Consider the following 142,366-nt stretch of genomic DNA (forward strand, 5'->3'; position numbering starts at 1 on the left):
TCATAACCTTTCTCTATGAGTTGTCATAGGCTCAAGATGTTGGTCTTCATGCTTGGAATGTAGTAAACATTGGAAATGAATTGATGATCTCCATTCTTCAAGCGGATTAGAATATTTCCTTTACCTTTTACCTCCATCTTCGATTCATCTCCTAAAGCCACATTGGTTTTCACCGATTCATCGAGCTCCCCGAACATGCTTTTATTCCCACATATGTGGTTGCTTGCACCACTATCAAGGTACCACTTGTGAACCTCATTTGGTTCATCCTTCTTGTAAGCCATCAACATCATAACTTCTTCCTTACGCCGTTCTTCAACATAGTTGGACTTCTCTTCAACTCTATTGTTGTTTGAAGTTTTGCATTCAGAAGCATAATGTCCAAACTTTCCGCAACTATAGCATTTGATGCTTGATTTATCGTACCTTGATTTTGGGTTTCCTCTTCCACGACCTCTTGATGAATTCTCTCCTCTTTGGTTGAAGTTGTCTTCATATGGTCTCCAACCTCGTCCATTTACACCACGACCTCGTCCTCGAAAATGACCACCACCACGTCTCGGATGATTTCGGCCACTTTCTTCCTTGTGATCAATTCTCATCTTGAGAACTTGCTCCACAATATCTTCTTTCTTCTTCTTCTTTTCTTCATAAGCTTGTAGTGATCCAAGAAGTTGCTCCATTGTCATATTCTCCAAGTCTTTTGTCTCTTCAATCACGGTGACGATATGCTCAAATTTTGAATCCAATGATCTAAGAACTTTCTCCATGATTCTCACCTCATCTAACTTCTCACCATTTATTTTTAGGTTATTAGTAACCGTCAAGACTCTTGAGAAGTAATCTGTGATGAGTTCTCCTTCCTTCATTTGTAATGCTTCAAATTCTCCTCTTAGAGTTTGAAGACGTACCTTCTTAACTTGTTCTGCTCCCTTGTAAGATGTCTGAAGCTTCTCCCATGCTTCTTTGGACGTCCTTGCACCAGCAACCTTCTCAAATGTATCTTCAACTAATCCTTGATAGATTAGACAGAGAGCCTTCTTGTCTCTCTTCCTTGAATCTCTCAAACCATCCTTTTGAGTTTGAGATAGACCACCATCATTCTCCGGTTCATTGAAGCCTTTCTCGACTATCTCCCACACATCATGTGCTCCTAGGATAGTCATCAGCTTAAGACTCCAATTGTCATAGTTGCTCTTAGTGAGCAATGGAACTTGGAAGGGAACACCATTGTTTGCCATCTTCAAAAGGAACTTGTAGCTCTGATACCACTTTGTTGGAATGAAAAACTTTATAAAGATGGAGAAAGTGTTTAAGTGTTTGAAGAGAAAGAAGCTTTGTGAAGAAGAAAGCTTTTATAACTTAGAAGATGATTCTTATTACTTAGATGATTCTTACAAACTTGGATACTTCTTGATGATTCAAAATGAAAGGGGAGTGGAGGTATTTATAGCCTCCAAAATACAAAATATCTTACATATTTTAATCCTAAATCTAGAGAATTCTACCATAATATCTAAGATTTTTTATTATAATTATCTAGATAATTCTATGAGAATATCTAGATTTTTATTCTAAGGAGGTGGAGGATAATTCTAGATATTGGACTAAGTTTGGACTAAAATGATTAGTAAATTATTAGCCCAAAATGTGATCCAAATCAAGTTTAACTTTCAACACACTGCTCCACAAAAATTCATGAAATAGAGGTATTTCCTAACAAAGAGAAAAAGCAAAAAAAACAGTTTCAGTGCTGGCAAAGTGTGAAGGATAAAGACGAGATTTCATAGTTTTCAGAGAATAAGTACCCTCAGATTCAGTGAAGGTGAGCTCTTCAACAGTTTTTTTATGGGAACATAATGTTCGTGAGAAGAATTCAATAATATAAGAGATGCCTCGGGCAAAAACAGCAGAAACAGTTGGATTCTTTGCCATGGTTCCTCAACTCCATTTTTCAGACACAGCAGCAGAAGCTTAATCCACTTTACTTGCTTATTCCTCGTACAATTCTACATCAAAAAGTTTTTAGTTAAAAAAGAAGCAATTTAACTTTGGAATAATAAATAACAAATCTGAGCAATGATCCTTTGCAAAACCAATCAATTAAAGAAAGGAGCGAAAAGGATTGTTACCAACAAAATAAAAACTTTTGCTAGCTAGCAGTTGCAATTACAAATCCTTTCTCATATTGTGTACAGTTTAAAATTACTAAAAGTACCATTTACTAAAGAAATGATAATACCTAGAGATTCTGAGGAGAACATCAGTAGACAAGTCAAAACAGGGAATGCATACAGATAAGTTAAACATAACTATTACCTCAAGAACATCCAGAAACATCTTAATAGTGTCATACGCCAATTTTCTCATCCCAAGATCTGCTGAAGACATGCTCACAAATGCAACTGCAAGCAAGCCTAAAATGGCGAATTCCAAAGGTTCAATATATCCTACGGACAATGAGTGTACTGAGAATCGCATGATGAAAGTCGGGTCATATCGTTCAATGTCCTCAACTATAGGCGAGAATTCCTACACATGGCAGAGGGACTAGTTTGAACAGTGTTTGAAAATGCAATGACAAGATTTTTTTAGCTGAATTAAAATTAAAGACAGGTAAACTTTTCATTTTTATTGAATTTTTTAGTGAAAATAATAGAAATTTAAATTTAAACTTATTAAAAACGTTTTTTCTTTTTTATTATTTTTTTAATGTTTAGGTATGAATATATGTATATATACATAACCCTAGGGTTTAATATTTAGGTATGAATATATGTATATATACATATGCATATGAGTAATAAATATGTATATGCGTAAGTATATATGTATGTATACGCGTAAGTATATATGTATGTATATGCGTAAGTATATATGTATGTATATGCGTAAGTATATAGGGTTTAGGTTTTAACCCTAGGGTTTAGGGTCTAGGTTTTACCCTAAGGTTTAGGGTTTAAGGTTTAATATATGTATACGTATATATGTATATATGTATATAAATGCGTAAGTATATAGGGTTTAGGGTATAACCCTAGGGTTAGGGTTAGGGTTTAAGGTTTAACCCTAGGGTTAGTGTTTAAGGTTTAACCCTAGGGTTAGGGTTTAAGGTTTAACCCTAGGGTTCGGGTTTAGGTTTTAACCCTAGGGTTTAGGGATTAGCTATGAATTATATAAATATATGCATATGAGTAATAAATATGTATGAATATGCATAAGTGTATTGGGTTTAGGGATTAATGTTTAGGTATGAGTATATGTATATATACATATGCATATGAGTAATAAATATGTATATGCGTAAGTATATATGTATGTATATGCGTAAGTATTATGTATGCATATGCGTAAGTATATAGGGATTAGGTTTTAACCCTAGGGTTTAGGGTCTAGGTTTTAACCCTAGGGTTTAGGGTTTAGATTTAAGGGTTTAAGGTTTAATATATGTATACATATATATGTATATATATGCGTAACTATATAGGGTTTAGGATAACCCTAGGGTTAGTGTTTAGGGTTTAACCCTAGGGTTTAGGGATTAGCTATGAATTATATAAATAAATGCATATGAGTAATAAATATGTATGAATATGCATAAGTATATTGGGTTTAGGTTTTAACCCTAGATTTAGGGTTTTTGTATGAATATGTTTATGTATATATGCATATGTATATGTATATAATATGTATATAAGTAAATATATAGGGTTTAGGGTTTAAGTTTTAATTCTAGGGTTTAGGGTATAGGTTTTAACCCTAGGGTTTAGGGTTTAGGTTTTAACCCTTGGGTTTAGAGTTTAGGTATGAATATATGTCTATATCTATGTTTATGCGTAAGTATATTGGGTTTAGGGTTTAACCGAAGGGTTTAGGGTTTAATATATGTATACGTATATATGCATATATGTTAGGGTTTAACGCTATTGTTAGGGTTTAGGTTAGGGTTTAGGGTTTAACGCTATTGTTAGGGTTTAGGATTTAGGGTTTAACGCTATTGTTAGGGTTTAGGTTAGGGTTTAGGGTTTACCCCTAGGGTTAGGGTTTAGGGTATAACCCTAGGGTTAGGGTTTAGGGTTTTACCCTAGGGTTATGGTTTAGGGTTTAACCCTACGGTTTAGGTTTGGGTTTAACCCTAGGGTTAGGGTTTAGGGTTTAATCCTAGGGTTTAGGGTTTAACCCTAGGGTTAGGGTTTAGGGTTTAACCCTAGGGTTAGGGTTTAGGGTTTAAGCCTAGGGTTAGGGTTTAGGGTTTAAGCCTAGGGTTAGGGTTTAGGTTAGGGTTTAAGCCTTAGGTTAGGGTTTAGGTTAGGGTTTAAGGTTTACCCCTAGAGTTAGGGTTTAGGGTTTAACCCAGAGTGTGGGTTTAACCCTAGGGTTTAGAGTTTTGGGTTTAGGGTTTAGGGTTTTGGGTTTACCCTATGGTTTAGGGTTTAGCTATGAATATAAGTATATAAATATATGCATATGAGTAATAAATATGTATGAATATGCATTAATATATAGGGTTTAGGGTTTGGGTTTTAACCCTAGAGTTTAGGGTTTAGGTATGAATATATGTATATATGTATGTATATGCGTAAGTATATAGGATTTAGGGTTTAGGTTTTAACCCTAGTGGTTTAGGGTTTGGGTTATGCATATGTATAGATGTATGTGTATGCGTAAATATATAGGGTTTAAGATTAATTCTAGGGTTTAGGGTTTAGGTATGAATATATGTATATGTATATTTATATATGAATATATGCATATGCGTAAGTATATATATATGTATGTATGCATAAATATATAGGGTTTAGGGTTTTTTTTGGGTTTAGGGTTTAAGTTTTAACCATAGGGGGTTTAGGGGGGATTTAGGATTTAGGTATGAATATATGTATATATATATGTATGTATATGCGTAAGTATATATGGTTTAGGCAAATAAATATGTATGTGTGTATGTAAAATATGCATGGTATATATATATGTATATGCGTCTGAATATATGCTTATATATATGAGCAAGTATATATATATATGTATATGTGTAAGTATATAGGGTTTATGGTTTAACCCATCGTTTAGGTGTTTCAACTCTAGGGCTTAATCCTAGCGTTAGGGTTTTAACCTTAGGATTTAGGGTTAGGTATGAATATATATGTATGTGTGTTGCGTGTTGCTCAAAAAATATATGTATATGGATAAGTACGTAGAGTTTAGGGTTTAGATAAATATATATATATATATGTTTTGACCAAAAAATATATATATATGTTTCTGTAAAATATATTTGTATATATATTTGCATAAGTATATAGGGTTTAGAGTTTAGGTTTTAATCCCGGAAGATTTTTTTTTAGTCAAACATTCATTCATAATTCAAAATAAACAAAGTTACTCAATTAGAGGAGGAGAGTTTACAAACAAACGTAGGGCTGATTTGGCTAAACCGTCCGCACATACGTTTGAAGCTCGAGGCGTAAAAGCAAAAGAAATAGATAAAAGGGAACTACTCAACACGCGGATGTCGTGGAGGATCCCTTGGAGCTCAGTGACAGAGGAATCTGTAGTGAGCAGAGAAATGAGACTACTAGAGTCTGAAAGACACCTCAGGTTGAGGAAGCCTAAATGGATTGCAGCCGAGATCGCAGTCTTCAGTGCTAGAGCTTCTGCCATTAGGACGGATTTGACATAGCCCCTTGCATCAGAACCTTGCGCCAGAAGCAATCCCGCCTTGTCTTTGAAAGTCCACCCCATCCCGCACTTCTTCGAGCTTGCATCCCAAGCACCATCTGTAAAACAGAGTAAGATAGAGGGATCGTTGCATATCATCGGTGGGGGGGGGGGGCTAGTTTAGTCGTAGCTTTTAACGTGCTGAGGGGTTGAGCCCAACTCCATTCTCGTGCATCTCGGATAGCTTTGTTGAGGACCTACAGCTCTGTATAGGTCTTGTCTTCGAACAGGAGCTGGTTTCTGCTAGTCTATAGATTCCATAATACCCATGGGTATAACGGCTGCGAGACACCCGAAGGAGGTAGATTGATAATACGCTTGCTGCTTTCAAGAAGTTGTGGGATTGTTGCAGTGGAACTGAGGGACTTTTGAAGAGCGGGCAAGAGATCCCACACTTTTGCAGCAAAAGGGCAATGAAAGAACACATGGATTTCACTTTCTCTTCCTCCACACCGCTTACACTCCCCATTGACATTAATGCCTCTTCGTACCAGAGCGTCACCCACCGATAAGGCTTTGTGTGATAGTTTCCACATAAAGAGCTTTAGCTTAGGAGATGTTGCTATGCTCCAGACACACGTTTTCCAGTTAAAGTGGTGTAGAGCCTCTTCTGTTTCTTGACAAGTACCATGTTGTTTTGCCAGCGCATAACCCGACTTTGTGGTATATGATCCCGACTTCTCAGGCAGCCACACCAAGGTGTCTTGCATCTCAAAGGCACTAGGCTGTAACAGTCGGATTGTATCCTCATACTGAGGTAGGTGGGCTCTTATGGCGCTAACATTCCACTCTCCCGTTGAGGGAAGAATGAGGTCTTGCACCGTCAGATCTTGATCTTGGAAATTTGGAGGTCCAATGGGACGTGATACTTCACCCGTTGAGAGCCAATTTTCATTCCACACATTGATGTCCTTTCCTGTGCCCACTGCCCAGCCTAATCCCCTCTTAATTACTTCTCGGCCAGCTAGAATTCCTCTCCAACCGTGTGACATGGCTCCCGAGGAAGAGCATGAGAGGAGATCGTTCTGTCGGCAATACTTTCCTAATAGGATCTGGCCAAGTAGCGAATCAGGATGCTTGAGTAAGCGCCAAGCGAGTTTTGCTAGGAGAGCATCATTGAAGTGTTCAATATCGCAAAAGCCTAGTCCACCAGCATTCTTCGGCATCGTGAGCTTCTCCCATGATACCCAACAAAGTCGCCTTATCTCCGGTTTTAGGTCCCACCAAAACCAAGTCAAGACTGATTGTATCTGCTTACAGAGGGACTGTGGAAGATTAAAGCAGGACATCGCATACGACGGTATCATAACTAGGACGTACTTTAGCAAGACCAATTTTCCAGCCCCCGAGAGAAGTTTGGAGCTCCAGCTATGGGCCCTTTGGCGGATCCGGTCAACTATCATTGAGAAGATATCCCGTTTCTTCCTACCAAAGTCGTCCGATAAGCCAAGGTACTTTCCAATGCCACCTTCATTCGCAATCCCAAGGGCATTCTTCACATTATCTTTGGTGGCCGGGAGCGTTTTAAAGGAGAAAGTAATTGCAGACTTGGTCCGGTTAATACATTGCCCGGAGGCAGCTTCATAACGGTTAAGGATGGACATCAGTTCAGTACAACTATCTCTGTCCGATCTACAGAAAAACATCGTATCATCTGCGAATAAGAGATGGTTTATCGCCGGATATCCGCGAGCCACCTTGATCCCCGCTAAAGTACCCCGGTCTTGAGCCTGGTTACATAGGCCCGATAAGACTTCCGTGCAAAGGATAAAGAGGTACGGGGACAACGGGTCTCCTTGCCGTAACCCACAAGATGGTAACACGCCTCCTTGAGGTGCTCCGTTGATCAGGAACGTGTAAGAAACGGAGGAGACACACTCCATAATCCAAGAGACCCACATACTGTGAAATCCAAATCTTGTCAACACCTCGCGAAGAAAATCCCATTCAATCCGGTCATAGGCCTTACTCATATCGGTCTTGACCGCCATTGAACACCGTTGTCGGGCCGCCGAAGTTCGAAGATAATAAAAGATCTCGTGAGTGATAAGGACGTTGTCGGCTATGGCCCTTCCGGGGACAAAGGCCGACTGATGTCGCGAGATAAGCTGATCCAGAAGCGGTTGAAGACGTTTGGTGAGGATCTTCGCGATGATCTTATAATGAGTGGTGCAAAGAGCGATAGGTCTATAGTCGGCCACTCGTTTCGGTCCGTCTATCTTTGGGATGAGGCGGACATGTGTCTCATTCTGCCTGCGGTTTAGCACATCAGGTCTAAGCGGATATCGTTTGATACATCAGGTCCAATGATGTCCCAGAAGGACTGATAAAAACCCGCGGAAAAACCATCCAGACCTGGAGCTTTGTCCACCTTGATCGAGAACACTGCAGTCTTAATCTCGTCGTCAGTTGGAGAAGCTATAAGGGTCCGATTCATTTTCGTGGTTACCTTTGGTGAGAGAGCTTTCTGAACTACACGCAGGTCACCGCAAGACTTGGAAGAGAAAATGTCCTGATAGAATTTAGAAATGGTCTGGACAATCTGCAGTTCATCAAACACAGCGACGCCATTCTCATTCTCAATAACAGAGAAATTATTTTGAGCTCTCCTCCCTCGGGTCACCGCATGGAAGAAACTTGAATTTATATCTCCGCTGTTTAGCCATTGAATGCGGCTGCGTTGCCGCCAGAACTGCTCTTCCTCTTCAAACGCCTTAATCAAAGTTTGTTGCAGCGAAGAGATGAGGTTTTGGTCGGGAGGGCTGGCTGAGAGAGCATCTTCAAACTCCACTTGTGTGGTTTGGATAAGCGCTTTGCTGTTAAGATTTTGAAGCTTCGTCCATTCCACAATCTTTTGCTTGACGCGCCCTATCTTAGCCAAGACAGAGTCGAAAGGTTGGTTCTGCCAAGCTTCCGCGACCAGGTTTCTGATCTCGGGCTTCTCCCGGAGTCTCCTGTCAAAACGGAAGACCCCTTTCTTCTTCAGGAGATTAGTGTCAAATAGAGTTACCACCGGCCTATGATCAGAACCCTCAAACCGGTGGTATTCACATCTGCCCATAGGGAACATTTCATTCTAGGCCAAGTTTGCCATAGCACGGTCAAGCCTGGATTGAATGAAATGACTGTAGCGCGTGCCTCGCCACGAAAGCGAGTTACCGGAGTGTTGGAGATCCCAAATACCATGCTGGGTAACGAAGCTACGAAAGGCTAGGAAGGAGCCTTCCCATCGCAAGGGCCCGCCAATCTTTTCCGAGTTATTTAATAGGTCGTTGAAGTCTCCTGTGATCAGCCAAGCCTCTTGCCGTTGACCGCCCAGTTCTGAAAGTTTGTTCCAGAAAGCCGTTCTTTGCTCTTTGCGGGGGGCTCCATAGACATACGAGACAAAGAAGGTTTTATTATGATTTGTGATACAAGTGTTGATAATGTTGGGTGAAGAGTACAACACATCGAGATGAACACTTGATTTCCAAGAGAGGGCGAGGCCTCCACTGAGCCCATCGGGAGGGACCGTAAAATGATTGGAGTACGCAGAGCTTCTATAAGTGTTGAGGACAGTTTCATCTTGGTTCTTTGTCTCCATAAGGAACATGATGTCGGCGGAGAGTTTAGATCGTATCTCCCGGAGCCGGCGAACTGTCAGTGGGTTCCTTATACCCTGACAGTTCCAGCTCACACTCGCTAAGGAAGAGAGTCTGGAGCTGTCCGAAAATCCTCCTTCTTCTTTGTTATAGCGGGGATTAAGACAGCTGCTGGTTGCGATGACGCTTTTCCCTTTCCTTCAGCTTTGGAATCAAGTATCAGTTTACGCTTTGGGGAGCTCTGTGCCTTAGTTACTCGACGTTTGTTGAGACTGATGCCTTGAACCGGGCTGCGGATCGTCCTCTTCTTAGCTGGGGTTTTTGCGATTTTCTTCTTCCCAGTTCCTCTTAGCGTCATTCGCGTAGACGGAGCTTCCGGGGTCTGGTAAGGAAACATTTCTTCCAGGTATTGGATGTCAACCTCATGTAACCTTCCAGACTCTGAATTTGCAACTCTATTATGGAGTAGAGGGACCCTAGTGGGGGGAGTGGAGATGCGAGCCAACGCTGAGCGTCTTTCTCCCATTGAGGCATTAATGTCTCTCCATCACACAATCGCTCGAGAGCTGAGCGTCTTGCAGATGGAGTTGCAGACTTTTCACCAGCGGGTCGGGGCGTGCCCTGTGGCGTGATGTTAGGTGAAGTAATCCGCTCACGTGGTGGGAGGGGAGATGGTGTGTGAGACACTTGAGATTGGACCGAGTTAGAGTGTCCTCCATTCTCCCGATCTCTTGAGACAGGGCGCCAAACATTCTTAACTGGGGGATTTGCTGAGTGCATTCCACGGGATCTGAGAGAGACATCCGAGCTCTCTCTAATGGGTGGTAGTCTATAAGTAGGCTCTCTGGATCTTGTTCTGTGTCTTTCTCTGTTTTCGTTTGCAGAGAATGATCTGTCAGGTAGGTGCTCTCTGCGACCATCGTAGTGATGATTGCGATTCTCAGGGCGCTCGTTATAATAGCCTTGGTTGCCCTGAGAGTGATCAGTTCTCCTATGATTCCTCGAATCCTCGTAGGGTGATCAGTTCTCCTATGATTCCTCGAATCCTCGTAGGGTGTGAACCTTGCTTGTTTGCGATTATCAGCTCTCCTTCTGTTTTCCTCGATACGTTCCAACGTACGTCTTTGGGAGATTCCCAAGTTCTGGTCTGAAGTATTTCGGCTGGTAGTCCTTGAGGGGGTCTTTGACTTCATGAGACATAGAGAGACATGAGAAGCAGTGCTTGTCAAGCTTCTCATATTCGAGCTCAACTTGTTTAGTTTCACCCTCTAGGCTAATATCGAGGAACTTTTCCAGGGGTTTGAGGCCATTAATATGGACCCTAACCCTTCCTTTTACCACATCAGTAGCTTCAACCAGTCCTAGACCTTCGCCAATGGCTTCTAGAGCCTCCTTAGTCCAGTAGTGGAGGGGAATGCCATGAATGGTTATCGAAAAGGGGATGAAGGCTGGGAACTGGTCAGAGACAATGGGCTCCCAACGCTGGAGGATGAACATCCATCTTTTAAAGTGGTAAGGTGCTTGGGATAGAATGGCTTGTAGGTCTTGTTCCGACTCGAAGGTGAACTGGAACAGTAGGGTTCCAAGGTCTATGCCTGTAAAGGAGCCTACAAATTGCCAATGTTGGAGAAAGAAGTCCACAAGGCCTCTGGTCTTCTGGATTGCAGGGTTAGTAACTCTCCCTATGAGGGTAAACTTGTGTTCATCAATCAGATTTGCTCGATTAATGGCTGGGATCTTAATCGGGGCTTTCTTCTCTTGTCGAGGGGAGGATGAGAGCCATTTTTCCTTTTCCATATGAGAGAAACATCGAGCCATCGTTGTATGTGAAGAGTAAACTGATAAGGATCCTTAGTGAAAAGGTATTGTGGCGAGAGGGACTGTACTTCGACAGTAGGCTTGTAGCAGCGAGGACTTGGGGATGCGTTCGAAGAAGAACCTTAGTGGAAGGTAGTTGGAAGAGAACCAGACTGTACTCCGACAGTAAACCCCAGCGGCAGGGTAGGGAATTTCATACAGATCTACCTGGGAACCATGACTGGTTCCATCAGGGGTCTGTTGTATCGGTTGAAGACTGTAGAAATCGAAAGTTTTTGAATTCCGGTTTCAGGGAGATGGAAAACAAGGCAGGTGCAGCGGAAGCCAGGTAGATAACGGTGGAAAACCACGTGGTGGAAAAGACAAACCAGGTTTCTTGGAGGAGAACAAGGTAGATATCAGTCGCTGTCACGTCTTGGAGAAAGTGCCCGAGAGAGAACACTTGATAAATTGTAGTGACTCAACCCCGGAGGATTTAATCCTACGTTTAGGGTTTAATCCTATATATATACGCCTATATACATATGTATAGGTAAATGTGTGTATATGTATATATGTGTGTAAAATATGTATATGTGTATATATATACATCTATATCTATATGATTATATGTATATGTGTAAGTATATATGTATGTATGTGTATACGAGTACATAGGGTTTAACAAATGATTCAAGAAATTATTTATTACTTGATTAATTAATAATATAAACTTATGTGTGAAAACAAATAAAACATATTATTGTATTATCGAGATTAGGGTTTTCCCGGACTATCCCTAAATCAGACAAATATATTTACATATAATATATAAAATACATAAATTATGGTTAATTTATATAAAAAAATATTTTATATTGAATTTAAAATACTCGAACCTTAAATTTAAAGCGGTTGTCTTTTGATTATAAACTATATATATAGGATGAAGAAGATGAAAATTAATAAAAAGTTAGTTAAAACTGTAACCTAAATATTTATTTATTTGACATATTTGAATTCTCATGAAAATACATTATTATAATTACTATTGATCTAAACTTATGCATTCATAGTTTCAATTAAAAAAATCAACAAATAGTCATTACTTATATATTTTTTTCTCTTTTCTAATTGGACAACTCCAAATTTATCAAAATTTCACAGTCATTATCATTTTTAGTGTTGCTTAAATAGTAAGTTTAATATGTAAATCACTTTATCAAAAATATATGGTAAATCAAATAGGAATGACAAATTGAAAGTGTTCGTTGCAATTAAAAAACACTAATAATTAATATTTTAATAAAGATTTTGAGTGATACTACAAAACATTACAAAATGTTTCACAAAAAATTAGTTGTAACAAACTGATGTCTTAGATGAAAATTGATTTAAGGAAAAAAAAATTTTCCTTTTAAAGTTTAATAACTTAGTGAAGAATCAGTCTTTCAATCTAGCATTGGTTGAAAAAAATGTTTTTTTGAAAATTGAGAAATTGTTGAAAACTCGTGAACGACAAAGTAAACGAATGATTAGTAAGAAGACATAGCCTAGATATTCTGGAGAAAAGAAATTTAATATGTAACAAGTTCTTTATCATATAATATAAGAGATTTTGTTTAATTATTTTTTAGGAGATAAATAAAAGTTTCATATTTAAATAAACACAATCTTCATATCTTATCATTTTTTCTTATTACTCATAAATTTCTTTTATTTTAAGACATTAAACTAATTATGTTTTGTGTAAATGTTGCAAATGTTATAAGTTTATATTAGGTATATAAAACAAATTTTCATCCATATAAAAGTGAATAATATATTATATTACTTTTCTATAAAATCTGTATATTTTTAAAATATGATTTTGCTTACTTGAATATCCAAAAGACATAAAAACAACCAATACTATGTACTTATTTAGAAACAATTAAAACTACAATCAATCTTAAATTTTGATTATAAAAAATGAAAACACCCGTGCGTCTCAAAGTCTAGTATATATTTTATAATCAAAAGACAACCACTTTAAATTTAAGGTTCGAGCATTTTAAATTCAATATAGAATATTTTTTTTTTATATATGTATTTTATATATTATATGTAAATATATTTGTCCGATCCGGAGGTTGCCTGGAAAAACCCCTAGTCTCGATAATACAATGATATGTTTTATTTGTTTTTACACATAAGTTTATATTATTAATTAATCAAGTAATAGATAATTTCCTTTTAAAAGTTTGAAAAGAAAAAAACGGTTCCTAAAAAAGAGAGTGGAGAATGTACCTCTCACCAAAAGGAACATTTGCCAAACAATACAGACTCGCCATTCCTCATCATCTGGTTCTCGTCTTCATCCTTGCCACTTTCCTTTGAAACAGTCTCTGCCTCTGTGAAGGAAACATTTAAATAGTCAAACAAAAGTCAACCCCTGTCCAAAACCTGATTCAGATTCTTTTGTTTATTTTCTGATGAAAATTTGATGCTTACGTAATGATTCTCGATGAACTGCTCCAATTCGAATCGGCGACTAGGGGTTGTGGCGTTTAGACCGCCGCCGATGCAAACGGTTTCTCCACCGCTCGAGAGAAAGACCTCAAAAAGAAATTTCTTCCTTGGACAGTCAAAATCGACTTGATGGACCCACAAGACGGACAGCTCTGAGAAGCAGAGAACGGAGCTCACTGCCTCCGACGGATCTAGAAGCTTGGAACGGAAAACGAGGTAGCTGAGCTGGGAAGAACCAGAGGAAGACTTGAAGCTCAACCTCACCGTTCAGCTTCATCTCCTCGCCGCAGGTCTCAGCTTCATCCGCCAGCAGATCTGGCCGGGAAAAGGCTTCGAGGCCAGAAAAGCTCCCAAGAGCAAACAATGTCGGAGATGAGAAGCTAATGATGAAGAAGAGCAAAAAAAAAAAAAGATAAGAGAAGAGACCCGCCACCGGCGGCGGAGAGCTGCTGGTGACGGTGAACGGAAGGTGCAAATCTGTTTTGGTTTTGGTTTTTTCGAGAGAGTGAGAGAGAAATTGACCAAATTAAATTAAAAAATGGACAAGTAGCCGTTACAAACGGAGTGGGTCCTTGCCTCCAAAAGGTTTACGGATTAAAGGAGAAAGTTAATGTCAAAAGTAAGATTTTCACTTTACTTCACTCCACAGTCCACACAGTTGTATTGTCGTACCTAATTAATTAGTCATCTCAGTGAGTGAATCAATCTCTCGTTACAAGTTTTGTATGTAAAGACTGCTGGATCTTTGACGACCATTTCTAGTTTCATAACCTAGTTCTTGTCATAGTTGTTGGGGTTAGTAGGCCTGGGCACGGATCGGATATCCGGGTTTTTGAAGGTATTTATGATTTGCTTCGTACGTCACGGATATCTAATTTTTCGATTTGCTTTGCTTCGGAAAAATACGGATATTCGGAAAAACGGATATCCAGAAAATAAATAAATATTTGCGAATATTTACGAATACTTACGGATATCACATATGTTTTTAATCTTAAAAATCTGATACAAATTTGTTTTGTAAGATATTTTTCGCATGATATATATGATAAAAATTAAAAAAGTAGTGAATCTACATATTTTGTAAAATTTTTGAACTTAGTTAACAATTATAATAACACAAAACTCAAGAAAAAAAATATAACTGTCATAAATGTGCTCTCTTCATTTTATGTAATACTTTATATAAATAATAATGTGAATAGAATTTATCAAATCATATGTTAGAATAATAATTATATAATTTTATACATTAAAAACTTTAAATATATGTATTTATATATTGCCGGATCGAATCGGATATCCGCTACCCAAAATTTTAATATTTGTGATTTGCTTCGATTTTAATGGATATTGATTTTTAGTATTTTCTTTGCTTCGAAAGTTTACGGATATCCGGAATTTTTGGATCGGATCGAAACGAATAACGAATTGAATCAAATTTAACGGATAAAATGCCCAGCCCTAAGGGTTAGATCCTGAATTGAATTTCTTTCTTTCTTTTTTTTTTTTCTATAATGAACAGGTGCTTCCTTCCAATCGTGTCTGAAGTAGTAATACTTTTGGCTTTCATGTTCTTTGCCTCTGACGGTTTTGTAATGGAATCTGAAAATATTCTTAATTTAAGCAGTTTTCATTTTCAGATTATCAGGGATTTTACTTTTGGAAACTCAGCGCAACACATGAATCTTCTACTGAAATCGAACAGGAAAAAGCTGATGATTAAGAGTCTTTAACATATGCATTTGGGGGAAATGATAGATCAAAATTTAATGTGACCCTTTTGTATGTTTTAAATTTCTGCTTCAATAGTTCTTATTCTGATTATATGTATGTATCTGCTAAGGATGATGGGCTTCTCTCTTGTAGGCTTGCATAAATTTCCCAATAAAAGTGGATTGAACGTTTTATACTCGTTGAAACCAAAACATCTTATCTTCTGACTGATAACCGCCACTATCCTTTCTATCTTTGGAGGAAAAACTATCATTGCTCATTGGTTGATGAAATACATGCTAGTCCCGGTTTACGTCTACTCCTGGTTCTCAATCCTAACTTTACTAGGTATGTTCAAACCATTTTTGTGTGAGACGGTTTTTTATCTTCCTTTTTTTTTGCATTGTGAATTTGACTTTGGTTCTGTCTCAATCCGACAGCAAAAACCCGAAGGAAGATCTGGGTGTTGGTCTATTTCTTAGCTACATGTGCTGTACTTGTTCCTACGCCATTGATCGAGTTCAGATATTACACCGTACCGTTTTATATCTTCATGCTTCACTCATGTGTCAGAAGCAGCGTTGCATCACTTGGCTTCTCAATGGAACGATTTTTGTCTGTATCAATGTGTTTACAATGGAAATGTTCTTGTTTAGACCATTCAAGTGGAGCCATGAGGATGGTGTCCAAAGGTTTATTTGGTAGGGACAAAGGTTTATACTCTTTTGTTGTTAATATACTGTTAGTTTCCTCAGAAACTGGCGAGTTCATAACACTTTCTGGTTCGAACTACTTGAAATGCTGATTCACCAACTACACCCATTTAGATTAACCGCTCTTGCCGCTACTGAAATGTTGTGTTTCTTTCTTATATTGAATTTAAGCTCTGCACAAAAATAAAATTTACATACGTAAAATGAGCTTGTGAATTGTGATAATAGAAGTTAGTTGTATTCTCCTACTTGTGTGTTTATTAAAAAAATGATTTAACTAATTTTAGTATAGGAAATCGTCTCAGAGCGTGGTCCTACGTATGTGAAATTGTGATTGAAAATGAAAATGTTGATGTCTTACACATTACCAACTATTTATTTCCGATAAGAGAAGACTATGTAATGGTCACCTGATAAGGAAAAGCAAAGTGGATGGTTTATGTGTGTGAGAATGTTTGGTGAGTCAATGTGGAAGAGAAATTCCAAAGTCTTGGGAGCAGAGCTTTGCACTATTTTGTCAGAAATAGATACAGTCACATTTTTAGGAGCAAACGTGTGCTTTTTTCTTTTGATACATTGATACATTCCTAATGTTTTAGCAGTTTTACCAAACTTAGAAAATGGCGAACAGTTCATCTATTTTAGCTTAAATCTCATAATATTTGTAACATTGCTCTCTTAATAAATATGATTGATCATACTAGAAAATTAAAGTTTAACTAGGTGAGAGTTGTGACTATTATCTTATTGTTAGAACAAAAAAAAAAATCTAAAACATATATGTAAAATGCAGATCATATATGATATATGTGTAACATTGCTCTCTTAATCACATGATTGGTTCCGATAAATAATTTTGAGGAGAAAAATAGAAAGAGACAACTTTTTGACTTATGATAGTCACAAATATAATTTATAAAATATATTTTTTTATCTTTATGACCGAGTATGATGAAATACATCTTCATATTGACATTCATAATATGAATCTTGAAAAAGTAACATTTTGTATATTTTCGTGAACAAGAACAGAAAGGCAAAAGTCTTTGTGAAAGTAAAAGAAGATATTTTTATTGGAAGTCTGAGAGGAAAGACGTTTGATTTCAAAACAGCGAGTATGATGGATAATTTGATAGATCATATGTCAAATGAGGTTTTTATCTAACCATTGACAAAGCGTCCCGAACGCGTCTTTCCACATTTTCAGATCAAAAGAAACTGATACAAACCTTTGGGACTTACAGGCTTTTTAGGTTTTAAATAGTTTGAATTTTAAAACAAAGTTCTTGAGGAATATAATATATCCATGAAAAATGTGGGAATTATTTTCTAAAAAGAAGTTAAACGCATGGAATTTTTTAAAATGAAGTATACACACACCGAGACACGTATGTATTATATATAGTCTTGACATTGGGATCTTCTAGATCTAACATACTGATTATTTCAACAACGTACGTATTCAATCGTCTATAGTAAAGAGTTGCAGACTCATCAGTCATTTGTTGTGTTGCTGTTGATATTAAATTGTAAGTACTGTAGTTAGAAACCTAGAATATGAGATAGAAAGAATACTTGCGGTTTTTGATAAAGTTCTATTATATCAAGCGAAGAGAAAAAGATTTGATTTACAAGGAAACCAAGAAAAGCCAAAGATATGTATATGCCCACTTTGGTTCGCTTTTTGTTCACTAAACTATTTAGGTAAAAATAAATACATCAAATGAAAAATATTGTGAGAAAAATTCAAATAGGAAAAAGAATAAAACAAACCGAGTTATTGAAATTAGTTCTTCAAAGGATTCAATTCATGAAAAAATAATAACAATATTCACATGGACGATCTCCATATTATGTCGAAAAATAAACTTGATTTGGATCAAACATTATTAGGTTAATCATGTGTTGATCCAAAACTTAGCCCAAATTCTAGAAATATCATTCACCTCCTTAAAATAAAAATCTCGATATTCTTATAGAATTATCTAGATAATTAAGATAAAATAATCTAGATTTTAAGTAGAATTCTCTAGATTTAAGATTAAAATATGTAAGATATTTTGTACTTTGGAGGCTATAAACACCTCCACTCTCTTCTCATTTTGTATCATCAAGAAATAATCAAGTTTGTAACAAACTTTCAAGTAATAATAAATCCTCTTCTAAATTATAAAAGTTTTCTTCTTCACAATTTTTTTTTCTCTTCAAACACTTAAACACTTTCTCCATCTTATAAAGTTTTTCATTCCAACAAAGTGGTATCAGAGCTATATGTTCTTTTTTGAAGATGGCAAACAATGGTGTTCCCTTCCAAGTTCCATTGCTCACTAAGAGCAACTATGACAATTGGAGTCTTAGGATAATGGCTATCTTAGGAGCACGTGATGTGTGGGAGATAGTCGAGAAAGGCTTCAATGAACCAGAGATTGATGGTGGTCTATCTCAAACACAAAAGGATGGTTTGAGAGATTCAAGGAAGAGAGACAAGAAGACTCTCTGTCTAATCTATCAAGGATTAGATGAAGATACATTTGAGAAGGTTGCTGGTGCAAGGACGTCCAAAGAAGCATGGGAGAAGCTTTGGACATCTTAGAAGGGAGCGGAACAAGTTAAGAAGGCACGTCTTCAAATTCTAAGAGGAGAATTTGAAGCGTTACAAATGAAGGAAGGAGAACTCATCTCATATTACTTCTCAAGAGTCTTGACAGTTACTAATAACCTAAAAAGAAATGGTGAGAAGTTAGATGAGGTGAGAATCATGGAGAAAGTTCTTAGATCATTGGATTCAAAATTCGAGCATATCATCACCGTGATTGAAGAGACAAAATACTTGGAGACTATAACAATGGAGCAACTTCTTGGATCACTACAAGCTTATGAAGAAAAGAAGAAGAAGAAAGAAGATATTGTGGAGCAAGTTCTCAAGATGAGAATTGATCAAAAGGAAGAAAGTGGCCGAAATCATCCGAGACGTGGTGGTGGCAATTTCCAAGGACGAGGTCGTGGTGTAAAAATTTCAACCAAAGAGGAGAGAATTCATCAAGAGGTCATAGAAGAGGAAACCCAAAATCAAGGTACGATAAATCAAGCATCAAATGCTATAGTTACGGAAAGTTTGGACATTATGCTTCTGAATGCAAAACTCCAAACAAAAATAGAGTTGAAGAGAAGTCCAACTATGTTGAAGAAAGGAGTAAAGGAGAAGATATGCTATTGATGGCTTACAAGAAGGATGAACCAAATGAGGTTCACAAGTGGTACCTTGATAGTGGTGCAAGCAACCACATGTGTGGGAATAGAAGCATGTTTGTGGAGCTCGATGAATCGGTGAAAACTGATGTGGCTTTAGGAGATGAATCAAAGATGGAAGTGAAAGGTAAAGAAAATATTCTCATGCGCTTGAAGAATGGAGATCATCAATTCATTTCCAACGTTTACTACATTCCAAACATGAAGACCAACATCTTGAGCCTATGACAACTCTTAGAGAAAGGTTATGACATTCGACTAAAAGATAATAGCCTTTCTTTAAGAGATAATGCAAATAATCTCATCACAAAGGTGCCGATGTCAAGTAATAGAATGTTTGTCCTAAACATTCAACATGACATCGCAAGGTGTCTCAAGATATGCTACAAGGAAGAGTCTTGGCTTTGGCATCTTCGATTTGGGCATCTCAACTTTGGAGGCTTAGAGCTACTTTCTAAGAAAGAAATGTTGAAATGATTACCTTGCAACAATCATCCAAATCAAGTGTGTGAAGGTTGCTTACTTGGAAAGCAATTCAAGATGAGTTTTCCAAAGGAGTCGGAGACAAGAGCAAGAAAGCCACTAGAACTCATACATACAGATGTATGTGGCCCAATCAAACCAAGTTCACTTGGTAAGAGTAACTATTTTCTTCTCTTTATTGATGACTTTTCAAGAAAAACATGGGTTTACTTTTTGAAACAAAAGTCAGAAGTGTTTGAAAATTTCAAAAAGTTCAAAGTCCATGTTGAGAAGGAAAGTGGTCTTAAGATCAAGTCCATGAGATCAGATTGAGGAGGAGAATTCATGTCCAAGGAGTTTCTGAAATATTGTGAAGATAATTGCATTCGAAGACAGTTGACGGTGCCAAGAACCTCTCAACAAAATGGAGTAGTGGAAAGAAAGAATAGGCAATACTTGAGATGGCAAGAAGCATGCTCAAGAGTAAGAAGCTACCAAAGGATTTGTGGGCAGAAGCAGTCGCTTGTGCGGTTTATATATCAAACCGTTCTCCAACAAAGAGTGTTTTAGAAAAGACACCACAAGAAGCTTGGAGCGGAAGGAAGCCTGGAGTTTCACACCTAAGAGTCTTTGGAAGCATTGCTCACGCTCATGTTCCAGACGAGAAGCGGAGCAAACTAGATGATAAAACTGAGAAGTACATCTTCATTGGGTATGACACTAACTCCAAAGGCTACAAGCTCTACAATCCTGAAACAAAGAAGACAATCATTAGTAGGAATGTCATCTTTGATGAAGAAGGAGAATGAGATTGGAGATCAAATAATGAAGACTACAACTTCTTTCCATCCTTTGAAGAAGAGAATGTGGAGCAATCGAGAGAAGAGCCATCTACACCACCAACTTCACCAACTACAAGTTCTCAAGGAGATGAAAGTTCAAGTGAAAGGACTCCACGCTTTAGAAGTTTACAAGACATCTACGAGGTAACTGAAAATCAAGACAATCTTACTCTATTTTGTCTATTTGCGGATTGCGAGCCTATGAACTTTGAAGAAGTTAAAGAAAAGAAGTCATGAAAAAGTGCAATGGATGAAGAAATCAAGTCAATTCAAAAGAATGATATATGAAAGTTAGCTTCACTTCCAAATGGACACAAGGCAATTGGTGTGAAGTGGGTGAACAAGGCAAAGAATAACTCTAAAGGAGAAGTTGAAAGGTACAAGGCAAGATTGGTGGCAAAAGGTTATAGTCAAAGAGCCGGGATCGACTATGATGAGGTATTTGCTCTAGTTGCTCGCTTAGAAATGGTTAGACTAATCATTTCATTGGCAGCTCAAAAGAGTTGGAGGATACATCAAATGGATGTAAAATCAGCCTTTTTAAATGGAGACCTTGAGGAAGAAGTCTACATTGAGCAACCACAAGGCTACATAGTCAAAGGAGAAGAAGACAAAGTCTTAAGGCTGAAGAAGGTGCTTTATGGATTAAAGCAAGCACCAAGAGCATGGAACACTCGGATTGATAAGTGCTTCAAGGAGAAAGGCTTCATCAAATGTCCATATGAGTATGCACTTTATATCAAAACTCAAAACAATGATCTATTTTGATTGCATGCTTATATATTGATGACTTGATATTCACTGGCAACAATCCGATTATGTTTGAAGATTTCAAGATGGAGATGACAAAGGAGTTCGAGATGACCGACATTGGATTGATGTCATACTACCTTGGCATTGAAGTAAAGCAAGAAGAAAATGGAATCTTCATTACTCAAGAAGGCTATGCTAAAGAGGTGCTTAAGAAGTTCAAGATGGATGACTCAAATCCAGTTTGCACGACCATGGAATGTGGAGTCAAGTTATCAAAGGAAGAAGAAGGAGAGAGCGTGGATCCAACACTCTTTAAGAGTCTAGTTGGAAGCTTATGCTATCTTACGTGCACAAGGCCCGACATTCTACACGCAGTTGGAGTTGTGAGTCGATACATGGAGCATCCAACAACTACTCATTTCAAGGTAGCCAAGAGGATCCTACGCTATATCAAAGGTACTATCAACTTTGGCTTGTACTACTCTATCTCTGAAGATTACAGGCTTGTTGGATATAGCGATAGCGATTGGGGTGGAGATGTAGATGACCGAAAAAGAACAAGTGGCTTCGTGTTTTTCATTGGAGAAACCGCTTTCACATGGATGTCAAAGAAGCAACCGATTGTCACCCTTTCTACTTGTGAAGCGAAGTATGTGGCAGCTACTTCATGTGTTTGCCATGCTATTTGGTTACGAAACTTGCTAAAGGAGTTGAACCTACCACAAGAGGAGCCAACGAAGATCTTTGTGGATAATAAGTCGGTAATAGCATTGGCAAAGAATCCAGTCTTCCACGATCGGAGTAAGCACATCAATACTCGTTATCACTACATAAGAGAATTTGTTACCAAGATGGATGTGCAATTGGAGTATGTGAAGACAAATGATCAAGTAGTTGATATCTTCACTAAACCACTCAAGCGAGAAGACTTCATCAAGATGAAAAGCTTACTCGGAGTAACCAAATCAAGTTTAAGAGGGGGTGTTGAAAAATAAACTTGATTTGGATCAAACATTATTGGGTTAATCATATGTTGATCCAAAACTTAGCCCAAATTCTAGAAATATCTTCCACCTCCTTAAAATAAAAATCTAGATATTCTTATAGAATTATCTAGATAATTAAGATAAAATAATCTAGATTTTTAAGTAGAATTCTCTAGATTTAAGATTAAAATATGTAAGATATTTTGTACTTTGAAGGCTATAAATACCTCCACTCTCTTCTCATTTTGTATCACCAAGAAATAATCAAGTTTTTTTTTTTTTTTGAAAATTGAAATAATCAAGTTTGTAACAAGCTTTCAAGTAATAATAAATTCTCTTCTAAATTATAAAAGTTTTCTTCTTCACAAAATTTCTTTCTCTTCAAACACTTAAACACTTTCTCCCTCTTGTAAAGTTTTTCATTCCAACATATTCTTCCTTCAAGTGAGATAACAATCACAGAGATATCATCATGATACCTCCGACGATCTCCTTGTGGTATTTCCAACAGTTCATGAAAATCCATATCTAAAATATAACAAACAAAAAAATCAGACTTCAAAGTTGGTTGGAGATGATCAAATTTATATGGAATTTGACTTATTTATTATATTTTATTTTTTCTTACCATATTTGTTGGCAGCACACGTAGGAGGACCTCCTGAATCAAGTGTTGAGCTGGATCACCTTCAGGAAAAGCAGAGATGAAAGATTCAACCTCGAAAATGGCTTCTTGGTTAGAGAAATATTCATACAACCCATCCGAAGAGAGGATCAAGAATTTGTCACGTGACGTTAGCTTATGATGACATAGAGATGGAGAGCATGTGATGTACGGTGATGTCCCAATGTAGTCGATCCTGAACATCTCTAAAAGTGCATCGTTCCATTTAGGCTGATGGCAAAAACAAGAGACAAAGAAAAACACATTATTACATACAATAAGATTTGTCTATAAGTGTTGGTTTATATTACGAAATTGATAATGCCTAATGTTTTGAATAAACCAATGATATGTTAGTAATATTAACCTGTTTGAGAAATCCAGCTCCAAATGCACGAGTGACCTTAAGATAACCTATTTTCTATTGCACCATCATCTTCAGGATGTTCCTTCTTGATTCTTCTCACTTCCTGTTTTCATTAAGACAAACCAAACCCATCAGTTTTTCAGTCCACAGACATAAGAACAACAAACAAAAGACTTGATTCTCTGTATTTTACCTCTTCAATACGTGTGCTATTTTCCTTGTTAAGCTGTAGAGGAACCAAACTATTACGCATTATTGATCCATTCATAAACATTTCTCTAACTTCCTTGATTCTCTCCAGCTCCTTCTGCCTCTTGCTCCCAACCACCACATTAGGCTTCCTCGCTAAAACCGCTCGACTATCTCCAACATTCATGACATAAACATCTTCTCCTTTCATCAACGTCACGAGAACGCATGATCCCATCAATGCCAATTCAGGATTCTCTTCAACCATCGTATCAGCTAGCTCTAGATACGACTCCTCTGTTTTACTCAAAGCTTGTACAAGAGCTTTGAGGACATCTCCACGGTCTGTTGTCGTTGAGTTTGATCCATATCAGAATCACGGCCGATAGCTTCGTCGTCGTCGTACATGATGTAGCTCCCGATTACAAACATGATCTTGTTTTCTATGGGTTGTGTTAGGATATGAGCGACGGAGAAGAAGGTGACGGGAAGTTGCTCTCTGGCAAGTATGTTTAGTTCGTAGAGCCATCGGCGATAATGGTGGCTGCCTGTGTTTAAAAAGGCGCTCGCCTTATGCGCCAAGGCGCAAGGCGCACTCAGGCGATAGCTCCATCGCCATGCACATCCCAGGCAAGGGTATGGTCCCTAAGGCGCTCGCCTAGTGCGCTTTGGCCATAAAGCGGTGCCTTCAAAGGCGATGCAAAGGCGCGCCTTGGAGACCCTATGTTAACCGACACTAAACCAGGTACGAAACCAAACCCTGCTTTAACTAATTCACCAATCTTATAACAAAACGTCAAAAATACTCATCAAAACCCTAGCTCCCTCTTCAAAGTTAAACCAAACGTCAAAAATTCTCACAAAACATATATCTCACAGTGTTTTGCTTAAGGTTAGTCTCATAGGTTCTTCTTCTTATTATTATGACTACTTGTGTTTCTTGGTTACAGTCTAGAATGCACTGCGATTGCTTATCTCTGTAATTTTGGTGCTTCTTTTCTTTTATACAGTAAGTGATTGATGCTTACATAATTGACGCTTACTAGTATATTGTAGCTTGAGGACTCCTGTGATCAAGTTGATGTATAATCTTTGTTTGTAACTGAAACAAATCTAATATATATTGAAATTCATTTTTAACATGTATTTTATTGCTCTTTATGGTATAGTTTGTGTTTGCATGTTCTTTACGTTATTGAATGCTTTATTTGCATGTTCATCATCATAGTAATTTAGTTTTTTTTTTTTTTAATCACAGTTTCAAGTGGTCTTCAAGGCGAGAGCCTCGATGCGCCATGGCGCAAGGCGCAAGGCACATACTTCATCGCCATGGAGCGCCATGAGCCTTTTTAAACACAGGTGTCTCCATGGTTCAGTTATTATTATTATTATTTTCTTGATGGAAAGGAGAATGGGATTATCTGATGTGAGATCGTTGGAAGTGGACTTTTTATAGATAAAAAGGAAATCTAACAACGGCTACTTCCCGAAAACCAAAACAGGAACGGCTACTTTTCAAACGGCTAAAGCGAATTTCCTTTTTCGCTTTAATTAAAAGAAACGGCTACTTTCAAAAAAAAAAAAAAAAAATATATATATATATATATAATTTTTTTTTTTTATAATTTTTGCTTTAATTAAAGAAAGAGCGGTTATTTTCCGAAAACCAAAAAGAAATTAGCAAAGGAAATATTAACATTTTTAAATTTGAATGTTAATTTTTGATATATTTTAAAAAAAATAGTTTGCATAAGAGATATTAAATTGCATTTGGGATTTGAAATATATACCTTCTCATGTAGTAGTTCCACAATTCGTGTGTTGGTAAGGTTAGGCAAATGTTGGCAATTACAAAAAAGCCGTTATGGTTGTAGCAATAATGAAGTAGGTCTAGGACGGATCGAGTATCCGGGAAATTTTAAGATATCCGGATCTAGATTCATATCCGGCGGATCCATAATTTTGTTATCTTTATCCGGATCCGGGGTTCTCGGATATCTGGGTGTCGGATATCCTTCTAAAAATTATAATATTTAGAAAATATACGGATCCGGATTTGAATCCTTAAAATAAATAAAATAATAATATTAATATATATAAAATATTAACAATAATTTAAAAATAAAAATATATATAGGGTTTTTAATTATTTCTATTTATATTATTACAAAATTTACATAAAATTTATATATACTATTACAAAAATGAAAATATATTAAATAAAATTTGTTTTTATATATAGATATTACTATTTTTGAAATTGTTATTAATAAAACTTTCGGATATCCGGACTAAAAAATCAAGATATCCGGATCCGGATTCAGCTTTGACGGATCCAACATTTTACTATCCGGATCCGGATTCGGCCTCTCCGGATATTCGAATTTTCGGATCGGATCCGGATCAGATCTCGGATAAAAGTCTCAGGCCTAGTTTGTAATGTATTTCTTTTTCATTTTCATTAATATTAGTGTACACATAGGTAAACACAGTTCTGTGCCCTCATTCTTTTTTCTAATATCTAGTTATATAAACGATTTGAATAGTGAGAAAAAAGAATATAATTTTTGTTTTCTTTATCTATCTTCAATACACTTATATAAAACAGTGCAGTTAAAACAAAATTTACTTGATCTTAAATTAAGTCTGTTGTGAGTTTGAAGTTGTATCATTAGAAGAAGTCCCACTCATGACACTCAACACCGAATGTTTCCTCTGAAGCTTCACTCGTAGCTGTCTGATCTTAGCATCAACTCTAGCCGTGAAACCAATCTTTGTCTTCTCTCTAGCCTTGGACTTCTCTCGTTTCCACATTCTCTCATCCTCTAAATCAATCCTGAAATGCTTGATCTCTTGTATAATGTGATGGTCGAGAGGGTTCACCGATCTTTGGTACGAGATGTGAAACAAGTAAGGGAGTGTTGTAGCGGCTATCACCAGGAGTGCGGTAAGCCAGAAGATCGGTGCAGGCGCTAGAACTTCGATGAGCATGTGAAAGATGTTACCAGAGAGTTTTGGTGGTAGCATACCGTAAAGGGCGAGGAAGATGTACCAAGCTCCTATGCTTCCCCAAATCATTACGTGTTGGATCCAAGTGAAATGGCTCATGGTGAGAGCGATTTGAACGTTTACCGCCCATATGATGCAAGTGAACATGGCGGTTCCCATGGCGTTCATGTCTGCGGTTTGGCCATCAGAGCGGAATGATTGGACATGGAAGATTCCGAGGTTGAGTGTGAAGATGACTATGGATGCGTAAACTCCATTCCCCATCCATCCGAGGATCCTGTACCAGTCGAAGAATAGGTTCTTGGGGCCTTGTTGATATAATGCAGGGAACTATAAAAACAGAGGCAAAGATATGAAGTTTAGAAAGTGTTTTTTTTTTTTTTTGTATATGAAGATGATAGAGAGAGACTAAAACCTCTAAGCAGACATCAGAAGGAACATCTTGTTCGAAAACTCCAAGAGAAATGACGGGGAGAGAAGTGAGAACAACGTTGAAGAGTAATAAGTAGGAGTCGTTGAATATTGATTGACCAGAAAACCCAGTGAAGGCTTCGAAGTAGAAGAGAGTTAAGCCAAACGCTATGTTCTTGTAGAAGAAGTAACAGATCTGTGAAAGCAACATTTACCAATGAAGATCATGTGCGTATATGTTGTCTGGTGATATATCAAATTATCTGAAACGCATATGCTAACCATTTGGGCTATTCTTTTGTAGCACCAATGTCCGTGGACAACAAGTAGTCTCTCCAGAAAGCGAAACTGGGCTATGGAGAAGTCACTTGCCATTACAGCCTTCAAAAGAAACAACAGAAACGAGCTTTGTTAGAAAAATAGGGGAAACTTGATTGTGTTGAAGAGAAGCTGTAAGCACCTGCATGCCTTCAACGCCGCTGATGCCAACACCAATATCAGCTTCTTGAATCATTCCAACATCATTTGCACCATCGCCGATTGCTAAAGTTGTCTTCCCTGTACCTTCTTTAGCTAGCCTTGTTATCTGAAAAAATAATCAATTTGAATGCATTGGTTCAAGGGATACTAATCAGTGGAAAATAAAATTGTTTTAAAGGAGTATGCTCCATACAAGTGCTTTCTGTTTAGGAGAGACACGACAGCAGATTACTGATGCACAGACAACTGCAAGTGCGAGAAACTGGTACTTGACATCATCCTTCAAAGCATATGTAAGTGTCTTCCCATCAATGATCAAAGCAAACGCTGCATGTGGATCTTTTTCTATTTTGATCATCTGTGACGCATTTGTTATCTGCATCAAAATGCTCTCCTTTGCAGCCTGAACATTAACGACATTTTTTTACATCACACAAAATATTCAAATGAAACATTAGTGTAAAATAGTATCGACATAAAATACGTACAGCTTCGGAGTTTTGAGCTGATTCCTCTACATTAGCAAATGAAATGGATATCTGCTTCATACCCTGTCTAAGTAAACTGCAGGCGTATCTGCATTGTGGCCAACCAAATCATTTAGTCCATTTAGTCTTAGTAGAGAAACTATTCTGGAGAAATAATCAGCTTTATGATCTGTAGTATCCAAAATAAAGAAGAACAAACCCTATGTTTATAGCTGTCTCCATCTTATCTCCTGTCAAAACCCATATCTTGAGACCAGCTTGAGCAAGGTTATCTATGCATTGAGGAACCTGATCAAGTGAACTACAAACGGTAAGCTGAAAACGGTAAACTACAATCATAATGAAGGATGCTTCATACCCCTTTTTGCAGTTTGTCCTCTACAGCAGTAGCTCCAACAAGGATCAATTCCTTCTCCATCATATCGGATACCTTCTCAAGCAATTCATCTCTATCAGCTCCAACAGATGTTTTGGCTTTGTGAAATTCACTGTTCCATTCCGAATACTCTGCTTCATCCAGCTTTCTATAACCGAGTGCCAATGTACGTAAACCAGCTTCACCGTATTCATTCAAGTGCTTGGTAGTAGCTCCCAAATAATCTTTTCCTTTCTTTGATAACCGTTCAAATATGATGCTACAAAAATTAAAAGGAAAAAGCATTAAAGTTTGCTTAGAAGGAGTGATAATCAAACTAGCTTGAAGTTATGTATCCAAACCTGTCAGCGCCTTTACAGAGTAGAAGAATCTGCCCTTCCTCATCCCGGATAATGGCAGACATTCTTTTTCTTTTGCTAGTGAAGTCAAGAAGATTTAACACTTTGTATTCTCTGTATAAAAATAGACACCACATGATTAGACATCTACATGAAACACATCAATTGATTTACAGTCTCACCTATCAACTGGTTGGCCTGAAGGTGAAAACCGTTCAGCAATAAAAACACTTGTTTGAGTTCTCTTAGTAAACTCAAAACCAAACTCCCTAGAAGCAACAAGGAAAGCAACTTCATCAGGAGACTCGGCTTCATAAGTACACTTCCCAGTATCTTCATCCACCTCAGGAATAGCAGTATGACAAACCGCTAGTATACGGAAAAACATCAAAATGTCATCAGGATTCGGCTCATTTACCCAGTTGTCATCCATTAGACGGCTATCCTCAAAACTAAACCCCTTAATGCCAGTGGTCTGCTTCCGATCCTTTTCATCACTAGCTGTGATCACAGTCTCCAACTCAAAATCTGATGACGTCCTGCTGGCAAGTTTGGTGTAGCGTTGTGTCCTGACTTTACTCATTGGAACGTTTGTAATCTCATCGCCTTGCTCCTCGAGATCCATGGCCATCTGCTTTGCAGCAGCTAGTTCCACTTCACTGGCACGGACACCATAAGAAGTACCCGCGATTGAGCATTTCAGGAAGTCCATCTGGTTACACGTCAAAGTTCCCGTTTTATCAGAAAGAATCGTATCAACTTGTCCCAGCTCTTCGTTCAAATTCGATGTGCGTGCCTGAGCTGGAGTCCCGCTCTCGCTATCATACAACTGCAAGTCTTGATTAATGAAAGATGCTTGCAAGACTTTCACTAACTCTATGGAAACATACAAGGAGATGGGAATCAAGTAGCCGTAAAGCAAGAGAGCAGTGATCAAATGGACTACCCAAGCGTACAGAGGATTCGTTGGATTCGTCAAGCTCTCAGGCCTGTCTGGTCGCAAGTACCACCAGTTTCCCATTTGAACTTTTGTCATCACAGCAAACCCCAGAGAGCTGATGAAGGAGACAAACAAAAGAAGCGCAAAGAGAGTGTATATAATATAGTCCATCCTCTTCTCAATGCTGCTTCTCTTTGAAGGAGACTTTGTCGAATTCTGCATGACTTTCGTGTCATGACCGGTGAAAACCACAACACCATAGATATAAGTGGTGTTCCTCAGCTTAGAATCTCTCAATAGAATCTGGTTAGGATCAAGTGGATAAACCTGCCCATCACACTCAAGGTTCCCAACGAACGTATACAAGTTCGGATTCGGATCTTCGCATTTGATAATCCCAGAGAAACTCTGAAAAGACTCATCCTTTTCCAACGCCAAAGTAGCATCCAAACACCTCTTAACTTTCAAGTTAGTCTCTCCATCTAAGTTCATCGTCTCCACATAACAAATCCCATCCTCGTAGCTGCTCGACAACAAGAGCAAATCAGCAGGAAAAAACTCATCTTTATCAACTCTCACCACATCCCCTACACGGATCTTCTTCCACATCCTGTCCTAGCTCAGAGTCCTGGACAACGGTGCCATTGCAGCAAAACTCTTTCTTGAGGTCTTTGAGGATCTTGGTATAGCTGTACTCTTTCTTAAGGCCCTGGACAGTGGTCAGGCTTTTTCTACCATTACGCTGCTGAACACGTATGTGCACGTATTCCTTTGTTCCAGCTCCAGCTCCAGCGTCCTCAGCATTTGCATCAGCAAACGGATCTTAATACAATCACCAAACATGATAATATAAAATTAGCTTCGAATCAATTTAATACATAATTATATTCAAACCATAAAGCTGTTTAATTAAGTTGAAAATTTTACCAAAGGCAGTGGGGACTTGAACTTCAAGATCTGACATGAACCTTTATCTGAAACAAGGGAGCAAACTCGACAAAGGACGCTGAAGCCTGTACAACGACATGAAAACTCGTATTAAGACACAAGTGATTTCATTACAGAACACGAAAGTGACAACTCGTGATCATCGTAGTTAATGATGGTGTAACCGTAACATATATATTTCTAGATCGAATACATACAATCAGATATACATCATCGGATCTCAAATCGATTTTGGAGTCAACTTCTCCTGGAAAAACGAATCATTTGCGATGAATCGAATACACAAAATATATAAGATGTTATCAAGATCAGAGAATATAAATAATCTACAAAACTCTAATCGATCAACGAGAAGAGAAAAAAAAAACTTGGTCCAAAAATCACGGAATTGAGTATACGGAAAGAAAAATGAATCAAGGAGAAAGAGATGGAGATCGAGATGAATCACCTGATGTAGATTTATTAGGGTTTCGATGATTTTGGAATGACGAGAAATGAAAACCCAGTATTCGGATAAAAGGTAGCTTATGTCTGGTCTGGGCGAGGGGAAGAGGACAACAGACACGAGAGGAAGAGCTACAAAATCGATTTCTCTTGATTGTTATTTTAAAAAATTTTAAGCTGGACTAATAAGTTCGGGCAGTCAGGCCCGAGTCTATTGGGTCTTAATAAGGCCCAACTTGTTTTGGATTAACAAAGACCAAATTATTGAGCGTGGTTGAAGCATTACCGTTGAGATCTCCTGTAATAATATTAGGGTTTAGTCCATGCTGGGAATCTCACCACCTGGTTTGATCCTATCAAACTAGGCCTCAGCATTTTATCCGGATCCAAAAGTACAAACAAAAACCAACCAGGAAGAACATGTTTGATCCGAGTCCGAGTCTACACTAAAATACTTAGTTAGTCATGGGCGTTCAGATCTTTAGGTCGGGTTCGGACCGGTTCTTTTCGGATCCGGGTGTTTCGGATCCTAAATATTGAGTCTACTTAAAAAAATTTCGGTTCGGATCGGTTCTTCTCGGGTCCGCGTCAGTTCAGGTCTATAATTAAAAGACCCACAAAATATCTGTAATTTTTCGAGTCAATATCGGGTCCGGGTCAGGTTCAGATATTTAAGATCTGAAAAAGACATGACAACTTCATCAAATTTAGTCGATAATTGTCATATATATCTAAAATTTTACAAAATAACTTAAATGTAACTATTAATAATTAAAATAAAACATTTTTAAACTCTACATTTACATTTTAAAGTTTCATATTACTTAAAAATGTTACAAAATAGTAACAAATTTTACTAACAAAAGATATTTCAACTAAATCATAAAATAATCCCCTAGACATTATTTGTGAAATGATTTCACACATGTCATCTATACAATCATTTCCACCAAAAAATATGACGTGACATATTAAAATTGATGACATGGCCTATGATTAAAAGTGACATGGACAACTACATTTAATGTCAATTTCAATTTTTCGGTAACTTTTTATAATATGGTAATAACTCATAAATCATCATTTAAATAAATCTATTCAAATATGTCATTAAATAATACAATAAGGGAAATATAAAATATTTTTTTTAATTTCGAAATATTATTTAAATATATTTTTATAATCATAATTTTTTTATTATTAAACAATATTTTCAAAATTTTATACAATCTTTTTAAAAAAAAATTAAATTTTTCATTGTACTATCATTTTGTTTATTTTTGATATCTACAAATTTTAGAAATTCTTTTTAGTTTTATATTTTGATAATTATAAAAAATCAATTTTACTTTACACAAGTCAATTTAATATATCTTAACCAAAATAAATAAATGAAAATCTATCTAAATTATAATTGTAAATATAACTTAAATATAATTTTAAATAAATCAAATTATTTATTTTATCTTAATTCTATGTTTAATTAAATTAGTATTTAGTATTTATATTAAAATACTGGTTTAAAAACAATAAAATCTAAAATATTAGCAAATTTTTATTTTTAAATATAATTTAAAATTAAAATTTTATCGCTGCACATGGTTCAGGAAAACACCTAGTATATATAAAATAGAACATAAAAAATCATAGTTTTGGATATGCATGTTTTAAGTCGGGTACAAATCGGTTCTTATCGGGTCGGGTCTATTCGGATCGATTTTTTCGGGTCCGGATCTATTCGGGTCGGTTCCTTTCGGTTCTAGTTCTTTCGGATAAAAGAAATTTAGACCCAAAAGGTATTTGTAAATTTTCGGTTCGGTTTTGGTTCGGGTTTTCGGATCTAGATTAAAATGCCAAGGCCTATACTTAGTGTATGGACTCGTGGATCATGGTTTGAAACTGAATTCTACCAGAAAGCCAATCAGATATCTGTATTACTTATAAAATTTGTATATATAATAGGTACTTTTGAGTATTTGGGGTATTTCGGATATTATCGGTATTGTGAATTTTTTTTTTATGTTCGGATTCATGATTTCGGATTTCAGATATAGCTTTGGGTTTCAGATAATATTTTAAATTTTTAGGAAAATATTTTGGTTATTCAGATAAAATTTTGAGTATTTTCAGATTTTCGGATTGAATTTTGGATTAAGAATTTGGTATTCTCGAATATTCACATATTTTCGGGTTTTGACATATTTCTTTGATATATTTTTTGGGTTTCGGGTGTTTGTTCATTAAACTTATTATTTTACATCTCTCTCGTTGCAGGAATTCTATATATATTGGTATATGTTCTTTCAAACTTCATTGTGGATTCTAACTAGAATGTTTGCATTTTCCCTGGTTGCAATTCCTTTTTTACTCTGTTCACAATGTTATTCTAAATCAATGACTATGGTTTAACAGCTACCTGGGCTGAGGTCCTTATAAACCAAGCTTTTCTTCCCACGGTCATGAATCTACTGTACTGAGAAACTCGCAGAAGAAGGACAAGCTCCATCTACGAATAGTAACACTCAACAAGCTCAATGTAAGGATACAACAAGTGGTGCAGGCAGCAGTCTTGGTTTTCATCTTCATCCAGCATTTCTTCAACAGAAACCGTTTCCAACAACACGCAAGATTAGCAGAGAAAAGGAGAGAGGTGGTGAAAATCAATCTATTGACCCCTTTTTGTGTTGATCAGAGGAATTCAAAAGTAAGTTCATACAGAGAATCACTTGTTTTTGTGGCAGGTGCCAAGAGTATAGATGTGGTCTTCTATGCATTGTACGCTTACAGACACAGGTTTTTACTCTTTGTTTTAAGTATTGATGTAGACAAAACACATGATCACTTGTGGTATATTGTAATATGTTGAAACAAACAAAAAAAAAAGAAAAACCATTTTCATTATTTTTCTAATTAAAAAATCGGTTCAGTGCTTACATTATTGGTCTTTATTGGCAGCTAAAACTGCAGAGCATGAGTAAATAAAGATACAACACACGCCTTGGGAGAAATATGGACCTAAGGCTCTATCTTGACAAGGTCTTCAATAGATTTCCTATATTCCATAATCAAGTCCCTGACCAAAGATGTATTAAGAACACAAAGTAAGAGAAAGATGTGTGTGGGGGCAAATGAGAGACAATACTATCATGTGACAAGTTTGCTATATATATTACCTTCTTTGTTGAAGCAGTTGCTCACTTTCTTCTAGATTTCTCTTTTGTCCATCTACAGTCTATTAAACACACAAAGATTATATCAGACCAAACAGAGAGAAACACACTTCTGTTTCTAATCCAAAAGAAAAGAAACTTAGGTTCATTACCATAGTAGTTTTAGATCCTAGAGATCCTGAAATCGAATTTAACAGCTGTTGACACTTGTCAAAATGACCGTTCAATTCACTCACCTACAATTCCACACCCAAGACAATTCAACAACCAAGAACCCTAGACAGAATATTACCTAAAGACAAGAGGACAAACCAGGGCATCAGAGTTCTGATCTCGTGTTCCAGTTTCAACTGCATCTGATAGTTTCTCCACCAACTGCCAATAACAGACATTAGACACACACAATGATTCCCCATAAAAACTGGATAATGTGGTTTGTTGGTTACCGGATAGAGATGGAAATGGGAAGCTAAAGACTGGTGCTGCTGCGGAGTCTGAACCGATTGCTGCGGAGTATGCACCAACTGTTGCTGCTGCTGCGGTGTGTGCATCATCGATTGCGGAGTATGAACCACCGTCTGCTGCGGCGGAGGGGATTGCAAAGACGATTGCGGCTGCTGCTGCTGAGGAGAATGTAGCAGACGGTGCTGCTGGTGATGGAACTGCTGCTGTTGAATGAACTGTTGTTGTTGGAATTGCTGGAACTGCATCTCTTGTTGTTGTTGTTGTTGTGGCTGGAATTGCTGCTGCTGGGTTTGTTGTTGTGGATGATGAAACTGTTGTGGTTGTTGTTGTTGTTGCTGTTGCTGGAGGAATAGATGGTCTTGATTGGTGGGTGTACCGAAGTTACCCTGCGACTGAACGTTGGGGATCATCGACCAATTGCCTCCTCCTGAGAACTGATCCATTCCTCCGATCTCACTACTTGCCTGGTATTAAACGACGTCGTATTGTCAAATCTTGAACAGGCTAATAAAAACAGATCTCTGTAAAGCAGAAACATATCTAATACTCTACTTAGAATCTAGAGAGATACACGATAACAAACTCTACAAGCATCCTTACGAAGAGATGAAATTAACTCGAAACAGATTGAATACGAGGATTAATCGAAGAGGATAGAAGATTTTGCTGCGTACCTGGAAAAATAGGAAACTACAGAAGGAGAGAGTGACGATGATCGCTGAACGTTTTTCCGACGAGAAATTGGGGAGGTTAAAAACTTAAAATCATCAAACAAAATGGGCCTTTTAAAGTGAGCCCATTACTGGCCCATCTAAAGTAAAGATCAACCCGCCGTGTACGAACGACTACGAGAGCCGATGTGATTCTTCTTCTTCTTCAACGCTATGAATGTAACACTTTGAGTCTTCCATACGCTGAGAAGAGGTGAGAGGCGATGTTCCTTGTTTGACACTTTCATCAATTGTTGGACTTTGAAATTTGATTATAAAATTGCTAATGGCTCACTTGATTTTCTGATTTGTGATCAGATTGGATTTGAAGTCTCAGAGATTCTATTCCAAGGTGCGTTGATCATTTTTCATCTCTGTGTTTTCTCTTTCGTTGTCTTTGAATGTTATCATGCATAGAGTCTCTAAGGTGAATGTGGGTATCCTCAATTCTCACTAGGAAACCATAAAGGGGCAGACTTTGAAATTGATATAATCATGTACATGTTATTAGTTTCGATCGTCTCTAGAACTGTTACTACTAATACACTATAGACTGTATGCAGATTGTAGAGTACATTATTTGAGCCACGAAAATGAGGCTTTTGAAAGTAGCGACGTGTAACTTGAACCAATGGGCTATGGACTTCGAATGCAACATGAGTAACATCAAGGCTTCCATTGTCCAGGCTAAGGCTGCCGGTGCCGCCATCAGGCTTGGTCCTGAGCTTGAGGTCACTGGTTATGGCTGTGAGGATCACTTCTTGGAGCTAGACACCGTCACTCACGCGTAAATTCTTCTCTTTTTGTTTTGTTTCCACTACTCACTTGAATGGTTTGATATAGGCATGCGGGTTCGGTTAGTTCGGGTTCAATTCGAGTTTGGGTTATTCAATTCGAGTAGTTGGGTTCGAATACTTCGGTTTTCAGTTAGTTCGGTTCAACATAAATCTTACCAAAGTCACCCGAAATAAAGTTTGGTTCCGTATTCGGTTAGTTTCGGTTTTTGAAAATCTTACTGAAGTTTTTGATTTCGGTAAGATTTTTGTTTACTTTTGCTAAAATTTTGGATAAATTCGGTTAGTTTGATTTGAAATTTGGTTAGTTTGGTTTGGGTTTCTGGTATGGTTCGGGTATAATTTCTTTAAACTGAAGTAACCAATTGCTGCCAAACCAAACCAAACCGAAAGCCGAACTTTTTTAGAAAACCTACCGAATCGAACCGAACTAACCGAAATTACGGTTCGGTTGGGTTCAAAATCCCAGCGCTACTTTGATACTATTTCTGGAAACACATTTTCTTAATGTTCCTGTGAATATGTTCTTTCAGGTGGGATTGTTTAAAGGAATTGCTGCTTGGTGATTGGACTAATGATATATTATGTAGCATAGGAATGCCTGTGATTAAAGGAGCAGAGCGGTATAACTGTCAGGTTCTCTGTATGAACAAAAGAATCATCATGATTCGACCAAAGATGTGCCTCGCCAACGATGGAAACTACAGGGAGCTGAGGTGGTTCACGGCTTGGAAGCAGAGAGGAGAGCTCGAAGAGTTTCACCTCCCCATTGAAATCTCAGAGGCCTTGTCACAGGAATCCGTTCCTTTTGGATATGGTTACATCCAGTTTATCGACACGTAAGTCTGAGTATAATGCTTCCTTTCAATAACTGTGTCAATGATTCTAACTCTTATCAGCTATTATGTTTCTTTATCAGAGCTGTTGCAGCTGAAGTCTGTGAGGAACTGTTTAGTCCAGTTCCTCCTCATGCTGAGCTTGCGTTGAACGGTGTGGAGGTGTTTATGAATGCGAGTGGGAGTCATCACCAGCTAAGAAAGCTTGATATTCGTTTGAATGCTTTCATGGGGGCTACTCACGCTCGCGGTGGGGTTTATATGTACAGTAATCAACAGGGATGCGATGGTGGCCGCTTATACTACGGTTTGTTCATTTCTGAGTAATCCTATCTTCTCTTTTAGTGACCATCTTGATTTGTTTCGTTTTAACTCAATTGCAGATGGATGTGCATGCATTGTTGTAAATGGGGATGTTGTAGCTCAAGGGTCACAGTTCTCGTTGAAGGACGTTGAGGTCATCACTTCCCAAGTGGACCTAGATGCGGTACCCTACAGTTAACCTCTGGTTTTACTTTCTTTTGATGATATATATATATATATAATCATCTTGCTTTCTTTGCTTTGGGAAAGGTTGCTAGTCTTCGCGGATCGATAAGTAGTTTTCAGGAACAAGCAAGTTGTAAGGTGAAAGTATCTTCAGTATACGTGCCCTGTAGGCTGACTCAGTCCTTCAACCTAAAAATGACACTAAGCAGTCCAAAGAAGGTTCTCTATCCCTCTGCTTCCTATATGTTTAAAAGTGAATGTTTTAAAAGTTTCCAAATCTAATACTTGTTAGTATGTAGATTATGTACCACTCTCCACAAGAAGAAATAGCCTTTGGTCCTGCTTGCTGGTTATGGGACTATTTGAGAAGAAGCGGCGCTTCAGGGTTTTTACTTCCCCTTTCTGGTGGAGCAGACAGCTCGTCTGTGGCAGCTATTGTTGGATGCATGTGCCAACTTGTTGTTAAAGGTATGTTGGACTGTGATTCTCTTATTGGACAACCATGTGAATAACTTGAAGCAATGTTCAAGAATTCGCTAGGTGGTAACTAGATGTTTCGTATAAAACTAGCGACCAGACAAATTATTCGGGGCCTAAGACCCCGTCTAGGGGTTAACAAACTATCAATTTATTTTTTATATATTTTACATTTACATTCGATTTTTTAGCTTTTGGGTTTAATTATAAATTTATTTTGATGAACTATAAAAAAATTACATATACAAAAAGAAAATAAAGTAGACAAATTTGTGGATTTGCACTAACATTATTGTTTAATTTTAGCAGATTCAAATTAATTTAGATTGATTTAGACCAGTTTAAACCCATTTTAACCAATTTAAAATGGTTTAAACCGATCAAATGGAGAAGATTGTTACCAATTTATTGTCTAGACCAATATTTAGAATATCGACTTTGACTGGAAGAGACTTCCATGATGTTGTTGATATTTTTCTCGTGTAGAGATTGCAAATGGAGATGAGCAAGTGAAAACTGATGCGAAACGGATTGGGAACTATACTAATGGAGAGTTTCCATCTGATAGCAAAGAGTTTGCTAAGCGAATATTTTACACTGTGTTTATGGGGTCTGAAAACAGGTAATTTAGTTAACAGTAACAAAGAAGATATCGCTGCAGCAAACATGAAACGTTTTGCTTATTGAGATCTTGATTTTGCAGTTCTGAGGCGACAAAAATGCGTGCAAAGCAGCTGGCAGACGAGATCGGTGCATGGCATCTTGATGTTTGCATAGATGGCGTTGTCTCTGCGGTTCTAACTTTATTTCAAACGGTTACTGGCATGCGTCCTCGGTATAAGGTATCTAGCACTGGATCAACAATCCAAACTTGATGATAATAAAATGAAATGAAATGAAGAGGAAATGGTTATGGGTTTTGTTGTGTACAGGTTGATGGAGGATCAAACGTTGAGAATCTTGGGTTGCAGAACATTCAAGCACGGATGAGAATGGTGTTAGCGTTTATGTTAGCGTCTCTCTTGCCTTGGGTTCATAGCAAACCAGGCTTTTACCTTGTTCTAGGCAGCTCCAATGTTGATGAAGGACTTCGTGGTTACCTGACAAAGGTGATGGGGACTTATCTCTTTTTACTGCTACATCTCAAATTCCAATAGATTGTTAATGTAATACACTCTTTTGGTTGAAACAGTATGATTGTAGCTCAGCAGACATAAACCCCATAGGAAGTATTAGTAAACAGGATCTGAGGTTGTTCCTAAGATGGGCTGCAACGAATCTTGGTTATCAGTCCTTGGCAGAGATAGAAGCTGCTCCACCAACAGCTGAGCTTGAGCCCATTCGTTCTGACTATTCTCAGGTAATAACAAAACTGTTTGGGAGTCTCTATTAGGCCTGGAGTCGGGTAGTTTGGTTCAACATAAACTTACTGAACTAATCCAAAATAAAGTTTGGTATTTGGTTAGTTCGGTTTTTGAAAATCCTATCAAAGTTTTTTAGTTGGTTATATTTTTGTTTAATTTTATTAAAATTTCGGATAAGTTTGGTTAAATTCGGTTAGTTTGGTTATTTCGGTTTGAAATTTGGTATGTTTGATTATATTTTTATTTTTTTTAAGAAAACCGAAGTAATCTAATGCTGAACCGAACCAAAAACCAAACTTTTTATAAATCCTACTGAATCAAACCGAACTAACTGAAAATTTCAGTTTGGCGGGTTCGGTTCAAAATCCCATCCCTGGTTTCTATAGCTGAAGTGTTTATTCAAACATCTTGTGTTGTGAAAACAGCTTGATGAAGTCGACATGGGAATGACATATGAAGAGCTCTCAGTCTATGGAAGGATGAGGAAGATATTCCGGTGTGGCCCAGTTTCCATGTTCAAGGTTTGAGTTCTGATCTTTAGACAAATGTACTAAACCATGATGCACTGAGATAATTGTTTTGTAATGATTTTGCAGAATCTATGTTACAAGTGGGGAACAAAGCTAAGCCCAGCAGAAGTAGCTGAGAAAGTGAAGTACTTCTTCAAGTATTATTCGATCAATCGACACAAGATGACTGTCCTCACACCGTCCTACCACGCTGAGGTACTGCTACGGAACAAAAATTTGTCTGATACTTGTTTTGAAACTGTGACGAGTGAGAGAAAACTCATAGGGGTTCTCTTGTTGCAGAGTTACTCTCCAGAGGACAACAGGTTCGATCTGAGGCAGTTTCTGTATAATAGCAAGTGGCCATACCAGTTCAAGAAGATTGACGAGATTGTTGACGGCCTAAATGGTGACTCAGTTGCTTTTCCAGGAGAAGAAGCAAGCTACGGCAAAGAAGTTGGAGTCGTGGCTGCAAATTCCGGTGATCCAAGCGCGGGTCTCTGACGAAACCTCTTTACCTCTCTGTTTCAACTTAAAAGTGGAAGTTTGGAACAGTGTGGAAACAAATAACATGTTTGTATTGAAGAGAACAACAAAACAACAGTAACCACTTCCAATAAGTTTTCTTTTTGAGTAAGTCGATGATCATATGATCTTGTTAAAAGTTCATTATTATGCAACAAACTTATGTTTATACATGTTTAAAGTTTAGTTTGAGAGCATGTTTTCTCAGTTGTAATATTTAGTAAAATAGATTCAAGTGCTCTACACATTGTTAATGCATTTGGTTAATTATAAATTATTAAGTGCATAATTTTTTTTGAACTGAAATGTTCTTGCAATTTGGACCTTATAACATTTTCAGTGATTCGAGAACAATACTTGTTTGATACCAGATCTTATTTTTATTAAGTTTCTTTTTTAAGAAAAAGTTAAATACCGTACCAAACACAATTAGTAAATTATCCTTTAGAGATTTGACCATTATATAATTAAAAAAAATCTTTCTGAGCACAAATTGTAAAAAGTGTCCTATAATCTTTACTTGTTGATAGTTGTCTTTCTTAAGATAATATATTATTTGCAAACATTTTTATATAAAATTGAAAGAATTTGTTCTAAAGCCGAGTTAAATACACAAACCATAATTTGGATGAAACTCAAATTAATATAGTAAAATATAATCCATATCCAAAATATGTAACTTCATATTTAATATTTTCAAAATACTTATACTACATATAATAAAAGTTTAATAAATTTTAGTAAAACTTCTTCTGAATATAAAATCTAAAGTATGATTATTTAATTAAATTTTTACATATTTTATTATATTAATTTGAAATCCATGCAATGTATGTACAGTATATAATATATAATGTTTTGAAGATTTTTTTTTTAACGCTGATTTATTATGGCATTACAATTATGAGAAAGATTACATAGACGATTTGACAACCTTTCTTCCGTAGTCTGCAGTAATAAATCGCTCTCTCCGGAACTTGAAACCTGGATTTCATGTATTCTGCAATAAATTGCATAGTCTGGGATTCGAACCCCAGACCTGGGTGTAGAAACCTTTAAACCTTAACCATTAGGCTACGGTGCTTCCACTGTTTTGAAGATTTATATCACCTTTTCAAAGATTTGACCCATTAATTTAGAAAGAAATCTCAAGACAATAAAGAAATTAGATACTAAACATGTCTTACCCGCTCCATCGCTTGTACTTATAAACATGCTCTTGCTCCCTTACTTTGTTCACACCAAGCACCAAACGAAAGAAAAGTGAAGTAAAGCTTACATCATACCAACAAAATGGCATTATCAAAACTTCAATCTGTAGTCATACTCGTTATATGTTCTCTCCTAGTGACTTCTCAGTCAAGAGGTAATAAGGTATATATGTTCTATTCACATCTACAATTAAAAATTATATTTTAATATTTGTCTAGTTTCTAAACAATTATTGTTTTTACACCAAAAATAAATAAATTATTGTTTAACAATGGTAATTAACAGGTTTAAGTGAGAATGATGAGCATCGTTCAGATTGTGTTTACAAAGGTCCGTGTATCATGAATGCAGGAGTCGGTGTGGACCGCCTAACTTCCGACCAACGACCATTGGCTCATGCCAAGTCAGAGCTCACGGCAACATTTGTTGTTGTGAAAAGATTAATTTTCTCCCATCAAATATTAACAATATATAATTTTCTGGATTAAAAATTCCATCTACATAGCCTTAGAAGACGACATCTCCATAGCCTTAGAAGAAGGATGACTAAGACGACGATGCCAGACATCAGCAGTAGTGTTCGCCAATCCCCGAATCGCAGTCGCAGCTTCCACTCCTCTGGAAAAATATAATCCTTGCTGCTGTTCACCCACTCCAATCAGCATCAGCGTGATGCGATCCTGAATAATACAAACCTTATCAGTGAGTTGAAATAAATAACATGTGCCCCTCGTAAGATGAGAAGCTGATATGAGATGGCAATGAAGTCCATCAACGTAATAGACACATCACAGTTTCAGAGAAGAACCCAGTCGTACACTGCCCATTTTAGTAGATACTGTAAAACGACCGTCAGGCAGTTTAATAGTCACTGGTGCCATGTCAGAAATATCAAGCAAAAGATCAAGTGAACCAGTCATATGATTTGTAGTACCAGAGTCAATGATCCAGGATTCAATAAATTTCTTACCAGAGAACCGGTTTACAGGAGCGTAATTTCTCTCATCGAGCAGATGCACGAGAGTACGCCATTGTGTGTCACTTAAACCAATAAGGCCGAAGTGATCCTCAGCAGTGAGGGAGTTTGCTTGAGTCGGAGAGAAAAAAACGTTGTTTGCGCGAGCTGTATCTGATGACTTGCCTCTCTGAGACGAGTTGCCTGAAACCAGCTGTCATCCCGAGAGCAGTGTTTGTGTTTCCCATACTGCGACTTGCAGGAGCAGAGTTGCCACGTGAGCTAGCTGGTCCTGATCTTTGCTTCTGATTATCTTCCCACCAATCCGGATAACCAATCAATCAAAAACAATTGTCAGCAACATGTCCAGGGTGACCGCAGTTTGTGCAAGTTACAGATCTACCTTTGCGATCTTGACTGGATTTTAATCTGGTTGCTTGAACAGCGAAACTGACTCCATCAACCCTCTCAGTATTCATCCGTCCAAGCTGTTTTGATTCTTCATCCTGAACAAGAGCGTTGTAAGCTTCATCCAGGGTAGGAAGTGGGACAAGAGAAAGTAAAGATGATTTGATAGCGCCATATTCAGTTTCATCTAGCCTCATCAGAAACTGATGAAGTTTATCTTCCTCGCATTCTTTACGAACTTCTTCCATAGTTTTGGCTTGTTGGTAGTCAGCCATACTCCTCCAAAAGTGAGTCAATTTTCCATAGTAAGCTTCGATAGGAAGCCCTCGTTGTCGGCATGTGGCGAGTTCAGTTTTAAGTCTCTGCACTCGCTGCCCATTCTTCACTCCAAAACAATGCTGAATATGAGTCCACAGCTCATGAGCATCGTCAACATGTGACATCGATGTAGATATTCTTTCATCAATCGTCAATTTCATCCAGAGACTATGAGAGCATTATTTTCTATTCAGTCTTCATAATCCACACAGGTCTCCACTAGTTGAGGTATGGAACCATCAGCAATTTTAAACTTCTTTTTTGCCTTCAATGCCATCTTGAGTCGTAGCCCATTCATCGTAGTCAGGGCCATGCAGCAAAGGTTTTGAGATCAAGGTTCCGGGATTGTCACTAGAGCTTAGATCATATAGGGAGATTGTGCGACGAGTCTAGGTACGAGCTTGTGTAAGATCACCCATATCGAGAAAACAGAAATTTAGAGTTTTGAAGCGGAAAGTTTAGAGATCACAAGATCGAAAGCTATAACCTTGGTGTAGTTAGGTTATGGCTTTGATACCATTTCAAGAAACTAGAGTGGTTATGAAAGTGTTTCTTATTATTCACAATAGGAGGCATAACCTACATACACAATAACCTTAAACTGTAAACCTAGTTACAGTCTAAATAGGCCCAATAGTTTCAACTTAAAGTGGAAGTTTGGAACAATACGGAAATTAATATGTTTGTGTTGAAGAGAACAACAAAACAACAGTAACCACTTCCGATAAGTTAAAAGCAGTAGCACATTACTGATACATTGCACACTGAATCAAGTCTTTGAATTATATCATTTGCCTAGTCGAAATATAAGAACACTGACACATTAAAAAAAAAAATTTGAACTGATATAAGCAGCACATACCATATCGCACCTTAGTTAAAGACTAGTGTTCTGTCTTTAGCTTTGATTATTTACCTTCAGTAACAATATGCATTACGTATATGAGTTTACACTTTTTTGTAATTTTTACAGTTAAGCTAGCTCAAACATTGTATTCCATTCATAACTTTGAGTTAGTATACTGGTAAGACTTCATATTATATGGTATTTTCTACTATATATGTATTGTTAAACCGATTCTTCATTGTTTTATGTAAGTCACGTTTTAGTTTCTTATACCAATCAACTAATTATACTAATGGGTTTTATATTGATAACAAGATACATTTTTAGCGTGGTATGTACAATCTCGAAATTAACATATAAACTAGCTACCCCACCCATGAGATGCCCCGATCTTTACCATAATATCACGGAGATAATTGTACACACCTTCTTTTTCAAACAAATTAAGCAACTTATATCGGCGACATTGGCATTGGCAATGACTAGTGTTCCAAGGCGATTATAAAGGTATCACTCGAATAGCTACTAATTTTCCTAATGAGTGTGGTTAAAATTTGATTATTTCGTGGTAATCAATCCAACCCAAAACTCATTAAGCCATTAAATAATACTATACATCTATCTATTCAAGGATTTGGCTAAAATTTCAAATTGATTTCATTTTTAAAGAGAAACTTTACATTTATTCCGGAAATAAATTGCTTCATAACTCTAATCATAATGAGTAAAGGAATATCTTCAAAACTGATTCCAATATTCCATATATTCACTACAATTTATTAAGTAACAAATTATATTTCAAGAAATATTATATAACATTCATAATGTAATAACAGCCTCATCCTGCTTAAGACGCGTTAGTAAAATAGATTCAATAACAACTTATTTTTAATGCATTTGGTTAATTTTAAATTATTAATTTCATAATTTTATCTCTGATCTCAAATGTTCATGCAATTTGGATCTTATTACTTTTTAATTGATTCGACAATAATACTTGCTTGATGTCAGATCTTCTTATAAAAATATTAAGTTTCTTTTTAAGAAAAAGTTAATACCATACCAAATCAATTAGTAGTAGATTATCCTTTTGAGATTTCTGAGCACACACTCTAAAAAGATCATATAATCTTACTTATTCATATTAATTTTTCTCAAAATAATATATTTATTTTCAAAAATTTTAATATAAAATTGAAAGAATTGGTTCTAAAGTTGAGTGAAATACACTAACCATAATTAGGAGGAAATTCAAATTAATATAGTAAGACCTAATACATATCTAAAATACGTAATTTCATCTTGTAGTTTTTTTCATAATACTTATACTATATAATTAAAAATCTAATGAAATAAAACTTCTAAATATAAACTGTAAAATAATTTAAGATTATTTATTTAAATATCACATATATTATTATATTAATTTGAAATCCTTACAATGAATGTACAGTATGTTACAATCTTTTGAAGATTTTTATATAACCTCTACAAAGATTTGACCCATTAATTTAGAAAGATATCTCAAGACAATAAATAAATTAGATACTAAACATGTCTTACCGGCCGCTCCATCGCTTGTACTTATAAGCATGCTCTTGCTCCCAATTACTTTGTTCACACCAAGCACCAAAAGAAAAAAAAAGTAAAGTAAAGCTTACATCATACCAACAAAATGGCATTATCAAAGCTTCAATCTGTAGTCTTACTCGTTATATGTTCTCTCCTAGTGACTTCTCAGTCAAGAGGTAATACGGTTTATATTTTCTATTCATATCTACAATTAAAAATCATATTTTAATATTTGTCTAGTTTTTTAAAAAATATTGTTTTTACACCAAAAATAAATAAATTATTGTTTAACAATGGTAATTAACAGGTTTAAGTGAGAATGCTGAGCATCGTTCGGATTGTGTTTACAAAGGTCCGTGTAAGAGCTATCATCAATGCAAGAGTCGGTGTGGACCGCCTAATTTCCCACCAACGACCATTGGCTCATGTTAAGTCACAGCTCACGGCAACATTTGTTGTTGTGAAAAGATTAATTTTCTCCCATCAACTATTAACAATATATAATTTTCTGGATTAAAATTTTTATCTACAGGATATATATAAACTTAATGTTATGTAAAATGGATCTTTGTTATTCACTGTGTTCTAAAATAATTGAGTTCTTATTGTTAGGAATTTAATAATGAAGTTAATCTAACTTATAAAAATATGCAATAAGAAATACGGATTGAAATGGATCAATCCACGAACTGCTAAACGAAATTTTGAGTTAAACATTTACGACTTTTCTAAGTGTATTTAGTATTTTTTTTTTGTATATTAGTATGTTAAATTTAGAGTTATTTTAAAATTTGATAGTTCTCTGTACGAGAACTGAAAATATAAAATCTAATGAAATATTTTATATACATAAATTTTTGTAACGAACTTATATTTGCTTATGTACGTGAATACAAAAAAAAATTTCAACTCAATAATATTACGAGGAAGTTTTCCTATACGTGGCCTCCTTTGGTGCGGACTGCGGAGGATCGAGAAATAATATGTTGACTTCCCTTTGACCATTTCATTCACCATATAATACGCAAAGAGTTATCTTATGTTTCTTTTGACCACACACATGAATTAACAGTCAGACGATCATGAAATAAAATTATAAGAATCTTATATAAAAATTATCTTTCGATCGAGAACACTAATTTTTAAACTCTACATGCATATGCTAGCGACCTAGTACCTAATCTTGATGGCTGTATCGTTCTTGTTGCTCTGAAGCAGAAGTGTTGATACAGTTACCAAGATTATTAGCGAAACCTAGCATCTCATTATGAGACATTAACGATCTTAACCCCAAGAAATCTCTAGTCTCTCCACCACCGTCGTCTCCCACATCGTTCTTCTTGTCTACGGCGATAAAACCACCGTCGAAAGCTTCTCCAACGCCGTGATGATGATGAGGAAGCTGATTCATCATATAGTAGTCTTGAAACCCGAATCCATGTTCTGATGTGACGTCATCATCGATGCAGCCATTGTAGTAGTTATCAACGACGATGCCCTCACTTCTTCTTCCTCTGGAGTAGCTGTTGACTTTGTTGGACCCATTTGAGCTACTTTCTGGAGCAAAGCTGTGGCTGACATTGCTGGAGATGAGTGGAGGAAGCTTGCAGAAGAAGAAGCAAGAGGGAAGTAATTAGCATTGTTGCCATTAGGGTTAGGGTTTGATGAGATGAGCCAAGGAGGGATGTTGTGGAAGTGATGATGTGGCTCTTCTTGCTTCATAGGAAGTTCATCATGACCATGGGGATTGTTATTGTGGCCGGTGATGGTTTGTGAGGAGAAGAGAAGTTTATGTTGTGTTGAGTTTGATGAAGAGAAGAAGATTGGATGAGAATAGGGTATGGTATGGCTCTTGCACCCTCTTCTGCTAATGCATCACAAAATGCTTTATGAGTTATGAAGCTATCCCTCCTGCATATATTCCACAAAACATCACAATTAATTAAAATAAAAACTACTTTCAAATAAATCAAATAAACAATACGACTTTGAGAGGTTTTGTAGGTCCATGAAGCATCCCTTACTTATTACATGAACATTTTAAAAAAATAATCTTAGTTTTTTATTTTAATTACATCCATGTCATTTATCTGATGTGTCGCTCCCGCATGCTTTCTCAGCCTACAGTTATAACTATCTTTTCTACACTAGACTAATTACTAATAATGCCATTGGTACCATATATGTATTGTATTATATCTAATACATTATATTTCTATTTTTTTTTAAATAATAAGGAATCGAACACAAACTTACACGATGACGTTTTCAACGCTTCTTACACAACGACGTTTGCGACACTAAGAATGTAACTTTTTACACTAACGATTAGTAAATTGTATCATGGGGCTTATAGCATGCACAAAAAAAATAATGAAATTACTGAATAATATAGCACAGTCATTTTTATACTGTATATTATTAAAGAGAATAAGGATCTGTGCTTCGTACATATATGTTAATTATGAAGCGTTTAGGGTAGTTCCGAACAGGAGCGTATAGTATATCCCCCATATTAGCTCTGAAATATGGTTAACTAAATAAAGAATAATTGGTAAGACCTTTTTCTAAATAAAAAAAAAACTGTAAAGAATCATTGTGGTTTAGGAATAGAAATTAGTAATTATATATTCCATTTTGGGAAACATGTAATAAGTAAATAATATTTTCTTCCATGGAAAAATAGTATATCACAAATATTATTGTGTATTTGATTATTAGGTTTGTATACATATGCTTTTTAGAATATAAATCATTTAAAATAATAAATGCGCTATTAATCTGTCAAAGTATAATATTTGTATCTCGAAATAATATCTGAAAGTTACCATATGTGGCATTCTAATTGATTTGCCGCATAAACCATATAATTATACATTGATTATAGATTCAGTTTATTCGTCTTATTTTGTGGATAATTTAAAGCAAAATCGCAAAAAAATATTATACGGCGATAGATTCAAAACCACAAACTATATTTCCTATTTGGTTATTTAATGCACGTCTTTGGAAATGTTTTGAAAATTGGATTGGATACCGATTCGGTATAGTTACTGGATGACTGACTGGATCGATTCAACCTGTCGAACCAAATTTTATAATTAAAAATTATATATATATATATATATATATATATTTATATTTATATTTATGGATCTAAAAAATTGTTTTAAATATAATATGTTTTTATTATATATTTTATTAACTAAAAATAAACAATAAACATAAATCTAGCTGTATATATAATAAACAAGCGAATATTTTGTGAATTGAAATTGATAAAAAAAAATTAATTAATCTTTCAAATTACCGTATTTATTTATTTTTACAACTAAAATCTTAATTTTTATGAATATTAAAAAAATGAGAATAGTGTATGAGAGCAACACAAAAAAATTACTTATATTTAATAAGAAAATAGAATTAAATAAAAAACAAATTAAATAGTAATAGTCACACATTTATTATGAAATATAAAATTTTAATAAAAATTAATAACACATTAATTATATGTTAATTTTTAGAACTCGGTTTTAAAGTTGACTCAAGTCACGGTTTTACCGATTTTGACTGGTTTTATCAGTTTTTCTTAAATTTCAAACAGAAATTCGGCTTTTTAATGAATCACGATCAAATTGGAAAAATCGGTTTGACCAGCCGGTCCAATTCGGTTTTCAAAACATTGTTTCTGAATGTACTTTAGTAACAACAAAGTCTCCTCTTGGTTTAACATTTTATATAACATAATATTTTATGTAATATCTAATTCTGTGCATGGCGCGGGTCTCCATCTAGTGGTGTATTATTTGTGGGGGTGTGTCACGTGTGAATAATAAGGTGTGAATAATAAGAGGATAGAACAATATAAAATAAATGTAAACCGTACAAAAATTCATATTAGGATAGAAGAAAAAATATATATAACAAGTTAAATTAAACTGAAGTACCATCGGGCTTTCTCTCTCATCATTGTTCCCTCTCTAGTATCTTTCACAGAGAAGAGATAAAATGATTTCGTTTTCGCCAGCCGGTTTCCTTCGGCCTTGACTCCCGTGGATCGGGCTTTTGACTCTGGGAAGCGGTGGCTTCCATGGAACCTGCTTCGCCGGCTTCTCTCTGGGAAACGATGGCTCCTTAAGCACTGTTTTCGCCGGCATAAATCCGATCGTTGCTTCTTGCCCTCCCCTGCCTCACTGACTTCTCGATCTGATCCTCTGTCTTCTTCCTTCCCTTTGGTCAGGGACGATTCATCTTCAAGCTAAAATTTATTTTCAAAGATGGTCGATTGTTCTCGCAGGAAGAACAGAGTTCTTTGGTTTGATTGAAAACAGTGTTATCTTCTAGAAGCGTTGATTCGTCAGACTAAGATCTTCGGGTTGATCTTATGTGAGGGCTTCTCTGTTGGTCTCTTCACTGGTTCGTTTCCGCTGATGGCGGAGTCCGTCGTGCATCTTTGATGTTAGGAGTTTTCAAGGCTCCTAAGACAAATGTTGTAGTATAGTGATTGTCGAACCAGTTCTGAGGGATATCAAAGCACTGAGAATGCAAGTACTCACTTAATCTAAGTGCAACCAATGATTTAGATGGGTTTTAAACTACTACTAATACTAGAAAGCAATAACAAAATGATACTTTCTTGACTAAGGGAAAAGAGAACTCATGGGCATAGGGATTAGACCTTGGGTGATCAAGTATCGAACTAAGGATGACAAATGATCAATCAAACTATCAACCTTAAGCCTAGACACAATTCTAAGCAAGCTCTATGTCTAGATAAATGCTCATTTGCTAACATATCTCAAACATCAAATGTCTTTGGTTGAATAATATGAAAGAAATCATTACTAACAAGTCTATTAGCTATCTTAGCACCTTTAACAACAAATGTCTTTGGCAAAGTATACTAAAAGCCTAGGAGAGTTGTCTCAGGCATTTCATCAAACACCTTTCGGGTGGGAAATGCCTATTGATCAACTTTTGAGTGGCCAACTCAGAAGATGCATTAGGAATACTCTACTAGCAAGGAACAAGAATGATCTACACTAAAACATCCTAGAACTAACCTAATCACCCTTAATCTCCCTAACCCATGAATTCAAAAGGTGATTACTCACTAATCTCCATGATTCCTCTTAAACCCATATTGGATTTCAGATTAATCATGTAGAGAAATAGATAAGAAATCAACAAGAACACAAGAACATAACAATCAAAATCCAAGAGATGAACTTCTCAAGAGAGTTTTTGTGTATTTCTCAATAGATCAAAAGATAATCTGCCTTCTGGTGGCTTCCAGAGTATTAAAACATAGGTTTAGAAAATAAAAACGTGCATAATGAAATGACCAAAAGGCCCTTGAGAAAACATGAATTCGGCCAAACAAATAGACGTGGAGCGACCTCGGCACGTCGCTGCGACAAGTCGCTCCGGCCTTCGGGAGCGACCTCAGTGGGTCACTCTGAGAGGTCGCTCCAGGCTTCGCTTCGTGTCGTCTCGCCATAGAGATGCGAGCGACCTCGGGGTGTCGCTTTGGGAGGTCGCTCCGAGAGGGGTGTGAGATGCGAGCGACCTTGGCGCGTCGCTCTGGGCAAGTCGCTCTGGGCTTCCAACGGGATGAATATGGCGAGTGACTTCACGGGGTCGCTCCAGCTAGGTCGCTCTGAGATCGGGAGCGACCTTGGTAGGTCGCTCTGAGAGGTCGCTCCAGGGTCATCTAAGACGGTTCGGAGTAACGAGAACGCGAGCGACTTCATGGCGTCGCTTTAGGAAGGTCGCTCTGAGAGGTGGGACACAGCGACTTCGTGATGTCGCTCCGGGAGGTCGCTCCCATGCTCTGCTCGTTTAATGATCACCTATTTCACCTCCTTCGAACTCCAAATGCATCCAAATGTCCCCAAGAACTCCATGTGGCACTCCAGTACCTAATAGAGACTCATGTATGCAAAATGCAACCTAAACATGTCTAAATCTTAATCTCTATGATGAAAATATTTATGAATGAATGGATAAAACAATGCAAATATGCAAGATATCAATTCCCCCAAACTTGTTCTTTTACTTGTCCACAAGTGAACTTTCTAGAACTCATAGGGAGAGAGGTTTGAAGATGGGAGCTCTTAGCCAAAAGAAACACAACTAGCACTCAATTCAACATCTAATCCAACATGAGCACACTCTCTTATTACACTCTAGCTTCTCTAGGCCTATCTCAACTCTTTTTTGCCCTTACATTCATCATCAAGCATCCACACATTCAAATCAACCAACTCTCACATTCATTAAGCACAAAACATCAGGTGGATTCTTGCAAATGGTCAGTCGGTCCAAGTCATTTGGGTAAGGGAAGACTTTTATTCAAGTGATTCAAAAGGTTCGAAACATAAAATCTTTACGGTGGTTTACTCTCGAAACAAGTAGCCTTGACATTGCACATAATATATCTAAGAAAAGGACCAACTCATGCATACAATGCTCAATCTCCATTGTTCTACCCTTTTCCCAAACATACAATTACACAATCATTCTCAAATGTCAAACCCAACTCACATCTCTCACCAAAAGATCCTAAGAACATTAACTTCTTTTCTTTGAAATCTACAAGGGATTTTTCACAACCTCAAAACATTACTTAGCTCCTAACAACTTTGCTAGCCCCATTTTTCTTTCTTTTTCTTTTCTTTTCATATTTTATTTTTTTTTTTTTTTTTTTTTTAAATGGGGGCCAACACTTTTCATAACTTGAGCTAGAGGTTTTTCTACTTATCCCAGTAAGACAATTCACTTAAACACAAAGAGTCATTTCTTTTCCTTTTTCATTGCTCCCAAATCATAATCACAACTCTCACCCCCCCCCCCACCTATGGCTAGACAATAGAGTGCCCAATCTAGCAAGAATGAAGATCAAGCATTGTCGTTCTCGATACTCTCAACATTATGCACATGTAAGACTTTCCGAAGAATGCCTCACTCATAAAACAATTAAAGCTTAAAAGGAGGGAAAGGTTTTGGGAGTGGTCTACCACTAGAGTTTGTCAGAATAAGATTGGCATAAAGGATGTGACAACTCAGGTGTGTATAGCCATGACTCAGTACACAAGGGACCATGAGCAAGAAGCATTAAGTTCGTTTAGTTCAAATAAGGTTGTAGTTGGCTTCAAAGACTGAGTTTCAGCAATCAACAAGTTTCAGGAAGAGTCTTCAAGGCTCGAAGCATACAAGTGTTTTTGAGAGGTGCATATTCAGGTGCAAAGTAATGTTCTTTACAAGGCATTTCAAATCATTGCTCCCAATGCAAGTAAATGCAACCTATATGCTCTAGACTCTCCTAGAAATGCCAATGATGCAAACTAAATGAATTTTTTTTTTTAATGCAAATATATATGTATAATGCAATGCATGAGACTCAAAATCATCAAAGCAAACGTGATCAAATACTTGGTACCTCCCCCAAACTTAAATGACACAGTCTCTGTGTTGTCAAGGAGAGAGAGATACCCAAAAAGAGAAAACTAATATGCAAAAACGAAATGGTATATACAAAGGAAAGCAGTGGGTTACCTTCTATGGGGAATGAGTAGAGGGAGATGCTCCCTCCTCGTCGTCCTCAGGTGGTAACTCTTCAAGGTGCTCATCAGCAAGAGTGCCCATCTCTTCAATGTAGAAGGCTTGCCCGAACACAGTTGGTTTCTTCATTTTCTCCTTGATGTCAAAGTGGAGAACATGCCCTTTACCCAAATGGAGATCAATCGTGCCCTCTTTCACCTTAACAATTGCTCCTGCTGTAGCTAAGAATGGCCTTCCAAGAATCAATGGGTCGTGAGCCTCCTCACCCATCTCAAGCACCACAAAATCTGTAGGTATCTCATACCTTCCAATCTTCACAGGTAGGTCCTCTAAGATGCCCACAGGGTACTTCACTGAACGATCAGCTAACACCAGAGAGAGTCTACACTTCTTGTACTGAGTGAATCCAAGCTTCTTTGCAACAGACAAAGGCATCACGCTGACACTAGCTCCCAAATCGCAGAGACATTTCTCAAATACCATAGGTCCAAGAGCACAAGGTAGTGTGAAGCATCCTGGATCCTCTAACTTCTCTGGAACATCAAGCCTTTGGATGATGGCACTGCACTCATGGGTAAGAATCATCATGCTTTCCATTTCCTTCTTCTTTGCAGCTACAACATCTTTCAGGAACTTGTTGTATTGAGGAATCAACATGAAAGCATCGATGATGGGCATTGCAACCTGAGCTTCACTCATTTGCTTGTCAAACAAAGCCTTGTACTTCTCTAGCAGCTGCCTCTTGAATCTACCAGGGAATGGTAGTTTGGGTTCATAGGGAGGAGGAACAAAAGAATTCTCACTTGCTGGAGCAAGAACTTCACCATCCTTCACTGTTTTCTTCTCTTCCCCAACCTTTCCTTTACCCTTGGCTTCCACAATCTTCTCCAAGATTTCATCATTGATTTTCTCATCAACAATCACCACTTCATCATCTAAGTTGATGGCCACCTCCTCACCTAGTTTCTCAGCATCCCTGGTGAGGGTTGTAGGAGGTAACTGCTTACCACTCCTAAGGGTGATAGCTTTGGCCTCCTTGGGGTTTTGGTCAGATTTTCCAGGTAGAGATCCTTGCTGGCGAGTCTGGTGAGTGTTCATGGAAGCAAACTGATTCTCTAAATTCTTGACTGTAGAAGCAAGATGTGAGAACTTGTTGTTGAGCTCATTGTAGCTCCCATCAATCTTGGAATGAAGGTTTTTCAACTCATATCCAACATGCTTCTCACTTCTAGTCTGAGACTCCAAGATTTGTTTCAGCAGGGTGTCAGTGCTGCTCTCTTGAGGAGCAGAGGAACCAGATGAGGGGTTTTGCTGAGGTTGATAGCTGCCTTGCTGGTTGTTTCGAGGCGGATAACCACTCTGTTGGTTGTTGGGATAGGATTTCTGTTGGTAGTTGTTGTACTGAAAGTTGGGCTCTTTTTTGTACCAGCTACCATTGTTGTTGATGAAACACAGCTCTTCCTGACCTTCCAAACCCTCAACCTCATGGACAACAGGTGGTGTATCTTGGCTTGGGTTACCAACAAAGTGCAGCTGCTCTTGTGTGGCTTTATCAGCAAGGAGGATGTCTATCTTATCCTGTAGAGCTTTCAACTCCTTCCTCGTCTGCTTATCATCTGTTCGACTGCTTCTGTCGTGGTCTCCACTGTAGACTGCATCACTCTTTACCATGTTGTCAACCAGCTCCTCTGCATCTTCCTCAGTTCTCCCCAAGAAGAACCCATTGCTAGCTGTATCCAGTCTGGCCCTGTACTTAGGAAGAGCACCACGGTAGAATGTGCTCAGCAAGCTCTCCTTAGAGAAACCATGGTGTGGGCATTGAGCTTGGTAGCCCTTGAATCTCTCCCAGGCTTCACTGAATCCTTCCAAGTTCTTCTGTTGGAAACTGGAGATCTCATTTCTCAGCTTAGCAGTTCTTGAGGATGAGAAGAATTTCTCCAAGAATGCTCTCTTGCACTCATCCCAAGTGGTGATAGAGTCGCTGGGTAGAGACTTCTCCCACTGACGTGCCTTATCCCCCAAAGAGAAAGGGAATAACTTCAGCTTTAAGGCATCCTCTGACACACCATTGGTTTTTGACAACCCACAGTAGCTGTCGAACCTGTCCAAGTGATCAAATGGGTCCTCTAAAGCCAAGCCATGATATTTGTTGTTCTCGATCACGTTGAGGAGTCCTGACTTGACCTCAAAGTTGTTGGCTGCCACAGCCGGTGCTCGGATTCCTAGTCTATGACCAAGAATGTTGGGGCGGTCATAAGTACCAATGGGTCGAGCTGCCCGCGGTTGGTGTTCTGCCCCTTGCGGTGGATCTGCCATATCAATATCCAATCTCTGCAAGTGGGCTTGTTGTTCTTCTTCTCTTCTAGCTCTAGCACACTCCCTCTCGAAAGCTCTGATGTCTGCTACTATTGGAACTAGGTTTGATGGACCCCTGCTCCTCAAGTTCATACACCTGAAAGTTAAAGGTAGGTGAAGAAGAAGAATCAGTAACAAAAGAAAATAAAAATGACTTAGTCTCAAGTAAGTGACTAAATCTCAATGTTCAAATCTACTCAGAATTTGGCAACGGCGCCAATTTGATGTTAGGAGTTTTCAAGGCTCCTAAGACAAATGTTGTAGTATAGTGATTGTCGAACCAGTTCTGAGGGATATCAAAGCACTGAGAATGCAAGTACTCACTTAATCTAAGTGCAACCAATGATTTAGATGGGTTTTAAACTACTACTAATACTAGAAAGCAATAACAGAATGATACTTTCTTGACTAAGGGAAAAGAGAACTCATGGGCATAGGGATTAGACCTTGGGTGATCAAGTATCGAACTAAGGATGGCAAATGATCAATCAAACTATCAACCTTAAGCCTAGACACAATTCTAAGCAAGCTCTATGTCTAGATGAATGCTCATTTGCTAACATATCTCAAACATCAAATGTCTTTGGTTGAATAATATGAAAGCAATCATTACTAACAAGTCTATTAGCTATCTTAGCACCTTTAACAACAAATGTCTTTGGCAAAGTATACTAAAAGCCTAGGAGAGTTGTCTCAGGCATTTCATCAAACACCTTTCGGGTGGGAAATGCCTATTGATCAACTTTTGAGTGGCCAACTCAGAAGATGCATTAGGAATACTCTACTAGCAAGGAACAAGAATGATCTACACTAAAACATCCTAGAACTAACCTAATCACCCTTAATCTCCCTAACCCATGAATTCAAAAGGTGATTACTCACTAATCTCCATGATTCCTCTTAAACCCATATTGGATTTCAGATTAATCATGTAGAGAAATAGATAAGAAATCAACAAGAACACAAGAACATAACAATCAAAATCCAAGAGATGAACTTCTCAAGAGAGTTTTTGTGTATTTCTCAATAGATCAAAAGATAATCTGCCTTCTGGTGGCTTCCAGAGTATTAAAACATAGGTTTAGAAAATAAAAACGTGCATAATGAAATGACCAAAAGGCCCTTGAGAAAACATGAATTCGGCCAAACAAATAGACGTGGAGCGACCTCGGCACGTCGCTGCGACAAGTCGCTCCGGCCTTCGGGAGCGACCTCAATGGGTCGCTCTGAGAGGTCGCTCCAGGCTTCGCTTCGTGTCGTCTTGCCATAGAGACGCGAGCGACCTCGGGGTGTCGCTTTGGGAGGTCGCTCCGAGTGGGGTGTGAGATGCGAGCGACCTTGGTGCGTCGCTCTGGGCAAGTCGCTCTGGGCTTCCAACGGGATGAATATGGCGAGTGACTTCACGGGGTCGCTCCAGCTAGGTCGCTCTGAGATCGGGAGCGACCTTGGTAGGTCGCTCTGAGAGGTCGCTCCAGGGTCATCTAAGACGGTTCGGAGTAACGAGAACGCGAGCGACTTCATGGCGTCGCTTTAGGAAGGTCGCTCTGAGAGGTGGGACACAGCGACTTCGTGATGTCGCTCCGGGAGGTCGCTCCCATGTTCTGCTCGTTTAATGATCACCTATTTCACCTCCTTCGAGCTCCAAATGCATCCAAATGTCCCCAAGAACTCCATGTGGCACTCCAGTACCTAATAGAGACTCATGTATGCAAAATGCAACCTAAACATGTTTAAATCCTAATCTCTATGATGAAAATATTTATGAATGAATGGATAAAACAATGCAAATATGCAAGATATCAATCTTCTCTGGCTCCAGCGGAGGAAGCTATCTCTTACCTTGACGCATGTATAGTGAGCGTTGGGCGTTCATACACGTGGTGGGTGACGTGTTTCTCGTTTCTTCCACAAGGGTTTAGCTTATTGGGCTTACGGCCCCAAGTGTTGTTTTCAGGATACCCTACTTGTTTGGGCCTTATGTTGTTCTTAAAGTTTGTAGGCTCTGTTTCTTTTGGACTTTGTCCCTTTAATAAAATCCAGTTGACAAAAAAAAAAAAAATTAAGAAGTACCATAACAATAAATCTCCTATATATTAATAGAGAAATATTTAAAAAGTTATAACATATAGTTTGTACTAATTAAAAAGTATCATGTTAAGTTGTCACGTAATTAAAATGTTAATTATGCGCTTAAGTGTCGGCTTGAGAATCAATTAAAAATTTTGTTAGTCCAAAATCAAATTGCTAGAGAATGTTATATTATATAGTATATTCATTAAAGACCATTCATTTATCAAATTGAAATTATTATATATTCATTCCTTAAATAAAACCTATGGAATTACCTAATATGATTAAAATATATATGACAATTAATGATTTTAAATAATAAAAATTTGCTAACAATCTGTATATTTTCTATCAGTTTTGGTTAATTATTTATTATTAAAATAAATTACACAATTACATTAATCATAAAATAATAATTTAGATTTTGTTTGTACATGTTGTATTTTGATTTTTTTTAAACGAGTATAAATTACAAAAACTGTTAAAAGTTTCACATAAACTTTTGTGATCAAAGTTTAATTTTTTTCTATAATAAGATACAATGATTATAAAATCATATGAATAAATAATTTTATTTTTATAGGTGCCTATGTTAATATATATATATTTCATATCGTTTAAATTAAACTATACATCATATGAAAATATATACTTATATTTTGATATCTATGTTCAACATATATTGAAAAGTTAGTATTTTAATTTTGAAATCTTAATTGTTTTTTTTAAATGATTATAAATTATTGAAACCACTAAACATTCCACATTTAAAAAAAATCGTTGGTGTAAACTTTTTTTACACAAATATGCAAATAATCATAAAATCATACGAGTAAAAACTTCATTTAATAAATATCCATATTAAAAGTATACTATATATCTATGTGAATATCACTTAAATTTAATTATATCATATACGAAAGATAAGACTGATTGTTTTGATTTATTTACCCTAAAATGATTGCAAATAAACAAGAGCGGTCGTTTGATTTATATGTGCACGCGAATTTATTACATAATAGTAACTGATTTCTTAGTTATTTAATATATAATTATTTATTTATTATTTCATAATATGCTGAAAAACATAAAATAAGTAATAAATATAAAATATTTATACTGTACAAAGCGTGGATCTTAACCTAATTAGTATTTATCTCTTTAATAATTTTAAATCTTAAACATTTTCTGAATCTCAGGCCAAAACAAAATAACGAAATGAGAATAAACTCAAAAATCAATATTTATATCGAGCAATAACCAAAACCAAAAAAGCGACACAAAAATGAGAAAAATATTATTGAAGATATATAGGATTGACACGTGAACGTAAACTTCTCGTAACCATAATTAATTTTTAAATGGCTAAATCATGATATAAAACCGACCTGACATAGTTTCATTGTAACCAAATAGTAGGCCTGAGATTATTCGGCCTAAAAGTTAGGTTTTTATGCGATAAGTGATTTTTAACTTTTTTTTAAAAAAAAAAGGGACCAGCTCATCAATAAACCAATTATGTAATTAACAAAAAAGTTTTTGAAAAAATTGTTTAAGAGCCAAAAATATTAATTCGATCAAGAATATAAATTTATTTTTTCATACAATATTTCTTAAATAATTTTAATATAAATTCACTCTGTGCAACGCATCTCTTAGGATCCTAGTAGTTTTTTTAAATGAGATTCTATGAGCTACTTATTTAATTATTTCCTTTGTCTTATTCTTTTTTTTTTAAACACTAACTTTATTAAGTTTATATTGAGTTTACATAATCATTATGCAATTCAGAAGTTATAAATCTAGGAACATAGTAATGATATTTAAAAGATACATTGTCTTCAATCGGATGTTTTGCCAACTTATCTGCCACTTTGTTGCCTTCTCTTCCAATCCATTGGATTTGTATTGTCTGAAATTGTTGTTTCCACCATTGTATTTCCTGTTTCCAGTTGTAAGCATCGAAGTGAAGTGTTAAACCATTAATTATATCAACAACTTTTTGATTATCTGATTCAATGCAGATTTTTAAGTGACCCCTACTCCAAGCATGTTGCATTGCCATTAGTATAGCTTGTAGTTCACTTTCCAAGGCATTATTAACACATCTTCCAGTTGCTTGAACTCCACCTTGATATCTTCCTTCTGAATCACGCAATACCCAACCAGCTTTACTCTTCATTGTATTATTAATAAAGCTTCCATCGACATTAATTTTCATCCATCCTCTAGGGGGTTTTGCCCATCTTGTATCCCTTGACCTAGCTGAAATATTCCTCCCTTGTTGAGTAGACAAACCGATGTTCCGAGTTGTATCAAACCATTCTTTAGCATCTTCTCTGCTTTGTCGGATTAGAGTCCTCCATGGTATATCTTTCTGTTGAAAAATCAGCATATTTCTACTTTTCCATAATCGCCAAAGTATCCAAATAGGTTGATCTTGAAAATGTATCAATCTTGTTGATGTACCTATGTTGATACATTCTTGAATCTTATCCTCAAAAGACGATGTAGAGCTGTTTATAACTGCATTATCCAAACCAGAAGTTCTCCATATCATCTTCGCATACGGACATTCAAAAAACACATGTAATTCTGATTCCTCTTGCTGGAAACATCTTTGACAAACATCATCTGGTACAACATGTCTTCGCTTTAGATTAGAACCAACTGGTAGACACTGAGATAGTATACGCCATAGGAAGTGTTGTAGTTTCGGTGGAGATTTCAGTTTCCAAATCCTTTGTTTGAGTACAATACTCCCTGGGATTTGATATATTAGACCTTGTTCTTGTTGATGAGAACTAACCCAATATCCCGATTTGACTGAGTAGATACCGTCTTCATTATAGTGCCAACCCATCAAATCTTGTTGTGCTTTGGAGCTGATCTTAATTGCCAGAATTTTATCAACGTCTTCCGGATGAATTCTCTCCCTCAGTTTCCTTTCATCCCAATGGTTACGGTCTGCTGAGAAGAACTCATTAACCTTGCATATCTCCTCTGTCTGGTTCAGTGGACGCGGTGGTCTTGGTGGATGATCTGGAATCCAAGGATCAGTCCACATGTTGATCAGTTCACCATTACCAATGATAAATCTCATTCCTTGTTTCACCAAGTTTCTCCCATGAAGAAGAGATTTCCAGGCATAAGAGGCTCTCTTTTGTAAACGTGCATTTAGTATGTCTCCATCAGGGAAATAACGAGCTCGTAGAATCCTAGCCATAAGACACTCTGGATGTTGCATAATTCTCCAAACTTGCTTCCCAAGTAACGCTTGGTTGAAATTTTCCAAATCTCGAAATCCTAATCCCCCTTCTCTTTTAGGTAGACCCATCTTCTTCCAAGAAAACCAGTGAATCCCTTTCTTTTCTCCTGAGTCCCACCAGAATCTTGCTAGTATTCCATTTATCTCTTCACATATTTCTTTTGTGAGTTTAAAAACATTCATACTATAGATAGGCATAGCCAGGGCTATAGCTTTGAGCAGAATCTCTTTACCACCTGGTGAGAGAAATTTCTGATGCCATCCTTGCGTAATCTTTTTAACCTTCTCAATGATGTAATGAAACATTTCACTCTTTTTTCTTCCAAACTTCTCTTGCAATCCCAAGTATTTCCCCATTCCACCATCATTTTTGATGCCTAAAATGTGTTTCATCTTTGTTTTGGTAATCGGAGAGACTCTTGAACCAAAAGTGATAGAAGACTTATTCAGATTAACCGCCTGACCCGAGATTGCTTCATAAACTTCAAATATCTTCTTCATTTTCTTTGCAGCCCTCTCATTAGCTAGAGAAAAAAAAAGAGAGTCATCAGCAAATAGCAGATGGTTTACTGCCGGTGCTTGGATTGAAATCTTGATGCCTCCCAAGGATCTCTCAGACATTGCAACATTCATCATGTGAGATAATACTTCTGCACACAAGATAAAGAGATAAGGAGAAAGAGGATCTTCTTGTCTTATACCTCTTTGTGGAACAATATGACCCTCTGGTGATCCATTAATCAAGACTGAATAAGTAACAGAAGATATGCACGTCATTATCCATCCAATCCATATACTATCAAAACCCATATGCTTCATAGTTTCTTCCAAAAAGCTCCATTGTAGCCGGTCGTAAGCTTTGGTGATATCAGTTTTGATGGCCATATAGGAAGTAGATTGTCGCTTCCGAGCTTTGAGGCTATGAAAGACCTCATGAGCAATAATGACATTATCAGTGATCATTCTCCCCGGGATAAATGCAGCCTGATTTTCACTGATCATGCCACTTAAATGTTGCTTTAACCGATTCACCAAAACTTTTGAAATGACTTTATAGGCCACATTACAAAGAGCAATGGGTCTAAATTCAGTCATTCCAGTTGGTGGATAGACTTTGGGGATCAGACACAGATTAGTATGATTCAGCTGAGGATCAAGATTATCTTCCTGGAAAAATCTCTTAACTTCCGTAACAATATCTTCTTTAATGTCTTCCCAATATTGATGATAGAAGACGGCTGAGAATCCATCCGGACCAGGCGTTTTGTGAACACCAATATCAAACATAGCCTCTCTGATTTCTTCCTCTGAGACTTCCTTAATCAGATCAGCATTCATCTCAGTAGTTACTCGTCTCTGGAAGCTTCCAAAGACTTCAGGATAGAGTGAAGTATTGGCGTTAGAATTTCCAAATAAATTTTGAAAATACTCTTGTGCAACTTGAGCAATTTGTCTCTGACCTCGGTGGACTACTCCGTTACTATCCTGGATAGATGAGAGATTCAATCTATTTCTTTTCACCTTCGCAATGGAGTGAAAATATTTGGTATTCTTGTCACCAGCTCTTAACCACATCACCCTGCTCTTTTGTTTCCAGAAGATTTCTTCCTCAATATAGGCTTGATTCAACTCCTCTCGAACTGTATTTATCTCGTGAGTTGATGCAGCAGTAGTAATAGCTCTATCAATTCTGCCTCTTAGGACTTGTATTCGTTCTTCAGTGTTACTCCTGTTGTGTTTCTTCCATATAGAGATTTGACTTCTACATTGTCTTAGTCTTTGTGCTAAAGGTTGTTGTAGCAATTGCTTCTGCCCTGAACCCTTCCATCCTCTACAGACTGACTCATTGAAACCTTCTTTGTTTGGCAGTCTACTATCATATCTGAAAACCCGTTTTGGTTCTTCTTTCTCATGTGAGATAAAGGTGACTAGAGGGCGATGATCAGATTCACCTATTTCCAAGAACTCTGTTTCAGAGGCCGGGAATTCTTGAAGCCATAGTCTATTAGCCATTGTTCTATCAAGCCAACATTGAATGTCATGCGTGCCACGTTTTCCAACCCAAGAGAATCGATTACCAACAGACTTCAGATCCTGAAGGTTGTTGTTTCTGATCATATTTCTGAAATCTTGGAAAGATATCGCTGGCCTTTCTTTTCCTCCTATCTTCTCATGATTACCAAGGATTTCATTGAAATCACCTAATAGTATCCATGGTGCGTTTCTCCTTCCAATACCAAGCCGGTCTATCCTTTCCCATACTTGTGAACGCAAACTCTGATTTGGTTGACCGTAAATAAACGAGAAATAGAAAGAACTACTTCCATTAATACTGACCTTACAATCGATAAGATTAGGAGAAGAACTTAAAATTGAAAGCTGTACATGCTGATGCCAATAGATAACTAAACCACCACTAAGACCTCGTGGAGGAACTGAGACAGAATGAAGAAAACCAAGCTGAGCACCCACATCTCTGATATGATCATCTTGTTGTTTGGTTTCAGACAGGCAAATGATGTCCGGGAGATACTTTCTGTTGATCTCCTTAAGGCGTTGAACTGTCGAGTCACTGCCTAAACCTCGACAGTTCCAACAGGTTACTTTCATGGGGGCAGTGGTGGTTCCGGGCCCACCGCGCCTCTCAAAGTGTTGTCTCCGTCTCCCTCTTGAATCTTTCCTTCAGCGTCCTCTGTAGCTCCAAGCACTGAATCTTTCTTCTTCCTCTTAGCATCCCCAGCCTTGCTTGTTTCTCCAATATGAGTAATCTTCTTTGACAGCATCATCTTGTTGTTCTCTGCATTAGCCATCCAAGCTTTCCTATTGAGAGATTCTCGTCCATCACGTCTATCAGCGAATGGTGTGATCGAAAACATCTCCTCCATTTCAAATCCCTCCGAGAACAGAGAGGTTTTACCCGAGGGGTTCCAGAACTCCTCATCATCAGTATAAGAAGAAGCATCAGATTTCTCATCACCATCTTCTGCTTCATTCATATGATCCTGACCATCATTAACACCGTCTGGTGCCTCAGGAACATTGTCATCCACTCCTTGGATGTTATCAGCATTATTGATCTCCTCAATGGGAACACCAACATTACCATGCGGCTGATCACCCGGACCTTGTTCATCATCACCCTCATCATTCTCATCATCAAGACCTTCCTCAGGGCCGCCACTCTGGATGAGACAACGTCCGGAATCATGCGTGATCATACCACAGACTTCACAAAAACCTCTAAGTCTTTCATAGTGAAATTTCAGCAAAGTGTTGACTCCCGGAGTGAATTGAAAGTTGCGTTGGAATTTAAGTGGTTGCCTGATATCCCAATTGAGTCTGAAACGGACAAACTCAAGACGCCCACCAGCTTCCTCATTGTAATCGACTTGGATGTATTGACCCATGAGCCTCGCAATGTGGATGACAACTTCTCTGTTCATATACTGGAATGGAATTCCACGAACTTGGATCCAAAATGGTATAAAGTTCAGCAACTCCATATCCATTAATGGGGTCCATTTCTGGAGGGTAAGCATACGATCAGCATAGGCCCACGGACCACGTCTGATCACGGTTTCCATCGCTTCTTCCCTTGGAAAGATGAATTGGAAACGTCTTCCTTCCATGACACGCCCACGAACCAACCCATCAAGACCCCACATCCGAGGCATAGTTGCTATGATTCCTCTCAGGTTCTGTTTTCTGGGCATAGAGGGACGCCCCACCAAAATGAAACGATTTTCTTCAGCGGCACGACTAAACAACATCAGAGGGCAGAACAAAGGGAGCATCATTACTTCCTAGATCAATGTCTTGAAGCGCACGGCGAACATTTTCTGTCATTGTTTGCTTAATGAAAGGAAGAGATAAGACTTTCAAAAAATTAGACAGTGGTAAGTCAGTTTCCCATGGCCATTTATATATAGCCTTTGTAGAATGCAATAAACCGCATATATCACATTGGAAAAAGATTCCCAACAGGGAAACTGAAGGCAAAGTGGGTGTACAACGTGCGAGAAACCCACAAGCACATACTCGAACTACTCCAACCACTAAGATCGTGGTGAGAAAACACAGGATCTGGGAAATCGCCCAGAAAATCGCCAGTAACCGTCTTGTAACCGTCATATTCTTCACAATTATTGACTGTTTAGGGTTTACCAACAAATTAAAATTGTTTCCTTTGTCTTATTCAAAATTAAATGAAACTACTCATATACTATGTGTCACTCATTATCACATTACACCACACATCTTGTCTTCTTGTACATATAAGAAAAATATACATCTGAATGCACATTTTGACTTTAGAATTACATCTAAAGATACATCTTGCATGTGACACACATTCTTTATATGTTTTGCCTATTCTACCCTTTTATTTAGTTGAAAATATATTTTTATTTTGTTTTAACTAAACAAAGTCATTTCCACCACGCATCCTTTGTGTCTTCTCTCTCATGTTTCCAATTTTAAAATAATTATCACCCATATACTCCAAAAATCTATCTATCTTTCCAATCTCATATTTATTTTTCCCAGATTTATCTCTTTTGATTTGATTTTTTAGCTGGTTGATCGTATTAAAAACCTGAGACCATCGCTGTATTCCTCTCGACAAAACAAAGCCGTAGCTTCTGCCACGCTTCAATCAGAGCTTGGACACGTCTATAAGTGTTGTGAGAAACTTCACTAAAATCATTTTTCTCCATTTTAGGATAGAATTTTGACTCGGTCTCTTAGCTAGTTTATTTTATCAAAAATATGAGACCCTAACCATGTTCCTCTCCACAAAACGAATCCATAGCCACCAACCACACCTCAAACAGAGCTCGGGCGTAGCTGTAATCACCATGAGAAGCTTCGTCAAAACCATGAGAAACATCGCCGGAATTGATGGATTTGTTTATAATCTGGTTTAAAATTTTGGAGATTAGCACAAATCAAAACCTATGGATTTGTCTTTAGAGAAGAGGAAAATGAAGAGGTGCTGGATTAAAGAGAGGAAGAGAATGAGGAAGAGAATATTGGTTAAAGATGGATGGATGATGCAAGTTGTGGATGGACGACTCGTGGATGGACAATATGTAAACGAGTCGTGGATGGATAATTTGTGGATAGATATACAGAGAAAATGTAAACACATCCATATGTAAACGACAAACAGAAATTTATTCATAATTGCATTAGCGACGTATGTTCGACCTATCCGTCCACAATAGTTGTGTCCACATAATTCGTTTTGAAAATCCATTTTTTTTTTAAATATCAAAACATATATAATATGGATCTCGAAATATAGAAGAAACAAAGTTATAATTTATTTTGTACATTATATATTTATACTTATAAATTTTAATATGAAATAATACGAAATAAAACATGTTGTGAGGAATAGCTTTCTTTTTGTGAGAAACCAATAGAAAAAGTTATTATATTATAGGAGAGAGATAAAAATAACTTTTTAAATCCAACTCTCGGTTCCTTACAACAGAATACTATTGATTTCATTTCTCACAAAGGTAATTTTGACAAACCAACTCTTTGGCCCTACCAAAAAATATCCCACAACTGGAAAATGTCTCCCAGTGTAAACCAAAGAAAAAATGTGTATTTCTATGTAATCAACTAGAATAATAACCATAGACTTAAATATGAATGCACAGGTTTCATCAAATGCATCATTGATAAAATAAGAGAGAAAAAAAGAGCATATATCTTATATATTAAAAGAGAAGCATTTGGCTTAAATGCATTCACACTATGTTCGGCACGTGGCACCTTCACATCACTTTAAAATTCAATGTGCTGACGTGTCGTTTTAATAGAGCTCCTCGTAAAAAATCGTTTAGGAAAGAAAAAATGTTTCCTATTTTTTATTCTAAACACGTGGCTGTTTTATTATTAATTTTATAACGATCGACGTTCTATTTTGTGCTGACGACGCACTCGTCTTCATTGTTCCCTCATGTCTTTTAATATTAATTATCTGTATCTTTATATATTTAGCAACCACTTTTATATATTTTTACATACACATACATGTGCATGTTGAAGTGAACATCTATATAATTAAATATTCACCGCAAGTGAGAATTCTAATTCTATAGGAAGTTAAAATATTCTTTCATTTTAATGTTTTCTTTCACCATTAACCAAATTGTAATGAAATAATGTATCTTTATATTTATTTTTCTTCAACTATTATCTAGATTTGATTTGATTTGATTTTGCATGCATTTAGAAATTATAATATGAAATGAATGGTTGACATCAGGATTGTCTAAAATCCATATAACATGAAACCAAACAAATAATAATAGTCTTTGGTTTATCACCAAAAAAACAAAAACTTCAAGCCTTTTAACCGAACAAACGAAAATTAATATGGATTTAGAATAGTTGTTATATAATAGCCATGTTCTAAAAATCGGCCGCCTAGCCGCCTAGGCGCTACGCGTCACTCTTCCGCCCCGATTTATGTCAAATCGGTTTAAAAAATCGGATATCAGATTTTTTTCCGCCTAGACCGCCTAAATGACCGTCTAGCCGCATAGGCGACCGCCTAATCTTTTTTTTTAAAATAATATTTTTATTTGTTTATTTGATCTAAAATTTTATAAATATCATTTATATTCATAAATTTGAATAAAATTACACTATATTAAGTTTATATATTCTATTTGTATGTTTTATACAATCTTAAACATAAAAATGTATTAATGTTATACACAATTGAAGATTAACATGTTTTATAACATAGTAAACCATCTAAAAATTCCGCCCCGCTTAATTTCCGATTAATCCCCGATTTTCTCTTTAGGCTCTAGGCCCAACCCGACCGCCCGACTAGCGCCTAGCGCGTTCCCGAACAGGGTATAATAGGAGACTTAAACCCGAAAAAACCAACCTAAAACCGAACCGGTATTCAAATTAAACAGACTTAATGTCTTATTATCTTAAAAATAACAAAATTAATAATCTCATTCGGCGCAAGGTGGGTGTTATTACCTAGTATAGATTAAATGTTGGTCTTATTTTACCTTGAAAAGAGAGTACACAGATTCTCTTGTTGCAGAGTTACTCTCCAGAGGACAACATATTCGATCAGAGGCAGTTTCTGTATAACAGCAAGTGGCCATACCAGTTTAAGAAGATTGACGAGATTGTTGACGGCCTAAACGGCGACTCAGTTGCTTTTCCGAGAGAAGAAGGAAGCTCCGGCAAAGAAGTTGGAGTCGTGGCAGCAAACTCCGGTGATCCAAGCGCGGGTCTCTGATGAAACCTCTTTGGTGCTCTCTGTTTCAACTTAAAGTGGATGTTTGGAACAGCACGGAGATTAATATGTTTGTGTTGAAGAGAACAACAAAACAACAGTAACCACTTCCAATAAGTTAAAAGCAGTAGCACATTACTGATACATTGCACACTGAATCAAGTCTTTGAATTATATCATTTGCTTAGTCAAAATATAAGAACACTAACACGTTAAAAAAAATTTTGAACTGATATAAGCAGCACCAGATACCATATCGCAAATTTGTTAAAGACTAGTGTTCTGTCTTTAGCTTTGATTATTTACCTTCAGTAACAATATGCATTACGTATATGAGTTTACACTTTTTGTAATATTTACAGTTAAGCTCAAACATTGTACTCCATTCATAACTTTGAGTTAGTATACTGGTAAGACTTCATATTATATGGTATCTTCTATTATATACGTATTGTTAAACCGATTCTTCAATGTTTTGTGTAAGCAACGTTTCAGTTTCTTATACCAATCAATTAATTATACTAATGGGTTTTATATTATTAACATGATACATTTTTAGCGTGGTATGTACAATCTCGAAATTAGCATATAAACTAGCTACCCCACCCATGAGATGCCCCGATCGTTACGATAATATCACGGAGATAATTGTACACACCTTCTTTTTCAAACGAATTAAGCAAACACCTTCTTTTTCAAACGAATTAAGCAAACTTATATCGTCGACATTGGCATTGGCAATGACTAGTGTTCCAAGGCGATTATAAAGGTATCACTCGGATAGCTACTAATTTTCCTAATGAGTGTGGTTAAAATTTGATTATTTTGTGGTAATCAATCCAACCCAAAGCTCATTAAGCCATTAAATAATACTCCCTCCGTTTCATTAAGATAAACTTTTTAGAAAAAAGTTTGTTTCACAGAAATGTATTTTTTGTATTTTCTATGAAAAAATTGTAAACTTTAAAAAAATTAATTGACTTTATTGAATTACTATTAGTTAAAAGTTATTGAAAATTGAAAATTACAGAAAACAATACATTTATTACGGCAGTTTAATGTATTTTCTTAATATATGTGAAAATACTAAAAAGTCTATCTTTGTAAAACGGAGGGAGTACTATACATCTATCTATGCAAGGATTTGGCTAAAATTTCAAATTGATTTCATTTTTAAAGAGAAACTTTACATTTATTCCGGAAATAAATTGCTTCATAACTCTAATCATAATGAGTAAAGGAATATCTTCAAAACCGATTCCAATACTCCATATTTTCACTACAATTTATTAAGTAACAAATTATAGTTCGAGAAATATTATATAACATTCATAATGTTATAACAGTCTCATCCTACTTAAGACGCCTTAGTAAAATGATTCAATAACTCAACTTATTTTTAATGCAATTTGTTCATTTTAAATTATTAATTTCATAATTTTATCTCTGAACTCAAATGTTCATGCAATTTGGATCTTATACATTTTAATTGATTCGACAATAATACTTGTTTGATGTCAGATCTTATTATAAAAATATTAAGTTTCTTTTTAAGACAAAGTTAATACCAAATCAATTAGTAGTAGATTATCCTTTTGAGATTTCTGAACACAAATTCTAAAAAGATCATATAATCTTACTTATTCATATTAATTTTTCTCAAGATCATATATTTATTTTCAAACATTTATAATATAAAATTGAAAGAATTGGTTCTAAAGTTGAGTGAAATACACTAACCATAATTAAGAAGAAATTCAAATTAATATAGTAAGACATAATAAATATCTAAAATACGTAACTTCATCTTGTAGTTTTTTCATAATACTTATACTATATAATTAAAAATCTAATGAAATAAAATTTCTTCTAAATATAATCTGTAAAATAATTTAAGATTATATATTTAAATATCACATATATTATTATATTAATTTGAAATCCATGCAATGTATGTACAGTATATTACAATCTTTTGAAGAACTTTATATAACCTCTACAAAGATTTGACCCATTAATTTAGAAAGAAATCTCAAGACAATAAACAAATTAGATACTACACATGTCTTACCCGCTCCATCGCTTGTACTTATAAGCATGCTCTTGCTCCCTTACTTGTTCACACTAGGCCTGGGCAAAATAACCGGAATCGAAGAACCGAACCGGAATCGAACCGAAATACCCGAAACCGGAACCGGACCAATACCTTCAAATACCCGAACGGTTCCTATATTTTTATATCCGAAATAACCGAACCGAGCCGGAACCGAACCGGAACCGAACCGAGAACCGAACGGGTACCCGAATATATAAAAATATTAATTATATATATATATATATATAACATCACTAAATATATATTTTTAATTTAAAATTCTATTAAAAGTATCTGAAAATAGTTGAGGATAACTAAATTATTATAAAGTATCCAAACTACCCGAAATTATCCGGATAGTTTTATCCAAAATATCCAAAATAATCCGAAATGTCCAAAATTTTTATCTAAATCATCCTAATTATTTGATATTTTACCCTAAATAACCGATATTTTATCCAAATTATCCGAACTACCCGAACTATCCGAACCCGAACCGGATCCAAATGAGAACCAAACTTTTTCTGGATATTTTCCGGTTCCTACATTTCCTACCCGAACCGAACCGAACCGAACCAAACCCAAAACTATCCAAACCGAACCGAACCGAAAATAAGTCAAATACTAAATGGATCCTCTAGCCCTTATCCAAACTACCCGAAACCCGAAATATCCGAACCGAACCGAACCGATACCCGAAATGCCCAGGCCTAGTTCACACCAAGCACCAAAAGAGAAAGAAAAGAGTAAAGTTTACATCATACCAACAAAATGGCATTATCAAAGCTTCAATCTGTAGTCATACTCGTTATATGTTCTCTCCTTGTGACTTCTCTGTCAAGAGGTAATACGTTTATATATTATAATCACATCTACAATCAAAAATCATATTTAGATCTGTCTAATTATTTTTATTGTTTACAATGGTAATTTACAGATGTAAGAGAGAATGATGAGCATCGTTAACATTGTGTTTACGAAGGTCCGCGTAAGAACAATCAAGACTGGAAGAGTCAGTGTGGTCCTCCTAACTTCCCACCAATGACTATTGGCTTATGTCAAGCCAGTCCTAGAGGCCACGGCAACATTTGTTGTTGTGCCAAAGATTAATATTCTCTTTCTCAAAAAAAAAAAAAAGATTAATATTCTCCCATCAACTATAATCCTAGAATTTTTTGTACTTATATATTATTAAATTTTAATAAGTTCCAATGTTTAAGCAGAAAACAAAAAAGTTTACTTCATTTTTGGATTTCAAAATTCATCTATATATATAAACTTAATCTTATGTAAAGTAGATCTTTGTTATTCACCATTTTATAAAATAATTGAATTCTTAAGTAACTGTTAGGAATTTTATATTGAAGTTAATCCAACTTATAAAAATATATAAGAAATATGGATTGAAATGGATTAATCTTTGAACAGATAAACGGAATTTTGAGTTGAACATTTATGACTTTCCGAAAGTGTTAAGTTTGACATTTATGATCAATCTAACTTGGTATGTTAGATTTAGTTATTTTAAAATTTCATAATTATTTGTAAGAGAATCGATAAGAGAAATTCTAATTAAATTAAATATTTTAAATTCCATAACTATGTCAATACAAAATAAAATTCATTTCAACTCAATAATATGACGAGGAAGTTTTCCTACACCTAGCCTCTTTTGCACGTGCGGACTTCACCTTGACCATTTCATTAACCATAAAATACGCAACGAGGTCTTAACCATGAAATAAAATTATAATTTTTCTGGTATAAAGTTGCCTTACTTGCACCGGGATGATTATCTTTCCGAGAACACTTAACATATAATATTTTTAACTTCATATAAAAATCTCTATACATATGCTAGCGACCTACTACCTAATCTTGATGGCTGTATCGTTGTTGTTGCTCTGAAGCAGACGTGTTGATACAGTTGCCAAGATTATTAGCGAAACTTAGCATCTCATTATGAGACATTAACGGTCTTAACCCCAAGAAATCTCTAGTCTCTCCTCCACTGTCGTCCACCACATCGTTCCTCTCATCTCCGGCGTTAAAACCACCGTCGAAAGCTTCTTCAACGCCGTCATGATGATGAGCATGATGATTCATCATATAGTAGTCTTGAAACCCGAATCCAGGTTCTGAAGGTGACGTCATCATCGATGCAGCCATTGTAGTTGTGATCAGCTTATTATAGCTCGACTTCTCGTCTTCCTCTGGAGTGGTTGTTGACTTTGAGGGACCCATTTGAGCTGCTTTCTGGAGCAAAGCTGTGGCTGACATAGCCGGAGATGGGTGCTGGAAGTTTGCTGAAGAAGAAGCAAGAGGGAAGTAATTAGCATTGTTGCCATTAGGGTTAGGGTTTGATGAGATGAGCCAAGGAGGGATGTTGTGGAAGTGATGATGTGGCTCTTCTTGCTTCATAGGAAGTTCATCATGACCATGGGGATTGTTATTGTGGCTGGTGATGTTTTGTGAGGAGGAAGAGAAGTTTATGTTGTGTTGAGTTTGATGAGGAGAAGAAGATGGGATTAGAATAGGGTTTGGTATGGCTCTTGCACTCTCTTCTGCTAATGCATCACAAAATGCTCTATGAGTTATGAAGCTATCCCTCCTGCATATATTCCACAAAACATCACAATTAATTGAAGTAAAAACTGCTTTCAAATAAATCAAATAAACAATACGATTTTGTGAGGTTTTGTAGGTCCATGAAGCATGTTGTATTATTTGTGGGGGTGTGTCACGTGTGAATAACAAGATGATAGAACAAGAAATAAATGTAAACCGTACAAAAATTCATATTAGGACTGAAAAAAAAAATATTTTTTTTTTGTAACACTAAAAAAAAAAATATATATATATATATATATATATATATTTAACAAGTTAAATTAAAAAGAAGTACCATAATAATAAATAGTTGTTTAAATGAGATTCTTTGAGCTACTTAATTAATTTTTACCTTTGTCCTATTCAAAATTAAATGAAACTACTCATATACTATGTGTCACTCATTATCACATTACACCACACATCTTGTCTTCTTCCTTGTAGATAACCTTAGACTTAAATATGAATGCACAAGTTTCATCAAATGCATCTTTGATAAAATAAGAAAAAAACATATGAAATTAAATGTTGGTTTAATTTTACCTAGAAAAGAGAGTTCCACAGTCGCATTTGTATTCTTTGGTGCCACAAGTCTTAGCATGAGCCTTCCAATCTGATTGCACCGCATACTTCTTCGAACACTTATCGCATTTCCATTTTTTCTCGCCATGTTTTCTGAAGAAATGCTTCTTGATTCCTGTCAAGTCTCCTAGAGCTCTTGATGGATGATGATGGACACAGTTTGGCTCGGGGCAGACATAGACTTTCTTCCTTATCACGTCTTTGTTTGATCTTTGTTTAAGCTTCCATGGTAGATTGTGTCCTCTCTTGTGAAGCTGCAAGTTCTGGTCTCTTTGAAACCCTTTGTTGCAGATCTCGCATATGAATCTGTTTGTTGCCATTAGTGTTTTTGGTGATAAAGCCAACACTTCTGCTTCTGGGTCTGAATAAAAAAAATCAGGAAAAACACCAAAAATGAATTATTAAGACAAAACTCAAACCGGTACAAACAATATTCGTTTTATTTGTTGAATTTATATATAAAAAATCTTAAAATTAACCTGGATTGCCGGGTTGGTTTCTCTTCTTCTTTTGAGATGGTTGTGGAGCAAGACACTGTTCTTCCTGTTGCTGATTTGGATTAGTGTTGTAATGAAAGTTGGAGCCGCTAGTCTCAGTTCTGTTTCCTGAAGACACACTTGCACGATCTCCTGAAGCTGATGTTAGATTGGACATGTTTTCCTCCACTTGTTGTTGTTGATGATGATATAACATATCTTTGTTCATCATCATCAGTATTAAAACCTTAACAAGAATTAATAAAACAAAAAATTTCAGATCTCTGTATGTAATTAGTAAAAAGCAGACAAACAGTAGTGGGAAAACTAGCAAAAAGAAGACTCAAGCAGAAACATCCAAGAAGTTCTTGAAACCCATATATAATTATATAGCTTTTTAAATTAAGCTTTCTTGGTTGGCTTCAACCCAAGAGACAAGCTTTAGCTTATGGGAAAAATCAAAAATAATAATAAGACCCAAAGTCCAAGTTATGTCAAGAGAGAAAGTTTGTTTGAAAGCTGAACATAAGAACCAGAGTTTTGTTCTTGTTCGTTTCAAACATGAACAAGAACGCTTTTAAGGCTTGCTTTTTACTAACAACACTCCAAAGAAACATTAACAAACAACAAGAGCACACAACAATCAATAACAAGATAAGAAAAAAAAAGCAAGAAGGAAGAAGGAAGTAAATCCACAATACCTAGAAGGAGAGGGGAGAGAAGAGAGAGATTGTGGACAAGAGAAGAAACTCTATTATCTTTCTCTCTTTGTGTTATATTTGAAGCTTATAAATTCGGAATTTAAAAGAAAATAATAATAATAGCAATGGGGAACCCTACTGCTAATGGAAAAAATAAATTACTAATAATAATTTACAGCTTACACAGAAGCACAGAGCAGCCTGTCCTTTTAAATTATTATCACCGTTTTTCATACAATATGGTTAAAAATATTGGGAAACTGTTTTTATATAATTTTTTTTTGTTTTGATAAAGAAAGGTGGGCCAAATTTTTATATATACTTTCTCGCACAGTTGTGTGAAAAGCTTGCAGAAAGAGGATTGTAAGTTTGTACGTTTCTCGAGATAGTGAGAAGACATGTTTGAATTCGCTTTCGTGCATGCACTCACTATTAATAATTTTTATTATTTCAGTCTTCATAATTGTACTGTGTTTTGTGGATCATAATCTGTAATTTATTGGTTTCTACTTTTGTAACAACATTGTCAAATCATCTAAAATTACAATCATGTTTTGAATATTGATGTGTGTTGTATAAAATGAACAAAAATTTGTACTCCCACTCCCATGTTTAAATATCTTTTTTGTTATTGAACAGTTTTTTTTATGATTTCCGTGCTATAATTTTGAGTAATCCGATGCCAAAAAAAAATAAAAAAAATTTGAGTAATCTTGATTGACTTCATAATTAAACTGTTACCTTGAAAATATTATCTCTATTCCAAAAATTATACTTCCATTCATAAATATAAGATATTTTAGTCAAAACACACATATTAAAAAAGTACCACTATGAATTAAAAATTATTCAACAAATTACAAAATAAACTATTAAATATAAAGGTTAATTTGATGAATGATCATATTGAATAAAATACTAGATTTGTAGTAAAAAGTAAAGAGAAATAGGACAAAAAAAAGGAAAAAAGGATAATATGATTAGTTGGTGAAACATTTTCTTTTTTGTTATAAGATCAAATTTTCTTAAATATATTTGGTTACATAATTTTGATAAAATAAAAAATTATCTAAAAACGCCAAAACATCTAACATTTTGAAATATCAAAAAAAAATTCAAAACATTTTATATTCGAAAACATAATGAATATATTTTTGAAGTTATTAAAACTTGTTACAAAATAAAATATTTATAGTTTAATTTTCTTTGTGTTTGTTATATGTGAATATTTTGAAGTTATGATCAATTTAAAATATGAAAGAGTATATAATATGCAAACAAATTCTTTTATGGTCAATTAAATCTCAGGCATCACGAAACCTCAAACTTTAAGACCCTGACAAACAGAGAATGGTTTTTTTTTTTGTAAATTACAGTACTATACATGATTGATTCATTGATTAAAAGGGGGAAAGGTTCACTTTTCTTTTTTTTAATTGGGTTCTTGAGGATTTTTCATGTTAAAGGAGAAAATATAACTGAATGATTAACTATGGTTCAGTGGACGCAAAAATTTATTCAGTGACACATGCCCTAACCTACTTTATATATACATCGAGCTATGGACACAAATCATTGACACTTTTTGCATTTTTAAAAATTATAAACTATACATGCGTAGACCATGGTCGGTCCAGGGGCGTAGACTAGACACCACTACACTCCTTATCTTATCAACGTTTTAAATAAAATCAAATACTGATCAAAACTTATTAATCATCAATGCTGTTATGGTGTCCTTATACGAACCTCTTTTGTCAACCATTTTACGAATTTAGTCCATCTTTTATACATGGTTGTTAATGTCATAAGTGAGCTATATATAGAAAATGAAATAAAATTCGTTTTCTTGATGGAAGAAATTATATAAATGTCCACTCACATCAAAGCGGCGTTCTCTTTCGTGACACCTATGCATCCATAATCATGTGAACTTCTTTCTGATCATAAAAGTGTAATACTATTTGTAATTAGACGTTATACATAAGAGATCGGAGTTGAAAACAATATACAGAGATTAAGATACACAATAATTTTAACAAGAGTTTTCTTGTTTGCATTAGACAATACATTACAAAACATGTGACGCTGTCTCCAAACTTCGCTTTAGATCGTGTTTTTATAAGAAAGGTCCAAAGTACATATGTTAATTATCTATAAAATGTGTTTTTTGGTTATATATATTATCTATAACATGCATGTTTTTGTACCAATATATAAATTTGTTGAACCAACATGGAATGGAAATCTGCAAACATCCATTTTTTTTTTTTGAACAAATACTCATTGCATTACGATAAAGGAAAAGTTCAGTCTACAAGAGCTGCAGGGGAAGGTAAAGACGATAAAGCTGCTTTTGCCATAGAGTCAGCTTGAGAGTTTGCTAAACGCGGAATAAACACATAAGAGATAGAGTCGAGTAAGTGAGACATGACATGAATGTCGTGGAGCACTCTTCGTAGAGCCACATCCTGTCCTTGAGTCTTCAAGAGCAAAATCAGGTTCTTTGAATCAGAGTTAACAATAAGTCTGCTAACCCGCAAAGTGACTGCAGTCTCAACTGCAGCTTTAACCGCCATAGCCTCGGCCACCAGAGCCGAAGGAACAAAGCGTCGGTTTGAAGAGGAGCATTCTGCGATGGAGTTCTCAGAATCTCGTAGTAGCCACCCAAGTCCACAATTTCCTGTTGCTGGATCCCACGCTGCATCAGAAAAAGAAGACCAAGTCGCAGAGTTAACAACATGTAAACAAGGAGCCGAAGCACCAACCACAACGCGTGGTACAGAAGGCATTGCGACAATTGTCTGAGCTGCCTTCCAAGCTCGAGCATCTTTAACCACTTTCAGGATTGTACTTTCCTCAGAGAAGGATTTATTTTCAAAAACCAGTTGATTCCTGTTAGTCCACAGGAGCCAAAGGATCCAAGGATATAAAGGTGTGCTTCCTACTCCTACCGGTTGTAGAGAGATCATCGTGCGGCATTGTTTGAGAAGGGACGCAATAGTAGTGATTCCATGAGCCACAGGCTTAAATAAGCAGGGCGCTAGGTCCCATACTTTAACCGCAAATGGACAGGTTAAGAACACATGAAGTTCTGTTTCGTGCTCTCCACATCTCTTACATGTTGGGGCCACCTTTATACCTCTAGTGGCTAAGGCCGCACCTACTGGCAAAGCTCGGCTAGTAGCTTTCCATAGAAAGTAACGGATCTTCGGTGACGTGTCCACTTGCCAAATACTTTGTTTCCAGTTGAAGTCTTGTGTTATTTGATCCCCGTTGTTGAGCTTTGCCACTGCATATCCTGATTTCGTCGAGTATTCTCCGGAGGTGTTAAGTACCCAGGCCCTTTCATCTCGCAAAAACGCCCTACTTGGAATCAACTTACGGATCTGCTCCTCATACTGAGGTAGAGTGTTTCGTATTGCTTCTGTATCCCATTCGTTTGATCCTGGGACAATGAGGTCACTCACTCGCCATGATTGTGTAGCTTCCGTCGGTGGCCCTATTGGAGATAAAGGCTCAGTTGTAGATAGCCATGGTTCCCGCCAAATGCAGACATCAGAACCCGATCCTAAAGCCCACCCTAATCCTTTTAACAGAAGGTCTCTCCCCACCAGAATACCGCGCCATCCATGAGACACACACGATGGAGGCTGGGCCTCTAAGAACGATGTGTGATTGCAGTATTTTCCCATCAGAGTTCGCGCTAACATGGAAGACGGGTCCTTGAGAATTCTCCATGAGAGTATTGCCAGCATTGCATCATTGAACTGTTCAATCTCCCGAAAGCCAAGTCCCCCAGCATTCTTAGGTTTAGTGAGAGTTTGCCATGAAACCCAACAGATCTTTTTTACCTCTGGGGATGCATCCCACCAAAACCTAGTAAGAATGGATTGGATCTGTTTACACAGCGATAGGGGGAGCTTGAAACACGACATTGTATATGTCGGCATAGCAGACAGGACTGATTTTAGAAGAATTAACTTCCCAGCGCCTGACAGATACCGAGTCGTCCAGCTGTGAGCTCGTTGTCGGATCCGATCCACCAGGGAGGCAAAGATATCTCGTTTCTTCCGGCTAAAATTTTCCGGTAAACCCAAATACCTGCCCATTCCTCCCTCTCCTCTTATCTGGAGTTGTTCCCGGACTTGACGCTTTGTAATTCCCGGTGTTTTCGCTGAAAAGGTAATAGTTGACTTATCCAAGTTGATAAACTGGCCCGAAGCTTCTTCATATCTCCTCAGTATAGCCACCAGCGTATCACAACTCCTAGGATCCGTTCTACTAAAGAACATCGTATCATCAGCGAAGATAAGATGGTTTATTGCCGGGCTGTTGCGAGCCACCTTGACGCCTACAACATCTCCTCTTAATTGAGCCTTCTTGCATAGCCCCGATAACACCTCCGTACATAGTATGAAGAGATAGGGAGACAGCAGATCTCCTTGTCGGATTCCTCGGGATGGATGCACTCTACCTTGTGCTGCTCCATTGATTAAATAGGAGTATGAGACGGACGTGACACAGTTCATTATCCACGATATCCATATCTCATGGAACCCAAAGCGGACAAGAACGTTACGTCGAAACTCCCATTCAATACGATCATACGCCTTGCTCATATCAGTTTTAATAGCCATGCTACATCGAACTTTGGCTCCCGAGTGTTGAAGATAGTGCAGAATCTCATGAGTAATAAGTACATTATCCGAGATCGATCGGCCTTTGACAAAAGCTGACTGATGGTCTGAGATTAACCCCGGTACCAGTGGCTGGAGTCGTCGAGTGAGCAGCTTAGCGATGATCTTATAATGGGTGTTGCAAAGAGCTATTGGTCGATAGTCAGCCACCTTTCTCGGACTCGATATCTTCGGGATGAGCCTCACATGCGTATCATTTTGTCTCGGGTCTAGGAGCCCGGAAGAGAAGAACACCTGGATGTCTTTTGTAACTTCATCACCAATGATATCCCAGTAGGCTTGGTAGAAGGAAGCCGAAAAACCGTCTGGTCCTGGCGCTTTGTCCGGATTGATTGAGAACAGAGCCTCTCTAATTTCAAGTGCAGTCGGTGGAGCGATCAATGTCTGATTCATCTCAGGGGTTACAAGTGGAGAGATCCCGTCTAGGACCACCTGAGAGGATTGAGACATTTGTGTTTCAAAGATTTGGGAGAAGTAGGCAGTGATGCACTGAACGATCTCCTCCTCCTTGTATACTGCTCTACCCCGTGAGTCTTCAATGACCGCAAACTTGTTAATAGCTCGTCGACCTCTTGTAGCCGCATGGAAGAAACTGGTGTTTCTATCCCCACTGTTCAGCCATTGCACTCGACTCCTTTGCCTCCAATATGCCTCCTCCTCTTTGTAAGCAGACTCCAACGTTGCAGTGAGCGTACTGATCAGACCATCGTCGGGGTTGGGGTTGGAGAGAGCCCCTTCAAGCTCCTGCTGGGTTCTCTTTATAATCATGTTACTATTTAAATTCTTCTCTCGAGTCCATTGCATAATACCATATCGAACGGCTGCGAGTCTCTCCACCACTGAAACATTCGGTACTTTACCCCACTGATCATCCACCAGCTGTCTAATCTCCGGTTTCTCTTTGAGTCTTCTATCAAATCTGAATAGTCCCTTCTTTCGTCGTCTTTTAACATCAAAATGAATAAGCACAGGTCGATGGTCCGAACCTTCAAACCGAAGGTACTCACATCGTCCTGCAGGAAATCTCTCAAACCAAGAACAGTTCGCCATGGCCCGGTCCAGTCTAGACTGGATGAAATGATTGTATCTGGTTCCTCTCCATGAGAGATGATTCCCAGAGTGCTGTAAGTCCCATAGTCCCATTTGCGAGACAAAGCTCCGGAAGGAAAGGAATGAACCTTCCCACCGAGCAGGGCCGCCTACCTTTTCTGAATTATCTAGGAGATTATTGAAATCTCCTGTCAACAACCACGCATCATCTCGTTCTGCGCCTAGTTCTGTTAGTTTGTTCCAGAACAGTGGCCTATCCGCCGGGTTGGGAGCTCCATAGAGAAAGGAGACAAAACTAAAAGTCCCATGTGCCTCAATTCGAGTATCAATAATGTTAGGAGAGGAGTAGAGAATATCAACCTGAATGTCGTCTCTCCATGATAGCGATAAGCCTCCTGCCAATCCAACCGGAGGCACTGTGAAGTGGTTGGTAAGATCAGTGTTCCTGAACAGTTTGAACACCGCATCATCTTGGTTCTTTGTCTCCATTAGGAACAAGACTGGCGGAGAAATTCTCTTATGGAATTCTCGGATCCGCTGGACTGTCAAGGTGCTCCCAATCCCTCGACAGTTCCAGCTAATGCATGCTAAGGAAGAGGTGTGTGGAGGGGCTGAAAATCCTTCTCCCTCCGATTAACTGCTGGAATTAATCTCACAGCCGATGTTCCTGACTGTGTCTTCCTCGGGCCCCTTCCCCCAGCTGTAATGGCATCCAGCATCAGCTTTCTGCAGGGGGAGTTGTGCGTCTTGGTGATGCGTCTCTTCTTCATTGCTACTCCGTGGCTGGGGCTACGTAAAGTACGTCGTCGCACTATCCTTTTTCCAGCTGCTTTCGTAGACCAAGCGGGGTGAGTTGGTAATTCACTGGAGTCTTTAGTATCTTTCGTAGTTTTCGATAAGAGTGGCCCTAAGCGTAGGGAAACGTGGACCCTATCCTCGCTGAGAGTCATCTGCAAACATCCATATACGGTTGTAGTGAACCCAATACAGAAATATGCAAATTCATCGATAAAACATGGTTTATTTATGAAACTCTTTATTTATTCACAAAACATAGTTTTTTTCTAATTTCACAAAACATAATTCACTATTAGATAACTAAAAAATTCATCAATATCAAGGCATGATTAATCAAGATTCGAAAAAAACCATAGGTCAATAAAGATTACATGTCTACGTCTCCACGTCAACAACGCGTGGCTCCGCATTTTAAAATCTTGATATCTCGACGTACGAAGAAAACTATATAGTACATTGTAAAACAAAGCCTAATTTTTTATTTTTTTATTTAAATCAAGAAACCCCATCATGTTTAGGTTTATATCAAACGTAGGTTATCGTTGTATAATCACTTGGGGCTTGATAAAAAAAAATCGGTTAAACATGTTTATCAAAAAATCAAAAGGTATGTGGAAATAAGAATAGGTAAATAACCGAAGCAGGATAATACACGAGCTGATATAGCTAGGAAAGACAGAGTGGACCCCCGCACATGCGACGAAAGTAAAACAAAAAGGCCTGTATAATCTGCAAAGATTTAATTTATCAAATTAAACTTGATAAACTTTAAAAATTATTCTTTTTTTTTCATAGCACCTAATTTTTCATCGACGTCATTTTCGACCTTTAATCAAAAAGACTTATAATAGTCATAATAATTATTAAGAAGTTTGAATTCCATTTTCTTTTTCCTTAGTGATAATTTTGAATTTTGATTAAGACAAATGGGAACATAAGGAGCACATGTTATGTACTTCTACATTCTAAATGATATTGTCAATTTTGTATTTTCATTTATTCCTAAAAAATACATTTAAGCGATGATATATAATTACATTAATTTTCTTACTTGTAATGGTATAACATTATTTACTGCAACTATGGAGAGGAATCTCATACTTACAAGACATTAGTGAAAGTGACATGTCGGTGAAGCCGTAGAAGACCAGAAGGACACGTGTTCTCGTATAATTAGATTGTACTCCTCAAGCAAAGAGTCATCATTGGGTTTGACTCCTCTTCTAATTCACACAAGCGGTCAGACGAACTTTCAGACACCCGTTCCCAATGTTTCCGTTTCGGATCTCCTTGAAACGTCTTCGCTCTTGGTCCCACTACCATAACCGGTTTTTATAACCCAAAAATTACCGGTATGCATATCGTATATTATCGGACCGGGAGTTTTGGATTACTGATCGGTTTTAGGGGATACCTAATAATCACTAAACCCATAGGTGATTTAAGGGGGGTGTATTGCCGTATTGGAGAGACTTTGGAGTGTTTTATTTTTGGCGGGCTTTAGGCGAGTTTTGAAATTAATCGGGTGATTTTGATGAACCTTAAAAAAATATAAATTAAAATCTGTAGATAGTTTGAAAATATCTGTTATAAATTCTAGAGTTGTTTAGATGATTTGAGTATACTAGTTCTTGTCAATATATTTTCTGCTTACATACTTTGCTTTTAGGTCTTTCTACCTATGACCTCTCTACCGTATATGCATATAGAAATTAAGGTTTTGGCCAATACTAGCATATTAGGATATATATATATATTACCAACAGTCCGATACTAATATACAGAATGAGTGAAAAACAGAACAAGAGTTGCTAGTACTACTATTTTAAAGATGGAGAGGTAGTAAATTCTTTCTCTCCACCAAGTTTAAAGAACCGGCAAAGCTATGTGCAGTGGCAGCTTCTATGTCGGCATCACTACTGATACATCCACCACCTGTTCTGGAACCTATACCACGTCATATTCCTTCTAATTAATGTTAAAACGTTCTCAAAACAATGTAGATGCATAGACAAATGACGCACTTTATAGCATTAAGAGTTCATAAAAAAATAATCTAGAAGCATGAACAATGTTACAAGGAACCCACTGTTTCTCTATTTCAAGTTTTCAAAGCATGAACAACCGGACCAGATAATGGCTGAGGCTATCCAGTAACCAGTTTCTGTGTAGGCTGGTAGATAAAGGTAGCTCAGGATTTAATATATCTATAGAAACATAGAGTAAATGGCATGTTTGGTGCGAAGTAGACATATATCAAAGATTACAGAAGTCAAACCTTCGACGGAACTGAGAAACATCACTCTGCTTGTAAACTCTCTCCAGTAACTTCATATACCCCTTCCTCCTTAGATACAAAGAGAAAAGCTAGTCAACAATGCTCCAATAAAATCCCACCATGTAAGATTAGAACTAATAGTAGTATACTTCCAAGCAATGGAAGTTACGTCTCTGTCTCTTCAGTTCAAAAATCCAATAGTGTTATCAAACATTAAAATCAATTGAAAAAACTTGAATTTTTAGCTTACCTTCAAGCAAGTTGAACTCATGCTTCTATCCAAACCCCAACCGATCGTGGTCCTTGTTTTGCATCACATACTGCTCAAGAAGCCATGTTTTGCATCATATACTGCGACTTGGTTCGGTTTAACAAAACAGTTTAGTTCCCATCTTTCATTAATCCCCGGATGAAAATGAAATATGGGATTAATAAATCTCATAAATTTATCACTAATTCAACTTGTGAAGGCCACCCATTTACAGGCTGGGAGGAAAAACAAGAGAGATGAGAGAGATGGCTAAAGAAGAATTTTAAAAGAACTGGTTCATCGTTTATGAGATTCCGAGTAGAGAAAAAAACAGCTCAGTGTGATCCAAGGTGTCAGCTCAAATCATCAATTTATCTACTGTAAATTAACGGTGGTGAAAGATTTTAGGAAGAAATAAATCGAACAGAGAGATGAATGACAATATTCCTCAAGAATGTTTTTTTTTTTTTAATTTCTCTTCAAATACCACCTATAGAAATGTTATTCTAACGAAGATGTTTTTAACTATAAAATGATGTAAAGTCTCTTCAAATCCTTTTTCACAACTTTTTTTTGTAAATACTGTTTAGCTTTGAATAACAGTGGATTTCATACGGTTTTCATAAATGATTAATTGAATAACAGAGGATTTTAAGTGAAGTTTGCTAACTTTGCACAAACTCCTTATTGAATAAGACATGATTTGAAACTTTTTCTGAAAATCATTAGTTAAATAACAAGGGATTTTAACCAAATCCCACAATCTTTTTGAATCCTAATTTCAATACACCCCTTAGAGTTTTTGCTCAATAAATTTGAGAACTCTAATTATTGCTGGGCTTCAGTCTTTCTATTCATGTAGAGACGGGAATGTTAGTGCTTGGCTTAACCGTCTCTCTACTAATAAATGACATCGTTTTTGTTGCTGACTCAACTGAAGGAGATAAAAAAAGTGGATGTGACTGCACCGAGTTGGACCGACCTTCAAAAGACATATACTCAGGATGTTACATTGGTTAAGTTCGGTTTTGGGCCATTTACGTGGTTTTTGAAGACCTTTCTCTTGGGACTTAGTTGTAACAAAACATCACCAAAACTTGGTAACGATTAGATTAAGTGGATTCAATGTTCTAAAACATTTTCAAAGATACAGCTATATATATAAAGTTTATTTTAAAGATGATAGTTTATGCTTGGCCTCCTTAACCATTATCTCTGTTGAAGAACCACTTGAGAACCCCAGCTTCTGCATTATTTCTTCTAATCTCTTGCCGTTTGCTAGATACAAATAGCCAATCTGAGAAGTTCAACAGAGTTTATAAGGTTAAATTTGTATTTACACTTGTTGAGTTTCAGATTATGAACAACAAACTTACAAGTGTTTCCAATGACGAGGCCTTGTTATAAACCGCAACACCAGCACGCCTAGTTGACCGTGTTTTAACCGAGCCTACGTTTTTTCCCCACCGAAGTATCTCTCTGCACCAGAAAAAGTTCTCATCAGATCGATTTAATATATAGTATAGCCAGAGAACTTAGTGTATAGCATGTGATTCAAACAATCATATGATGGAAAGATGGTAGATAGAACCACTAAATAACGGTGTTTTGCAACTGACCTTTCATCTTTAGTTAAGAAATCCTCATCAAGGAGCTTATGCAGCAAAGCATACTGAAGGGGAAGACACAAAGAACAGTTTAGGTTAAACAAGAACAAGAACAATGACAAAAGATACCAACGCTGTGAGAAGAACCATGCTAATTTACATTTTCAGGCTTAAAGTGCTTGCAAACCGATATCAAATGTGTAACAGAGATACTGGAGGAGTGAACATGTTAAACAATATAGCGTACATACACAAGAAGACTAGAAGATAAAAATAAAAAAACATACTTGTGCTTCACATCGCACCACTGCTCGAACACGGTCGTTATATTCTTCAATACTCAGTGGAGGGAAAAGAAAATGGCGACGAGCGTATATCTGCACAAAGCCAAAGAGAAGATGGTTAAGTAACTTGGAAGGAGTATCAACAGAGTTACTCTCCTAATCCTTTAAACACAATCACATTGACACTCTTGCATTTTGACAAAAAACTTGTCTAAAATCACAAAGCACAGGCTCATAGTGACACTCTTAATGCTATAAACACTAAAACACTATAATCATCATATGGTGACAATCTTAATGCTATAAAGAGTAACATATAATATCACTTGATATTATTGCAACCTAAACAAGGATTAAGATACAAAAACTTGTAAAAAAATCATAGTAACTGTCAACATGAACATGATTATATTCCGACATTCTTGCATCCCAAAACAACAATGTTTTTGTACAAGAACTTGTCTAAAATCACAAAGCACAAGCTTATAGTGACTATCGTAGTGGTATAAACACCAGCATGATCATCATTCGGTATTCTTGCATTCTAAACAAGGATTAAGTACAAAACTCTTGTCTAAAATCCAGATAATGACTGTTAAATTCTCAATGCTGTAAACACTATCATTCTTCTGACATTCTTGCATCCTAAAACAACAAGGATTAAGTACAAAACTTGTCTAAAATTATAGTAACTGACAGCATTTTGTCTACCGCCACAAACTCAGTTAATAACATGGAATGAGTATCAACAAAGTCACTGTCTTAATGTCGGAAACACAATCATTTAGACATTCTTGCATCCTAAAAAAAACAAGGATTACAAAGAACTAGTCTAAAATCACAAAGCCCAAGCTCATAGTGAGTATCTTATTGCTACAAACACTAACATATCCATCATATGATATTCTTGCATCCTAAAACAACAAGGACTAATTACAAAGAACAGACTTTTGTCCTAAACTACCTAAACAACATCTCATAGATTGGAGCTAGAGGACTAACCTCGTAGATGGAATCGCCTATATAAGCTAGCGAGGCAGCATTGAAGACGGATCTAGGCTTCTTCACTTTCGGTGGACTTGGAAACCATTTCTCATATCCAACACAACTATCTTCATCATCACCTATTCATAATAAAGCAGAGACATTTAGTAACAATGATAACACTTCCGGATAAAGGAAACCTAAAGTCGTTACCTTTGCTTGCGGGACGTTTGAGCAAATCAGAAACGGAAACGCTAGTAGTTGTCAAGACTGTCACCGCCGGAGAAGACGATGGAGGAACGAAAGAGGTAGTAGAATTAGGGTTTATCTTGACGTTACGCGGCGCATTGGGATTGTAACGGAGCTTAGGCTTCGTAGTATCTAAAGCAGCTCTCACCAGACTAGAGCTTACTGATACAGTCGCCATTTTTTTTTTTAATTCTATCTCTCGGCTCTTCTTTTTTTTTTTTTTGTTTATTTTGCTTTCAGTTTATGACAGTGATAAAATACTAAGGCGGTGACACTCATTTGTCCACGTGGCGAATTATAATTCGTCTTTTGTTTAAGTTTAATCCAAGCCTCCGGTAACTTTAGCAATATGAGCATCGTCTTTCTCTCCGATTTGTAAACGACTATTGAGGCGGTGACGTTCATTTATCCACGTGGCTTATTATAATTTGTCCTTTATAGACTTTAATACAAGCTTCCTGTAACTTTAGCAATACGAGCATTGTCTCTCTCTCTCTCTCTCCTTTCTCTCGATTTGTAAAACCCTAACGACTAGATTTGGGCTCCTTAATCGGAGAAATTGGATCATGAGTCGCTACGATAGCCGGACCGGCGACTCCACCTCCTACCGTGACCGTCGAAGGTTAGTGTTGTTTGCTTTGCTCCAGCTCGATTGATTTTGATCAAGCTCGTACGTTAGAGAGAAACTATAGTCTATTATCTGTGTGTTAGGGAAGAAGGAGTTTGCTTCATTTTTAAATTTTGCTTTTTTTTTTTCTCGTAGTGACTCAGGGTTTGGTGGAGCTTCAGCATACGGAAGCTCAGCTAGTAAAAGGGAGAGTAGTAGTGTTGGCGATGAGTCTCCAAAGAAGCCTGATTTGGATGGTTTGACTCCTTTCGAGAAGAATTTTTATGTTGAGTCTCCCTCTGTGGCGGCTATGACGGAGGCGGAAGTGGAGGAGTATCGAAAGAAGAGGGAGATTACTGTTGAAGGTCGTGATATTCCTAAACCTGTCAAAAGCTTTCGTGATGTTGGCTTTCCTGGTAAGTTCTCTTCTGTGTACTAAAGAGTCTTAGGTGTTATCATGGATGTGTTCTGTTTGTTTTGTAATAAGAGTTTCGTAATGTTGGGTTTCCTGTGTAAGTTCTGTTCTGGACTACAGAGTCTTAGTTGTATCATGGATGTTCTGTTCGTTTGTAACAAGAGTTTCTTGATTTCTTGAAGAGTTTGTAATAAGCTTTTTTGATGTTGCCTTTCCTAGTAAGTTCTCTTTTGTGCTAAAGAGTCTTAGGTGTATCATGGATGTTGTGTTTTTTTTTTGTTATAAGAGTTTGATGATGTTGGGTTTTCTGGTAAGTTTTATTCTGTTCTGTTCATCTGTTAAGAGTCTTAGGTGTTCTGTTCGTTTGTAATAACAGTTTTCTTGATGAGTTTGTGATAAACTTTCTTGATGTTCGGTTTCCTGGTAAGTTCTCTTCTGTACTAAAGAGTCTCATGGCTGTTCTGATCGTTTGTAATAAGAGTTTCTGATGTTTGGTTTCCTGTTAACTAAGTTCTGTTATGTTCTGTTCATCCATAAAGAGTCTTCGGTGTTCTATTCGTTTGTAATTAGAATTTCTTGATGAGTTTGTGATAAGCTTTCTTGATGTTGGGTCTACTGTTAAGTTCTGTTCTGTACTAAAGAGGCTTAGGTGTATCATGGATGTTTTATTCGCTTGTAATAAGGAGATGTTCTGTTGTTGAACTTCCTGGTAAATTTTGTCCTGTTCTGTTTGTAATAAGAGTTTCTTGATTTGTACATGATTACATCTTGAGAGACTAGCTGAGCTTAGGTGTATCATGTATGTGTACTGATAAGAGACACTTGATTTTGTCCCAGATTATGTTTTGGAAGAGGTTAAGAAGGCTGGTTTTACTGAACCTACACCTATACAATCACAAGGGTGGCCAATGGCGTTGAAGGGACGTGATCTCATTGGCATTGCTGAAACTGGCTCTGGAAAGACTCTTTCTTACTTGCTACCTGCCATAGTCCATGTGAATGCTCAACCAATTTTAGGTATCGCCTGATGATCTGCTTGTGAAGTTTTCTCCTTTTTTTGTTCTTGTTTGATGTAAAGTTGTAATTTTTTTACCAGCTCCTGGAGACGGCCCAATAGTCTTGGTTCTTGCTCCTACACGTGAACTGGCTGTGCAGATACAGCAAGAAGCGTCTAAGTTTGGTTCATCGTCAAAGATTAAGAGCACTTGCATTTACGGTGGTGTTCCAAAAGGGCCTCAAGTGCGTGATCTCCAGAAAGGTGTAATTTCTCAAACTATTAGCTTTTCTTGTTCATTGTAGAATCATTCTGATGTGTGTGATTATTGGTGTATGAATTTAGGTGTGGAGATTGTTATAGCTACTCCTGGGAGGTTAATAGACATGATGGAATCGAACAACACAAACTTGCGGAGGGTTACGTATCTTGTTTTGGATGAGGCTGATCGAATGCTGGATATGGGGTTTGACCCTCAGATCCGGAAAATTGTCTCACATGTTCGTTTTCTTACCTCTGTGTCACTCAGCTAATATATTGTGTACTTTAGTCGCTTTGTCTTTACAAATGTTTTGAAACCTGTGTGTGCAGATTCGGCCAGACCGTCAAACTTTGTACTGGAGTGCTACTTGGCCAAAGGAGGTGGAACAACTCTCTAAGAAGTTTCTTTATAACCCATACAAAGTAAGAGACACTCTCTCTTTTCTTCTTTTCATGTGTTTAGCTGTCAACAAAAACTTAGCAAGCTTCTTTTGTATTAAGTGCAGGTGATAATAGGTTCTTCAGATTTAAAAGCTAACCGTGCTATCCGTCAAATTGTTGATGTCATCTCCGAAAGCCAAAAGTATAACAAGTAAGTCTTCTTACCTATTATATTCTCTCTCTCATCTCACTAGTAGTCATGGACATTGTGGTAAAACATAAACTGTTGTGGCCTTTTTTACAGGTTGGTGAAGTTGCTTGAAGACATAATGGATGGAAGCAGGATTCTTGTCTTCCTTGACACCAAAAAGGGCTGTGACCAAATCACTCGACAGCTTCGCATGGATGGTTGGCCTGCTTTGTCAATACATGGTGATAAAAGTCAAGCCGAGAGAGATTGGGTTCTCTCGGAGTTTAGATCAGGCAAAAGCCCTATAATGACTGCTACAGATGTTGCAGCTCGTGGATTAGGTACTAATGCTTTCCCCTCTGTCTGCAGCATCAACTCTCTCTGACAAGCTAATAAACCCTCTCTTGTTTTTGAACAGACGTTAAAGATGTGAAGTATGTGATAAACTATGACTTCCCTGGATCACTGGAGGATTATGTTCACAGGATTGGACGAACTGGTAGAGCTGGGGCCAAAGGAACAGCTTACAGTTTCTTCACAGCTGCAAATGCGAGATTCGCCAAAGAGCTTATCAGCATACTAGAAGAAGCTGGACAGAAAGTGAGCCACGAATTAGCTTCAATGGGTCGCAGCACTGCTCCTCCTCCTCCAGGTCAGTATCACCAGAAACAAAAACAGTTGTGTTTTGGTTTCACTAAATAATACAAAGGTTTCTAATCTCTGGTATGTGTGGTTTATGATGTGGAAACAGGGCTTGGAGGATTTAGAGACCGTGGAAGCAGAAGAGCTTGGAGCTGATCTCTCTGTTTATGTATGTGTTATTGGCTTTTAGGGCTCAGTGGTTTTCTTTTTATTTCATGCCTCACTCTCTTTCTGAAACATTTGACATTGGCATCAAAACGTTAAACGTGTAAGATAACATTTGATCCGATGGTATGCTTTGTGGTTAAGAACAAAACCAAAGATTTCTAATTTAGTTTTTGACAAATCAACTATTATTAGTTCTAAAAAAATATTGGCAATATAGTTTACTTTCTTTTTCTAATTTGCTCAGTGATATTAGCAAATTATAATCAAATTACGTCATGCATTATAATAAAACAAAAGTGACATTTTTAATAACCAAATATGCACAGATGTGTTGAAGACGATGGGATAGAAGAAGTGAATTTGACAATAATTTTTGAAATAAAGACCTATCAGATAATAAAATCAAAATTCTATTATTGTTATTTTCCACAAAATAACTTTTTTTTAATACAAATTGTGTGTTTATGTAGCAAATTCACGTTAAGACTTTTAATTACACATATAGTGAAATCCAAATGCTTTGGTAATGTAATTATGAAACTAATCCCAAAAATTCAAAATTTAAGTATTTAAGGAAGAATTTTTTTTACATTTCTTTCTCTTGTTGTATAAAAATCATTTAATTTATTAAAATATAGTTTTTTACTAGAGCAAAATTTTGGTGGTAGAAATGATTAGAGTAATCCATAAAAATGCTACTAAATAGCTTGACAAATATGAATTTTAAAACTAAACCGGAAAATAAAGTGAAAAAAAAGAAAGAAAATGTGTGAAAGTCACACAAGTAAATCCATTGAGTGGAGAGGAAGAAAAAACATAAGACATTACATTTGCGAAGAAGAAGAAGTAAAGAGCCTCGGAGAAATCGAAATCGAAATCGAAATCGCAATGAGTGAAGAAGGTCCCAAGCTTTTCACTAACAAACCCAAGAAGAAGGGTAACTGATTCAAATCCCTAATCACGATCTCACTCCACGAATCTTTCATATGATTTGAGTTGCTGATCTCTCCTTTCGATTGATTCAGATATCATCGCCCAGCTGAAGCACGTCAAAGCCAACGGAACCACCGCTCCACCATCGAATCCCGCTGCAGCGGCGGCGGCGGCTTCGTATACGATGGGCGGTGCTCCTCCTCCACCTCCGCCTCCGAAGGAATCATTCGCTCGAAGGTACAAATACATGTGGCCGCTTCTCCTCACCGTCAATCTCGCCGTCGGAGGTAAAAATCACCCCTCCAAAATTAGGGTTTAAAGGTTTAGGGATTTGCGTTTCTTCGAGAGCTTAGAAATTGATAAAGCACAAAGCTTTACTAAACCTTTATCTGAATGCCTGAGCTTTTGATTGATGTTTTGATAGATCTTTCAGTTCCTAAGTTCCATCTGTTTACTCTTTTACTCTTTAAGGTTTAATGTGTCAATGGAGGGAGGCATAGATGATGATCTAATGTAGTCATGTCAGTGGAGACAGAGATGATGATGATAAGCCTTGTTTACTGTCTCTAGTGATAAACAGACTTTGACTCATAATACTTTTATAGCTTTGTTTGTGGACAAACTTTTCTCCCATATCTCATTAGGTCCAAACTTTTTCTAAAGTGCGAAATCAACCTATCAATTGGTAGGCACGTAAGATTATTACATTGATACCTCTGTTCATCAAGGTTTGTTTCTTGAATCGTTTTTCTATTTTATTCATGATATTGGAAATACTAGTTTCATTTGACTCGTCCATTCAAATATTTGTGGGCTGTGTGATAAGCTGTACATATATGTGTTACCTAGATTTTACATGCCTTCACAGAGACTTTCATGACTTAGTTTATTGGTGGTTCTTGGCCTTACTATTGCTTTTGCAGGTTACCTTTTCTTTAGGACTAAGAAGAAGGACATAGAAGAACCTGCAAGTGAAGAGATAGCTGCTAAATCAGGTTCAGTCGCAGCTCCTGTTACCATTGAAAATCCTGTGTCTTCTGCTGTGGTGGCTGAGCCAGTGGTGGTCAAGGCACGTGAGCCAATACCGGAGAAGCAACAACGTGAGCTCTTCAAATGGATGTTGGAGGAGAAAAGGAAAGTAAAACCGCAAAACGCTGAAGAGAAGAAGAGGATTGATGAAGAAAAGGCGATTCTGAAACAATTCATAGGATCCAGAACTATTCCTACTCTCTGATTCAGTTTCAGCTTATGTTGATTTGGTTTCTGTTCTTATTCTTGTGGATGTTTTGCTTTTGGAGGAAGCAAAAGAACAGTTTGAATGTTGAAAGCAGTAACTTTGGGGACTCATCCTTCATCGTTCCAATGTTAGGTCTTGTGTTTCTGTGGATAATTAGAAAAGAGGACTGGTGGAAATATAGCTCTTCAATCTTCATCAAAATCCTTTTTTTTCTTAATACAAAATAATACTCCCTCCGTTTTTTTATATAAGTCGTTTTAGAGAATTTTTTATGTTCTAAATTATATGACGTTTTCGGTTTTTTATGTAAAATTTATTAACACTTAATGTTATATGACCAATGAAAATATACCTTCTATTTTATTATTGGTTGATTTGTGGTTAGGTAAATAATTAATGATGTTTTTGTTTAGAAAATATAAAAAATTAATGATTTCTTAATCTATGTGCATAATTCTAAAACGACTTATATTAAAAAAACGGAGGGAGTAGTTAATACTATCATAAATATTTGATTATGCTCAATCATAATTTTATTAAAATCATTTGCTAATACAAAATTTCACTTTAAAATTTATTATTTTACAAGGTAATTCACTAATTTTATTAATAAAAGTTTTAAAATGCTAATTTAATACAAATAATAGTACAAAAGAAGAGAAATTCCCTTCAATAGTTCTTTTAGTTTATTTTCACAAAAATAACTCTTCAAAGAAGAAAATGACTAAAATAGGTTTTATTAAAGGATAAATATGTATTTATACCCATAGGGTTAACTAATCTTTTTTTTTTTGTTCACTAGGGTTAACTAGTCTAAGACTTATGAATAATACTAAAGGGGTAGGGTTTAGGGGATGAATCAAATTTTTAAAAACAAAAAATAAATATTAAAAATTTTAAAATAAAAAAAGCTATATTGGCCATTTTATTTTTTAAGGGCTATTTTTGTGACAAAAACTTAAAAATGACTATTTGAAAAAATTGCCCATAAAAGAAATATAAATTAAGTTTACATATAAACAATAGTAAAACAATTATATGAAAAATAAATAAATAATGCTCTTTCACATTATAGACCCTACTTGATGACTTGAGTTGTTTTCTCTCTAGCTGGCCCTCATGATCGGATGAATAAGCTCTCATCCCTTTTAACTATATTCTAGCCAATAAATAGGTTGATTATAATTTCTAATGGTTATTCTATACAGTTTCCCTCCATAGCATTCTTTGGCAAGGTGAAACGTTGAATGCTAAAGAAAATGTTTTCTTCTGAAGATTTGAAGAGTTCTCATTTTTAACAACATGTATCCTTCACTTGTGGTAGATAAACTCATCAATACTACTTCACATACATGGAAATGGAGGTAATTAGAATTTTGGTTAATGTAATAGATGCACAATTTATTCAGAGTATTCCATTGAATATGAAGCAGACCACATATAAGGATGTGTATCACTTTACACAATCATGGAAGTATACAATTAAGTCTGGATACCACATAGAACATATGTATCCAGATAAAGCAACACGTGAACCGATTTTTGGACCAGATACTAAGGTTTTAAAGAATTTGTCTTGAAAACCCAGGAGACCACCAAAGATAAAAAATTTCATTTGACAAATTATTTCAGATTGTCTACTAGTGAAGAGAAAACTAAAAATGAGAGGAATCGAATGTAATACACAGTGTGCTCTATTAAAAAATAAATAATGTCTTATTTAAATGCCCTCCGGCGATTTAGGTATGAGTCTTCTCAAGGATTTTGCACAAACCTAGACAATTTCCTATGCAGCAGGCTTTCGCCAATAAAGATTATTTGTTTTGGAGAATAAGAAGATATGTAGATTATTATCAATTTGCATGGATATTTTGATAGGTATGGAAAGGACGGAATAACAAGATGTTCAATAATATTTTGATAGAGATCCCCGTGATACCTTACAAGTGGCAGAAACAGAAGCAATTGATATATCAGTGCTTTTGCTAGTTTATAACCTATGTTTTGAGTTTTTATCGAGTCAAATTATGTGTTTTGGAGTATTTTGGAATCTTTTGGTGTTATTTATGAATTTGCAGGGTTTTAGGCTGAATTGGATCCAAAAAGGCAATTAAAGATGCAGAATTGTGTAGATGCACCAAACATTTTGCAACGGATGGATGAATTCTGACCGATGGATGAATCTCATATTCTGAAACAAGATACATAATTGAGCTAGCTTTACAGTTCAGCAGGTTAGAGATCAATCCATCAGTTAAATCAAAAGTTATGCATGTTTAACTGAAGACTGGTATGTTTTCCGGTTTACTACGATTAAAAATAACTTTGTTTTTCCTACTTATAATTTGGTTTTGCCTAAAATTCAACCATGGCGTGTTTTTGACCTACAGTTAAAAATATTTAAATTAATAATGTTGAGACTATAATACTTTATTAGTTTATAGAATTATTAATTATCAAAAAAAATCTCTTTTAATTTTAATTTTATTTTAGAATATATTAATTAAAAATAAGACAAATAATTGATTTTACTGTATATATATTGATTAAATTTCAAAAATCTGACTTTCATATTATTATATTATATTATTTGGTGTATATGATCAAAATTTTAAAATCTGACTTTCATATTATTATATTATATTATTTGGTGTATATGATTAAAATTTTAAAATATGACTTTCATAGAATTTAAATGTAGTTTATATATAATTTTACTGAATATTATCAAAATTTAATGAAGCGTTAAGGAAAAAATAGAAGTAAACTCCATTATAAATATAAAATAAACAATACAATGTTCTATTTATACTTATATAAATATAAATAAATATGTATATATATATATATATATATATGTATATATATATATATATATATATATATACAAAATATTACTTTATGATTCTAATTGGACCATATATTTACATATGTTTGATTATCTTAAAAATTATTATCTTATTATCTTCTCGATTTATGTCATATTTTGACCATGCTCAAATCGGAACAGATGAAATTTATTAATTTATCGCATTTATTAGTTTATGAATTATTTATTCATAGAATTTCTACTGTATATCTACTTTTCCGAGTGTTTGTTTAAGTTTAATATTTATTTTATATCAGAATTTTAGGTTTTAGAGCTCATGAGAGATGATATAATATTTTTGAACCCCTGTTTTTATCTCTTTAATCTAATTATTCAGAGTTTATCATTGATCTTGTGTTCTCTGGTTATGTCTAAGTAGTTAGGTTTAAAGGTTTCAAAAGAATTGCTGAGAATGAATGTTTAAGGTTGGTTGATTAGAGAATCTTTATTTGAGTTCTTCTTGTTGACTATTTTAACGCTTGAATTGGATTTATCACCTAGTTCACGATCTTAGGTTAACTGAATTTATGCATCAGGAGTTGATTTGATTGCTTGAACATAATCTCTGTGAGCAAAGTGTCTTTATCCAACATGAGTTGATGTTACTGCACTTTGTGAACCTATTGAAACTCGAACTTAATGTGTGTCTAATCTCTTAGGTTCAACGAGAGTTAGTTTTCTAGATTGTTTGACATAGTGGCTGGAATCATGGGAGTGGGAAGATTATACAAATGTGTTTTGAGTTATAGAATGATGCTTAATTAATTTTCTGATAAACTGTTAACATTCATGTCATTTGCTATAATTTCTATAATACCTAACACTTTTTCTTAATATGTTTTAGCTTTTATTATATATTTTATTTCTGCTTAGCTTTAGGAAAACAAAAATCTCTCTTTTTGTCTTAGCTTATTAACTATATTCTCACTGACTTGTTGTGGAACCTTGGTCTCTGTAGATTTGATTCCTTTTATACTACTGTGATTTGGTGCGCAATTGTGGTATTCAAAGGTTAAAATTTTGAGCTATCAATAATACATTGGTAATACATCAAAAAAACACAACTACTGGCCATTATGTATGATATTACCCAAAATATACTACCAAAATTAGGAAGATGGTGTTTCACTGATGGATATTAGAAGGTCAATAATGTATTCTCTTGGTAAGGTTGGTATAATAACTTAGAAAGCTCTGAGAGTTTGATGGGGACAAGAAACACAAGAGTTAGCCTCTCACCCTTGCATGCGGAATTTGAAACCTATATTTGGGCAATTGAATGTATGAAATCTTTCTCGCAATTTCAAGTGACATTTACGAAAGATTGTTCCAAGTTCCAAATTGATGAACTTGAAGAATGACCTGATTTTACAACTTATTTGGAAGAAATACAAAGATTAATGAAAAATTTCAAAACATTTGAGATCAAACACATACCCCATACACAAAAAAATGGGACGGACAATTTTGCACACAATGATCGAAATCAACTGTCTTATTTTGTTCACATATACACGGAATCCCTAGTTTAATTAGTAGAGTCTTGATAGAGTATGTTCAAAAAGAAGATCAATGCATGGATTTATCTATGTGATGTATGCATCAGATGATTTAGATTAAGTGTCATTACTTAAATATATTTATTGCTTAATCAAAACTACGATGCTTTTTTTCTTTCTTACTTTTAAGGAATTCTAACTTCAAATTACTTCACATTAATTGATGATAAAAATTAACCTAAAAACACTAGTATATTATTTTAAACAATCTCTAATTAATTTCTTATCTAGATTCTAGCATATTGCTAACATAAATTGTTGTAAGAAATTGTAGATTCTAGCAAATTTATATCTACCTAACACTAGGATTTTCATCATGTTTCTTTATTCGTATGCCATTTTTTTTCATTTTCTGCTTATTGTTGTTGTAGTACGTTCAAGCACAAACGATATCAATTATTGTTCTTTCTTTCATTTTGATGTATTATTTATAGAGTTATTCTTGGGTTCACCCCCTAGGGTGAACCTTTAGGTTCACCAACCAATAGAAAATTGTCATTTTAAATCTAGTATCTTTTAATTAAGGAAACCAAATAACTTGCAAATTATATTATTTTTTCAAAATAAAATTTAAAAATAAATAAAAATAATATATTAAAAACGAATTCAAAAAAAAAAAAATGTTGTCAACAAAACACTAAACCCTAAGCTATAATACTAAACCCTAAACTCAAATCCTAAAACCCTAAATCTTTGGGTAAACCCTAAATCCTTGGGTAAACCCCTAAACCCTTGGAAAAACACTAAACATGTTGTCAACAAAACACTAAACCCTAAACTCTAATCCTAAACCCTAAACCCTTGGGAAAACCTTAAACCCTTGGGTAAACCCTAAACCCTTGGGTAAACCCTAAACCCTTAGGTAAACCCTAAACCCTTGGAAAAACACTAAACATTTGGATAAATTCTAAATTATAAATCTTAAACACTAAACTCTAAATCTTAAAAATAAATATTTTTTTTTAAATAATATTTTTTTAGAACTATTGTTATTTTTATTTATTTAATTTTTTATTTTTTATTTTAAAAACATAATATAATTTGGCAAGTTATTTTGTTTCCTTAATTAAAAGATACTAGATCTAAAATGACAACTTTCTATTGGTTGGTGAACCTAAAAGGTTCACCATAGGGGGTGAACCCAAGAAAAAGTCTTATTTATATTAAAGAGGAGAATAATCACTATGAGTTGCGGTGGAAATTGCTAGGAAAAGATTTCCAGTTTTCATTTTAGGTAATATCTTGATAAAGCCGTATATCTAAACCTCTCTCTAGCTAAGTAAAATCTAAGTGAAAAGAGTTGCAGAATAGTGTCACAGTTAATTTTTTGAACCGCTAGGAGCCAATAGGATTTCATTATTTTATATTCGATATCTTTTAAAAAAAGAAACAAAACATTATCAAGTTATATTATGTTTTTAAAATAAAAAAAATGAAAAAAAATAGCAGCTACAGAATAAAAGAATTAAAAAAAAATTTTTAACGTCGTCAGCAAAACACTAAACCCTAAATCCTAATCCCTAAACCCTAAATCCTAAACCCTAAACCCTTGGGTAAACCCTAAACTCTAGGATAAATCTTAAACTCTAGGATAAATCTTAAACTCTAAATCAAAATCAATAAACACTAAAACACTAAAGGGTTTAGGGTTTAGGATTTAGGGTTTAGATTTTTAGGGTTTAGTGTTTTTATTTAGAGTTTAGGATTTACCCAAGGGTTTAGAGTTTACCCAAGGGTTTAGGATTTACCCAAGGGTTTAGAGTTTACCCAAGGGTTTAGGGTTTACCCAAGGGTTTAGGTTTGCCCAAGGGTTTAGGGTTTAGGATTTAGGGTTTAGGGATTAGGATTTAGAGTTTAATGTTTTGCTGATGACGTTAAAAATATATATTTTTTTGTAATTACTACTATTTTTTATTTATTTCTTTTTACCTTTTAATTTTAAAAAGATAATATAATTTGACAATATTTTGTTTCTTTTTTTAAAAAGATATCGAATATGAAATAACACAATCCTATTGGTTGGTGAACCTAGAGGTTTATCCTATGGGGTGAACCCAAGAATAAGTCTTTTTAAACAACTTAAATTTTCTTATTGACAAAAAGAGAGGTCTATATGTCAGGTTTATCATGATATTACCAACAAAGCATTGCATTTGTATCAAAATGACATGCATCATGCGTAACACGCTCTTTCAAGATACCATCAATTTATAAAGCAAATTAACATGTTGCATGAGACAGCCCGATCACTTCACTAGCACTAGTCATGTTGGTCCAGTGACTAACCCAACCTGGTTCCTGAACGAAACAAGTATGATTAATAGAACATTTTGAAGGATGTTTGTTTGAGTATGTCTTGATCTGAATAATTCATGTTTAATAAGAATATTGGCTTAGTAAGTTTATTCCAGCAGAGGTCAAGGTGCTCAAGACATTATCAATGCTGCAAGGAGCGACGATTTTTTTTAATCTATATCCTTCTTAGTTATGGTTCTATACATAGAAAAAATGATGTCTTCTACTCGGGCTAAATGTTCAAATTTGTTATTGTCAACTTCATATCTAGATCCTTGTAAATGATTTGACTGCAGTCATTAAACTTCCTAAATTTTTGCTTATGTTGCAAATGTTTGCATGGGTTGGCTGCAGTGCTAAGGCTGCTCTTGATATTCACAATCTATAGGAGGAGATACATAGATATTTTAAAGCCAGGTGACCTAATAAACTTGCATTAGTGAAACATAAGTTGTGTTTGTATTTATCGCTATTACCTAACTTTGGTTGGTTTATTTAATAGAAGTTGTGTTTAAGATAATAATATAACTTCAAGATTCATGACTTACCATCTTTCATAATCATATGATTAATTATTTTGACATTCTAGTTTTATACCATGTTTGACTCAGCTTTGATACCATGGTGGAAATGAGAGATTGAAAGTATGAGAATATTATATCAATTGACAACAAGCTCTCCTACACATGGGAATGAAAGATGCAAGAAACATACATTGGTAGATTTGTTTTAAGAATGTTAAAAATTTGATGCTGAATTTCATCCTATCTATGTTTTCTCTATGGATCTCTTTCTTGGATTTTTTTTAAAACATTACACATATACACATTTATAGCAGCTTTATTCTACTTGCAACACTCACTTAGATCTCTAGCGTAAATAACTACCACTTGTTCATGTCTATACTTTAGGCACTAGATTAGGTTTACAAGCAAAGCTAAACAACTTGCTTGAGTTGTAAACAACTCTTAACAACTATTGGCTACTCTTAACCACATTTTCAGGGTTTAGCTAAATCTAACCAAGTAACCCTTATTCTTATTGATTTGTAACTTCTTGTAACATAACTTTTAACTTCTTATGTCTTGTTCTTTGTATTCTTCTGTCTTCTGCTTTTATGCCTCTTTTGCTTTTGATAATTTAATCAAAGCACACAATTGTTCAGCCAGCAAATAGAGACAAAACATTTGCATATGTATCCATATACATCACATATAAGCATAATTCACTTTTTAAAAATAAATATCTACGAATTTTACACATATACTTATTTAAAATTTAATATATAATTATTTTAATCATTACTTTCACTAAACAACTCTTTTTGAAATATAAAATCATTGGAGATAAGATGTAACAATTATATAAAATTGACTCGGATGAAAAATTACATATCAAAAACCTTTTTAAGAATAAAATAATTATTTTGGAGAAAAATAATTCAAATTAATCAAATAAAATATTCTAATATCTTTGAATATTCTATTGAATGCACATAATAGTATTACCACAATAAAAATCAAATAACTTCCCATATTTTCTGATGAACAGACTATTGATCTGTTTTTTTTTAAATTGAATTATTGAGCCTTGTAGGCAAAGAATTCTAAACAATGAGAACTAGCAAAATAAATATAGAAAAGTGATACACTAGTACAGATCCAAAGTAAACTAACACATATCTATCTTGCGTGTGGATGACTAAAAGATTTTTCATATAAAAGCTCCATATTTGCTTCTGGAATAGTTGAATATAAAAGGAAATAATGTTCGTATTAATCCAAAAACACCACGTTTCAAATTGAATTGGGAACAATTGACACTCTCTTTTTTAATACTCCAGTAAGAGTCACCGAGACAAGACAACTCTTTGTATTGCTCTATTGAAAATAATAGAGCCACAGAGATTACCATTCCATAGAATTTCATGCTGCCTTTTGAAGTAACCATAGTTTGCAGCAAGAAATTCATCACCATAAAATGAAGAACCATCAACAATTGAAGCCGGTAAGACCCGTCACCACCATCCGCAGTTGATCTGTCAATTAACTTTTCTAAACGGTTCAATTGAACCAAAGTATTTTATCTTACCAAATCCATTGGAAGAAACATACAAAAGAATAATAAAAAAACTTTGTCAGATCTAAAATAAATTGGCAATCAAACATACCAAGTGATAGAAAGTAAAACAAATCAAAGAAAAAAAGCAAAGCGAATCAAACAAGCCGATGTCGTAGCTATAGAAGCATCCGACCATTGGTTTGAAACTAAAAAAAATTTCTCTTTCTCTCTTGACAGCTAGGGTTTCAATGACAGAGGAGATAAGATTGACTACTGATCAATCAGCACAACCAACAAAGGATTCGCATCTGTAAAAAAATATATGCTGATATGCATCATGCCTAACACGCTCTTTAAAAGTACATATGTTTGGTTGATGGTTTATAGACTTTCACATCACAATTCAGTGGTTTTGGATGGGTTTAGAAAGACACGCCTGGACAAACTCAATTAATGGGGACGAGGAAATTAAGACGACGAGAGTCTGTTTTGCACTCGGAGTTAGGAACGCTTTCTTGGACGATGGATAGTATGTTAAGTTACTCAAATTGTCATAATTTTGGAACAGACTGCAGGGACATGTTCTCCATGATTACATAACCTCATGCATGGCCGAACTTCTCGACTGAGCTGAAGGAAGTAAAGAATCTTCAAAAGTGATTTCAATTATTTAAGCTATCTTACACTCTTTGAAGGTAAAATGCGATTTCTGATTTTCTAGTTAGGACTTAAAAAAAAAGGTTAGGACTGTAAGATCTTTCCATCCGGAAATTTTATTTGTTGGTTGTTCTATTCCAACATGTCTTTACGAACCACATCTTGTTTGAGTAATAAAATAACAGTTTGATGTCAAAAAAATACCATCAAATTAAAAGTCAAACAGATTGCATGAACGTGAGCACTTCACTAGCACTAGTCATGTTGATCCAATGATTAAGTTATCTTAACCTAATTCTTGAAGGAAACAAGTATGATTAGTATTGAAATCCTCTCATCGTTTTGAAGGATGGCTGAATTTTAGTTTGAGTAAATCTTGATTTGAGCAACTAGCTAGTACTTAATATTAATGTTGACTTAGTAAGTTTATCCTAGTAGAGATCAAGGTGTTCAACACATTGTCAATGCTAGAAGGATATGTAATTGTAAGTTTTTTTCTCTATCCTTCTTAGTTTGGCGACATGCTTACAATCTAGTTATACAAAAAAAAGAAATGATGCTAAAAGTTGTTCAAATGTGTTATTGTCAATCTAGTTATACAATGGTTTGGTGTGATGAAACGGTTGCCCTCTCCTTGATATTCACAATCTAGGGGAGGATACTCCAGAAAGATTTTATAGACATGTGAGCAAATAAATCTGAATTGATGAAATAACCTCAGGAATCGTGACTTACTACATTTCATAATCATATGATTTAACTGGTATTATTCTAGAGAAGTTGTACTGCTAATCCTTAGTCCATGTCAAGTTTATGCTTTCAGTTATATATACTAGAGAAGGTGCACGGAGAATGGTGTTAACATCGAGGTTCTCGGAGGATGCTGTAACTTCTCTACTATATCTATGCAAGATACTGAGGGAGTGCTTGTTGCAAACACCGTCAGTTACATGGGAGGTGAGGAATTATGGCAGAATAAAGATGAAACATATGAAAATGATCCGTAACATATGGAACATGGCACCTTGGCAAACTTCAGGTACAATAATGATCATCAAACATGTGATATCTTCATTGTGTAAGCCATAATATTTTGAGGCTTTGGAGGATAATGCACAATGTCCTTTTTGTGATGGGGCGTTGGAGTTGGAGGATTAATGTTTTGGAATTTATTTTCTATCTAGACTAGTGGATTAACACCCCAAAATTCGACAGATTATCTTTGCATGAAGACAAATTTCAAAATTACTTCTTAGACGTTATTATTTAAAACACCACTCTTTAGCAAGCAATACAAACAAATCACTTGCCTACGCATGTACATACACATCATAGGTAACTAGGTAAACATAACTTAAATTCTAAAAAATTTGTAAATGAACAACTAAAATGTATATGTAACTTTAAATATAATATACAATTACTTTTAATATTTATTTTCACTAATCTACCATTCTGGTATATGAAACAATTTTTTATTTTAAAAAAACATTGTACTAAAGATAATATGTTAACAATTTCAAAAGTTGACTAGGATGGAAACAAAATCTACACCACAAAGGACTTTTAAGAAAGTTGGAAATTTTGAAATAAATTTTAGTGTTGACCAGTAAATAAATATACTGTTTCCAAATTCACAATAAAAAATTAATCAAATTAAGAAGAAAATATTTAACTTTACAATTATTTTAAATATCTCTATTCAAAACAATAAAATAAAAATATTCTAATACAATATTAATATTTTCCCCTTAACTAAGATTTCAGTTTTAGAAAAAAATTCAAAATAAAGTATGGAGACAAAAAAAAATGAACATACAGTTGTCATTGGTCAAAAATCAAGATATTTATCCGATTGGGAGATTTTATTGGTCTTATCTCTTTACATTTTCTTTATTTTATTTTCTTTATTTTATTTTCTTCCCAAATTCATTTGAAAGCTTTAAATTTTTAGAGACCGGCATATACAGTTTCTACTTTCTGTCATCATTTACTATATATATATCCCTTATCTATGTCTTTCTCACATCACAAATTCGAGAAACACCTCTCTCTCTCTCTCTCAACATTTTTCTCATACCACAAATCCCCACTCATGGTGTGTTTTCACTTAAACTCTCTGATCATCTTGCTCTTATGCTTGTGATTATAACGTGATGTATCAATTGTGTCTCTCCTAGATTTTAGTCTCGCCGTTGGATATGGTTGTATTTAATGTTTTCATTTAATATTGTGAAATCCATCATTTAAACCTTACTTTATATCTGGAACCAGTATTTGTTGTGCTTATATAAAAGCATTAATATTAGGTTTCATTTTTTGCTTACTATTGTGCCAATTGATCTTCATGTAGGCAATGTTTTGTTACTTTTGTACACTTTGTTTGAATGTCGATCTATCTTAATTTGGTTGTTCAGTTTTAAGAAAGTTTGCGTTTGTTTAATTTCGTTAACTGTAAGAGCGGCAAACATGTTTTACTTTTGTTTTTCTTTCATTCGCTGAGTTTTAACATTTTATGTATATTTTTATTTCATTCAATTATTTAAATACATTTTATTGGAGATAACATGTTAACAATTTCATAAAGTTGATTTTGATGAAAAAATATTGACCCAATTTAAAAAAAAGAAAATTGAAAGTTTTCAATAAATTTTTAATGTTGACCAATAAAAAAGAAGAATTTTTTCAATCATTCCAAATATGCAATAAAAATTTGGTCAATTAATAACAAAATTATTAATTAGGAAACTATCAATTTTTAGGGGAAAAGGTCAAATATTCTTGTAGTATTGAGTTCCTCTTTCCAAAGATTTTAGTATTAGAAAAAACAATTCAAGTAAAGGCAAGACAAATAAAACAAAACATATAGTTGCATTGATCAAGCATCAAGATATTTACCCAGATAGAAATTCTATTTGTTCTTATCATTTTAAGATTTTTATTTTCTCAAAATCATTTGAAATTTTAATTTTTGGCTATATCTCCAAGGTGTATATCTTTAGAGACATTCTGTTGCTGGACCAACTTGCTCCTTAGCCTGCTTCAACGACTGCTAAGCCAAGTGTTATGGGATATGGAGATCTTCTTCCGGTAAGATTTAGACATTCCTGAACCTCCGAATGCTTAAATTTTACCGGGTGAAGATCTTCAAATCCCAGAATGCTTTGTTGAGCAGGTATCTTTGAAGTAGGCTAATGTGCATGTTGGTCCAGTTGAATTGGATGCACTACAAGAAAACCTCAGTAATGATATTTTTGCAGAAAACCCCAATTGTCACTGCCTCCAGCTTCCTGAAAGGTCGATCACGGTTTGTTCTCTCTCAAACTCTTTGATCTTGCATTCTTGCTCTTACGATTGTCATTATGTTAACGTGATGGTTCTCCTAGATTGTCGGTTGTATATGGTTATTTTGTTGTGCTCATATAAAAGCATTAATATTATGTTTCATTATCCCCTATATATTATTTGTGAAACATTACAACTTCTTTTTGTAGCCACATGTCATCACTAGGATGATTCTTAGAATTACTAGAGAAATAGGTTGGTCCATCTAATTATATAATAAACTTTTTATTAAACTAACCATAAATTCATTATTAATGTCAATTATTATTTCCTTAAATAAAGATTACGGAATTGTCTAATGTGGGTAAAGTATATATGACAATTAATGATTTTGAATAAAAAAGATCTGATAAAAAAAATGTATCTTCTATCAAATTTGTTTAATTTAAAACTATTAAAATAACTTTAAAAAAAACAAAATAACCATATTATAAAAATTTAGATTTTTCTGTATATTTTATATTTTGAATTTTAAAAAATGACTATAAATTACTAAAATTGTTAAAAGTCTCACATTCAAATTTTGCGATCCATGGTTTAAAATTTTTGTTATGACAAAATACAAATGATTACAAAATCATATAAGTAAAAGTCTAATTTAATTAATCATTAAGATTTAAAATATTTATGTATATATATATCATTCTAAATTAAACTATAAACCATATTGAATAAATAAATATTTTAGTTTCAAAATTTACTTTGAATAGTTTTTTTGATAAAAGTTTTGAACTAACATTGATAAATTTTTTTAAATTATCAATTACTAAAATTATTAGTCCCACAATGAAAATTTTGTTATCAGTAATTTAAAGTTTTTGCTATTAAAGATACACATGATCAAAAAAAACATATGAGTAGAAAACACCATTAAAAAAAAATAGACATTAATATTAAAAATATACTATGTATGTTAATATCATTTAAATTTAATTACATATCCTATCAAATTTTTTTAAAAAATTGTTTGTATTAATAAAATTGATTTATACGTTCGCACCAATTTTATTATATATGTAATAGTTACTGACTTTTAATTATTTAATATATATTTATTATTTCATAATATGTAAGAACATATAATACATAAAATAATTTATATATATAATTTTTATCCCGCGCAAGGTGCGGGTCTTAATCTAGTTACGTACTATATGTGCAAATTGAGCTTTATGCTAGGCAATGTTTTGTACACTTTGTTTGAATGTCGATTTATCTTAATTGTGTTGTTCAGTTTTGAGAAAGTTTGTCTTTAGTTAATGTCTTTAACTGTAAGAGCGGAAATCATGTTTTAGTTTTGAGGTTCTTTCATTTTCTGAGTTTTAACATTTCATGTATATTTTTCTTTCTAAATTCTGTATTCCATGACGGTGATGATTAACAGTAAAATACTGCTAATGGCTTTCTTGTACATGGCTTTCCATACACCATGTGGGCACAACAGCCTCAGATGTTTATAAGAAATTGCTTGTATATTGCCACCAATTATGTTTGTTTCGCCTGTTATTCTTATGCAGATATTTCTGGAACTACTCTTTTGTTTTTGATAGGGTTTTAAGATCTGCTGTTACCTGTTTGACAACCAGCCCACTCCACTGACAAGGTTTGATCTATTTCTTTAGAAGAAACCCTAAATCTATATTTTCTAGTTATGCTCAAAGTTGGACTATATTTGTCTTATATTCAAGAGTTAGAGAAGGCCACAAACCTCTTTCTGAGAGAGGAAATTCCATCGTGGGATATTGATGTAAGCATAGCGTCTCCCTTTTTTTTTCTCTCATGTCACACTATATTCTTTAACACACAAGAAAGTAACATATCACAGTAGAACCTCTATAAATTAATACTCGATAAATTAATATTTTCTAAACTAATAATTTTTTTTCCTGTCCCAACTTATGTCGGTTCAAAATTTGACACAAATCGATAAAATAATAAGATAATATTTTTTTAGAAAATTCTATGTAAATACAGTAGAACTTCAATAAATTAATAATGTTGGAAATTTAAAATTTTATTAATTTATACAGATATTAATTTACAAAAGTTTTTTTATTTAGATTTCTTGTTTTAAGATATATTTATTCTAAAATAAGAAAAATATTTGATTTTGTTGTATAGACATTAATTTTTATATTTGAAATTTGACATTTATATTATAATATATAGTGTATATAATATATATAGCATAGAATTTAAATATGTTTTTAGATAGAATATTACTAGATCTCATCAAAAATGTATATTAAATGTTAAGAAAATATAAAGCTAATTCCATTGTGAACATAAAACAAATAATATAATAATAGGTTATTACTTATATAGAATATGTATACATAGAAATTATTAATTTATAATTTTAATGGGACCATGTATTTACATAGAAATTTTTTTATAATCATTATCATATTATTTTATCGATTTGTGTCAGATTTTGAACCGGCTCAAGTTGGGACCGTTAAAATTTATTAATTTATAGGGATTATTAATTCATCGAATATTAATTTATAGAGTTTCAACTGTATATACTCCCATTAAAATTATAAATTAATAATTTATATGTATACATATTTTATATAAGTAAGAACCTTTATTATATTGTTTTTTATATTCACAATGAAATTATCTTTATATTTTCTTAACACTTAATATATTTTTGATGAGTTTTAGTAATATTATATCTAAAACCACATTTAATTTCTATGCAATATATATTATTTACACCAAATAATATAATAAAATTAATATAAATGTCAAATTTCAAAACAAAATAACAATTAATGTCTATACACTAAAATCAAATATTTTTCTTATCTTAGAATAAATATATCTTAAAATAAGAAATTTAAATAAGAAAACTTTTGTAAATTAATATCTCTATAAATTAATAAAATTCCAAAGTTGCGACATTATTAATTTATACAGGTTTTACAGTACATAGCTACTGATATTTATATTTTATATTCAATTATTTTATGTTCTCTAAATTGCTCTTTTGGTATATAAAACAAATATTTTAAAATAAATTTTATCGGAGATAACATGTTTACAATTTTATAAAGTTGACTGGGATGGAAAAATATTGACCCAATTTTTTTAAAAGAAAGTTGAAAAGTTTCAATAATTTTATAATGTTGACCAATATAAAAGAATAATTTGTTTCAATGTTTCCAAAAATGCAATAAAAATTTGGTCAATTAATAACAAAATAATTCATCAGGAAACAATCAAATTTTAGGGGGAAAATCAAATATTCTAGTAGTATTGAGTTTCTCTTTCTAAAGATTTTAGTATTAGAAAAAAAACTCAAGTAAAGGAAAGACAAATAAAACAAAACATATACAGTAGTTGCATTGGTCAAGCGTCAAGATATTTACCCATATATGGATTCTTTTGTTCTTATCTTTTTTAAGATTTTTATTCTTCTCAAAATTATTTGAAAATTTAATTTTTTTGGTTATATCTCCAAAGTGTATATCTCTTTGTATATCTTTAGCAACATTCGGTTCCTGGACCAACTTGCTCCTTAGCCTACTTCAAAGACTGCTAAACCATGCGTTATGACATATGAAGATCTTCTACCGGTAAGATGTAGACATCTCCAAGCCTGTGAATGCTTACATCTTACCGGGTGAAAATCTTCATGTCCTAGAATCCTTTGCTGAGCAGATATTGTTGAAGTAGGCTAAGGTGCATGTTGGTCCAACTAAATTGGATGCCCTCCAAGAAAACCTCAGTAATGATCAGTGTTGGACCTGACCTAAAGCGGGAGAAGCTGTGGATTTAGGCGCCAAATTAGATTAAGAATTTTGGGAGAAATTGTTTTGCAAAAAATTGTTTATAGTCCAGCTGTTGTGTTTTACTTTGTTCGGTCACAGGTGATGGGTTCGAGGATTTGGGGACAATAAATATTTATTTTGCTTTAAGATGTATTTTGTACTGGGCCGGGCCTGGTAATGATGTATTGGTTGAAAACCTCAATTGTCCCTGCCTCCAGCTTCCAGAAAGGTCAATCACGGTTTGTTCTCTCTCAAAGTCTCTGGAACGTTCTCTTACGATTGTGATTTTGTTAACGTGATGTTTCTCCTAGTTTGTCGATTGGATATGGTTGTTTTTCTATGTTTTCGTTTGGTATTAATACATCATTAGAACCCTTACTTTATTTTTTGAACCCGTATCTGTTGTGCTTATATAAAAGCATTAATATTAGGTTTCTTTTATGCTTACTATATGTGGCAATTGCATTAATATCCTTATATATGCTTTTATAGATACACAGATTTGCTAATTCTGTGTCACGTAGCATTAATTTATATGATTTGCATAATCTTTCTTTCCACAATTGAAAGCTGCTATGTTTCTATTTATATATTTTGATGATATTTCTCCTTGTTGCAGGGAAGAAAGCTTGAAAATGACACAGTTCCATGGACGGATCTACGTTGCTCAGCAAGGGGGCAACTGCCCCCAGTAAATTCTATAAGTAAATTGAAATACGTTGGATTGTTGAGTATCTTTTACAGCTTAGTTGGTTAAAATCTTCGCTTTTTCCCCACTGAACCAACGTTCGAAAGCCCCATCTGCCGCCTTGCACCATCTATTTTTCTTACTTTTTCTTTACCTTTCTGATTTTTTTTGGCCACGTCTTATGTTTTGTTATTTTCTTCATGTTCATTTTTTTTTGTTCCGCATATTTTTTTGTTCCGCATTTCTTTTCATCCATAAACTATTTTTTAAAATATTCTGAATTTCAGTATTTTTTTATTTTGTTAGTGATGTCTTTTTTCCTTCGTTTAGTTCCTTGTACCCTTTTTCTTATTTTTTTTCTTCTGGCCATGTGTTATGTTTCATTATTTTCCTCACCTTTTATTTTTTGTTCTTCATTTCTTTTCATTCAAAATTTTTTGTTTTAAAATATTTTGAATTCTAGTATTTTTTCCACTTCATTGGTAAAGTCTTTTTGTTTCCTCATTTAGTTTATAGTCATATTATTTTATTATTATTTTTCTTCTGAATTTTCTTCTTATTGAAAAAATTTAGATATATGTAATATTATTAAATAAAAATATTTACTAATAATTAATTTATGCTCCCACTCAAAATATTTTCTAGTTCTGCCACTGACAGTTCGAGACCATTCAACTACATTGTCGGAACCTGGAATCGACAAAGGAACCATTAAGTGTTTTAGTTACTAAAAACATCCTCTTATAATCATTACTTGTACACTTATCATCATCATAATCAGAGAGTTGAATGTTATACGTGTATTGCAAGTTATAGTCTTAACGGATGATTATGATTCTGAAATTTTCATTCAACTTGTTAGAACAGGAGGCAACATCTTGGACCTTTACCCCCTCTGACGCAATCAAGACACTCTGGCTCCGACAAGGATAACTCATCCTCAGTGATTTGGCCAGCGGTATGCTCGTACCAGAGCGACAATCTGTAAGCTAGGATTTCATTGGTGTTGGTTGTATTGGTTTGGTTGCAACCTATTGCAATCTCAGTGTATCGACAACCCTTCATTGATCTCTGGTTTATATTTTCTTCAACTTTGTTTTAAGATTAGGGGTTTATCCAACCTATCATGATCTTGGAGTGGAAATAGACCATGAAACTGCTTCAAACTCTCCATCTCTCTTCTCTTCCCTCGGATCCGCCCCTGTCTCCAGTTTCCCATATCGCCTCTACAATGATCATCCGATACATCATGGACATGGTATCTCGCGTCCAATGAAGCATCTCATCAACCGTTTTGCTCTGGTGGCCCTTTTGGCCACATTGGCATCACTATATATACTTCGAATCTCTCCGTATAACATATAAAACATGAAATCATGGGCTCACCGCCACGGAAGCTCATGATTTCTCTCTCTTGGACACAGTCTACTAACAACATTTGTGTCTTTGAAACAAGCAAAAGCTGTTTGGTATTTTCAAAAGCACTCTCTGCGGCTCATCACAAAGTAATCCTTTCAGTTGTGTCAAAACAAAAACTAATCCTTTAAACTGAAATTTTGAAACTTTATATTGAAAATGACTGAAGAATTTATTTGTTATTTTTTTGTGAGGGAGATATATTCTTTTCCAAAGTAATTACTAATGATTTTTATAGAACTTGTATCCCAGATTATATTGCAAAATAAAATATAGGTTCTATATTTTGTTTACAAGAGAAAATGTCTTTATCATGCTTATTGTCACAATTTTATATTCTTTGATGCAAATTTTTTTTTTCTGTTTTTATAGTTTTGATGTAATTTAAAAATTATATTTTAGTAAAAATAAGAAATTTATCTCTAGATATTTTCAAATTGGTAAGCCACAGTAAATTTTTGTGTTGTTTTTTTTTTGTTACGTTTATTCATATTTTTATCTAAATTATCTTCTTCTCTCAATCTATAATATAATGAGGCAGTTGCCTCATTTCTTAGCCGACACGTCAGCATTTTGATAGGTCCCACTTAAAAAAATGTGAAAAAGTGTCAAACCTGTTGTTCGAACCCGGGTTATTGAGATACAAGCACCAACATTTATACCACTAAACTAAATGATACTTTGTACGTTGATGGCCGAAACTAATATATATTTATGATAGGAGAGTTTACTCTCTCCTTAAGGTGTACACGTATGCATTTTATAAAGACCGTGGGGTCCATGATTCTCGGTTTGGTTTAGTAATTCTGTTCTCGCGTTTGGTTTTTAAATTATATGGTATGATTTGAGTTTTCCCGTTCAATTAATGTTTTATTATGTTATTAAACACATCGTTTTGTCGATTAGGGTTTTTAATTGTTTTTCGTCTCTTTACCTTTGTCGTCTCCGTTCAACTTCTCTGCAAACACCAAACATTAACTTCCCTATTGTTCAACGTATGTCTCTTGATTTACCAATTAATGTTTTCGTCATTTAATTCAGAAGCGATGTCGACCTCTCCGTTTCCTTCACGCCAAACCTATAAATTATAGATGAATCTTCAGAACCTCTCATAGTTAATCTTCTTTATCAAGCGTTCATTGTTGCTCGACTTCCCCCGTTTTTGGAACTCGAAAAACATCAAGAAGCATGGTGAATTCATGGGAACCACTCTACTCAGGTATTGTATCGACAAAAAATTAAGAGATTATTTACTTTCATTTTTTTTTATGCTATATGTTTCAGATTGTCTCTCATCACACTGCATGGAATTATATGAAGTCAAAGAAGGCAAATAAGAAGTTTGATTTCAAGGTGTTCAAGGAGACCGGTCCAAAAACAAGTCTGATTACGGATGGTACACAACAAAGTAAGCGTACAAGTCTGATTTTTTTTTATGAATTAGAATTTCAAGAAGAAAACATCAAAAAGAAACATAAGAATTTTATCTGATTAATTTTCTATATTATATGTTCAAGATAGATGACAGTGACCTTAAGAATAAAGGAGGCAAGCCTATTGTTAGAGTTTCTAACGTTGGCCACGCATTGCATGTCTGGCTCAATGGAGAATACCATGGTAAGATTGAGAAGCTACAACATTTAGATGTTATGTTTAGAGAACTGGAATAATTAATGAATTTGTTCAGGAAACGGACATGGTAGCCATGATGAGAAGAGCCCATGGTCATTGTCATGACCCTGCTTCTGTTACTTTCTCTGTGCTAAGCCTAGCGATGCATTTCCATGGCTGGCTCTCCTTCTTCATTACACTATATAAGTTGCCTCTCAAACAAGATAGGACAGGTTACTATGAATATGTTGGTTTCTGTCCATGAACTCTTGGTTTTGGAGTGCAGTTTTCCACACTCGGTAATCATCTACACATTACTTTTATCATCCACAATCTTCTGGTGATCTGTCTCTATGGTTTCTCAGGGATGTTGACATCACAAAGAGGTTAGGCTACTCATCTGCAATAGCCGTTCTCGGATTCTCACTCATTGTATCCATCATAAGAACCTTTGATGTTCGGGTGGAGGCTGCAAGAGTCATGGTATCCGCTCCAGTACTAGCTTTAGTCACCACCCACGTACTGTACATTAACTTCTACAAACTTTACTATGGTATACAGAGAACTCTTTCCCCTATCTGAAACCAATTCCATTTTTTTCTCTCCACATTCTCTGTGTGTTCAATGTTGTTTACAGGTTGGAACATGATTGTGTGTGTGGCCATGGGAGTCGCTCAGCTTTTCCTATGGGCAAGATGTGCAGCTGTTTCTAGGCATCCTTCTAATTGGAAACTGTGGGTGGTTGTGATAGCTTCAGGTTTAGCTATGCTTTTAGAGATATATGACTTCCCTCCGTATGGAGGCTACTTCGATGCTCATTCTATTTGGCACTTCGCCACAGTTCCTCTAACCATTCTCTGGCGGAGCTTTATTAGAGACGATGCTGAGTTCAGAACTTCCAGTCTTCTCAAGAAATCTAAGACAAAGGCGAAGTAAGTTTACTTACAGATACAGAGGTTTCTTGAGTTTTTTCAATGTCTTTTATTCAGAGATTTGACTTGACCTTGCTTTTGGTCAATTGAGTCTTAAGACTTTTGTCAATCTTTTTGGAGTCTTAAGACTTTTGTTAATATTATGAGAAAATCTTGTGATCTATATATGATTGTGTTAATAAAATTTGATTTTACATAAATTGTGTGAATTGTAGGGTTTAATTTAATTAAACAAAATTAGCTTTAGTGACCATTCATACAAAATCTAAAGTATTTCAATAATTTCATGACACCATATTAACCATTGCGCAAAATCACTTAAAACAATTGCAGCAAGGAACCACAAGTCGAAAGCCTTGGTCAGTTTATATACATTTACTCATGTTTGATACAATAATGTTCCATATTGGAAAAAAAAATATTTCCGGAAGCGCGGGACTACGCTCCTAGATGCCTTTGGCGGAGTGGACGATCATTGGGTTGAATTAATAACTGGAAACTTAGAAGCTCTCCCGACGATGAAAAATAAAACGACCTAACGGTTGAGTTAGAAGCACATAAAACTAATGTTCCAAGGCCCACCAAATTTCAAACCTAAACAATTTAAACCCAGTTTCTTTTCTTGAAACATAAAGTTATACCAATTTCTTTTTTGGTATGCGATTGAATTTTTTTTTTTAAAACCACAAAACCATTTTTATTAAAAAAAATCGCTAAACCTCTATACTAAATAGTTATATAACAATATAAATATATAAATATCTTTACTTATTACTTTAATTTTACAAAAAAGACTACATTTGAGAAGTTTCACAATAAAATCCGTGTAAGCTAAGAAAACTATTTTATTTACCGTACATATACATTTAAAAATTTTAAAATCAAAATTTAAACACTTTTCCTTACACTATTTTAACCGTAACTTAACAACTACAAAAGTTCGGTTATCTTTGATCATTTTTACGCTAGATGTCAATCAAATCTATACCAATATAAGATTAAATAAAATAACAACGAAATGAATACTATGGTTATTGTTAGATCTACCTAATTAACATGTATAACTTTCAATCCTCCATTCGTAGACAATATATAGACAACATGACAAAATTAACTTTTATAAAAAAAAAAAAAAAACAATACAATTACATGCACAAAACAACACAATGCATCGATAATGTACCCAGCTCCGCGCTTGCGCAGGGGCTAAACCCCTAGTTATAACAATATTAGAGTTTAATATGATTGGTTAAATCTTAATTCATAGGTGTAGGTGAAAATATCGATTATAAAATCGGTCTCTTCGATGACTGTGTGGTAATCTTTGCCTTCGCTCAGATTCTCCGGCTAAAGTCACATAATTCAGAGCTTCAGTTCTCCTTGCTCCGTGTCGTAGTGGACGCTAGGTCAAATCAGGTTCTCATCCTCGTCTCACTTGTTTGTATCCATACGGACTGCTCGTGGCTACTCTTAGTTGTTGGAGCAATATAATGACATTCGGGCCTTAACCACAGTACATTTCGACATTGTCTCCACCTCTTCTACTTGTTGGCATCTCTAATCCTGGGGTGTTGGCGAAGCTAGAATATAAATGTAATGGGTGCACTAGTGCTAAAAAGGTATAACAAAAAATATAATAAGGCATCAAACTTGAATTATTACGGGTGCACAGGTAGATTTTTGTCATCTCTTACACCAAAGTTTTAATGATTTTGTATAGAATTTATAAATAGTAAAATTATTATGGGTGCACATGCCCCCACATCTATCAGTCTGCCTTCGCCGCTTGTGTTGATTTTTAGTCTTTGGTCTGTTTTCTGGTTTAATTAAGATAGCCTTGTTGCTGTAGTTTGTTTCTTAGGAATTGAATTTCAATCTGTTAGCTTTTGGCTCCAGAAGTTGTTTACTATCATTTTGATCAAAATCATAAAAATTAAAATCCAAATCCAATGATCACATATATTTTTGAATAATAGGAGAATATAAACATGGTATAACATAGTAAATAAAAATAATACAATAAACATGATTCTTCGTAATTCAAAATTGAAAATATGAAAAAATGATCTGCTAAGCAACACCAAAAATGGAGGTGGCGATTCCAATGGATGAGAAAGTGAACCTAGAAATCTTCATAGTTAACACATATTTATGATGGCTTTAAGAAGATATGACTGATAGATTCTTTAAGTACGTCTACACATTTTCTTATGTCAGAATTTTAGTTATATTCTTGTAATGTTTGATGATTATTTGATGAAACCAAAAGAGAAATTAGAAAGAAAAAATACTTGGAAGTTGAAACTAATATAAGAATCTTAAAATGTAAAGAAAATAAAAATCTTGAACACCAAGTGAAATGAGAAAAACAGAATAAAGTCTTCCATTTAACTATAATCTATATTACACCCTTAATATTCTATGCAACAAATTGATATGATTATCTAAGTAAATATAAATTTTGATGGTTGTTCTATAAAATTTCCCGTCACAGATTTTTTTGGAAAGGTGAAACGTTGTATACTAAATAAAATGTTCTCTTCTGAAGGTTTCAAGAGCTTTCATTTATAAATTGGGAATGGATTTATCCATGTGTTATATGCATCGTGTAAATTAAATTATGTATCATTACTTAATCAATTTATAGCATAATCAAAACTACAATGCTTATTTTTCTTTATCGCTTTTAAGGAATTCTAACTTAAAATTTATCCAAACTAATTGATAATGAATAAATTAACCTAGATCACTAGTATATTACTTTAAATAGTTTCTAATCTAATTCTAGCATATTGCTAACATAATGTTTTGTAAGAAAATTGTAGACTCTACCAAATCTAACACATGATGAAAGAAAGGTAAATCTAACAAGTCTATAACACATGATGAAAAAATCATTGTTAGCAACGAAAATAAAAACAAAATCATTGGCTTTTTCTTACTTTTCTCTTCTCAGATTGAGTAACCTTGTACTTGTAAAACTCCACAATTACTGCAAGAAATCCGATGTAGAAGTTAGTAAATGTTTATGGTTAAGAAAGAAATGAGTAAGAAGAATCTGGATTTTTGCTTACTTTCTAGTGGAAACTTCTATCCTGCTATAGCCCCTTTTGGGCTAAAGAGATACATTCTCGTTGTAGAAAATGCCAACTCGAAATAGAAAACTTTATGCAAATTTTCCTCAGCAGTACTCATGTTATTGGGTGTCAATTTGATCTGAGATTGGAAGCTTGTACCAGAGATTTCTCTCGAGAACATCTGCAGAAAAGTGAACCGTTAAAACAAAGATACATGAAAACTACTTATGTGAGTAAAGAAACCATAAATACCTTGATAAAGCCCTTCTTTTCCAACATTTCCAGGATTCTCACATACACCCGCGTTGTCATATACATTTGCAAGACCGTAACACATATTGTCTCATCATCAATTTTTTGAAATACACATTTGGTTTTGTATCTCCCTTTATCTAGGCGCAAAACTTGTCATTCAAAACCTCTAAACCAAGGCACCACGTGCTTCATGAGTTTAGGTTAATTGTGTTTATATCTAAGTAGGTTTATATTACATAGTAAAAAATAGAAAAAGTTCATATAGTATAGTAAAACGTACATGACATATTTTGTGCATTTGGAAAATAATATGAGAATATATTCATGACAGAAAATTTGGTACTTTCTTAAATATTTAGTAAATTAATATGTGATAGTGCAAATCGTCACTATTCTTTCATTAAAATTTACAAATATTCATAAACATAAAATAACGAATAATACATATGATAATTACACATAAGGTATAAGATAAACTCTACAATAAAACCTTGTTGTAAGGAGAAATGTACATACAAATGATTAAACAATACTATCATTTTGATCAAAATCATAAAAATTAAAATCCAAATCCAATGATCACATATATTTGAGAATAATAGGAGAATATAAACATGGTATAACATAGTAAATAAAAATAATACAATAAACATGATTCTTCGTAATTCAAAATTGGGAAAATCTGAAAAATGATCATAATCAACAAGCTGAATGTTATAATCAAACGAATGATTCTGACTCTGAAAACTTTCTTTCAAGTTGTTAAAACCGGAGGCAACATTTTAGACTTTTTCCCTTCCACCAATTGTTTTGGTATCAGGATGTCCTCAACTGCACCATCTCTCATCACTCGAATTGGGTATGCAACCAAATGGACACCATTCATTTCCACGACCTTGACTCTGCTGTAAATCTCTCACATTTTCCGCAACCCTCGGATGCATTCAAGACTCTCTGGTCCAGACAAGATTAACTCATCCAGTGTGATCTGGCCGTATGCTCGTACCATAGCGATAACTGGTACGCTCGAAATTCATTGGCGTTGGTTATATCGGTTTGGTAGCAACCTATTGCTATCTCACGACAACCAAACAAACCTATCATGATCTTGATTAGGAGTTATAACTAACATATCATGATCTTGGAGTGGACATAGACTATGAATCTCTGGTTCGTCTGCGCGTTCCAATAATGCGTTCTTGGATGCGACGGCGAAACAAATAAATTTAGATAGTCCCTAGGATTCAGCCTGTTTCCAGTTTCCCATATCGCCTTTCTAAATGATCCAATACATTACTGATTGTTTCTCTCTCCGGTGGCCCTTCCGGCCACATTGGCATCACTATGCACACTGCAAATATTTCTCCCTTGCTCGTATCTTAGAGCAACCTTAATTGAGAGTTTTCACCATTGTGTTATCACAAATACATATTTATATATGTATACATAAAGAACACAATGTGAGAACTCTCCATGGAATTGCTCTAAAGCTTTTTCAACCAGTAACAATTTTGTGCATCCGCTGCATATTCTATAATAATAGAAGAAAATGAAAAACAAATCAGTTCAGAATTACGCTATAGAATTTTAAAATAATCGTTCTTTTCCTTTCGTATTAGCATCAATGTTGCTCACACGTGATCTATCGATCACAGAACTTGAACATTCCATTTCCGGTTATATTATTTAGTGGTTGCTGGTCTAGTTCTGTCTACTGTTTTTGATCCCTGAAGTGTTGGCTAACACCGAAGGGTTAGGACTATTTCATCCATCTCAGCTAGAATTTCTTCAAAACATCCCATGCTGCAGCTCCCACTACGCACATGTGCCAGTCAGGGCCGGCCTTGACCTAAAGCAGGTGCAGCTAGGGCTTTAGGCACCAAATTAGAATAAGAATTTAAGGGTATCCAAATTGACAAATGTTACATGTAGTCTAGTGGTTGTGCATTGCTTTTCTGTCTATATAGTGACGGGTTCGATTGCATGAGGGCGCAAATTTTGTTTCTGCTTTAGGCTGCACTTTATATTGGGCCGGGCCTGGTGACAGTCGTTCCATGGCTCTCTCGGTCTGCCTGTTCTTAGCTTAGCTCCCGCGACGCTTATCTGATAAAAATATCAGTGTACTAAAGAGTGAATGCTCCTCTGTGTTATATTTACCATCGCAAACGTTGAAACCGCCGGGGCAGCTCATAATTTTAATTTTTAATTAAAAATTAAAATTTATCCATAGATATAATCAAATGGCGAACCACTATGAACCACTATAAACTTGTGTTACTTTAATACCTTTAGTCGTATATTCTCTCCGTTTCATTTTAATTGTCGTTTTAGACTTGGACACACAGATTAAAATATATATTTAATTTTGTATATTTATTAGATAAAAACATTATTACCAAACACCTAACCACATTTCAACCAATAGAAAAATAGATTGATATTTAAAATCAATAAATTTTGTATTGAAATTATAAAACGACACTTATTTTGAAATGAAAATTTTACCCTACAACGACAACTAATCTGAAACAGATGGAGTATTTTTTTTTGGTAATCACGTTAGTCACATATTTATCTGCATTATCTTCTTCTATAGGTTATAACAATATTAGAGTTCAGTATCACTGGTTAAATGTCAAATTCATATCTTTAGGTGAAAGCCAATATGACACAAATGTATATAAAACATATAACAACAGTTGTGTACTATTTTGAAAATTATATATAGAATTATTGGAGGTGATTGGATGAGTTTTATCTATCTACTTTAGCTTTATTTCTTTTTAAATCATTAAATTTTACCAATCATGTTGTAGCTTTATTTTAAAAAATTAAAAGTCTACATCAATTTCTATTAGTTTTACCAATCATGCTTTAATTTTATTTTTAAAACTACAACAAAAAAAAATAAAGCAAACTTTTTTCTTATGTATTTTAGGTAAAAAAACCTACATCTTCTTTTTATAGGCGGTAGAATCTGTAAAATGAAAAAACTATCTATAATATCAAATAAATTAGATAATAAGAATAATTTTTTTAACTATTTTAATTTAATTTTGTGTGTGTTTTTTTAAATTATTGAAATATTTTAAATAACATACATATTATTTGCATATCACATTTTAAATAATAGTAAACTTTGATAATTTATATAAAAAAAAATATTTAAAACTATTTTGATTGATAAAAATAATTATTTCATATATACATCAAATAGTTCATATATTTTATTTTAAAATATTTACAACTTATAGCTTAGAGCATGATTATCCACGGAAACTCATTAGTGTTTCTTAAGGATTATTTAAATATATAAATGTACTTAAGTGGAGTTAAGAAACTCTGTTAAGAAACTGTTCGATTTTGTGCTTCCAATGGTAGTTTCTTAATTAAGAGTTTTAAAAAAAAAATTATAAATTTTTTTTTAAAGATAAAATTTATTTATTAAATAAAACATATTAAAAGATAAAATTTTCAACATAGATTTTAAAATAAAAACATAAAAACAAATATTAGTAAAATAAATGATATTTGAGTTCAGTTGTCGTCTTCATCACGTCCAAATTTACGCCATACATGTTCAACCAAATCAGTTTTCACTTGTTGATGCATTTGTCTATCACGAATTCTAGTTTGAACACCCATCATATTGGCGATATTTGTAGGGATATCTGTAGAATACGTGAGATCCACATGTGAACTTCCGTTATCCTCGGTTTGTTGGAACTCTGAAATATCAAATTGAGTGTAACAAAAAACAAAGGAAAAAAAAGAAACAAAGAAAGAAAAGATAGAGAGGAAGAAAAAAAGACCCACCTTTCCTAGTTTAGTTGCTGACACGTGTCCCCAGAAACTCTTTTGTAATCGGTCACAAAAGACCCATATTAAGGATCGGTTACAAAATTTTTAATTAGTTATGATTTAATTAAATGGCTCATTATTTTTAAAAACCCAGTGGAGAAACCTCGATAATGGTAGCCTTACAGCTACGACAAATTTAACTACAGCAAAAATTTCTGCAAAAAAAATCTACAGTATAATAACTTGATAGCTACAACTTACAGCTAAGCAGAGAGTTGACGGCTACAACCTACAAGGCTACAACTAAATTTTTACAGCCACTGTCTAACCGATCACCACCGTTATCTTTTGCTTTTTGGGATCGCTGAGAGTTTGTTAGCATTTATGAATTAGTTTGGTTATGTTATCTACTAGTATATTTTTTTTTTTTTTGAAAATATGTTATCTACTAGTATTATGATATTTATTTATATATGACGTTAATGCCATCAAAGAGACGCGTGAACGAAAATGACGAACTACGGCACCATTCCGACGTCGTCTCATCCATCTCCCCCGATTGATCTCGAGTACAACTCACGCGCCAAGCACCGCATCAAATCAGGCATCGCCACGCGCCGCCCCGCCCATGGAAACTAATGTTCGATCGCGAGTCCGTAGCCCTCCCTCACGGTTTCTTGGACGCGATCTCGAGACTCAAGATGAACCTCGTCTACTTCAGAGCTAACTACGCCATCACTGTCCTCGTCATCCTTTTCCTGAGCCTTATCTACCACCCGACCTCGCTCCTCGTCTTGGCCATCTTGGTCGTCTTCTAGATCTTCCTCTACTTCCTCCGCGACGAACCTCTCGTGGTGTTCAACCACCAGATCGATGATCGGACGGTCATGATCTGTCTCTCGGTTTTGACCGTCGTTATGCTTTTGTTCACGCACGGCGAATGTTCTCGGAGCGATGTTGACCGCTGTTGTGTTGGTTCTGGTCCACGCGGGGGTTAGGAGGAGTGATAATCTGTTTCTGGATGAGGAAGCTGTGGCGGCGAGTGAATATTCGGGGCTGACGTCGTACCCTTCGTCATAAAACCAAACACAACTTCTTGTTCTTCTTTTGTATGTTACTTACTGTCTGAAACATGAGAACGTTATTTTACTCTGTTCAGTTTGTTGACAATGTGTTTTGTCGGTTAATTACTTTATTTTAGCCATTAATATCATCATCATTAGTACATGATTGAGAAACATAAGAACACTAGGTTAATTAGAATCATCTTTTAATCTTAATCATTATTAAATGAGATTTTTTACTTATATGATTTTGTAATCATTTATATCATGTCATAACAAAAAATTTAAGCCATGGATCACAAAATTTGAATGTGAAACTTTAAACAGTTTTAGTAATTTATAATCATTTTGCAAAATTCAAAATATAACATATACAGGAAAAACTACAATTTATTATATAATTAATATTTTTGTTTAATTTATTTAGATAGTTTAAAATTAAACAAATATGATAGAAGACATACTAATTTTTATCAAATCTTTATTATTCAAAATCTTTAATTTTCATAAATATTTTATCGACATTAGGCAATTCCATAACTTTTATTTGAGGAAGTAATAAAGAACATTAATAATGAATTTATGGTTAGTTTGATAAAAAGCTTATTATATATTTAGATGGATCAACTTATTTCTCTAAAAATTCTAAGAATCATTCTAGTGATGACATGTAACTACAAAAAAATGTTGCAATGCTTCTCAATTAATATATAAGGGATAATGTTTTCTTTTGTTGGTTTATTACCTTATTTAGTCATATTATTATCATTAGGTTAAGACCATCGCCTTGCACGGAATGAAAATAATACATAATTATTTTATGTATTATATATTTTTACATATTATGAAATAATAAATATACATATTAAATAATTAAAAGTCAGTAACTATTACATATATAATTAAACTGGTGCGAACATATAAATCAATTTTATTAATCCAAATAATTTTTTTTTTCTATTTGATAGGATATATTATTAAATTTAAATGATATTAGCATACATAGTATATTTTTAATATTAATGTCTATTAAATGATATTTTCTACTCATATTGTTTTTTTGATCAGTTGTATTTTGTATAGGAAAAACTTTAAATTATTGATAACAAAATTTTCATTGTGGGATTAATAGTTTTACTAATTTATATTTTTTTTTAAATTAAATTAAGTTGTCAATGTTTGTTCAAAGGTTTTATCAAAAAAACTTGTTCAAAGTAAATTTTGTAATTAAAATATTAATGTATTTTATACGGTATATAGTTTAATTTAAAACGATATATATATATATATATATATATATATATATATATCTTTTAATATATATATCCTTTAATATTAATAATTAATTTAATTAGATTTCTTATTTATATGCTTTTATAATCATTTATTATTTTCATAATAGAAAATTTAAACCATGGATCACAAAATTTGAAAGCGAGACTTTTGACTGTGGTTAGGAGTGATGTGGTTATAGGTGTCCAGCGGTTGATGGCATGAACGAATTGTGGATGCATACAAATTGCCTAGATAAAAGACTGTGGTTTAACTTTGATTGGGATATATTGTAAAACTGAAATGGTTGGGGCAAATTGATTGAACCGTGGTGCACATTTTAAAAGTTGAGATAAATTTATGAATACCCAAAATTTGGAGGACCGGATATGCAAATATGGAGAAACCACCATTGTTATGCTCGATCCTTCTTCTCTTTTGATCTGGTTGATGACGACGGTTCCGGCGGCCACCACGACGGAAGAGCTGACCACGGAGAGGACGAGACCACTTGGACAGAGATAACGTGGTTTTGGTGCCTTCAAATCAATATCGATTTTGTACCACTGCGAAGAAGCTTGAGCCGCGACGGTGAGGCCCAGGACGAACTCGACAGACGGTTGCAGGTAATTGAAGACTCGAGCACGACGTCGAGGTTGGTCTGGTGCTGAGGAAGTTCGGTCAAGATTCAGTCCATGTGTCAAAGGCGTCGGTGTCTAGGGTTTGAATCTGGTGAAAGGGCAGTGAGGAGGTGTTTCGATGAGTTTAAAGTTTACTTTTTGGTGATATTTTTTATTTTAAATGATATAATAGTCTTCACCCTTAACTAAAGAGTTTAACTAAATGTAACTCTTCTGTTTTTAGTTGGCAGGGTAATTTGGACATTTCAATGGGTAAAAGTATATAACATGATGAAAGTATGTGAGAGTGATATAGACTGCGAATAAAGTATGTCTGAGTGTAAAATTTTCTATATTGTTTCAGATATGGAAAATACACTAACGTTTTGTTAAATTTTAAGGTGTTTGAGAACAAGTTTTTTCTTTTTCTTTTAACACAGTTAGAGAACAAGATTAAAGACATAGACAAATCGGAACCGGTTAAGTGTGTTTATTAACACACTTATTTTATTTGTTGGAAACATTAGGATTGCCATGCATACAAGAGTAACGAGAGATCAGACACATAAAAGACTTGGAACATAATCTCAATTGGTAGCTTGACTATGCAGAGACCTATGACTAATCCCACAAGCGAACCAGACGCACATCATTGACTCTCTCTCGGGATCCGCTGCGATGTCTATTACAATATAATATGCGTACTGAAGAATATTTCAATTAAAAAAAAAACAAAAATGTACGTTAGACGTTAGATTATAGAATTAGTCTCCAACTATTTGTTAATGTAAAGAAAAACTTACTGCTGATAGTTCTTTCTTAGTGAATACATTAGAAAAATTAAGCACAATGGGGCCAGGTGCAACAGGGCACGCCGTTATATCACAGAGGGAGTAGCTTTTTGTAGAGACAGGATACATGCCTACAGTAAGGCGGAGTTTTACTGTTGCTCCATCAGGGATGTCTATGCCTGTTCACATCAATATTCATTTTATCAAGAAAACAATACTGGAAGAGTTAATTCGAAACGCGAGAATAAAAATATTCAAGATTTATATATATATTTTTTTAAATCACCACTTATATTAACCCGTATAGGATGTGGGCATTTAACATTTATACCAAAAAAAGATTTAATTTTTTTTTCAAGATTTATACTTTCTTTCTCTGTATACTATTTGCCATTTTTAAATTTAACGTACAAAGGTTAAGCAAAAAAAAATCAAAAAGGGAAATATTTACTTGTAGAACCGGTTATCGTAACGTTTGCATTGGTGCTAGGTTTAACACGCTCTGGGGAGATCTTCACAGTCTTGACATCAACGGGATAGCGATGACCGGCTACCAAAAAAATACCTCATCATAGTTACTCTAGTATTTTTCTATAATTTTATTTGTCTTATTTTACCAAAAATAGAAAAGAAAAAGTAAAATATTAGAGTTAACCGCTACTTACTGTTGCAGGTTTGGAATTTGGTTGCGCCCAAAGCAGCAGGTAAAAGAAAGAGTGATACAATGAGAAGAAGCAAAGGCTGTTCGCGGGATATCGCCATATATTTTAGTTAGCTCTCGATCCTTAGTACTTATATTTGTGTTTGTAGTAAGTGTTAGTTTACAAGCCTGCATTCTATTTTATAGACAGATTTTGCTACTCAATTTTTTTTGCTATATTATAATAATCTCCCACCTTATACGCGATAACCTTCAAATATGGTAATTGTTAAAATATAGTACAAGTTTCCTTCTCTTTTTCCTTGTGCTTACATGCATGCAATCTCCTGAACATTTTTTTTTCATTAACTTATACAGACTCATACAGACTCTGTAAACCAAATCGGGAGATCTTGATCTATGTGAACGACGAAAAACTGGTGCTTCCTGACACTGCGTGCTGGGCTATCCACCGTTGAATTTTGCGTCCTTGGTACATAGATGATCTCTGATCGGAAGAAACTTTCTTTCGGGACCTTAATATCTTCCAAATAACTTGCAAAAGCTGGTCATTCTTCTAGTTCTGAAACAATCTTCACCAACTGAGAACAATCTCCTAAACATTATTTCAGAATTACCACATGTTTTTTTTTACAATCACTTTCACAAAAAATGTGATATAGCTACTAAAATTGATGACATGATTCGATGCAAAACAAAAAAAAAATTGATGACATGATTTATTGTTAAATATGACATGAAAGTTACATTAAATGTTGATTTATATTTTTTGTAAATTTTTAAGAATATTGTAATAATTCATACATTACATTAAATCATTAAAATAAATATATTCAATTATGATATTACAAATTTTGAAATATTATTTAATTCTATTTTTTTATAATTATACAATTTTTCTTACCAAAAGTTTCAAAAATTTATACAATTTTTTAAAAAAATTATATATTTTTTTAAAAACAATTATAAAAATTTTAATCGTAAAATCATTAGTTTCTTTTATATATCTACAAATTTTATAAATACTGTTTAGTTTAAATTTTTGATACCTATAAAATTTTATATCAAATTTCTATTAATTTTATACAAATTGGATTAATATATTTAACCAAAATAAATAGGATAAATATATATCTAAAATTATAATTTTAAATATATACATATATATATATATTCTTAAATATAATTAAAAATAAAAATTATTTTAATATTAATTTTATGTTTAATTACATCAATTTATATTAAAATATTGGTAAGAAAATAATAAAATCTACAACATTAATAATAAAAATTAAATATAATTTAAATTTAAATTTTTTCAATGCACATGATGCAGGAAAACGAGAAACCCATCAATTAAATATCAAACTTTCTCGTTTTCACCAAAAAAAACATGAACTTATCTCTAAACCAAATAAATACTAAACTTACTTTGACTAAGCAATTTTAGTATTATTTTTGGTCAACCTATTTGGCCGTCTATATGACGTCTACTTTTCACGGTGACTGAAACTACGTAGTTTTTAAATTAGAAAACAAAACAAATCTCCAAATCATAATACCTTAAAACCCTAAACGAGAAAACGATTTCCTTTCATCTCTCTTGTATCTTGTCCTTCAAGAATCAAATCCAAACCATCCTTGAATCAATCCTCCAAATATGAGACGAAAAAATTAGATATTTGTCGCCCTATGACAAACGAACCCGAACCTGCTCATGATCCTACTAGTGTCGTTGTTGAGAATGAAGGTGATGGCGGCGAAGAGCATGAAACAATCCCTAGTGATGACTGTGAAGCGATTATTGATGACCCTGGTGATGAAGAAGTGGAAGATAATGATATTGGAGAAGAAGAAGAAGAAGAAGTTCTTGGTATTAGAGTTGAAGAACAAACTTGTGAAGTGTTATCTACACGCATTGGAGATATAGCAATGAATGATGGAGAAAACGATGATGAGAGTGGAGATGACGATTGCTGGAAGGAGGATCAGATTCCCGATCCTATATCATCTGAAGATGATGAAGAGGATGCGAGAAGGCAAGCTAGTGAGGATGGAGCATCAAGTGATGATGTCTTGGTACTTGGAAAGACGTTTTCTTCTGCAGCTGAGTTCAAGCAAGCTCTCTTGAGGTATTCTCTGAAAACAAGATACAATATTAAGCTATACATATCGACACAAATGAGGCTTGCTGCTGTTTGCTCGGATACTGAATATGATTGCCCTTGGAGAGTGTACTGTTCATATGAGAAGAGGAAACATAAACTACAGATCAAGGTGTATATCAATGAACATGCTTGTGTAAGATCTGGTTACTCTAAGATGCTAAAGAGTTCATCAATTGCGCAACTGTTTTCTGAAAGATTGAGAGTGAATCCAAAGCTTACGGCTAAGAAAATTGGTGAAGAGATCAAGCGGTCATACAATTTGACTGTAACAGAAGGTCAATGTCAAAAAGCGAAAACCAAAATCACTAGGGAAAGAAAAGCAAGCCACGAAGCTTACTTTTCACGAATATGGGATTATGATGCCGAGCTTCATAAGACTAATCCAGGCACCATCACAGAGATAGTGACCATTCCAGGAGCTACACCAAGACACAAGCAAAAGTTTGATCGGATCTATGTATGTTTTGAAGCACAACGAGCAGCTTGGAAGTCTACTTGTAGACCAATCATAGGTCTAGATGGAGCGTTTTTAAAATGGGATGTGAAGGGCCAGTTGATTGCTGCGGTTGTATTCTACATGAACTAGCTGAAATTGAAACACTGACTCACCAGTCAGCATAATCAAAGTAATATATCTCTTTTTGTTGTATTTAAAATGTTAAGTTAATGAAACTAAAATGTGTTCCAAAAAGGATAATTGAGGTCAATCTAATCAAATAAATTTTACAATATTAAAAGAATGAAAAATGTTAGATTTATTGTTAAATTTACATTTAATAAAAGTGAAGCTTTCAAGCATTGTATTTTGAGTGAGTTTAACATGTATTGAATTGTCATATTAGTAACCTAGTGGTGTAAATATATTGATTCTCTTGTATGATGTGTTCAAATCATCTTTCTGTAAAGAAAGTTATTCTTATATTGCATTTACTAAATGCTGAGAGATTATGACCACAAAGTTCAAAAAGTATTCAATTAACAAAAAAATAATCTGAATTAAGTATTTTTAAAAATAATTAAAGCATTAATATAGACAAAGTTAAATTATTATTTTTTAAAATATCATAAATATGTAAATATGAATAATGCAATAGTTGTTAGAAGACCATAAGATAAAAATAATATTAAATACAAAAAACATACTGTAAGTTTTTAAAAATAAAAAGATAGGTGACAAAAGTATTAAAAAGGAAATAAAATAATAAAACTATACAAAATTAACCGTAAACAAAAAATCAGTGAAAATTGCAAAACAAAATGATTAATTGAGAAATTATTACAGTTTCTAATTTGGATAAATGAAACTAAAATTTAAATAAATAAAGATTTTAAAATAACATATAAAAAACTAGAAGGATCATAAAATTAGTAAAAGGAAATGCAAGAAAATATGATAATTGAACTGAAAGTTATCTACAACTATAACGCAACCTAAAAAAAAAAGTTATCTACGACGCAAAATAAACAAGATTTATGTGTAGTACGGATCTTCTCTTATTAGAAAGCTAGAATTTTATCCGTGATCTAAAAGCGGAAAATTATTTTTTGCAAATTTATAATTTAGAAGTTATATATATCTCAAGGTGGGAAATCTTAAAGATATGTCAACTCCATTACATCCGGGATCAGATCGTATCGCATGAGTATCCTTATCTTGTTCTAGCATATATATCTTGGAGAAATAAAAAGGAAGCACAATCCTGGAAAAATGGAGTTTCATTAACTTCAACCATGTGATTGGTTCCAGCGTATGATCTCAATTATGTATTATTTATCTTGTAAAGAGCTCTTAGAAATCGTTTTTAAAACCGGACCGGAAAGTGAACCGGAAATTTTTTGGATCACGTTCAATATGGTTCGACCGGATCAAATCTGGTTCAATGATCTGGTTTAATATATTTTGAATGTATAAATTTAGAAGTAATGTTATTAAATATGATACATAATTAAAATATAAATGAATTTAAAACATAAAACATTATAAATATAAACTAATTTAATGTTTATATGGATAGTTTATAGATTTTTAATAGTTTTTATCTGCTTATTAACTCTAAGTTTAGGATTGATCACCCTTCAAACTTAGAGCTTGACTCAATACCTGAAAATAACTAGAATGATCTAACTGACTAGATACAGACGAGAATTGGCTTAGTGAGTTAGAGAATATAAATCAAACCTGTCCGTAAAGCTTTCTGGAAGAAGTATCGATCGACGCAGCGATAGCCCTGTCGATCGATATTTTGAAAGGTGTATCGATCGATATTCACAAAGAATTATCGATCAACACTTTCTCGTGATTAAAATACGAGAGTTGAGATCCGAGATCCAGATTAGATAATCAAATAGATTATACCTTAGTTTGAATTCAAGAATAATTAATATTAATAAACCCATAATTTTCCAAATTAAGTTTTACTTATCATACCTCACAATATACCTGAATCTAGCTCTTGCACCCAACCGTTAAACAACCTCAAAACAATGAATCGAACAATAAACTTGCTCACCAATTCATTTACTGCTTTAAAACTTATAAACCATTAAATCTAGATTTATTTCAAGACCATAATCTATGGTGTAATCCTAGAGTCTCTGTGGATTCGATATCTAAGTACTACATCTGAACCTCTTATTTGAGAGAGTAATTCACTCCTTAGGGAAATTTGAGTGATATCACTCCGCGGAAACTTGACATTTTTTCTGCGGAAACTTATCTTTATATTTATGTTTTTATAAAAAAACATAAACCGCCATAGTATCTACGAGCTCATTCTTAAAGAATCGTAAGTGAGCTTGTGGTCGTGTTTTAGACCTCGTTGGGCCGCCTTTCGACACGAAACGTTTGTTACGATTTTCTTTTCGACAAAAACAAGTTCTTGCGGTTTTTATCGTAAATTTTCAACGGTAACTTTGATCGGAATGATGTGAGAAATGATATGGCTGCGGTACATGGGAGCTAGCATTGAGGAACAGACGAGAATGCACGGATTTGGGTCGTACCCGTTGATCGATGTCCGAGACAATTCGGTCGCTACGTAGCGACCTGGTCCGCGCTGGATCATGAAAGGTTTGGTCGGTCGCTACGTAGCGACCGACCGAATGGCTTGGTCAGTCGCGGGTCGGTCGCTACGTTCGCGGACCGGTCGCTACGTTCGCGGACCGGTCGCTACGTGGCGACCTTGTTTGGATCCTTTTCTGACGTTTTATGAACATGTTCTTGGACTACGGGTGTTTAGTTTCGATGAATCAACCGAGATCAGTGCAAGATTTCACCGCAAAGTTCTTCGTAAAGATTTCTTTATGAAGATTACTTTTCGTAAAAACGTTCATGCTGATTTTTTGACGAATTCCGTCGTGACCGTTTTTGAACCCAACATTCGAGCACTCCTTATTGCTGAGATGATAGACAAAGGAGAAGAGTCTATGGAGGAGGCTTTCACACAAGAATGAAAAAGCTTCAGAGAGTAGACATTGAGACTTGTTTGGAGCATGTTCTCATTCTCATCCGGACTAAATCAGATCTCCAAAGTCAAGCTAATGACTAAAAATAAGCGCTGAGTGGGAGGCAACTCACTATTAGGTTTGCTTTAACTTTGGTTATATTTTCATTTATTACTGATTCTTTGTCTTCTAATGATTTCAGAAAAAAAGTGAACAGTAACGACGGTACTGTAAAAGCGCTGAGCGACACTGTAGCAAGAACATCGAACGATACTGTAGATGTGTACTGTTAACCGATAATTTTTTTTTGTTTTAGATAATTGGTTTTATTATTTACTGACTTTTAGTGTTTTATTTATGTTAGGTAAAAGGATATAGATACGAGGAAGACGAGTTTGCACGATGATCGACGATGGCTGCGCAATATCGATCGACAGAGCATCACAAGCATCGATCGATCGCCACTTCACTGTGATTATTGTCCTTATGATTTATTTCCCACTGATCTTAGACTGTATAACACTAGAGACAGTGTTGTTTAAGTCTGGGGAAGGTTCCACTGATGTTGTATTTTATGATGAGTTCAAAAAAAAAAAAAAAACAAATCCGAGTAGACGTTTCCTTAGCACATCGACCGATGAGACCAGTTCGATATCGATCGACAGCACTTCAGATCCAACGATCCATTGTCTCTTCATTGTGTCGAATGATTGCTCTAGCCATCGGCCGATGAGACCATGTCGACATCAATCGACAGCACTTCATCAACAACGATCGATTGTCTCTTCATTGTGTCGATCGACACTGAGCATGTCATCGTTCTTACTTGTTAAATTATGTACTTATGATTATTTCTCACCATAACTCCGACTAGATATACACTGAGAACAATGTAATTTAAGTCTGGGGGAGGTGTTTATTGATATTTGTGTGTTCATGAGTCTTATCAAAATATTTTCAAAAGAGTTTTATTGAGTCAAAAAGGGGATAATGAACTTATTAGATTTTTGCTTGTTATCTAACCACTCTTTAGCACCATTTTAGACTTACTGATTGCAGATAGTACTAAAGATACTAAAGTGGATCAACATGTCAACTATTCACACTTGCTGAGATTGTTTGAAGGAACCAAAGCTGACCTCCAACACTAAACTTGACACAACTGCTTGTCTTGAGGTTTGGTATACATGAGATCGAATTCTTCAAACAAGTCTGAAAGGTAAAGCATTGTGTAGATTTATCACATTTTCTCTCTCTATTTCGACCCTAGAAGGTAGAGATATTTATTTTCAAAAAAAAAAAGCGAGAAAAAGAAAAGAAAAAGAAAATAAAAAAGAGAAAAGAAAAAAAATAATATATATATAATAGGTGTTATTAGTTAGGTGGAATCCGAACATGACTTGGTGGCTACAACCATTAAAGCTTGCTTCATAAGGATTCCAACAAAAAGAATTCTAACGGGACTTGGTGGCGACAATTATCAATGTTCGATTCACATGAATTCTTGGATATAGGTCAAAAAGTAGTGAACAGGACTTGGTGGCAACCACCATTAAGGCCTGATTCATGGAAGCCTGTCCAATCTTGGTCAATGATCCTGCAATGGAAGCAGACTTCGACTAAAGAGAGAAATTAGTAGAGAGAAAAGATAGGAACTAACTTTTACCTGCAGATCCAGATACTTGTTTGAAAATCCTTGCATCCTGTGATCGATACTCCCAAGGTAAAGCCTGTACTTTTATTTATGCTAAGAAATGAGGTGGTAGAGGGGAATGTCAGACATGATTTTCTAAGTTGTTGGTTAGGAGAATTTGGTTGCTAAGCTAGGATATGGTATAATGTGCTTTTGTGATTATGACTTCTTAGATGTGGATTGCAATATTGCAGAGGTGATGATTCTAAGTTTTAAATCATGTGACTCCCTGCTATTTTCAAGCCTCTTTCAGAGAGACTGTCCGTCTGTTTTGCTTGAGGACGAGCAAAAGGGTAAGTCTGGGAGAGTTGATAGGCCATGGATTTTACCCACTTTTAGCCATGGTTTATAAGTGTTTTAATATATAGTTACTAGGATATAGAGTCTATTTAGAGTATTTACAGGTTCAGAAACGATTTGGAGGAAAGTGGTGATTTTGGTGTCTTTTGGAGCCTTTTGAGTGCAGAGCTGCACAGACGTGTCAGATGTCTAGCTATGGATGGAGACCTTCTCACCGTTAGATTGAGCCCATCTTTTGATACAAGATAGAGCTTTGAGTTAGCTTTCCAATGCCACCGGTTTGAGGTCAATCAGCATCATGTATGCCTAGTTTACCGAAGAGTGGTCAGTCTGCCTCGCGGGAGGAAGTTGTTGAGGAGATGAAGGACTGTCGATCGATGAAACAGCATTGGAGTCGGTCGACAGTAATGCCAGAATATAAGCTGAGCATATTTTATGACCGAGTGAAGCCCAGAAGAAACCACAAATTACCAGAATACCATTGGATGACCATAAACCCTATTTATGTTATTTATAAGCCATTGTTGACGGCTATGCCTATGCTATCTAAGCTTTATTTTATTCTTTGTTATTAGTTAGGACAGAAGGGAGAAACTCCTTCAGAGTTTTCCTGAAACTCCATTGGCTTTGGTTTTAATATCTATTGCTTTTTACATCTATTCATCTATGATTTTCTGTGACAACATCATGTCTGAATAGATCCACCTGTTAGGTTTAGGGTTCAGATAGGTAATGAGGGATTAGCCCCAACTATAGATTGCTAAGTTGTGATATTAATCTTTAGGATTGTCATTAATACATGATTCTAGATTAGCTACCTAGAACTTGCCCTAGGATTGTTAGATATAAGTGATAGCTTTCATCTCATTCTGAAACCTTTCTAATTGAGCTAAGACTTGCTAGAGTAAGGCGAGAGCTGATCTATTGAGCTTAGTGAGCATATTCAATCCACGCATTAACGCTTGACCAATAGCGTCGATCGATATTCAAATAGAATAATCGGTCAACGTTTCGAATAGTGCATCGATCGATATTCAAATAGAATCATCGATCGACACTGGTCAATAGACGAACCTAGAAAGCGAGAGCCTAGTGGTTCGTTTATAAGTGTTGAGCTCTACAATATCATGCATGCAACTTGTTAGGCATCTGTAGGATTATAATCCTGATTACCTGAATAGAAACCCTAGATCTAGCAACCATCCTTCCATCAAACCCCAAATCAATCAATCAATCGAGCAATTAACTTTCTCACAAAACTTGCAACTTTACATTTAATCATTAAATCAACCTAGCTTAATCAATCTGATTAGATTTATTTGGTTCTCTAGTTTCATATGGATTCAATCCCTAAGTACTACAACTCGACCTCTTATTTGAGAGAGTATAAATCACTCCTTAGGGTAATTTGAGTGATATCAGGAGGATCTTATTCTTGATATCCAGAACTGACTGCTTAAGCTCGGCGAGTTCCTGGATGGTTGTAATATCTGGACCGCCGGGAGTTTGGACAGTGTTTGTATCTGTCGTGTTCCCGACACCGGCTGTTTGATAGGTGTCAAACAGCTGTTTTCGAACCGTCGTGGCTGGATCTTCCGAGTTTCCAGCTAAGTGAGCTAAGATGGCAGCGATAGCGACGAGTAGGCCTGGGCAAAATAACTGGAACCGAACCGAAATACCCGAAACTGGAACCGGACTAATACCCTCAAATACCCGAATGGTTCCTGTATTTTTATATCCGAAATAACCGAACCGAACCGAGAACCGAACGGGTACCCGAATATATAAAAATATTAATTATATATACATATAACATTACTAAATATATATTTTTAATTTAAAATTCTATTAAAAGTATCTGAAAATAGTTGAGGATAACTAAATTATTATAAAGTATCCAAACTACCCGAAAGTATCCGAAACTATCCGGATAGTATTATCCGAAATATCCAAAGTAATCCGAAATATCCAAATTTTTTTTATCTAAATCATCCTAATTATTTGATATTTTACCCTAAATAATTGATATTTTATCCTAATTATCCGAACTACCCGAACTATCCGAACCCGAACTATCCGAACCCGAACCGGATCCAAATGAGAACCGAACTTTTTCCGGATATTTTCCGGTTCCTACATTTACTATCCGAACCGAACCGAACCCGAAACTATCCGAACCGAACCGAACCAAAAATATGTCAAGTACTAAATGGATACTCTTGCCCTTATCCAAACTATCCGAAACTCGAAATACCCGAACCGAACCGAACCGATACCTGAAATGCCCAGGCCTAGCGGCGAGTTGCTCGTTCGTCGCCTTCTGAACGGCGTCTTGCTGAGCCATCCTTTCGAGTCTGGTGTCTGCGAAAGCTGCTGCTGTTGGAGCGGCTTCGGTTGGAGGTGACTCGTCGCCGGACGGCGAGTCTGAGTGAGCCATGATCTTGCTGACGCTACTTTTTCTGCCCACGGTGGGCGCCAACGCGGTGGACGCCAACTGTTTGAAAGGAGATCTGTCGATAAACTAGTAAAGAGAGGGGACGAGAACTCATCGGTGGGTCGAGACAAAGACGTTTATTAGATCAAGGAATTGTTCGGTTGTGTTACAAAAGAGGAAAGAAACAGTGAAAAGTAAACCGGCGAAAGCTAGTTCGCCGGAACGTACAAATCGGTGAGAGTAAGATATAAAACCCTAATTTCTAGCCGAAACTATGTGTAGTGGTTTGCGGATCCCCTTATCGTTGCTTCTCATTCCCTATATATAAGTGATCGATCGATGACCTAATTTGTCTTTTCTTATTGGGCCTTTAGTCGATTGGACCGAGCTGTCGGGCCGCTGGTTCGAGTCATCTAGCCGTCCTCTTCCAGTCGCTCGCTCGATCGACTTAAAGTAGTCTTGAGCCGAGTCGACGACTTTCGAGTCGACGAGCCGAATCTTTTCCACGGGGTCATGGCTCAGGGCAGCTATCATGTGGGCCTTTTGGGAGGGTCAGACCCATACTCAACAGTTTTCTAGAGGTTTTGTGAGAGTTGCCTAGATTTCGCATTAGAATGTTGATGAAAATGAATGGCCTGACTGATGGAGAAGTAGTTGTTTTTGATGATGGTTGACTACATTGTGTTGTGTGTGAGAAGAAGAGTACTTTAGAAGTGACTGGACAGGCAGGATTATATTAACCATCATAAGTTTCTTGATGCGGCAAGAGATCTATAGATAAGAAAAAAAAGGCAAAGCTGTTGTAAATGAGAAAGACATAGGATCAGCTCACTCAAGCTTGGAGTTGACAGCTACTGCTCTAGTTATAATAAAAGCAAAGATTTGAAGCTTTAAGGGATCAGCTCACTTAGGTTTGGAGTTGACAGCTACTGCTATATTTTTAAGCTTTGAGGCTTTATTCTGAAATTTTATCGGTGTAGGCTTGCCCAGGATGGAAAGTTGTGTCCGGAGCTTACTTTCTTTGAAGTGTATGACAGATGGAACGAGTTACATCATCAGAAAAGTTTTCTATGCAAATATCAGCATGTTGAGATTGAACAGAGTTGTTATTTTGGATCCACAAGAGCCTTGGTACAGGGCTGTAAAGATTGAAACTTCCAATAGTGAAATCTTTTCTTGGAACGGTACACAGTGCATGAAGGGAGATTTGTTATCGGCCATTTGATGAGCTTGGACACTGATAAGAAAAAAGAGATACTCCATCTTCAATCTCCATACCAGTTTTGCGTCTTATAGGTAAAATTCGGTCTTCTGTGTTATGTAGCATGTATAATCTTTGCATTAATATTCCACTATTGAAAGCTGCTCTATTTCTGTTTATAGTATTTGATGACACGTTTCCTTGTCACGGGTAAGAAAGCTTGAAAAGAACAGGATTCGAGACCATTCATCTACTTTTTGGAACTTGGAACCGACAAAGGAACCAGTAAGTCTTGTTAGTTACTGAAAACATCCTCTCATAATCACTATTTATTATATGCACCTGCCATCATCATAATCAACAAGCTGAATGTTATAATCTAACGAATGATTCTGATTCTGATTCTGATTCTGGTTTTGAAAACTTTCTTTCAGGTTGTTAGAACCGGAGGCAACATCTTAGACTTTTCCCTTTTACCAATTGTTTTGGTATCACGACGTCCTCGACCGCACCATCTCTCGTCACAAGAATTGGGTACGTAACGCAACCAAATGGACACAGTTCTTGTCCACGACCTTGACTCCGCTGTAAATCTTCCACATTGTCCGCAACCCAAGACTCTCTGGCTCAGACAAGGTTAATCCACTGTAATCTGGTCTCCGGTATGCTCGTACCATAACGATAACAGGTACGCTCGAAATTCACTGGGCGTTGGTTATATCGTTTTGGTAGCAACCTATTGCTATCTCACGACAACCAAACCAACCTATCAGGATCTTGGAGTGGACATAGACTATGCGCGTTCCGATAATGTGTTCTTGGATGCGGCTGCTAAACTTCTTCAAACTCTCCGCTTCTCTTCTTTTCTCTGTTTGCGAGACAAAATAAAATTTACATAGTCCCTAGGATGCGACTTGTTTCCAGTTTCCCATATCACCTTTCTGATGATCCAATACATTATTGATCGTTTCTCTCTCTGGTGGCCCTTCCGGCCACATTGGTATCACTATGTACACTGCAGAAATATATCTCTCTTGCTCGTATCTAAGCTGCGATCTTTAACGCTATTAAGTTTGTGCATCCGCTGCATATTCTATAACATTAGAAGAAAATCAAAACGAAACAGTTCAGAATTACGCTATAGAATTTTAAAAACGTCACCATAAAATAATCATTCATAGTCATACTTGTCTTCGTTCTTGTCCTTTCGTATTGGCATCTCTGTTGCTGACACGTGATCTATCGATCTCAGAAATTGAGCATTCCATTTCCGGTTATATTATTCTGATCTCTGAAGTGTTGACTAACACCGAAGGGTTAGGACTTTTTTATCCATATCTGCTCAAAGTTCTTCAAAACTTCCCATGCTGCAGCTCCTACTACGTACACTTGATGACAGTCGTGCCATGGCTCTCTCGGTCCGCCTTTACTTAGCTTAGCTCCCCCCGACGCTTGTCTGATAAAAATCATCCGCCGTGGAAGCTCATAATTTCTCTTTTTTATTACTTTAGAAAATAAATTTTGTTAGTGCAAGACGACACAACAATAGTAATGCAGAAGGTAAATCAAGAGAGACAAAATACACAAGCACACACCAATAACTTTATTAAAAATCGCCTTGTACACTTAATTAGAAGATCCGCTTAATCAGCTTAGCCAGCTTGTTAACACCCTAACAGCTGCTACTGAAAGATTCCTAAGCTACCCGCTTATGTCTCTCTACCGTCAAGTACTTCAGCCCATGCTTCAGCACGAACACTTCCAAGAGCTTCTCTCTCTCTATAAGATCAGCCTCTGTGTCTTTGTCTCTATACAGACGATCCCATAGCTATCTTATAGTTATTCTCCATGTTCTCGAAACCCTAGTCTCCAAGGCAACATGTATGGACATCTTACATAACAATAAGTGCAACTTTCCTTTTCTTGGAATACACTTATTCCTCTTTCTTTAAGTCATAAACTTTCTCCTCAAGTTTATTCCTCTTTCCATATCTCCAAGATACTCCCTTGCTCTCCAATTCTACATGACTCCAGCTCAGCATCTTGACTCCACATGGTCTTCACCACTTAACCCGACGTCTGCTTCAGCAACTACGTCAGCGACTACTTCAGGACAGACATCTTACATCTTCAATCTCCCCCTTTTAGCTTTGTGTGCCGATCAAGCACAACACTCTTCTGGTTCAGAAACCACGTTCCTCACCTGGAAACTTTCATGCCAAATGTGTCTTTCTCCCCCACGAGATGTGCACCACACCATGCTTTTCTCCCCCATGAGATATGCATTCTCTGTACCAGAATATCACCATTCTCCCCCTGCTTGATTGCATACTAAGCTAAAACAGATGCTTAGATGTCAAGCTTTACAGACCTACCGTCTGTTTCTTCATGTATAATCATGACATAGCCCCTGCTGCAGCGGAATAACAAGTACTGCATCACGATCTGACGCACCTGTCGAGCTACCTCTCGACCCACTTCTGTTGAGGACCTGGCTACCTTCATGTGTCGTCTCCTTGACCATGAGCCCTTCCCCATCCGCACCGAGTGCCCTCTGCACTCGTTGCTATTGTCTTGGAGTGATTTCACACCCCTGAAGATCATCTCGCACCACTTCCAGACGCTCTTCGATCTCTTTCCCCTTTGTGTCACAGACAACTCCGTGTCCTGACTCCACGCTTGATGCTTCTTGATCTTCCTGAAGATCACTCCTAACAGAGCTGCATCCATCTTCTGATGTCTCATCCTTGATCTCATCAAGTATACCACTCTTGGCTAAGGACACCTCTTCAACCCTCCTGGGCTTAGTGAACGTCTTGTTCACCTTCTTGGCCATGTTTCTGCTCTTTTCACGAGCAAAACACTCCACCTTCTTGTGTCCAACCTTCCCCCAGAACCAACAGCACATCTGATGTTGCTTCTTGCTTGGCCTGACACAGTTGCTGATGCACCGATCAGTCTCCTTCCTGGTACCAGCTGCACAACCATGCTTCAGAATCTCTTGTCTGACCTTCGTGTTGTTGCACTGATGTACTACTTTTGGCTTGTTACTCACAGCTGCGCGCTGTAGAACTTCCTGCCTTACTCCCAGTCGTACGTCCCGACGTACTTCCTGACAAGCTCCTTTGGCTCCACTTTTTGATGTGCTCCCATGCACGAAATGTGATAGCCCCTTCTGTTGTACTTCCTTAGTACTCTCAGCTCCTCGATATCCCAGTCCCCAATTCGCCTTGGCTGGTTGACCCATCGAGAGTATCTTATCCAACTCTTTGGATCCACTGTTGAGCATCCTGATCTGTTTGCGATTCTCAGCCAAATCACGTTCCAGCCTCATTGCTCTCTCACGTTCATCAATAGCAACCTCCCTCAGTTTGCTAACCTCCTTCTCCAGAGACTCATAATTCTCATTTACAGCAGCAAGTTCTTCAGCAAGATCTTCATACTGCTCACGGCTCTGCACCAGATCGTGTTGCAACCTCATATTCTCATTCTTGAGATTCAACCACTTGTTGAGCATCACGTGATAATCCTCAGAGTCTGTACAGACATCTGAATCCGAGGATTCACTAGATTTCTCTTTGCGTGCACCAAATGCAACCATATTCTTCATCACCTTTCCATCTTCTTCAGACTCTGAATCATCAGACGACTGCAATGGAACTCCTTTTCCCTTCTTTGAGTTTGGACATTCACGCCGTGTGTGTCCAACACCTCCACACTCAGAACACTTAAGTTCTCTTGGCTGTGCTACAGGACAGTCAACTCTTATGTGACCATTGCCTCCACACTCATAGCACCTGAGACTTTCTCTCCTTCTGCCATTGCCACGATCACCTCCCTGGCGACCATACTGATTCCTCCCACTAGAAGAATTCGTCTTACCAAAATTCCTGACCAGCATACCAATGTCATCTTCAATCTTCTGAAACCTATCAGTATCTTTGTCAGCTACAAGCGCCACACTCCTTGGCACACTGCTTGATGTAGAGACTGAACTAATGTGTGTCTCCATCTCTTATGCCTTCAGCATACCCACAAGCTTGTCAAACTTGAGCTCATCTATGTTTGTAGTCATCTGCAAAACCGCCTTGTGAGCTCCAAACTTTGTTGGAAGACAGCGTAGTAACTTCTTTACCAGCTTCTTCTCCTTGTACTTCTTCCCAAGTACAAATGCTTCATGCGCCATAGCACTGAGTTTGGCACTGAAGCTCGCCACAGAATCATTATCAGACCACCTGAGATTCTCAAACTGCGACCCAAGATGATCTAGACGTGTCCTCTTGACACTCTCATCTTCTTCAAACGAATTCAGCAGGATCTCCCACGCCTCTTTAGCCGAAGTACTCCCCTAAATCAGCTGAAACTGCTCTGCTTCAACAGCTCCAAAAATTACCGACAACGCCTTTGCATTAAATTTTGATGCATTGTGTTCTGCCTCTGACCAATCCTCTTTTGGCTTAGGCTTCTTCTCACCTCCTGTGACTATGGTAGGCTCCTCCCAACCAATCTCCACAGCTGTCCACGCATCTTCATTGATTCCTCGAATCATCTGCTTCATGCGAGCCTTCCAATGACCATACTGGTCCGCATTCAACACGATCGCCTTCTGCACAGAGATAATCGTGTCCATCTTCACCTGCAAGATCACACCAGTAACTTAGGTGACCCGCTCTGATACCACTTGTTAGTGCAAGATGACACAACAATAGTAATGCAGAAGGTAAATCAAGAGAGACAAAATACACAAGCACACACCAATAACTTTATTAGAAATCGCCTTGTACACTCAATTAAAAGATCTGCTTAATCAGCTTAGCCAGCCTGTTAACACCCTAACAGCTGCTACTGAAAGATTCCTAAGCTACCCGCTTATGTCTCTCTACCGTCAAGTACTTCAGCCCCTGCTTCAGCACGACCCAGAACACTTCCAAGAGTTTCTCTCTCTCTATAAGATCAGCTTATGTGTCTATGTCTCTATACAGACGACCCCATAGCTATCTTATAGTTATTCTCCATGTTCCCGAAACCCTAGTCTCCAAGGCAACATGTATGGACATCTTCCATAACAATAAGTGCAACTTTCCTTTTCTTCGAATGCATTTATTCCTCTTTCTTTAAGTCATAAACTTGCTCCTCAAGTTTATTCCTCTTTCCATATTTCCAAGATACTCCCTTGCTCTCCAAGTCTACACAACTCCAGCTCAGCATCTTGACTCCACATGGTCTTCACCACTTAACCCGACGTCTGCTTCAGCAACTACGTCAGCGACTACTTGAAGGCACACATCTTACATTTTCAAATTTTATCTTTAGATGTAATCATATTGGCGAAACACTATAAACTTTTGTGTTACTTTACTACGCTTAGTCATATATTTGTCTGCATTATCTTCTCCTATCAGTTATAACAATATTAGAGTTCGATATCATTGGTTAAATGTTAAATCATAGCTTTAGGTGAAAACCAATATTACACAAATGTATAGTTATAAAACATATAACAACAGTTCTGTACTAGTTTGAAAAAGCAAATTATATATGGACTTATTTTTTTGCTTTTTCCTGATGGAGGAGAGTTTGTTAGAATTTATGAATTAGTTTGGATATGGTTATCTACTTTTATGAGTACTAGAGATTTTTCCGGGCTACGCCCGGATTTGTTCATATATATTTTTATCAAACTCCTATGTATTTTAATTAAATTTAGATTATT

General features: G+C 35.4%; 13 protein-coding genes, 1 long non-coding RNA gene, 1 other non-coding gene and 2 pseudogenes across 17 annotated transcripts; 7 read left to right on the forward strand and 10 right to left on the reverse strand.

Annotated features, from left to right (window-relative positions):
* Positions 1-5,379: 5,379 nt before the first annotated feature.
* On the reverse strand, positions 5,380-7,709 carry LOC111203903. Its single transcript, XM_022698038.1, has 2 exons — positions 6,035-7,709; positions 5,380-5,777 (listed from the first exon to the last, which is right to left on the reverse strand). The coding sequence occupies exons 1-2, from the start codon at positions 7,707-7,709 to the stop codon at positions 5,380-5,382; spliced, it is 2,073 nt and encodes a 690-aa protein (XP_022553759.1).
* A 2,670-nt stretch (positions 7,710-10,379) lies between these two features.
* Positions 10,380-11,117, reverse strand: LOC111204677 (uncharacterized protein At4g02000-like). Its single transcript, XM_022699923.2, has one exon. It carries the CDS (start codon positions 11,115-11,117, stop codon positions 10,380-10,382), a length of 738 nt encoding a protein of 245 aa, XP_022555644.2.
* An 11,667-nt stretch (positions 11,118-22,784) lies between these two features.
* On the reverse strand, positions 22,785-23,816 carry LOC125583380 (probable protein phosphatase 2C 66). The gene is made up of 3 exons (XM_048750231.1): positions 23,553-23,816; positions 22,957-23,223; positions 22,785-22,856 (listed from the first exon to the last, which is right to left on the reverse strand). The coding sequence occupies exons 1-3, from the start codon at positions 23,814-23,816 to the stop codon at positions 22,785-22,787; spliced, it is 603 nt and encodes a 200-aa protein (XP_048606188.1).
* A 2,275-nt stretch (positions 23,817-26,091) lies between these two features.
* LOC106453404 (phospholipid-transporting ATPase 6) lies at positions 26,092-30,399 on the reverse strand. Its single transcript, XM_048751452.1, has 10 exons — positions 28,833-30,399; positions 28,654-28,764; positions 28,295-28,571; positions 28,136-28,224; positions 27,937-28,024; positions 27,642-27,851; positions 27,429-27,554; positions 27,251-27,349; positions 26,973-27,164; positions 26,092-26,887 (listed from the first exon to the last, which is right to left on the reverse strand). Exons 1-10 carry the CDS (start codon positions 30,197-30,199, stop codon positions 26,189-26,191), a joined length of 3,258 nt encoding a protein of 1,085 aa, XP_048607409.1. The 5' UTR covers positions 30,200-30,399; the 3' UTR covers positions 26,092-26,188.
* A 3,460-nt stretch (positions 30,400-33,859) lies between these two features.
* On the reverse strand, positions 33,860-35,500 carry LOC106453370 (mediator of RNA polymerase II transcription subunit 9). Of its 2 annotated transcripts, none has more exons than XM_013895625.3 (6): positions 35,292-35,500; positions 34,599-35,081; positions 34,465-34,527; positions 34,305-34,388; positions 34,156-34,214; positions 33,860-34,055 (listed from the first exon to the last, which is right to left on the reverse strand). In XM_013895625.3, exons 2-6 carry the CDS (start codon positions 35,058-35,060, stop codon positions 33,998-34,000), a joined length of 726 nt encoding a protein of 241 aa, XP_013751079.1. In that variant the 5' UTR covers positions 35,061-35,081; positions 35,292-35,500; the 3' UTR covers positions 33,860-33,997. The 2 variants fall into 2 exon arrangements, with proteins under 2 accessions (XP_013751079.1, XP_022555980.1); XM_022700259.1 differs by having other exon boundaries at positions 35,218-35,328.
* On the forward strand, positions 35,341-40,627 carry LOC106364546 (glutamine-dependent NAD(+) synthetase). Of its 2 annotated transcripts, none has more exons than XM_048751454.1 (15): positions 35,341-35,541; positions 35,646-35,679; positions 35,880-36,114; positions 36,655-36,960; positions 37,041-37,264; positions 37,341-37,444; positions 37,531-37,665; positions 37,746-37,914; positions 38,410-38,545; positions 38,627-38,765; positions 38,856-39,032; positions 39,116-39,283; positions 39,713-39,808; positions 39,884-40,012; positions 40,100-40,627. In XM_048751454.1, exons 3-15 carry the CDS (start codon positions 35,921-35,923, stop codon positions 40,298-40,300), a joined length of 2,178 nt encoding a protein of 725 aa, XP_048607411.1. In that variant the 5' UTR covers positions 35,341-35,541; positions 35,646-35,679; positions 35,880-35,920; the 3' UTR covers positions 40,301-40,627. The 2 variants fall into 2 exon arrangements, with proteins under 2 accessions (XP_048607411.1, XP_048607412.1); XM_048751455.1 differs by having other exon boundaries at positions 35,385-35,541; positions 35,891-36,114.
* Positions 40,628-45,950: 5,323 nt separating this feature from the next.
* LOC106364514 lies at positions 45,951-62,902 on the reverse strand (annotated as a pseudogene).
* LOC125584668 lies at positions 54,998-55,104 on the forward strand. The gene has a single exon (XR_007321578.1). It is a non-coding gene; the product is annotated as a small nucleolar RNA R71 (small nucleolar RNA).
* Positions 62,903-63,369: 467 nt separating the features above from the next.
* Positions 63,370-66,549, reverse strand: LOC106413204. Its single transcript, XM_048751456.1, has one exon. The coding sequence runs from the start codon at positions 64,684-64,686 to the stop codon at positions 63,496-63,498; it is 1,191 nt and encodes a 396-aa protein (XP_048607413.1). The 5' UTR covers positions 64,687-66,549; the 3' UTR covers positions 63,370-63,495.
* A 5,444-nt stretch (positions 66,550-71,993) lies between these two features.
* On the reverse strand, positions 71,994-74,802 carry LOC106415977 (protein indeterminate-domain 7). Its single transcript, XM_048751457.1, has 4 exons — positions 74,633-74,802; positions 73,935-74,178; positions 73,417-73,816; positions 71,994-72,874 (listed from the first exon to the last, which is right to left on the reverse strand). The coding sequence occupies exons 2-4, from the start codon at positions 74,164-74,166 to the stop codon at positions 72,136-72,138; spliced, it is 1,371 nt and encodes a 456-aa protein (XP_048607414.1). The 5' UTR covers positions 74,167-74,178; positions 74,633-74,802; the 3' UTR covers positions 71,994-72,135.
* A 9,980-nt stretch (positions 74,803-84,782) lies between these two features.
* Positions 84,783-87,065, reverse strand: LOC106415588 (mini-ribonuclease 3). Its single transcript, XM_013856339.3, has 6 exons — positions 86,797-87,065; positions 86,602-86,723; positions 85,603-85,692; positions 85,328-85,380; positions 85,085-85,187; positions 84,783-85,005 (listed from the first exon to the last, which is right to left on the reverse strand). The coding sequence occupies exons 1-6, from the start codon at positions 87,008-87,010 to the stop codon at positions 84,877-84,879; spliced, it is 711 nt and encodes a 236-aa protein (XP_013711793.1). The 5' UTR covers positions 87,011-87,065; the 3' UTR covers positions 84,783-84,876.
* A 198-nt stretch (positions 87,066-87,263) lies between these two features.
* Positions 87,264-90,672, forward strand: LOC106415586 (DEAD-box ATP-dependent RNA helicase 20). The gene is made up of 10 exons (XM_013856338.3): positions 87,264-87,454; positions 87,596-87,855; positions 88,692-88,871; positions 88,951-89,112; positions 89,194-89,348; positions 89,440-89,532; positions 89,616-89,701; positions 89,795-90,021; positions 90,099-90,332; positions 90,432-90,672. The coding sequence occupies exons 1-10, from the start codon at positions 87,399-87,401 to the stop codon at positions 90,476-90,478; spliced, it is 1,500 nt and encodes a 499-aa protein (XP_013711792.1). The 5' UTR covers positions 87,264-87,398; the 3' UTR covers positions 90,479-90,672.
* Positions 90,673-91,213: 541 nt separating this feature from the next.
* Positions 91,214-92,770, forward strand: LOC106411789. The gene is made up of 3 exons (XM_013852611.3): positions 91,214-91,427; positions 91,516-91,710; positions 92,347-92,770. Exons 1-3 carry the CDS (start codon positions 91,256-91,258, stop codon positions 92,655-92,657), a joined length of 678 nt encoding a protein of 225 aa, XP_013708065.2. The 5' UTR covers positions 91,214-91,255; the 3' UTR covers positions 92,658-92,770.
* A 15,576-nt stretch (positions 92,771-108,346) lies between these two features.
* LOC125583895 lies at positions 108,347-111,528 on the forward strand. The gene is made up of 2 exons (XR_007320928.1): positions 108,347-109,464; positions 109,845-111,528. It is a non-coding gene; the product is annotated as an uncharacterized LOC125583895 (long non-coding RNA).
* A 1,497-nt stretch (positions 111,529-113,025) lies between these two features.
* Positions 113,026-115,023, forward strand: LOC125583381 (post-GPI attachment to proteins factor 3-like). The gene is made up of 3 exons (XM_048750232.1): positions 113,026-113,173; positions 113,245-113,493; positions 113,578-115,023. Exons 1-3 carry the CDS (start codon positions 113,026-113,028, stop codon positions 113,874-113,876), a joined length of 696 nt encoding a protein of 231 aa, XP_048606189.1. The 3' UTR covers positions 113,877-115,023.
* A 6,361-nt stretch (positions 115,024-121,384) lies between these two features.
* Positions 121,385-122,330, forward strand: LOC106434758 (annotated as a pseudogene).
* A 2,099-nt stretch (positions 122,331-124,429) lies between these two features.
* Positions 124,430-125,578, reverse strand: BNAC03G70240D (MD-2-related lipid-recognition protein ROSY1). Its single transcript, XM_013875618.3, has 4 exons — positions 125,418-125,578; positions 125,204-125,302; positions 124,765-124,931; positions 124,430-124,665 (listed from the first exon to the last, which is right to left on the reverse strand). Exons 1-4 carry the CDS (start codon positions 125,512-125,514, stop codon positions 124,549-124,551), a joined length of 480 nt encoding a protein of 159 aa, XP_013731072.1. The 5' UTR covers positions 125,515-125,578; the 3' UTR covers positions 124,430-124,548.
* Between the last annotated feature and the right edge of the window lie 16,788 nt (positions 125,579-142,366).

Source organism: Brassica napus, chromosome C3 (genome assembly GCF_020379485.1).
Source record: "Brassica napus cultivar Da-Ae chromosome C3, Da-Ae, whole genome shotgun sequence".
Classification (NCBI taxonomy): Eukaryota; Viridiplantae; Streptophyta; class Magnoliopsida; order Brassicales; family Brassicaceae; genus Brassica; species Brassica napus.

What these genes read in the sequence shown, in the direction of transcription:
- LOC125583380 (XM_048750231.1), bottom strand. Translation starts at nt 23,816, where the DNA reads ATGGTTGAAGAGAATCCTGAATTGGCATTGATGGGATCATGCGTTCTC. An exon ending in ATAGCACACGTATTGAAGAG is followed by an intron (nt 23,224 to 23,552) that starts GTAAAATACAGA and finishes TTTTGCCATCAG; the next exon opens with CCTAAATGGAACGATGCACT. An exon ending in GTGTGCTGCCAACAAATATG is followed by an intron (nt 22,857 to 22,956) that starts GTAAGAAAAAAT and finishes GTTATATTTTAG; the next exon opens with ATATGGATTTTCATGAACTG.
- LOC106453404 (XM_048751452.1), bottom strand. Translation starts at nt 30,199, where the DNA reads ATGTGGAAGAAGATCCGTGTAGGGGATGTGGTGAGAGTTGATAAAGAT. An exon ending in TCAGGCCAACCAGTTGATAG is followed by an intron (nt 28,765 to 28,832) that starts GTGAGACTGTAA and finishes ATTTTTATACAG; the next exon opens with AGAATACAAAGTGTTAAATC. An exon ending in GAGACAGCTATAAACATAGG is followed by an intron (nt 28,025 to 28,135) that starts GTTTGTTCTTCT and finishes GCCACAATGCAG; the next exon opens with ATACGCCTGCAGTTTACTTA.
- LOC111203903 (XM_022698038.1), bottom strand. Translation starts at nt 7,709, where the DNA reads ATGGCGGTCAAGACCGATATGAGTAAGGCCTATGACCGGATTGAATGG. An exon ending in ACTTCTTGAAAGCAGCAAGC is followed by an intron (nt 5,778 to 6,034) that starts GTATTATCAATC and finishes TCTGTTTTACAG; the next exon opens with ATGGTGCTTGGGATGCAAGC.
- LOC106453370 (XM_013895625.3), bottom strand. Translation starts at nt 35,060, where the DNA reads ATGGATCAGTTCTCAGGAGGAGGCAATTGGTCGATGATCCCCAACGTT. An exon ending in ATCAGAACTCTGATGCCCTG is followed by an intron (nt 34,389 to 34,464) that starts GTTTGTCCTCTT and finishes GTGGAATTGTAG; the next exon opens with GTGAGTGAATTGAACGGTCA. An exon ending in TAGGATCTAAAACTACTATG is followed by an intron (nt 34,215 to 34,304) that starts GTAATGAACCTA and finishes TGTGTTTAATAG; the next exon opens with ACTGTAGATGGACAAAAGAG.
- LOC106364546 (XM_048751454.1), top strand. Translation starts at nt 35,921, where the DNA reads ATGAGGCTTTTGAAAGTAGCGACGTGTAACTTGAACCAATGGGCTATG. An exon ending in TGGTGGCCGCTTATACTACG is followed by an intron (nt 37,265 to 37,340) that starts GTTTGTTCATTT and finishes ACTCAATTGCAG; the next exon opens with ATGGATGTGCATGCATTGTT. An exon ending in CACCGTCCTACCACGCTGAG is followed by an intron (nt 40,013 to 40,099) that starts GTACTGCTACGG and finishes CTCTTGTTGCAG; the next exon opens with AGTTACTCTCCAGAGGACAA.
- LOC106413204 (XM_048751456.1), bottom strand. Translation starts at nt 64,686, where the DNA reads ATGATGCTCCCTTTGTTCTGCCCTCTGATGTTGTTTAGTCGTGCCGCT.
- LOC106411789 (XM_013852611.3), top strand. Translation starts at nt 91,256, where the DNA reads ATGTGTGAAAGTCACACAAGTAAATCCATTGAGTGGAGAGGAAGAAAA. An exon ending in TAACAAACCCAAGAAGAAGG is followed by an intron (nt 91,428 to 91,515) that starts GTAACTGATTCA and finishes CGATTGATTCAG; the next exon opens with ATATCATCGCCCAGCTGAAG. An exon ending in CGTCAATCTCGCCGTCGGAG is followed by an intron (nt 91,711 to 92,346) that starts GTAAAAATCACC and finishes TTGCTTTTGCAG; the next exon opens with GTTACCTTTTCTTTAGGACT.
- LOC125583381 (XM_048750232.1), top strand. Translation starts at nt 113,026, where the DNA reads ATGGTAGCCATGATGAGAAGAGCCCATGGTCATTGTCATGACCCTGCT. An exon ending in TCTCAAACAAGATAGGACAG is followed by an intron (nt 113,174 to 113,244) that starts GTTACTATGAAT and finishes ACACTCGGTAAT; the next exon opens with CATCTACACATTACTTTTAT. An exon ending in CTTCTACAAACTTTACTATG is followed by an intron (nt 113,494 to 113,577) that starts GTATACAGAGAA and finishes TGTTGTTTACAG; the next exon opens with GTTGGAACATGATTGTGTGT.
- BNAC03G70240D (XM_013875618.3), bottom strand. Translation starts at nt 125,514, where the DNA reads ATGGCGATATCCCGCGAACAGCCTTTGCTTCTTCTCATTGTATCACTC. An exon ending in CAAATTCCAAACCTGCAACA is followed by an intron (nt 125,303 to 125,417) that starts GTAAGTAGCGGT and finishes TTTTTTTGGTAG; the next exon opens with CCGGTCATCGCTATCCCGTT. An exon ending in CTAAGAAAGAACTATCAGCA is followed by an intron (nt 124,666 to 124,764) that starts GTAAGTTTTTCT and finishes AATATTCTTCAG; the next exon opens with TACGCATATTATATTGTAAT.
- LOC106415586 (XM_013856338.3), top strand. Translation starts at nt 87,399, where the DNA reads ATGAGTCGCTACGATAGCCGGACCGGCGACTCCACCTCCTACCGTGAC. An exon ending in TTCTTTATAACCCATACAAA is followed by an intron (nt 89,533 to 89,615) that starts GTAAGAGACACT and finishes TATTAAGTGCAG; the next exon opens with GTGATAATAGGTTCTTCAGA. An exon ending in CACTGCTCCTCCTCCTCCAG is followed by an intron (nt 90,333 to 90,431) that starts GTCAGTATCACC and finishes ATGTGGAAACAG; the next exon opens with GGCTTGGAGGATTTAGAGAC.
- LOC106415977 (XM_048751457.1), bottom strand. Translation starts at nt 74,166, where the DNA reads ATGATGATGAACAAAGATATGTTATATCATCATCAACAACAACAAGTG. An exon ending in AAACCAACCCGGCAATCCAG is followed by an intron (nt 73,817 to 73,934) that starts GTTAATTTTAAG and finishes TTTTTTATTCAG; the next exon opens with ACCCAGAAGCAGAAGTGTTG. An exon ending in TGTGGAACTCTCTTTTCTAG is followed by an intron (nt 72,875 to 73,416) that starts GTAAAATTAAAC and finishes GAATATATGCAG; the next exon opens with GAGGGATAGCTTCATAACTC.
- LOC111204677 (XM_022699923.2), bottom strand. Translation starts at nt 11,117, where the DNA reads ATGGCTCGATGTTTCTCTCATATGGAAAAGGAAAAATGGCTCTCATCC.
- LOC106415588 (XM_013856339.3), bottom strand. Translation starts at nt 87,010, where the DNA reads ATGGCGACTGTATCAGTAAGCTCTAGTCTGGTGAGAGCTGCTTTAGAT. An exon ending in TTCTTAACTAAAGATGAAAG is followed by an intron (nt 85,188 to 85,327) that starts GTCAGTTGCAAA and finishes TTTCTGGTGCAG; the next exon opens with AGAGATACTTCGGTGGGGAA. An exon ending in CCTCGTCATTGGAAACACTT is followed by an intron (nt 85,006 to 85,084) that starts GTAAGTTTGTTG and finishes TGAACTTCTCAG; the next exon opens with ATTGGCTATTTGTATCTAGC.